This window comes from Megascapheus bottae, chromosome 27 (genome assembly GCF_031878675.1).
Source record: "Megascapheus bottae isolate mThoBot1 chromosome 27, mThoBot2.hap1, whole genome shotgun sequence".
Classification (NCBI taxonomy): domain Eukaryota; kingdom Metazoa; phylum Chordata; class Mammalia; order Rodentia; family Geomyidae; genus Megascapheus; species Megascapheus bottae.
This window is the reverse complement of record NC_143535.1, coordinates 133,259-275,676: the sequence shown is the minus strand read 5'-3', so window position 1 is coordinate 275,676 and position 142,418 is coordinate 133,259. Positions and strand designations below refer to the sequence as shown.

At 45.4% G+C, this 142,418-nt stretch overlaps 5 protein-coding genes and 1 long non-coding RNA gene across 10 annotated transcripts in view; 2 read left to right on the top strand and 4 right to left on the bottom strand.

Annotated features, from left to right (window-relative positions):
• Positions 1–33,684, top strand: part of Sesn3 (sestrin 3) — a 34,076-nt gene extending 392 nt beyond the window's left edge. The window contains exons 2-10 of one of the 2 annotated variants that reach the window (XM_090319206.1): positions 6,085–6,150; positions 7,154–7,351; positions 9,573–9,755; positions 13,514–13,750; positions 15,943–16,117; positions 17,701–17,819; positions 18,684–18,874; positions 20,019–20,163; positions 32,889–33,684. In XM_090319206.1, coding sequence (XP_090175332.1) covers positions 6,085–6,150; positions 7,154–7,351; positions 9,573–9,755; positions 13,514–13,750; positions 15,943–16,117; positions 17,701–17,819; positions 18,684–18,874; positions 20,019–20,163; positions 32,889–33,059 — 1,485 coding nt within the window. In that variant the 3' untranslated portion in view covers positions 33,060–33,684. Of the gene's footprint in view, positions 1–6,084; positions 6,151–7,153; positions 7,352–9,572; positions 9,756–13,513; positions 13,751–15,942; positions 16,118–17,700; positions 17,820–18,683; positions 18,875–20,018; positions 20,164–22,333; positions 23,996–32,888 lie in introns of those variants that run through there. The other variant, XM_090319207.1, reaches the window with a different exon arrangement.
• Positions 33,685–38,984: 5,300 nt separating this feature from the next.
• Endod1 (endonuclease domain containing 1) lies at positions 38,985–53,281 on the bottom strand. Its single transcript, XM_090319204.1, has 2 exons — positions 52,910–53,281; positions 38,985–40,191 (listed from the first exon to the last, which is right to left on the bottom strand). Exons 1-2 carry the CDS (start codon positions 53,207–53,209, stop codon positions 38,995–38,997), a joined length of 1,497 nt encoding a protein of 498 aa, XP_090175330.1. The 5' UTR covers positions 53,210–53,281; the 3' UTR covers positions 38,985–38,994.
• A 6,423-nt stretch (positions 53,282–59,704) lies between these two features.
• On the bottom strand, positions 59,705–61,247 carry LOC150045382 (lysine-specific demethylase 4D-like). Its single transcript, XM_090319303.1, has 2 exons — positions 60,073–61,247; positions 59,705–59,996 (listed from the first exon to the last, which is right to left on the bottom strand). Exons 1-2 carry the CDS (start codon positions 61,239–61,241, stop codon positions 59,705–59,707), a joined length of 1,461 nt encoding a protein of 486 aa, XP_090175429.1. The 5' UTR covers positions 61,242–61,247.
• An 8,052-nt stretch (positions 61,248–69,299) lies between these two features.
• LOC150045381 (uncharacterized) lies at positions 69,300–74,568 on the bottom strand. Its single transcript, XR_016532779.1, has 3 exons — positions 74,371–74,568; positions 72,682–72,781; positions 69,300–71,558 (listed from the first exon to the last, which is right to left on the bottom strand). It is a non-coding gene; the product is annotated as an uncharacterized LOC150045381 (long non-coding RNA).
• A 126-nt stretch (positions 74,569–74,694) lies between these two features.
• Cwc15 (CWC15 spliceosome associated protein) lies at positions 74,695–86,100 on the top strand. The gene is made up of 7 exons (XM_090319203.1): positions 74,695–74,802; positions 75,901–76,039; positions 77,031–77,143; positions 77,827–77,909; positions 80,008–80,115; positions 83,148–83,266; positions 85,728–86,100. The coding sequence occupies exons 2-7, from the start codon at positions 75,909–75,911 to the stop codon at positions 85,855–85,857; spliced, it is 684 nt and encodes a 227-aa protein (XP_090175329.1). The 5' UTR covers positions 74,695–74,802; positions 75,901–75,908; the 3' UTR covers positions 85,858–86,100.
• A 5,515-nt stretch (positions 86,101–91,615) lies between these two features.
• Amotl1 (angiomotin like 1) lies at positions 91,616–141,738 on the bottom strand. 4 transcript variants are annotated; one of them, XM_090319199.1, is made up of 13 exons: positions 141,664–141,738; positions 132,651–132,800; positions 128,970–129,894; positions 119,071–119,359; positions 115,582–115,726; positions 113,831–113,920; positions 108,853–108,998; positions 106,104–106,253; positions 101,237–101,427; positions 98,078–98,203; positions 96,623–96,849; positions 93,878–94,132; positions 91,616–92,607 (listed from the first exon to the last, which is right to left on the bottom strand). In XM_090319199.1, the coding sequence occupies exons 1-13, from the start codon at positions 141,710–141,712 to the stop codon at positions 92,516–92,518; spliced, it is 2,835 nt and encodes a 944-aa protein (XP_090175325.1). In that variant the 5' UTR covers positions 141,713–141,738; the 3' UTR covers positions 91,616–92,515. The 4 variants fall into 4 exon arrangements, with proteins under 4 accessions (XP_090175325.1, XP_090175326.1, XP_090175328.1 ...); XM_090319200.1 differs by having other exon boundaries at positions 132,651–132,797; positions 141,664–141,720; XM_090319202.1 differs by lacking the exon at positions 93,878–94,132.
• Between the last annotated feature and the right edge of the window lie 680 nt (positions 141,739–142,418).

Genomic DNA, 142,418 nt, shown 5'->3' with positions numbered 1-142,418 from the left:
CGGGCCGGGCCGGCACGGCGTCCGCTTCGCCCCCGCGCGTTCTGGTGCGCGCGCCGAGCGAAGCCCGGGGACGAGGAGCTCCGGTCCGTCCGGACGAATGAATTAAAAGTGCTGACTGGAGCGGCGCGGCGCGGGGGGAGCCCGGGGGGAGCCCGCGCCGGGCGCCGGGCTCTCCACCCAGAACGGGCTGCTTCCCCCGCGGCGGCCGGGCGCCGGGCTCTCCACCCAGAACGGGCTGCTTCCCCCGCGGCGGCCGGGCGCCGCTGCTTCTCAGCCCCGTTGCCCGCAGCTGGACTTGGCTTTTTCCCGTGTTCCTGTGTGAGGAGTAAGTGCGGAGACGGCGCGGACTTGAGGCTGACCAGGTCGTTCAGTGCACCCTGGCGCCTCCCTCGTGAGGCAGGCGCGGAGGAGGGGGCGGGTGGTGGACCGCGCGGGTTCCTCCAGGCGCGCCGCGGGCCCCTGGGGAATGGCCGCCTCGAAGCGCTTTCACCGCAGGGCCGCCTCGCCCCCCCAACAGAAGCGCTGCCCAATTCAAACGGCAAAGGCGCGTCCGAGGGTGACAGACACAGTCGGCTCAGCCGCGGCGACTGCGGAGGAACGGCGCGCGTGAACGCCCTTTCACGACGGTGCAGTTGTGTGGCTAGCAAAACGTCGGGCGGTAGCGCTAGGCCTCCAGCCCTTCTTTTGTGAGAACTGGGACCGTGCGCCGTGCAGAGCTCCCGTTCTCCCTTCCTCTTGGTAACCCTTAGCAAGAGGAGGCGCGCCCAGAGGGGTGGTCGCGTCTCGGTTCTTAGACTGGCCGTGCCCGTCCCCGTCAGTGTTCCAGCTCCTCCTGACAACGCATGTTCAGTTTTGACTCCTGTGGGAGCATGAAGTCAGGGCAGAGGGAAACAGAAGAGTTTGTGCCGGTTGGAACGTGACTTGGCACCTTTGGAGGCTTGTGGATTGCCATTCCCAAGTGCTCTTAGGGAGATCAGCATCCAGAAGTTGAGACTCCTCATTCTAAAAAGAGCCTAGAAAGGTGTGCTTGCAAGAAAAGACATGGCTTTCTGATAAAAATACAAGTGAAATTCAGGTATAAGGTCTTTGAATTCTTCTTGTGCCTTCCCCTTAATGAAGTGTACAGATAGAAATTAGTCATAGCACTTTGAATTTATATTAGTGTAGTTCATCATGGAACAATGAAAATCAGGTGCATTTAGTATGAATTACTGTTTGCTGTTATATTCATTATGAGTGAGAAAAAGGGTCTTTTTCTGTCTATGAGCAGCTTCATTTGTGGAAGTATATTGTTGAATTTTTAGGAAACTTCAAAAGGATCCAAATTCACTTTCAAAGGAAATCATTTGGTTTAATGCAGTATCTAAATATTGAGTTGTGTGTTGTTTTCTTAGAAATGCCTTCACAATTCTAGTTCATTATCTTTCAAATACTTCCAAAGAATTCAGGATCTTGCAAAGAAAATTCTTAAAGTGTTAAATATGCCTAATTTGTAAGTTAGTTTTAGCAAAAATAGTGAAGAGGTAAACCACATAGAGAAATAGTTGAATAAACAAAACTCATCAAATCCATTATTCTTATTAAATCTAACTTGCTCTGCTATCAGTTACTTTAATAAAATTTTTATTTAAAAAAAAAAAGAAAGAAAAGGGCCGGGAGTGTAGCCTAGCAGTAGAGTGCTTGCCTAGGGTGCATGGATCCCTGAGTTTGATTCCCCTGCACTATATACATAGAAAAAGCCAGAAGAGGTGCTGTGGCTCAAGGGGTAGAGCTCTAGCTAGCCTTGAGAAAGCCCAAGGACAGTGCCCAGACCCTGAGTTTAAAGCCAGGACTGGCAAAAAAAAAAAAGTGGAGGCCCAGCTGCATCAAGGAAGCCAGGGAGTAGCGTGTGCTTACCACCCCGAAAACAGGGTGGACAGCAGGGTTGAATTTGTGGGTGCTACTTAAGCAGGCAGAACAGTTGTAGTGTTCAGTTGGAAGATTTGACATTTAAAGTACATGTGTAGGTCGTCCCAGTGAGGCACTTGCTGTGCTTGTGGCACTTTTTCACTCCTTTGTAATCACATATTTTGACAACTCTGAGTGTTCTGTAAGCAAAGATACTGTCAGAGTGCTAGGAATATTAAGCTGATTGTTACAAGCATGGCCTTTGTGGTCAGAATGGCCAGATGCTAGCAACTTTATGTGTTTCAAGCAATAGAATGGCTTTCCTTATACTATTGACTAGTCATTCATTTGTCTCTGTTAATTGTTTCATGTGTTGCAGGTTTTATATTATCATAGTCATTTTGACAATTTTTTAAAAATGCAGTTATACATTTGAAACCTTCAGGTATACTGTGCCCTCCTTAAGAGCAGCCTTTATTCTTACTAGATACTGAGCTTTAGCTTCAGGGAAAAAAGAATTCAGTTTTGGAAACCAGTTCATGATTGAAATCAAGTGTAACGATCTCTTGATATTATTGTTTATATTACAATATTGTAATTCATTTTGCATTTTTTTTGAGTCAGAGTCTGTCTGCCTCTTACCCTGTTGACTACACACTAGGTGTTTTCTCTCCATGTTCTGAGTATTTGGGATTATAGGTATGTGCTACCACCATGCATGGTTGAGATTAGTATTTTAATGCACATTTTGTTAGATTCCAGTGGGCTTTTCCATTTTAGATTATTTTTCTTTCAGAAAGAATCTTATTTTAAATTTCCATGGAGAAATGAACATGTGTTTTTTAAAGGAGAAATTAAACATTTAAATTAAACATTTCTTCTAAGGACAGATTGAGGATTAATGTGGTTATTTTCATTGCATAATATATATGTATGTATATATATATATATATATTTTTTTTTTTTTTTTTTTTGCCAGTCCTGGGCTTGAGCTCAGGGCCTGAGCATTGTCCTTGGACTTTCTCAAAGCTAGAGCTCTACCACTTGAGCCTCAGCACCACTTCCGGCTTTTTTTCTATGTATGTGGTACTGAGGAATTGAACCCAGGTCTTTGTGCATGCTAGGCAAGCACTCTACCACTAGGTCAAACTCCCAGCCAACATTGCATAATATTCTTAAAGAAATATTATTTTAGGTACTGGCACAAAGAAGTTTCCATTTAACAGTGCAGTTTATGGATACATTGTGTCTTCTATACTGGCTACCCTAGAAGCATGCACAGTTGCTGTAGTCTAAACTGGAGAAAGGTGCTTCTCTGGTGACCATTTTTCTATCTTCTTGGAGGAAAGCACTAATGCAGCACCTTAAATAGAACTGGCTCCATGGCAATGGCCAGTCAGTTTTTGACTTTGAGTCTTATCAAAAGGGACATTTAGTGGTGCTGTGGCTCAAGGGGTAGGGCCGTAGCCTTATGCTGAAGAGCTCAGGGACAACGCCCAGGCCCAGAGTTCAAGCCCTACAACCAACAAAAAAAAATTATTTTCAAAAGGAACATTTAGAAAAGCATTTTCATGTTCTTAAATAGCAATATGGCAAAGAGAAAGTGCAAGAATACATCTGTCAATTTCTTTTCTTTCTGTTTTTTTTGGTGGGTCATAGGGCTTGAACTTGGCCTGGGCGCTGTCCTTGAGCTCTTCATCTCAAGGCTACCACCCTCCCTTGAGCCAAGCCCTACTTCCCTTTTCTAGAGGTTAATTGGAGATAAGAGTCTCAGGTCCTTTTGAACCTTGATGCTCAGATCTCAGCTTCCTGAGTAGTTAGGATTACAGGCGTGAGCCACCCCCCCCCCTTCATCTGTCAATTTCTACATGACTAATTCACCTAGTGGAACTACCTCTCCTTCTTCCCCACCCCCACCCCAGCCCAGTGTTTTATCTGCTACACAACCTCTTCATCACTATTTGCAGATCTATGGGAAACTTGATTCAGGCTTCATTTTAGGGCTGGAGCTCATATCTGAGAGGAAAAAAAAAAGGGTCTTTATTCCTGGTGATATTTAAATGGAGATATCTCTGGAATATCAGAAGCAATTTCAAAGATTAAAAAAGAAAAGAGGGCCAGGAGTTTGGCCTAGTTAGAGTGCTTGCCTAGCATACACGAAGACCCGGGTTCGATTCCTCGGTACCACATACATAGAAAAAAGCTGGAAGTGATGCTGAGGCTCAAGCCTTGAGAAAAGCCCAAGGACAGTGCCTAGGCCCGAGCTCAAGCCCAGGACTGGGAAAAAAAAAAAAAAAAAAACATTAACCAAGTATGGCATTTTTTTGTGATCCCTCAACTTGTGGTCTTCTGCTCATTTTTCTGTTTACTAGACACGATTGACCATGCTGCTTCTTTGCCTCCCCTCCTTCAGGGGGCAGTCTTTTGATTCTGGCTGCCAGCACCCCCCTATACGAAGGCTGATGCTGGCACTGCTTCCCAAAGGCCGGGTCTTCTTTGATTCCTCCTGCACTCCAATTTATCTTTGTTCAGTTGGCTGTCTAGCTGACTCAACTTCATCTTCAAACATCACCAGTACATGTGAACCCTGTGATGAGGGGATTGGGAGAACAAATTATGGTCATAAATACCATGTAATGCTGGCAGCTTTAAGGTACAGATCCATATGGAAAAATCAGCATTTTTTTAAAAAAAATTTGATGTTTAATTTTTTTCCTTTTTAAGAAGACAGATATGGACTGCAAAGTCATCGGTACTAACTTCTGGGTGGTTGCATTATAAGAAATTATCTTTATAATCTACTTTTCTTTATTGCACTTTTTTTGGTTTGTCTTTTAGCATAAAACGTTGTTTTTTAAAATTTAAAAATTTTGCAATTTAGAAACAAGGGTAGGAAATGATTAGAAAGGGATGATTCCAAGAACAAACTCAAATGAGATGATATATTTGACTATACACTGATAAATGTTTCCACACCTACTAGATATCCATAGAAGCTGTGGTTCATTCACCAAGGCCATAATAATAGTACAGAAGTGGACTGTTTTTCATTATTGTTCGGGGTATAGATGGGTTTTGAGTTCCTCTGCCCTCTACCAAGAGCCACAGGACCAGCTCTATTTTGTTTTTCAGTGAACTAGTGATAGATATTTGTAAACATTTCTTTTATTTGAATCTAGGAAGACAATTATTGACAAATAGAGACATCTAAACTTGCTAGTCTCAGTAAAATATATTGATCCCAATAGAATATATCTTGCATTTTAAGAGTATAATGAGGTCCTGTTTTTTTCATTTTAAGTGTTATGGAAGTTTATTAATAGAGAAAACTACTACCTGTGATTAATATTATTTTCAGATGTGAGAGAAAATATTTCTCAGCATGAGAAAAGCTCTTGTGATTGAGAAGTGGCTGGGAAAGTATGACCCTCAAAGCTTTCATTGGGAAAAGACATTTAGGGGATTTAGCTGCATCTGACCAGAGTCACTGTGGTGTGATTACTATAACTATAAAATTAATCACTAAAAAATGGGAAGTGGGGCTGTAGCTCAAGGGCTATGGCAGTAGCCTTGAGCTGAAGAGCTCAGGGAGAGTGTCTAAGCCAAGTTCAAGCCCCATGACCCACAAAAAAAATTATATACCCTATTATAATATGATAGCAAGTAGAACCATAAGAATTAATGTTTTCTCTATTTCTTAAATTCAGCCAATCTCTATTTCAGGTGTTACAGTTTTTCAGGTATAGAAGTTTTATATTCATATACTTGCATTGTGTACAGAATGTAAAGATATCTCACAAGTGAAATAATTGCTGTAGGAAATTTGCATGCAATCCTTGTTTGAGTGTACTTTTGTTCTTAGTTCCAAAACATTAACAGAGGCTGCTGTACTAGTCTGCCCTCAGATTCAACTTTATCACAGTGGTTAGCAATGCACAGTCCTATCCAGTGTGAACGGTGTGCTGATGTAGGCTGTGGCAGAGGGAAACAGCACAGAATAGGAGTTTAGCTCTTTATCTGTCATCCACACAGTGACCCTATGAATTTGCTGATCTGGACCCAAACTCGTTCTGCTTTCACAGAATTCTCTTTATTCATTTCTTCTATGCATTTTAGTATCATAGGAATAGAAATTTACCTACTTAACTTTTCTTAGAAAATCATCATTAATATACAAAACTTTTCTTTTAAAAATAGGATAAAAGACTCAGAGTCTCTCAACCCTTGACCCGAGGACCAAGTGCCTTTATTCCAGAGAAGGAAGTAAGTGTGTCTGTCTGAAAACACATAGTTCGATTTAAAAAGAAAGGCAAACATGTTTAATGTGTCAGCAAAAATGTGTTTTACTCTGAAGTTTCTTATTCATATGTCAGAAAACCAGGAGGAAGAGGGCTGGGAGTGTGGCCTGGTGGTAGAGTGCTCCCCTAGCATGAATGAAGACCTGGGTTCAATTCCTTGGTACCACATACACAGAAAAAGCTGGAAATGGTGCTGTGGCTCAAGTGGTAGAACACTGGCCTTGGGCAAAACATGTCCAAGGACAGTACCCAGACCCTGAGTTCAAGCCCTAGTACCAGCAAATAGAAAATGAAACAGAATGTTGACAAATAAAAAAACAAAGGATCAGACTGGAAGCATTGTCTAATATAATCTAATTTCATTATTTTCACAAGCTGATGAGATCAAATGTAAATGTGTATAATCACATGCTGCTGCTTTTGCTCACTACAGATTGGTACAACAATGGCAGGCAATTGGTGTAACAATTTGCTTCAAATGCCTAGCAAAGCAGATGGAAACTTCTTCCCTCAGTTTTATACTGTGTGTTTAATGTTTGACAATTTAACATTTGTTGTTTAATAAATCATGATATCAAAGCCAAAACTGAATGGTATTTTTTAAAAAACTGTTTCTAGATGAGCAACTGCATAATTTAAGAGCCTGTTAACATCAAATGAATATTCATTTGCTTCATTCAGTAGCAGCAAAATTCATGTAAATCGGGTCTGTTGAAAGTGCGATACTTTTTTTCTTTGCTTGTCCTGGGGCTTGAACTCAGGGCCTGAGCATTGTCCTTGGACTTTCTCAAGGTTAGAGCTCTACCACTTGAGCCACAGCACCGTTTCCAGCTTTTTTCTACGTACTCCTGTGGTACCAAGGAATCGAACCTTGGTCTTTGTGCATGCTAGGCAAACATTCTACCACTAGGCCAAACTCCCAGCCCCAAAGGCACAACACTTATTTTGCGTTGTTTCTTGGTTCTAAGGTTGTCCATGCAAACACGGTGGATGAGCGAACGACCTTCCTGGTGGAGGAGTACTCAACCTCCGGCCGCCTGGACAACATCACGCAGGTCATGAGTCTGCACACGCAATACCTGGAGTCTTTTCTGAGGAGCCAGTTTTACATGCTGCGGATGGACGGCCCCCTCCCCCTGCCACACAGGCACTACATCGCAATAATGGTAGGCACAGGGCCTTCCCTCCTGAGATAGGACGTGCGTGCGAGTGTGTAAAGATAAGCTTAGAAACGTAACCTAAGAACAGTGCAGCTTTTCAAACATCAACTCCATTGATAAATGTTTCTTTTAAATCTCAGTGAACTCATTGTCTACCTTTAACAGATCCAAATAATATTTTACAGTTTTTTTATGTTTTTATTCTTGATTTATCTTTTTTTTTTTTTTTTTGCCAGTTCTGGAGCTTGAACTCAGTGCCTGAGCACTGTCTTTGGTTTTTTTCCTCAAGGCTAACACTACCATTTGAGCCCCAGCACCATTTCTGGCTTTTCTATGTATGTGGCACTGAGGAATTGAACCCAGGTCTTTGTGCATGCTAGGCAAGCACTCTACCACTAGGACAAACTCCCAGCCTTCTTTTTGTCATTGATAATTTCAAATTACTGGTTATTTTCCTTGGTCATTTATCTTATACATGAAAATGATCACTAATTTGGTCAGATAAGAAGAAAGTATCAGTGGTCACTAGTGGAGAGTCTGAATAGGAGAATTCTTCACTGGCTGTAACACTGTGAAGTATAGTTCTTATAGGCAGGCTATCTAGTAATTGTTAATCAGCCAGTGATGGGACTGAGGAGGAGACTCTCTAACCTAGGACGATGGGCAGCCAAAATGAACTAGTAAAAAGAAATAGTGCACCTGCTGGCTTGTTAATGGAGAAGCTTAGTGAAAACACAGCGTCAGTGCCGTGTGTTTGGGGGATTTAAGAGAACAGCTAGACTAACAGAGCTAGCAGAAATAGCTGGATTTAGTAGAGTAGTTTTTACCAAATGCCACTTGATTATCTTTTCTGTATTCTTACTGAAGTTTTGAACAACAAACAGCATTTCTAGAAGTATGAACTTGACTAAAACTATAATTTTAGCTTGAAATTTTAATGACAGTAAAGCTTGTAAAGACAATGTGTGGAAGCCAAGAAAGAGCCCACATAGAAAAATAAGAAAGGAAGACCGTTGGTACTTTACTCAGAAGCCACTGTGAAACAAGAGGTCAGAATTTGCTTTATTTGCCTTTACTTAGCTGTCTTCAGCAAAACTGTGCAAAGGACTCAGTGAGTTCCAGTGTCAGCTAAGTAGGGTGAGGGGATCAGGTCTGGCAGATATCTAAGAGAAGTGCTTGAGTTAGTCAGAGTTCTGAATTATTGAGGTACATATTAATAAGATATTGGTGTACTACAAAGAGAATGATATGTTTGCATAGTGGGTAGAGTATGTGTTTCCTTAAAATGACTTATCAACTGGGTTCTGGGTTCTGGATTAATTTATACCAAGTTCTGGAAGAGGTAATTGGCTTCATGTAATCATTATTGCTTTCTATAAGCACACAGATTCAAGAGCCTACTGCAGAAATATAATGTACATTTTCAAAGAAGATTGTTTTTTTTATTTAAAAAAATATATTTTTAAATTTTTTGTTAGTTCTGGGCTTGAGCTCAGGGCCTGAGCACTGTCCTTGGGCTTTCTGAAGGCTAGAGCTCTACCACTTGAGCGTCAGCACCACCTCTGGCTTTTTTCTATGTATGTGGTTCCAAGGAATCGAACCCTGGTCTTTGTGCATGCTAGGCAAGCATTCTATCACTAGGCCAAACTCCCGGCCTCATTCTGGTTTGTTTTTTTTTAAGTTATTAGTTATAAAAATATTATGCTGTGGGCCAGGAGTTTGGCCTAGTAGCAGAGTGCTTGCCTAATGTGCACAAAGACCTGGATTTGATTCCCCCGTACCATATACATAGAAAAAGCTAGAAGTGATATTCTGGCTCAAGTGGTGTAGCTCTAGCCTTGAGAAAACCCAAAGACAGTGCTCAGGCCCTGAACCCAAGCCCAGGACTGGACAAAAAAATACAAATTATGCTGGGCATTGGACATTACATGCCTGTAAAGCTAGTGATTCAGGAGGCTGAGATCTGAAGATCACGATTCAAAGCCAGCTAGGGCAAGAAAGTCTGTGATGGTCTTAGCTCCAGTTAACTTCCAAAAAGCTATGATTCAAAGTGGTAGAGCGTTAGTCTTAAGTGAAAAAGCTCAGAGACATTGCTAAGGCAGTGAATTTAAGTCTCCAGACCTAGACACCCACACAAAAATGTTAAATGGCTTCATCTAATTTATTTACAAATAGAATGAGGCTATTATGTTTGTTTTACCCATGAATTCTTTTCTTTATACCTTAGGCTGCAGCTAGACATCAGTGCTCTTACTTGATAAACATGCATGTGGATGAATTTTTAAAGACTGGAGGTATAGCTGAATGGCTGAATGGTTTGGAATATGTGCCACAAAGGCTGAAAAATCTTAATGAAATAAACAAGCTGCTAGCACACCGCCCCTGGCTGATCACAAAAGAACACATTCAGGTACTGAGTGTTTCTTTGGAACGAAAGGATACTTACTAATGCTTCTGAGTTATTATTTTAGTTAAAAACTTCAAAGACTTAATTTGAAACACTTGCATTTTAGAATCTTGAAAATGGAAAGTATTGTATTAGTAGGTGTAAAAAAGATAAATTTGAGCCAGGCGTGGTGGCTCATGCCTGTAATCCTAGATACACAGGAGGCTGAGATCTGAGGATCAAAGTTCAAAACCAGCCTGGGCACAAAAGAACCTGAGACTCTTATCTCCATTTAACCTCTAGAAAACGGGAAGTGGGGCTTGGCTCGTGGAGTAGGGCCGTAGCCTTCAGCTGAAGAGTTCAGGGACAGTATCCAGGCCAAGTTCAAGCCCCATGACCCACAAAAAAATAAAATAATAATTTAAAAACTGTATATAAATTTGAAAAGTCAACAGGTTTAACTACAGATGAATACTTTACTTCCATACGGGGTTGGTAAGGGGCCATGACACTGCAGGTGGGATGGGAAGGTCTCCAGCAGGCAGTGCCCAGTCCTCTGCTAGATCCTCGCATACACCTTTCCTCAGTGCATTACCTTCTGTAGGATCTGCCCTCTCTCCCCTCTGGGAGGGTCCGGATGAGATGAGTTCTAAACTCTTTGTAGTCCTAATAGTTCTTAACTTGAAGATGAACAGAAAGTGTTTATATAAATAAGAAGTGATTCTCCAGCTAGCGTGTGAAGTCTTAGAAGATGGTAGGAGCTAAGCCTAGATGAGAACTGAAGTGATGTCTAGTACAAGCACTTGGTCTCAGCCAGGCAAGGTTATTATAGAGTGGGCTGGCACACGAGGCCAAACTCCCAGCCCTGTTTGTCAGGTTTGTAACCAAGTGTAACATGTCGATCTGTATACTTTTAGGTTTTCTGGAAGTTTTTGATGCATAATCCTTTCCCAGGGTTTGTGTTCTGATTGGATAATGGTCAGTAAATATACTACTTTTACTCCCATCTGAGTTACTTTGTGCCAGACACTGGTGGGATGACAAGATCAGGGCCTTCCCTTGGGTGTGCTTCTAGTCCGTGGGGACAAAGGCACATGCAGTGACAATCCTGTAGAGCAATAGTATGTGAGTGAGTACTTACTTGCTCAGACAATGGGCTCTGTGGTTGCTTGAAAGTCACATTTGAGCCAGCGTGAAAGACTAAGAGGGTGTTTTCTAGTAGAGGAGAAAATTTCAAAGGATAAAAGGAAAATGTCATGTCATAGTAAGTTAGAAGAGGACCAAGAGTGTGACCTAGTGGTAGAGTGCTTGCCTAGCATGCATGAAGCTCTGGGTTTGATTCCTTGGTACCACATACATACAAAAGCCAGACGTGGTGCTGTGGCTCAAGTGGTAGAGCTCTAGCTTTGAGAAAGCCCAGGGACAGTGCTCAGGCCCTGAGCTCAAGACCCGGAACTGGCAAAAAAATAAAAATAAAAAGAGCTTGGCTATCACTGATGACGAGCTGACTGACTAGGAGTTTGTGCCAAGTTGTAAAGTAAGCACACATAGTAATACGAATATAAATTATAAAGGCTGCAGACTAAAAGGCCATTTCTACATCACACTGCACCCAAGGGATAAGAGGCTGGTTGAGTAAGTTTTGTGGCACTGAGGACTGGCCAAAGAACTTCCAGCATGGTAGGCAAGCATTCATCTACTTGAACAGTGTTCCCACCCCAGAGATGTTTGTTTTTTTTTTGTGAAACGATCCAGGGATCAGGTGGAGAAAAGACTATAGTACATAGTCTGTATGAGAATGAGCAGAACACGTTAGCAGGATGTAAGAATGGAGAAAAGGAAAGACACGGGGTAGGAATGATTTTGAGAACCACTGTAAGGCTGCCTTCCTTACTGACTTGAGCCTTCACAGAAGATTGTAAGAGCCATCAGGTAAGAGCTAATCACCGGAGAAAATATATAGTTCCCATAAAGGGTGGATTAGGAATAAAATCAGATAGTTATTTGCAGATGGACAAAGTTCAAGTAGAAGAAACAAATTCTCTAGATCTTCAGATGCTATATACAAAGAAAGAAGATTATAGATAGAATTAAGACAAGCCAGCATTTTGAAGGCAAATAAGGATGCTGAAGGTTGACTAAAAGGAGATAAAAACAATCCCATTTCTGGGTAGAAAGAAAAGAAAGAAGTTTGTCATTTGGTAGTTTTTTGGGAAAGAAGCCATGATACAGTGACTTTAAAAACTGAAACGAATATGAAATGACAAATTATTATAAGCATTGACTATGTTCCCAGGTTAATGAACATGCTAAAAATACTGGCCAAGACACTGGAAATTCTAAAAAGTTCAACAAAATTCCTCAATAATAATATAAAAATGATCAAAGTATTTAAAAATCATACTAGGAAATATTCCCAAAATATAAAAATATAAAAAGTGGGGCTGGGAGTTTGGCCTAGTGGTAGAGTGCTTGCCTCGCATGCCTTGAGGAAAAAAAAAAAGGACCAGTGCATAATAATAATAAATAAAATAAAAAAGCAAATTTATTCTTCCAGTTAACCAAAGAAAGTAGGGAGGAAGTTAACCATTTTAGTAGCTCAGGATTGGAGACAAAGTTAAGTACACAGTTAAATACTGATGGACAATATTTAGCCTGTTCTCAAAAAATTATAGAATGGTATAGAATTTTAGGAGATAGTATGTGTCAGAAGGCCAAATTTGAAAGACAGAAAAGTAAATATATGTGATCATAACTATATAATAATGGTTAAAGGTTTTAAATTTTTTTGCCAGTCCTGGCATTGAACTCAGGACCTCAGGACTGTCCTTGGACTTTCTCAAGGCTAGAGCTCTGCCACTTGAGCCTCAGCACCACTTCTGGCTTTTTTCTATGTATGTAGTACTGAAGAATCAAACCCAGGTCTTTGTGCATGCTAGGCTAGCACTCTACTGCTAGGCCAAACTCCTGGCCCCTGATTTTATTTGCATTTAAAAATTGGATTATTTTCTTTCTTTTCCCTGAGCTATTTGTAATATATCAGATTAAGGTGTTTCTGTGTGTGTTGTTGAACTATAGAGTCAAGTAAAAGAAATTTTTGTTTTAGCCAGGAAGTGAGCCAAGTGAAAGTGAGCAGGAAAGCCCCTGCACTCAGTAGAGAAGGGAAGGAAGAGAGGAGGGGAGGCACTGTGTGAACTGTAGGAAAAACTCCTTAGTACTCACTGATGGAATTCACCTTTGGAGCAAATCGATGAAGGAATTACTGCTTTTTTTTTTTTAATGGCTTTCATCATTCAGTGGAAGGATCAAGTAAAATCGTATAGAGAAAGGTGCTTTGAAAACTTCAAACTCCTTATTCAAATATGAGTTAATATTCTGTGGTCTCCATCTTTGGCAGGTCTTCATACTGAAAGGATACTAAAAAACTGACATACTAAGTTGGGTTTACAGTTGGCTTTGTGGATTTTCAAAATACCTTAAAAATAAGTGATTTTGCTAGAATATCTTTACATTTTCTTCTAGATTTAATGTTTTTGATGTATCTTAATAACATAATGTATAAAGGCTTTTGGGAGCAGATGATTCATTGTATAGTAGAGCATTTAGAAGTCACCCTGTAATCTCTGGTAATTTACTGTAACATTATTTAACCAAAGCCATATCTTGAACATGTGAAATGTTTTGTGAGTTTCATTACCGTAAATTACACAATTAGATTACTTGTGTTTTTAAAGAGTGTTTTGCAGCATTCTTTGGTTCTTAGACTTTCATTGTTATTTCAGAAACTTGTCAAAACTGGAGAAAATAACTGGTCCCTGCCTGAACTGGTCCATGCTGTGGTCCTCCTGGCCCATTTCCACGCCTTGGCAAGCTTTGTGTTTGGTAGTGGCATCAACCCAGAGCGGGACCCGGAAATCTCCAGTGGGCTCGGGCTCCTGTCTGTGAACAGTTTCTGCATCTGTGATCTGGCTAACGACAACAACATAGAAAACGCATCCCTTGCAGGCAGCAGTTTGGGGGTTTGTTTCCTTAGCAATTTTTCTTTACCAGTTTTGTTTTAAATGTCTTAATGTTTAAAAAAATACCTAAAAAGAATCCATTTTGTGACTTTATTCACTTGAAACAATTTTGTATAGTTTTTCCTATTATAAAAATGTAAGCAGACGTGAAAGTGGATCCTGGAGACTTGGGGAGTGGAATTAGAAGAGATGAGAGGAGGACGCAAGGGTGACACTAATCAAGACACATGCATCCAGCTGTGTGGAACGGAACCTCTTTGTGTAACTTTTTTTTTTTTTTTTTTGCTTGGTTATGGGCCTTGCCTTGTCCCTGAGCTCTTCAGCTCAAGGCTAGTGCTCTACCCTTTGAGCCACAGCACCACTTCTTGTGTAACTTCTTACAATTTTAAACATTCATTAAAAATGTAACTAGTATCTCAAGCTCCAACTTGTCTTCTAAAGGTTTTTATGAAACAAATCATGTTGTTACAAATCATAAAATAAATACTCCAGTCTAAGGATTATAGCATCTTAAATTTAGATTCTTTGCACTTTAAAAAGCAAATCTTCAGAGTATATCTGAAATACTCTCTCTATATCTATAAAATACTAGAACAAATAATGGAAATAAATGTATCTATTTTTTCAGTTTGGTTTTTTTTTTTTTCCTGTAATGGGACTTGAACTCTGGGCCTGGGTGTTATCCCTGAGCTCTTCATCTCAACGCTACTACCCTACCCCTTGAGTCACAGCACCACTTAAGGGTGGCTTGTGTGTGTGTGTGTGTGTGTGTGTGTGTGTGTGTGTGTGTTTACTGTGTACCAAAAAGTTCCATTATACAGAGCAAGGAAATATCCAGTGTGTCAAGCTTCAACAATTTGCTAGTATATAAGTCAATCATAATGAGCCCTAGATTCCTTTGAAGTTCATCCCAGGCGCATTAGGAAATGTATCTTTTAAGAGCAGAAGTAGAAATAGAAATTTGAAGTTGTGTTTTTTTTTCAGTATAGTTTAAAGTTTACCAAATATTAGAATTGTGGTTTTAAGTGTATAAATATATATGTATATACTTAACATTTTATATTTATAAATGAAGCATAATCATCATGCTTATGGAAATGTTTGAATCGGTTATGTGTCTTTGGAGGTAGTAAAAAAAAAACTCACTTGGGAACTTTAAAAAAGTTATCAAATTAGAAAAAAAGGCCATATTCAGAAAGACAATACCTTTTCTCTCATATGTGAAATTCAAATTTTTTTATTTTTATTTATTTATTTTTTTTTGCCAGTCCTGGGCTTGAGTTCAGGGCCTGAGCACTGTCCTTGGACTTTCTCAAGGCTAGCGCTTACCACCTGAGCCTCAGCACCACCTCCGGCTTTTTTCTATGTATATGGTACATACATAGAATCGAACCTGGGTCTTCATGCATGCTAGGCAAGCACTCTACCACTAGGCCAAACTCCCGGCCCCATGGAGCACCTTTTAACACAACAATACACCCAAATGTACTGTGGCCATCAGACTAAAAACTGTTGGGCTGGCTGACATATGAATTAAAGTGAGACTTTTAAACACTTATTAGTGTACAAAGAATAGGTTTAGCCGGGGGCAGGGGCTCATGCCTGTAATCCTAGCTACTTGGGAGGCAGAGATCTGAGAATCAAGGTTCAAAGCCAGCCCAGGCACAAAAGAACCTGAGACTCTTATTTCCAATTAATCACTAGAAAATGGGAAGAGGGGCTTGGCTCAAGGGTAAGAAAGTAGCCTTGAGCTGAAGAGCTCAGAGACAGTACCCAAGCCGAGTTCAAGCCCCACAACCCACAATAAATAAATACATAAATAATAAAAATAAAAAAGAATAGGTTTCACTATGACATTTTCATGTGTGCATATGTTTGATCATATTTGCCCAGGACTGGCAAAAAAAAAAAAAGTGCTCCATAACTGTTGGTAGTCGTAGCCCATCCTCCCACCCCAGCCTTGCTTTCCCCCCAGTTCCAGTCTCTCGCAGTTACTTACCTGTTTTCTGTCTGGATATTTGTCTATCCTAGTTGGATTTTTAAAAAGATCCCTCCTAATTGTAATCGTGTACAGTGGGTCAGTGTTTCCCCACAGCCTTAGTAACTGTGTCTGTACTGCTGCACATAACGACATTGAAACAGGAAACACGTTTTTATACTAAGAGCACCAGCATTATCTTATTTGGTTCCAGATTGTGGACTCCCTAAGTGAGCTAGAAGCTCTAATGGAAAGGATGAAAAGGCTTCAGGAAGAACGAGAAGATGAGGACGCTTCTCAGGAAGAGATGACCACTCGTTTTGAGAAGGAAAAGGAAGAAAGTCTTTTTGTGGTGTCTGGAGATACTTTCCACCCATTTCCCCATTTAGGTACTTCTGTTTGTCACTCTGTTGTTTGGAAATGACCAGCACGATAGCCTTGAATGTATCCCATGAGGATTTGTAAAAATGCTTTGGCTGCTGCCCTTCCTATACTCATACCTCTCCCTCACCCTGTGGACGGCTTTCTCTCTTAGGCAGGACTGTCCTTGAATGTTCCCTGAACATTCAAGTGCTATGTGCTGATAAATTGTGTGTAATGCTGTTGATTCAGCCACTCAATGAGCTTCTGATGCAAAAAAAGTGGCAAACAGGCTGCTGCTCTCAATAAATGTAACAGTGCAAGTAACAATACACTCAATACACGTAACAATAGAAAGTTTAATGTAGTAAAAACATAAACTAGTAACAGAGTTTGTTTGTAGTGAAGTGTTTCTATGTGTGCATAACTGTAATTGTCACACCTGCTGTGATGGCAGACTGCAACATCACCAGGAGGGTTTGCCAGCCACAGAGTAGCCTCTCAGGGCCACCTGCACAGACCCTGCCTCCGCCTCTCGTGGCAGGTTTTATAAGGTCTGCTTCATTTCAGATGGGTTTGAGACAAATTTCTAGGCTTGATGTTATTTGAAACAGACCAATTTTTATGAAGTTAGATAGGAATATTTATTCTAATTTTGTGATTTAAAAAAAAAACGTAAAATCGGGCCTGGAGTTTGGCCTAGTGGTAGAGTGCTTGCCTAACATACACAAAGCCCTGGGTTTGATTCCTTGGTACCACATACACAGAAAAAAACAGAAGTGATGCTGTCACTCAAGTGGTAGAGCTCTGGCCTTGAGAAAGCTCAAGGACAGTGCCTGGGCCCTGAGTTCAAGCCCCAGGACTGGCATAAATAAATAAATAAATAAAATTAAATAGCTTAAATTCAAGACAAAATTGAAGCCTTTCATATCATTCACCTAAATAGTGATTTTTTTTAAATGGAAATGACTGTCTTGAGGGTAGATTAGTCCATCTCAAATGCTGAGAATTATTTGACTGTAACTTACTTGTGGTTGTTAAGCTTGGCACTGATAATAGCTCTCAGGAGACTTTGCCCTCTCAGTGTTTGAGACTGGCTAATTACTGTCCTCCGGACAGTAATGCTGAATGGTTTCAACTCTGCCATGTGCACACAGCATAGGTGTAGAGCTCTGTGAATGGTCGCACACAGAATCCTGCTTAGCCACCACCCGGGTGGACAAGGGGGAAGGGTGGCGGGCAGCCCAGGCCCCCTTCTCCCCGGGGCCTCCTGCCCAGCCTTCTCTCCCCATACCTTGCAAGCTAAAAGTGACCTATGTTGAGCTGACTTTCACTGCTGGCACATCCAGATGAGGTGTCTTCAGTTTTTTAATTGGTAAAAATTAGTGTATTAATCCTTGGTGCTATTGTTTAGATATTTCAATTTATTCATCCTTTTGCCTGAACAGCTAAAATTAAGTGTTCATTCTCAGCATCCCCCAAATAAAATTATACTCAAAATTTTGTAAGATATTTTGTATGAATTCATATAATTAGTATAGTCACTTCAGAAATCCATGAGTTCAGTGTTATTAACTGTATGTCTTTAAGACTTGATTGTTCTTTTCCTTAGATTTTGGAGATGACATGACTGTCACAGCGGATGTTTCTCGTTATGTTGAAGACCCTGGTTTTGGGTATGAAGATTTTGCCAGGCGAGGAGAAGAGCATTTGCCAACTTTCCGAGCTCAGGTGGTGATGTGAGCTTTCACTCAGAGAAGCAGGAGGATGCTGTTATTTTACCTGTTAAATGTTGAGATGTTAACCAATTGGAATTGTTAGGGCATTTTAATAGGATCTACAAATAATTTTAGTTGGCATAGTTTTCACCCTAGTGTAACTTGGTGGATACTTATTTCAGCATCCCTCCTCCTGCCCAAGAAGGCAAAAGGAACTCAGCACTTGATGTATTTTTTTTTTTTTGCAGTTTTACAGTGTAGCTATGCATGGTGTTGATACATTATTTGGGGAGCAGAGAAGTGATAGTCATGTGTCTACTGAGAAGGTGTCTTGTAATGTGATCGTATACCACTGGCACAGCCAAAGGCTTGAGACCTGCCTTCCCATTGCCGTACCAGGTGGCTGCCTACACTCAGCTTCTCGAGAGGGTGTCTATGCCTGGCCACATAGGATGGGAATGGAGTGTGCACAGCCCAACACTGGATGTGGCAGGGGACCCACTGAGGCTCCATGCAAGCGTGCAAGGGAGACACTCCACACTGCAGTTCAGTAGCTGCAAACCTAGAGCTAGCTCAGAAATCGCCTCATCAGGGCGAGGAGTGTGGCCTAGTTCTTGCCTAGCCATGCACGAAGCCCTGGGTTTGATTCCTCAGTACACATACTCAGAAAAAGTCAGAAATGGTGCTATGGCTCAAGTGGCAGAGCACTAGCTTTGAGCAAAAATTGTCCAAGGACAGTGGCTAGGCCCTGAGTTCAAGCCCCAGGACTGCCAGAAAGAAAGAGGGAGAGGAGGGGAAGGGAGAGGGAGTAGAAAGAGCAAGCCTCGTTGAGACGCACACAGAGCTCTTGCAGTAACTGGAGACCTTTTCTCTGCAGGACTACACGTGGGAGAACCAGGGGTTCTCCCTGGTGAACAGGCTCTACTCGGACATTGGACACCTGCTGGACGAGAAGTTCCGCATGGTCTACAGCCTTACCTTGCACAGCACCGTGGCCACGCACGAGGGCCTGGACACCACACTCCACAGGGCCTTGTTTAACTACGTACACTGCATGTTTGGGATCAGGTGTGTATACTGCTTGGAGGAGAACCCTGACGGTTGTCCTAGTTATAGCTGTGGACTTCAGACTCACTACCCAGGAGTCAGATTCAGTGGATTGCACTTTGAAGCCAGCCCAAGTAAAAAATGTTCCTGAGATTCCATTTCCAAAATGACCACCAAAAATCCAGCTAGAGGCCTGACTCATGGTAGAGCTCTAGTTAAGCAAATAAGCCAAGCAAGTGTGAAGATCTGGCAGTACTGGCAAAAAAAGAGAGAAATAGCCCTTAAAAATATATATACACATGCATACATACATGTACATATGTGTACATGTATATATAGTCACACATACACATATTTTATAGAGAAGTATTTTCCTCATTTAAAGTGTTTTGAATCTTTTCAAAAATTTTTATTGTTACTTCAGAGGTGATGGGGGTACAGGTAACATAACTCAAGTTGTGAGTGTATTTCGTTTTGGGCAGTGTTACCACCTTTCCTCACCCTCTCCCTGTAAGTATAAATCTTAGCAGTGAGGCACATATAGAAACACCAGTAAGACTTTATTAAGGAGGAAACACCAGTAATTATTGGTGATAGAACCAGAAGAAATATGAGAACCCTCCCTGGGAAAATGAGTCAGCTTATAAAAATAAAATGTTTTGTATCCATTTAAATTGCCAATGAATTCTGGTGAGTTTGGTTAATTTGGATTTGGAGATTTTTTGGTTTTGTTTTTGCCAGTTTTGGGGCTTGAACTCAGATCCTGGGCACCGTCCTTGGGCTTTTTCCTCAAGGCTAGTGCTCTGCCACTTGAGCCACAGCTGCATTTCCGGCTTTTCTGTGTTGTGGTACCAAGGAATTGAACCCAGGTCTTCATGCATGGTTGGCAAGCACTTTACCACTAGGCCAAACTCCCGGCCCTAGCGATTGTTTTTGAAAGAGCATTGATCAAGGCCTAAGCAGTATTTTCTTCTGTTCACTGGTATATTCCCACTGGTATATACCCTAGAAGGGTCTAAAGCACTTTGTAGACACTCAGTAGATAACTTGATAGATGGATTAATTAATGAGCTTTTGGTATGTTATTCCAGACAATAAATGTCTGTTGATTTCACCTGAAAGTCCTGTTTTCCCCATGATAACGCTTTTTTCCTGTTGCTTGCAGGTATGATGACTATGATTATGGAGAAGTTAACCAATTACTGGAACGAAGCCTTAAAGTTTACATTAAGACAGTGGCCTGCTATCCTGAGAGAACTACCAAGCGCATGTATGACAGCTACTGGAGGCAGTTCAAACACTCCGAGAAGGTGAAAGTTTCATGACTGAGCGTTACACCATAGACAGGTGGTCAGTACAGCAGTAGTGGTTCTGAAGAATGACATATGACAATATTAATAAATTGATGCATTGAAATTGAAATAGTATATATCATTTAATTAAACAATATTATTATTGTTTTTAATACTTTTGAAATTTAAGTCTAGTAACTGTTAACTAAATTTCAGTTATGTATTTGTCCAGTATAACCCTATATAAAGTAAATTTTAGCACTCAGCTCCTTTATTTAGTTAATTTATGCTAGTAAAAATTTTGGAGAAAAGTAAAGGACACTGGGAAACCATTGTTCTGTTTATAAGAACCAAACTTACTAAGCGGTTATGGTAGCTATAATGGAATCTTGATCCAGAAGGCATACCCATTTAGAGAGCCTTTAGCTAGATATCAAAGCTAACCTTTTAGAACAGCAGTTTCTCGGAATAATTGAGTATTTTACACTGTATCGTCAAGTACAGGAACTAAATACATTATTACATGAGAATATCCTTTTGGGAGCACCAACCCCAGAGCAGAATAGCAGTGGTGGCCTCCTGACCTTTTAGACTCTGGAGCTGGTGGGGCTCTGCTGCTGGCTTGCCGCATCACACCTTCAGTTGGGATGCTCCACAGAGGAGAAGCAGCACGCGGGAGGGACCCACTTGATCTCTGGGAAAGGTGATGTCCCATAGTGAAGTCTGAATTTAGATGAATAAAAGTCATATTTTTTTTTTTTTTAAGAATTTCCCAGAGCTGGGAGTCTGGACTAGTGTTAGAGTGCATGCCTAGCATGCACAAAGACCCGGGTTTGATTCCTCCATATCACATACATAGAAAAAAAAATCCAAAAATGGTGCTATGGCTCAAGTGGTAGAGCTCTAGCCTTGAGAAAGCCCAAGGACAGTGCCCAAGCCCTGAGTTCAAGGCGTAGGACCAGCAAAAAAAAAAAAAAAAAAAAGAATATCCCTTTGGGTGAAGTATATGGGAGTCATTAGTTTATACCTAATAAATGTCACAGACCCTTACCACCATTATAGTATGAGACCTGGTTCTAAGTCCTAGGCCTTTTAGCTACCAAGTCCAAGAATCTCCTTTATATGAGTTCCAAATTGACTGCCTGGCCTTGGCAAAGAATGCTGTGATTTGAATTTCTAATGAGTGTTTTGAAGTCCTAGAGCCAGTCACACTCTAGGCAGATACCCACCGAATGTTCAGCAAGTCCCTGGATGGGTCTGTACATTTTGCTTCTATGTTTGCAATGAATTTTCTCCCCTTTTCTGACATTTAACTAGAAACTGTCATTACTCATCAGGAAAATATATCCAACAGAATACGCAATGGATAGAAAGACATCAAAGTACCATAATACCATAACATTTCTTTGTTGTAAATATACAAAATTTGGGTATTCATTTTAACTTGTCAGCTGAGAAGTATTTCCATAAAAAGTGCTCTTCACAGTTTTATGTACAACTATCAGAAAACTGTAATGCCTTACTAATGAATAGCAGACACTGATTGAAACTGCATTAGTCTTCAGGTTTTCACACTCTTTTTTTTTTTTTTTTTTTGTGGGTCATGGAGCTTGAACTTGGTCTGGGCACTGTCCCTGAGCTCTTCAGCTCAAGGCCACTGTCCTACCATTGAGCCACAGTGCTACTTCCCGTTTCCTAGGTTTTCTAGAGGTTAATTGGAGATAAGAGTCTCTGGTCCTTTTGTGCCCGGGCTGGCTTTGAACCTTGATTCTCAGATCCCAGCCTCCTGAGAAGCTAGGATTACTGGCGTGAACCACCACACCTGGCTTTTCTAAACAAAAAGTGTAGAACAACTTTTGAAATATTGCACCTACCAGGAAGTATAACTTGTGGGAAAATTAGAATTCCTAGGAGCTAGGTTTATAATCTAAAAGGTAAATTGCGTACAATCTGTCAAGATTTTAGAATTTTATAGACATTGGTCATTGTTACCGCTTGCAGTGCCGTGGTTACAAATACAGATTTGAATGTTACATCATGTACAGGCATAAACAGGGAAGGTCTGTGTGTTTGTAGCTTGCCTGTGTGCACATGAAAAAAATCTCTATGAGCATCTGTATAAAAACTCTGAAGGTACATCCACTGTTCTTAGTACATCCTGATGGGTCCTGTACCATTTCATTTCTAGGTTCATGTAAACCTGCTTTTGATGGAAGCCCGGATGCAAGCTGAGCTTCTTTATGCACTTCGTGCCATAACTCGGCATGTGACTTGAAGCACGGCCAGGGAGAAGGTTGCCCATGTGTAAAGACCTTTTCACAGGAGACTTCCGAGTTGTTTGTGATACTGCATAGAACACTGTTTAGTTCTCGAGTGTCAAAGTTAGCTGTGTTTTGCTTGTTACTGTTTTGGTTTGGTTTTACTTTGTTTTGGCTGTCATTGCAATGAGGTGTTTATTTGAGGTTTATCTTACTAAAGTTGCACAAATGCTAGTGCGGAACACTGCTTGGCATTGCTTACAATTGGATTTGGGATCTGGTTGCAAGTCAGGAATTTGGTTTGATAATGTTTAACTCCAATGCTTTGGGATTTGTGTGTATGTATTTTAATTCAGGAAAAGCGCTTACAATCTACACAAGCAGTTGTTCTCAGATATTGGAATTCAGCAAAGAAGGGCCTTCTCTAGCCATTCTAAAATTTACACGTTGTGTCCTAAATCTAGTAGAGAAAAGCGTGTGCTGTCAAACCCCCAAGCTGCTCACTGGACGCAGGAGATTTTGTCAGGCACTGTTTGCTTGTTTGTTTGTGTCTTTACTAAGTATCTGTTTGGACCTAGGGGTTCATTTTTCTTTTCTTTTAATGCCATGATGATAACATGAAATGTGATAACTGCTATTGCCCATACTTCAATGTGAAATTAACCATGATGGATTCTGTAGCATGCTGTTGAAATGCCAAACTCAGCTATTTTCTTTCTCCTCTAAAACAAAAGTATCAGTGTTCCAAATCAAATGTGTCTATGGAGAGTGGGATTGTGCACAGTCCTCTCTCTCTGTCATTGACAATAATCTTCAGTCACCTTAAATCATTGGTGTGCACAGTGCTTCTTGGCACTTGTATCTACAAGACTGACCAAAAGTTTTCTTTGCACATTTTTCCTCATAGTTTTTTTCTATATTGTGGTAAGTTAAGGAAGGATAATATAATAGACCTATATTTTTCCCCTGTTAGGTTTTTGGAAGTTATTTTCCATGATTTTCTTTTCTTTTTTGATCAGTTGTGGGGCTTGAATTCTGGGCCTGAGGCACTGTCCCTGAGCTCTTCAGCTCAGCACTAGCACTCTACCACTTGAGCCACAGCACCACTTCTGATTTTCTGGTGGTTAATTGGAGATCAGACTCGAACCGACTTTCATGCTGGGCAGGCTTTGAACTCCAGTCCTGAGATCTCAGCCTCCTGAGTAGTGTGGGCCACATCCTCCAGCTATAATATTGGGCTTTGTTTAAGATCACTCCTGCACAGGTGCACAGTATCCCCTGCCTTAAGAGTATTTGCCCCTCTTTTTTTGTTGGTTGTGAGGCTTGAACTCTGGGCCTGAGCACTGTCCCTGAGCTCTTTTGCTCAAGGCTGGCACTCTACCACTTGAGCCACAGCACCACTTCCCATGATTTGATTTTATTTTCTGTCTTTCTTTCTTTCTTTCTGTCTTTCTATCTTTCTTTCTTTCTTTCTGTCTATCTCTCTCTTTCTTTATCTCTTTCTCTTTCTTTCTTTTTCTCTCTTTCTCTTTCTTTTTCTGTCTTTCTCTTTCTTTCTCTCTTTCTTTTTCTCTCTTTCTTTCTTTCTTTCTCTCTCTTTCTTTCTCTCTCTCTTTCTCTCTTTCTCTCTCTCTCTTTCTCTCTCTCCCTTCCTTCCTTTCTGTCCTGGGCTTGAGCTCAGGGCCTGAGCACTATCCTTGGACTTTCTCAAGGCTAGAGCTCTACCACTTGAGCCTCAGCACCACTTCTGGCTTTTTTCTATGTATGTGGTACTGAGGAATTGAACCTGTGTCTTTGTGCATGCTAGGCAAGCACTCTACCAATAGGCCAAACTCACAGCCACCCATGATTTTCTTATAATAAGTTGAATAGTGTAATCAACAGTAAAATTATTGTGTTTCTATGCATAAATGGGATTGAACAACAACAGAAACAGTACAATGTGTCAACATAATGTTCAGCTAAACTTCCCCCATGTTACTCAGATTAGAGTTTAAGTATCCTTTTAAACAGAGCCATAAAGAAATCTTGCTCAAATTTGCTCCAATTTCTTTATTATCTAGACTTTTTCAGTTTTACCTTACTTGGGTTAAGCAATGTTCTTTTCATAATGCCAAAGCATTCCTTTCCCCAGAAAAAGTTTGACAACTTGTTAAAAAAAAAGGTATCAAATAATAGGGGAGGAATAAATTGTCAAAAAGTCACATTTTTGCATTGATTTATGTTGCTTGATTAGACCACCTTCAGAAAGCACATGTTATGTGTGTCATGTTGATGAACTAGCAAAGTGCCTAAAGAAGCATTACAACTCGCAGTAGGACACAACTACGCTGCTTCCACACTTTTAATTCAGGTTAACTTTATACAGGCATGCTAGTTTTCAAAAACATACCTAATCCTCATAAGAAATGATACAGTTAAAATTTTCCATTACAGTTCCCACAAAGAATTTTAGATGAACTTTGTTGTTACATAGGACATGCCTTTTCTCTTAGAAAAGAAATATCCCTTTTCTCACGCTGATTTGCTAAATCCTTTCCCCCTTTCACTTCTCATCCTTTTCTGTTACCATACATTAGATTCCTTTCCTGTAGGTGTTGTTCCAGGTAGAATAACAAAGATGACTATAAAGCTGTTATCATAGGTAGTTCTTGCTCAGAATTGTCCATGTGAGGAAAAAGAAGTACTAATATTTTGGAAGACAAGGTGTTTTATTCAGATAGTTTATTCTGGGTCCCTTCTGTTCCGTTCATTGCATATCCAGTGTTGATTTGCTTTACTATCACTTACATTGATATCTGATAACTACAACAAAAATACTTAGGAAGAGGCAACACATGGCAGAATAAACCCCACTTATAGTTTGTGAACTTAAAGACTTTAAAGTTAAGAACATCATTTATTCTTACTTTTTTTTTTTTTTATCAGTTGTGGGCCTTGAACTCAGGGCCTGGATCCTGACCCTGACGCTTTTTGTACTCAGAGCTAGTGCTCTACTACTTTGAGCCACAGAGCCACTTCCTCTTCTTGAGTGGTTAATTGGGTTAAGAGTCTCATGGGACTTTTCTGCCTGGGCTAGCTTTGAACAGTGATCCTTAGATCTCAACCTCCTGACTAGCTAGGATTATAGGCGTAAGCCACAAGAGCACAGCAATTTGTACTTTTTAAAAATCAGACTCTTTTCAACTAGTAGTCCTATACTTTTCTGCAGGTGGGCATTACAAAGTGAAAAGTAGATTTTATATATTAAGTAGGAGAATAAGTTCTTACCAAACACCACATGAGCTTCAGCCCAAATGAGGAAACAAGATTTAAGTAACTGAAACAGCCAGAAATATGTCAGGTTTGGTTTTGAGAATATCAGTGCCTTTAATAGACCTCTTGCCTAGCAAAGTTGCTTTTTAGCTCAACATAGATCTCATCAATAATCAGTAAATGGGTTGACTTGGACCTGTAAATAAAAACAAAGCAATGGATTTATGAACCTCAGTGAACCAGCCTAGCGAAGTTGAATTCTAAATTTGCCAGGGTTCTGCATGCACAGCATGCTGTATCCTTGAGTTTGCTGTGAATTCCTCCAGTGCAGACTTGAAATTCTGATACGGTTTTCCAGGGTGGTATTTTTCAGAGTATTGAATTTACTATGTAGTAATTTATAGTATAGCTTTTTATATTGAAATACGATATTTAAAAAAAACTAGCTCTCTGGTTCAATTGCTATAATGATATGATATGGTGATATACTAGTCTTTACCCCAGGCTCATTGTGCCAAACTTAAATGTGCAAGCAGATATGAAAAACACATCGAGTGTGAATAATTCCTTGCCTACTGTGTTAAAATTCATCCAGTAATCTACTAATATATACATATATATGTCAATAATGTCTATTTATGCAGGAATTCAAAGTTTACCAGCTTCTATGGTCATTCTTTATTTCTCGGATCATCTTAAGAAATACGGAGGAAGCTGGGCGTGGTGGGAGCGCTGGGTGGTGAGGCAGGAGGACCAAAAGTTCAGCTGGCTATGTTCTGGGACTCTGTCTCAAAACAAGAATAAACAGAGATAAATACCAAAATACCCCTTCCCCATGTGAAAGTCCGTCTGTTCTTTAACCCACCTGACTCTCCTCAGGACCGGGCCCTCAGGTCCATGCCCAGGCCTCCTCAGGCCGGCTGGGCTCACAGGGCAAGGAGGCTTTGGGAAGGGATGGGCCGCTTTGCCTTCTTGAACTGGGTGCATAGTCTCTGGGTTCTCTTTAAGTAAAAAGATGGCTAATCTAGGATTCTGATGTATGGCTTTGGTCTTTGATTATGGTTTTAAACCTAAATAATGGCAGAGCAGTACAGGGCTATTCTTAAAACAGAAAACTCAACATGGAGTATCTATAAAGATCATATTAGATTCGAACCAGAGACCCTATATGTGTAATAATGTCTCCTAAAGTATTTTTAGTATTTATAAAGTCTTAACTATTATCCCACCTTAAAAGACCTTTTAATTGAAAGTTTTTTTTATACTGTAGCAAAATAATATTGTCAGCTAATGAATAAAGGTTTATACTTAAAATAGTTCACCGTGTTCAGTGGCCAGCGCATGCTTACATGAAGGTAAGATTCTCTTAAACTTGTTTTGTTTGATGGAATGTTTTAAAGACAGTTCTAAGTCATTTCTTTGGAAAACAAGATTATACACTCTTCTTTTTATCTAATAGATTTTTTTTTCTTTTCTTTTTTGGTCCTGGGGATCGAACCCAGGACGTTGCACTTAGTAGGCAAGCACTTTGCCACTGAGCTACATCCCATCCCCTAAGAGGTATTGTTTTTTTGTCTTACTTGATAAGATGGTCTTAACATGGAGTGAAAAGTAAGCCACAGTAATACCGTATAAATAGTACAATCCAACAGCAAACCAGAAGACCTCTGGTGCCTCATTAGAACCTGGTGCCAGGCCGCCACAGAACAAAAAAAAACACTGTTTTTGGAGCTTATCTCCACGCTACTTTGGCTCAGTTAGTATCTGCTCAGGTGAGGCCAAGATGGAGAACAGCTGTGTGGAGCCAGTGCCGGGGAGATTTGCAGGTCCTGGCAGGGCCTGTGAAGAAGAAAGCATTTTCCAGAACGGGCACGGTGGGTGCTGAGACTTGGCTGTCTCAGCATCTGGCAGCTCCAGCCTAAGCCCCACCCCTCCCTGCCCACTTCCTCTTTCTCCAAGTGCCTCACCTCTGTGCACCCTCCCTCCTTCCTCTCAGCCTGGCTTGTTCTGTACACCAAACTAAACACCACCAGCCACCTGCAGCTAGCCAGAAGCACTTCTCTGGGTGACTTCCTTCCACATTCACTGAGAATGCGACTGCCTCACACCACTGAAGCTGCTCTGCCCTCCATCTCTCTTCTGGCTCGCAGTCGCCCCACTTACCCACCCGGTATTATGCCACTTCAGACGTCAGCTTGTCCACCCCATTCTGTTTCTACCCCTGTCCTGACTGCCAAAATACTTCCTTCTCTTCTACCTCATCCCCAAAGAGCCTAGAAGTTCAGAGTATCCAACCTACTCATGAATTCAATAATATTACGAACATATTTTAAATAAATCATAAAGAAGTTTGCCTTCTATCAAGGAAGGAATCTTTATACATGACACAAAAATTAAGCTATTTCTATCATGCAGAATTTAGCATTTAGAGAGATTTTAAAGTGGTTGAATTGCCACCCTTGCTTAAACCAGCCTATAATAGATAGGTCCCAATTGCTTGAATGTACAGTTAAGACTTTTCAGCAATCCAGACTTTCCAGCAACCCATTCATGGGAGAGGGAATTGTTGGGCTTACAAGTGGAGTGAGAAGTTTCAGACACTTTTTCAGTTATCATTGTTTGTGTCTTGAAACCCATTTCTCATAGGAGGACATAATGAAAAAGTGAGTTAGATGGCCTCACTGGTTCCAGAAGCCCATTTGGCTCGTAATGTAGATAAATGCCACAAAACTGGGGGCTGGGAGTTGGGCCCAGTGGTGGAGTGTTTGCCTAGCATGCACAAAGACCCAGGTTCAATTTCTCAGTACCACATACATAGAAAAAAAAAAGCCAGAAGTGGTGCTGTGGCTCAAGGGGTAGAGTTCTAGTCTTGAGAAACCCCAAGGATAATGCTTAGGCCCTCAGTTCAAGCCCCAGGACTGGCAAAAATGTCACAGACTTGGTTACATAAAGTTTGACTAGGCTTTCTTGGTTAGACTAAGCTCCTAGCCCCCCATTTCTACCCTGCTGTCTTTGGGAGAAAAAGCATTTTGTGGGAAGTAAGTGGTGCATTGACTTTGCTCCTTTGCTGCATGTCAGCTGTGTCCAGATACCATCATGTGAGGAAGAAAATGAACATTCTCCCCGTCCAGCCATTCTCTACTCGGTATTATTTACAGATGGAGAACTGACGGTTCTAACGTAGAGCGTGTATAAATGTGCATGGTTGCCCGACCTGAGGATGAACTACTCTGTTTTTGCAAGTAAAGACCACAATGATGCAAGTAAAGACCACAATGAACTCTGGTGGTCATTGGTGTTCCTGTCTTAGTCTTGAGAGACCTACCCTGACATTGCCTAGCACGAGCCTTTAACAGCCCAAGAGAAAGCCAGTGGCATAGTTAAGAAAGTAAGACTTAGACAGAAAGCTAAATTAAAATCATACATCTTGAGTGTTAAGTGTAGTAACCAAATGGTGACTGTGCCACCGTGAAATACAGAATTTGTAATCAAAAGTACAGTGGAGAGAGTATTCAGTTCTTTTGAATGCTCATGGAAATCTTTGAAATGCAATGATAAAATAGCCTATAGAACAAATAAACACCCTATAAGACAACCTCAAACATCAGTTAGTCTGAATACACTGACTATAAATTTGGTATATAAAATTTTTCTAAAAGTATTTTCTTGTACCACTCATCTATTATAAATGAACATATAATGTCTATAGGAAGAACAGTAAAGAGAATTGATCTCCACTCTTTTTTTTTTTTTCCGTTGTTGGTCATGGGGCTTGAAATCTGGATTTGGGTGCTGTCCCTGAGCTCTTCAGCTCAAGGCTACAGCCCTACACCTTGAGCCACAACTCTACTTCCTGTTTTCTGGTGGTTAATTGGAGATAAGAGTCTCACAGACCTTAGTGCCGGGGCTGGCTTTGAACCGTGATCCTCAGATCTCAGCCTCCTGACTAGCTAGGATTACAGGTGTGAGCAACCGCGCCCAGCTTTGGTCTCCACTCTTTAGTGTCAAAATACTGTTTTCAGATCCTAATTAGTTAAGTGTATATATTATGATCTACAATAAAATCTGTTGTGCATCTCTTTCTTACGTTAATCCATCTTTACAGATTTTTAGCTGGCTTTCCCAAGTTTGATAAGAGAAAAATAGGATAAAAGAAATGTGTCACTTGGATGGCCAGAATTTTTTTCCTTGGGAAATCAAGAGTATTGTCCCCTTTCTGAGTTTCATGGGTTTTCTAAAATAAAAAGTCAAGTTAAATGGTACCTTTGTTTGCCTAGGAAAGTTACGCAAATTCTATACCTAGTGCAGATATTTACTTTGCATTCATGTCGTCCTGAGGAGAAAGTATAATTTTTCCTTTCTCTTTCTCCTCACATGCATTCTTTTAACCCAGAATAAGATAGATGGACGTTGGGAGCAGGCCAGATCTCTGGGCATCTTCCTGCCTTGCCAGGTCACCAGTGGCCTCGACTGTGAACCAGTCCCTTCAGTCCTGGCCTGGAGAACTGGGTGTGCCCTTTAACTTACGAGATAGGGTTGGAACTTGAAAACTGTTTTCAATCCTGTTTTGCAGGGCAGCTTCATAGTGAATGTATATATTAAGACTTTTTTTTTTTTTTTTTTGGCCAGTCCTGGGCTTGAGCTCAGGGCTTGAGCACTGTCCTTGGACTTTCTCAAAGCTAGAGCTCTACCACCTGAGCCTCAGCACCACGTCCGGCTTTTTTCTATGTATGTGGTATATATTAAGACTTCGTAGCTGAATTGCACGTGAAGTCAGATTGCCAACATCATGACTTTCAATCTTAGACATCCTTGTATCTTTAAGTTGTGAGCAATATATGTAGCATGCTGTGAAACATCTGTTATAGCTCTTTAATTCATCAGTATTAACAAAGAATTACCTTTGCGTTCCTTGGTACTTTTATTCAGTGTAATCAGAAGCTGTGATGTTTGCCTTTGTAGTCTCCTGCTTTGTTACTGTAATTTGGGGTTTTCGGTTTGTTGACTTTGGATTGTTAGGAGGGACCTTTTAGATTGCTGTATTTCCCAGATATCCAAGTCTCTTACTCTGTAAGATTTTAAATTAGAATAAGCTTTTTATCAGGTAGACCAGAGATGCAGTTTAGGATTCACACACATTTCATTGTCAGATGGCAAACTTCTATTGGTAATTTCCATTCTGAACTCGGCAAACTTAATGAGCAAGCCACATTCTACATTCTGGCAGAGCAGACCCTGCTGCAGACATAGCGTAACTTTGTCAACCTTTCCAGCTCCCTAATGCCTTCCTCATGAGAGCACAGGAGACTACAGACCCCAGGAGACTGTTTTGTATGCATAACTAGGTTTTATTTTTCCTGTGTTGCTGGTTTGACAATCCTGACAATTCTGACTCAAGCTGACAGAGTTGGTCAGCTTATGTGTAGTAGTCCAGTGCTTTGATACCTACTGTTGCTGTCCTTTGTGATGTTGTGTTCTCTTTCTTTTGGAGGGGTGGGTAATATTATTGAAACTGATGCAGATAGAACTGTTACTAAATCAAGACAAACATTTGAAATAGAGGAATTGTCTTAACATGTTAACAATTCATAACTGCACTTTTTATGATATTTTGAAAATCTATTTATAGGTACAGAACAATGAGATTTTGTTAAACTGTGTCACATTTATACTTGCAGAAATTGATTTCATTGTTATTAGCAGGAATTTTATTGGTTCAATAAAATTGGCAAAACCGAACAGTCCTTTTATTTCTTATTTTTATTGATGTAAGTATTCTCACCTAGATGTGTTTCTGCTTGATTATTGAAACATTTATTCTGATTAGAGCAGCCATTTTTTTCTAAGTTTTTCTTAGCTCTATTTTTCTTGTAGCTCTATTTTTCTTATAATCACTCAACATTGCATTAGTGGATTATTGCAATAGCATAAGTCATTCAAAATGTTTCATTGTTACCTTGTAAATTATTCTTTGTGATCTCAACAAGATGGAGATTAATTTTAATATATCTTATTAACAAAAGTAGAATAGGGAACAGCCTAGATTAAAAAAAAAAACATGACTTTTTCACATTGTAGTGACTCTGTGAACTTGGAAGTAAATTGATCTCTGGATCTTGATTTTCATTCCACAATTGGGAAAGGGGAGGGGAGTCTATTTGTGAGTGTGAAATGATGGTAAAACTTCCTAAGTAGGAATGCAAAAATAGCTTTTAGAAAGCTGTCAAACACATGTAAAGTCTTTTGTACAAGGCTTTCCGAAGTAGGCCCTGGCTTTTCAATTCTCTTACCTCTCCATGTTAAAATGCGTGCCACATGTCCAGTAGCAACGAGAGGTTAGCCAACCACCCCACTGTGCAAATTATGTGCATGCACACAAGCATCAGAGGCACAATGTGAACTCGTACGCTGTTCTTTAACATATACTCTTACAGGTACTCAGAACTTTGTCTTTAGTCAACTCTCTGACCTTCTTTTCCTCTGTTTGCTTTGCTTTTCTTTTTGTTTTGTAAGATATTAATAAAATGCTTGTTATCACAGCACTGGTGACACACACCCACAATAAGCCAGTTGTCCAGGCCCATTGGTAGCCAACAGCAGACAGTAAGCCCTGTCTAGGGATGAATTATACACAGCTGCTCCCTGACCTTGGTCCTCTCAGCTCACACACCTGCTCTTCAGACCCCTTGAGGTTGTGGGCCCCAGAATGACCCACTACCACCAACGATTTTAGGCACATCATCTAACTTTTCTACCCAAATATAAGCCTTTTATTTTAGATTATTTTCCTTCCTCCATACCAATTTTATGAAAAATGCTCATACTAAAACGCCTAAGCAGTTTCTTTCTGGGTTAAAAATAATGGATGGGGCTATCAAGACATGAGAAAGGGTATCAATGCATGTGAAGTAATGCACCTTCTGTCTGATGAATATAATGTAACCCTTCTATTAATTACAATTAAAAATATATGGAAAAAATGATGGGGGCTGGGGATGTGGCTTAATGATAGAGTGCTTGCCTGGCATGCATGAAGCCCTGGGTTCAGTTCCTTGGTACCACATAAACAGAAAAAGCTGAAAGTGGAGCTATGGCTCAAGCGGCAGAGCACTAGCCTTGAGCAAAAGAAGCTTAGAGTCAGTGCCCAGGCCCTGAGTTCAAAACCCCAGGACTGAAAAATAGTCATAATCATAATTATAAAAAATGTTCCTCTTGCTCACTTATCTTCAGGTTATTGTTCCGGTGCTGAGCTCAGCTTCATCTTCCTTGGCCTCTACTGCCACCTGCCTGATGGTGTGGGGAGCGTTGCAGTGCCTGGATGGGGGGACAAGGATGTCCGCTCTCCTTGAAGTCCTTAGACTTCACCACAGTCAGGCATCTTCCGGACAGCCCCAGGAGTAATCTTAGTTCCTCCAGGCAAGTGATTTCTCTTAACACTGTGGTGGACACCACACGTGAAGGAAAGAACAGAACGTCTCCCAGATCGCTCAGGCTTGCAAGGAAATGAGTAAAATCTACAGAGAAGGCTGGGTTTGTGGTGGTGGAGGGATGAACAGCAGGTCGCTTCACAGTGGAGGCTGCACAGAACTCCGACTTGGGACGACCCGAAGGCTTTCACCAGGATTTGGAGGGGAGTGCGGGAGCTTGCCTGGCTGTGGCCAGAGAAGACAAAGGGAATTTAAAAAAGAAAGAAGGTTGGTTGTGGTGGCTCACGCCTGTAATCCTAGCTACTCGAGAGGCTGAGATCTGAGGATCTAGGATCAGCCTCAGCCCGGGCACAACAGGACCTGAGACTCACCTCCAGTTAACCTCAGAAAATGGGAAGTGGGCTTGGCGTAAGGGGCAGGGCGGTGGCCTTGTGCTGAAGAGCTCAGGGACGGCGCCCAGGCTGAGTTCAAGCCTTGTGACCCACCAAAGAAACACCTTTCACCAGGCTTTCTCCAGGAAGTTCCCAAGTAGTGGCTGAACTCTTGGCCCCTCTTCCAGGTGCGGAGATGGCAAGCGTGAGGAGAGCATTGCTGGAGCCGGGGGGGGGGGGGGGGGGAGATGGCAAGAATCCAGGGGTGAGGGTGAGGCGCATGAGGTGGATGGGGGGACTGGGCCTCCAGTGAATTTCATCTGTTGGCCATTTCTTTCCCTCCACAGCCGACATCTGTATGTGTAAGGCACCGTGCGACGGCCGGCCCCTCCTCACCGCTCATGACTGCAGCATGGCTTGTGTGCTGACCGCAGTGATGGAATGATTGTGCAAGCACTTCATACACGGTGGAGGGGCGGTGAGAAAGCGGTGCTGCTGTCAGAGCTGCACCACCATCATCAGAGGCAGAATTCCAGCTCTCACAGGGTCACTCAGCTTGTTCCACAGACAGTATGCAGCGGGGCACGGGCAGTGTGGGGCTGTGTGTGAGTGTGCACTCACATGCTTGCATGCACATACATGTTCTGTGCACATACAGACGCCTGCACATGTGCATGCACACAGTGCACCCCCACTCACATATCTATACATGTATACATGCACACACTTACCACACACACAGAGATGTATGCACACATGCACCACACAGACCCAGATGGTAAATGTGGCCTGGTTCTCTGTGCTTTTCTGCAGCAAGCAAACTTCGTGGCTTCTCCTGGCTCTGAGTTCTCTCAGCGCCTCAAGTCCAGCTGGCAGCTGGATCACCCCGTCCCCTCAGTATGGGGCACAGCTCTGGTCCCCAGTGCCTGGCCTTCAGGCATGGCATCCACGTGGGCTACCTCTGGACACAGAGCAAGGTGGCTGCTCTGCAACACCAGGAACTGATGCTCCCCTTCCCGAGCCAGTGCCCTGCTCAGCTCCTCAGCCCTCCTCTCTCTGCCTTCCCACCCTGGGATCTCAGTTCTTGGGAATCTGTCTCCTCATCAAAGAAATCAGCAATCCATGGGATTCTGTCAGCTAACACATTTTTAGAAAATTAAGTTTCCTTTCCCCATGTTTCATCTTTTCTGTTCCTTTGTCAATTTCTAATCTTTCCTTGTTCTTTTTCTTCCCATTCTCTGAGATGGAAGATGAGGCTGAATCAGGACAGGAGAGATGGGTTTGGGAAGCAGAGGGGGGGGGTCTCTACCCTTTGAAGCAGTCACTGAGACGCGGCTGTTAATAAACATCCTACTAGCTGGCCAGCTCCCACCAGCAGCTTCTAGTAGTGAACAGGCCCTGAATTATTTACTTTTAGAGCTCCTTGTTGGGTGTACGGTCACAATTTGGACTCCTAGAGTAAAACCAAATTCAATACTGTAAGTTGATTCAATTTAGGCCCATATCTAAACTCAGCAACATTAAAAATGAACCAGGATGCTCTGAGTATTCCTTGAGTAGGTTATAAAGAGGCATTTGAAGCAATTGTGAGCTGCGAAGCCCGGGTTTAACCTTGAAAGAACTGTAGAAGACATGGCCCTTCTGGGCTGGGGCCTGCCATTCTGCCAGAGCAAGTCCTCTGTCTGGAGGCACCTGGCAGTGACTAACTGCATCACTTCCTCCCCAACCAATCATCTGATGTGGTGCCTGAATAGGGAAATGGGCGGTAATTTATTTTAAAAGAAAAAGGAGCCAGGCGCGGTGGCTCATGCCTATAATCCTAGCTATGCAGGAGGCTGAGATCTGAGGATTGCTGTTCAAAGCCAACTCAAGCACTAACGTCTGTGAGACTTTTATCTCCAATTAACCACTAGAAAACTGGAAGTGGTGTTGTGGCTCAAGTGTTAGAGTGCTAGCCTTGAGCTGAAGAGGTCAAGGACAGCTCCCAGGCCCAGAGTTCAAGCCCCAAGATTGGGAAGAAAAAAATCAACCCATGAGCTGGGAGAAATGTAACGGAAAGAGCCCACAGGAGGCCTGAGAACTCATTCTGAAAGGTGGCAGCCCCACTGTTGGGCTCAGAGTAGAATGGAGCAGTGTGCACAGCCCAGCAGCTCGGGGCCCCGCAGGTAAGACCCCGCCTGCTCAAGAACTACCGCCTCTTCCACTTTAAGGGGTGCCTCAAGAACAAGACAACTTTCCTCCCTTCAGACTGTCTGTCCTCACACCACAGGCACTCCCTAGAGGCCAAGCATGTGAGTGATAAGCGAAGTCCCCATCTGACTCAGAATCAGTGAATGAAGGACATAAGCACCATTGAGAAGTAGCTGTAAGCCTGTTTCATGTATGCCTTAAAAAAAATGTGGGAGGCCGGGAGTTTGGCCTAGTGGTAGAGTGCTTGCCTAGCATGCACGAAGACCCGGATTCGATTCCTCAGTACCACATACATAGAAAAAATCCAGAAGTGGTGCTGAGGCTCAAGTGGTAGAGCTCTAGCCTTGAGAAAGTCCAAGGACAGTGCTCAGGCCCTGAGCTCAAGCCCAGGACTGGAAAAAAAAAAAAAAGGTGACAGGAAGTTGCTTGAATCAATGTGGATCAAGAAGAAAAATGAAGAGTTTGTGGATGCAGCTCCATGGTAGAGTGCTTTCCTCATAGTTGTGAAGCCTAGATTTGATTTCTAGCACCCCAAAAATCAGCTGACCCAGATAATTCCCCCCCTCTTTGTTTTTGCCAGTCCTGAGCTTGAGCTCAGGGCCTGAGCCCTGTCCTTGGACTTTCTCAAGGCTAGAGCTCTACCACTTGAGCCTCAGCACCCTTCTGGCTTTTTCTATGTATGTGATACCGAGGAATCAAACCTGGGTCTTTGTGCATGCTAGGCAAGCACTCCACCTTAGGCCATACTCCCAGCCCAATCCCCAATTTTTTAAAATGCCCTCTTTTTAACCTCTTTTTCAGATTCTTCTCTTTAGATTTCTTTTTTTTTTTTTTACAGAACTCTTCACAAGTTGTCAATAATTGCTTTATTGGGCAGCTGCAAGATGTATGGCATTGAACAGAGCTGGATAATGCCCGCTGCTTTTGCCAGGCCCCCAGTAAAGGCCAAATATTTGTGGTTTTATGGTTTTTCTTCTGTAGCATGCAGGAAACATGTTGCTAGTGTCTCCATGCAGTGCTGGACGTGGTGACGGATGGGTGCAGCTTGAGCCACCCAAATCCAGGCATTATTCATCTCTGCAATCTTCAGACCTAACACATTTGCTGGATGAGTGAGTGGCAGGAAATGAAGAGTCTTTGTTTTGGTTCCTTCTCCCAGGTCCCTAGGTTACATTTTGGTTCCTTTTCCCACGTCCCTAGGTTACATGTACTTGGAAGAGCTGAGTGGGAAACCAACATGCAAGAGGTTCCTTTTCTCTCACCCAGCAAGAATCTGGGCCCCCGAGTGCCAAGGCACAGTCCCTTCCTTTCTCTCAGCCACAGAAGCGAGTAAATACTGGTGAGGGTTCTTGGAAAAATCCAGGGCACCCCAACATGGACCAGGAGATGGATGGCACCCACCTCCAGCTGTGAGCTCCACTGCCAGTGGTAGCTTGCTCGCTGCTCTTCTACCATGCTACAACTAAACTATTTTCTTTTTTTTTTTTTTTGGCCAGTCCTGGGCTTGACTTCAGGGCCTGAGCACTGTCCTTAGACTTTCCTCAAGGCTAGTATTCTACCCTGAGCCACCGCACCACTTCTGGCTTTTTCTATGTATGTGGTACCGAGGAATCGAACCTGGGTCTTCGTGCATGCTAGGCAGGCACTCTACCACTAGGCCAAACTCCCGGCCCTAAACTATTTTCTTTAAAATGTAACTCCTGCTGCACCACTTCTCTCACCCACCAGCAACAGTGAGCTTGTGGAATTATAGTTTTTTACAACTATCTTTCTCTCCAATTGTAGGTTATACCCCATGAGCAGTAGTTGACACTTTTTCCTTTTCTACTTCAGAGAAATTCTTCAGAACACACACACACACACACAAAACGCAGGCGTGCGCACACATAATCCAGCTGTGGAAGGAAAAATTTGTTTCTCTTATTCTCAGTGTTAGGAAAAGATCTAAAATAATACATACTTGATCAAAAACTTGAGATACTCTCTCAAATCTAACTTGAACTAATGAGACACTAATGTTTCCTAGCTTCAAATATCTTATAAAATAATTTTCTAAGACATATCTTTTTCGAGTATTTATATATGTTTTTTCCTAGATGACCAAGACATATATTTTTTTTTTTTTGGCCAGTCCTGGGCTTGAGCTCAGGGCCTGAGCACTGTCCTTGCACTTTCTCAAGGCTAGATAGAGCTCTACCACTTGAGCCTCAGCACCACTTCCGGCTTTTTTCTATGTATGTGGTACCGAGGAATCGAACCCGGGTCTTCATGCATGCTAGGCAAGCACTTTAACCACTAGGCCAAACTCCCAGCCCCGCAAGACATATTTTTTAAAAAGCTCTGTGTCTTTGCCATATCAAAGTAATCATTTAAGGATAGAAGCCAGTGTTTTACCATATTGAGTGCTTATTTGATATATTAGAAAGATAAAGTATGTTACAGAATATGAATTTTTATATCAATTTAACATGTAGATCTTTGAGATTAATAGTATCAGCCAGTGACTTCATATACATGAATTTAATCCAAGTTTAGCCACAGACATCCATGAATCCGTGAGCATTCAATTTCACCTTGGATGTATCCTCTCTATCCCTCCCCTCCCCCGTCCCTCTCTTTCTCTGGCTCTGTGTCAGTCATGGGCCTTAAGTCAGGGCCTGAGTACTGTCTCTGAGCTTGTTTTGGTCAAGGCTGGCACTCTACCACTCTGAGGTGGCTTTCAGTGGTGCTGGGGGCTCACAACTGGAACTTTAGCATTTCAGACAGCTGAGACTTGGTGATCTTAGACCAAACCCTTAGAAAAAAGATTTCTTTTAAAGTTTTAGGCCATATTTGACATAAAATGCTTATCATTACTGCAAAGAAAAATGCCAACAAAATTCAACTTTGGAGTAAGTTAAAAGCCCAATAGATCCCCTGAGAACCATGGAAAACTAAGAAATACAGTGGATTCTGTCTTCAAAAGGAAGTTATTTCATCCACACTTCATCAGAGTCAGTTGTGTGAGAGAGAGAAAGCAGCAAACTGAGCAGGGGATCTGGATGCAATGCCTGACTCTGAGAAGGTGATGGGAGGAGCGATTCTTGCCTCCTTTCTCAGAAGCCTGGGTTTAAAGTGGCCCCCCTCCAACCCCTCCTGCCCTGCGGGCTCTCACCGCTGAATGGGAGCATGGGTGTGTGGCCAGGCAGGGTCCTCCTGCTCGGCTCGCTGTGGGCATTCCGTGGGTCAAATCTCAAGTGCACCACCTTCCCTGGCAAATTTTACGGGCGAACGCGTCCACCAAGGCGCGTGGACAGGACGGCACTTGACAGTGAGCGGAACCACTGGAGACTGACTAGAAAGTTTGTTTTACTTCTGTAACTCCCCAGCGTTATCAAAAGTCACCTTGTAGCCAATCTGCTTGAAGACGCTGAACACAACCTGAAACAGGCCGCCCACGGTGCCAAACGCGGCGCGGAGGAGCAGGGAGAGCGCGCCGCCCAGGCCCGCGGCGATGTCCCCGCACACGGCCGGAACGGCGCCCGCGGTGTGGACGGGGAAACGGGCCACGTCCACGAGCACGTGCACAGGGACACTCAGGACTCGGCACACCGCCTTCAGCAGGCAGCAGAGGATCCGGAGAGCCGCCCTGCCGACCTGGGCCAGGACCCTGAGCACCTTCCAGGGCAGGCTCAGCAGCTCCGCGCCGAGGGCCACGACGCAGGACGCCGCGGCCGAGCCCAGGCGGCAGAGGCAGCTTTCTAGGCCGCTCACCACCTGCCTGGCGACACACCACAGGAGCCAGACAGCGCTCCTCAGGACCGCTACCCCCAGGTAGTAAAGGAACTGGAAGAGCCTGATGAGGGGGGTCGCAACGAAACCCCAAAAGCCACGGCCTCCCTCGGAGGCCTCTGGGGGCCCCAGCGCAGACCTCGGGCTCTGGGTGCTGGGGAGGGAACCGGCGCGCTCCTGAGATTGCAGCAGTCTCTCCTCATCCTGGACCTGATTCACCACTTCCAAGATCTTTTTCATCTTCTCTGTGTCTTGCTCAGCCTCGCCACAGTTGTTCAGGAACAGCTGGGGCTTCTGTGGAAGCAGCTTCTCGAGGTCTTTCACCATCACGTCTTCTATGATGCCAGCGTCCTGGGTGTGTTTGACAAAGCCCATGGCCCAGCCTCCTCCTGGCACAGCACAACAGGCCGCCAGCCAGACAAACTCAGGGATGGCCACTCTGCCTCTGAGCGTGCGGTCGGAAGGCACCGCACCTGTGAGGATGAACAGGTCGTCCCCGTGGTCACAGTGGGGGAGCAAGGCCCGGTCCATCAGGCTGTTGAGGTTGGTGTACCAGCGGTCCCGGAAGGACTGGGTCATGGGAACCGAGTTTGTGAGTGTGAACGTGGCCACGTGAGGGTCCTCATTAAGGGGAAAGGGGTACAGCTGCCCTCGCTGGTAGTCGGAGTCGAGGTAGTCGCTGTTCACGGCTTGCTTGCTTCCCAGACCACTCACGGAGTTGACCGCCTCCGCTTCTTCTGTGGCCTCCTCAAGGCTACTGCCGGGGTCGTCGATCTGAAAGAAGAGAACAGTACTGGAGTGCTCCTCTGTGCCTGCCAGACGGGCGCCTGAACCGACCGCCAAAGCTCTAGCGAAATCCACCCCTCTACCAGTTCTAGTCTCAGGTTTGGGAGGTCTCGTGTCTCCCATGCTTGTGTGTGTGTACACACACCCCATCCTGGGAGGCCACAATCTTCCTATTTGAGAGCATCCTTCAGATGGACTGCTTCTTGTCTTGTGTCTACCTACCTTTGTTCTGCAAGTGTGCAGGGAGGGGAAGAGGTAAAAATGAGGAAGCTTAAAGGAGAAAAGGAGAATGAGAGAGAGGGTGAGGAACACAGAGGAAAAGAGAATGGGGCGGGGGAGAGAGGTTTGCACACCAGCACACCATGTTTATAGCAGCCTTACAATAAATAAACTCCACAACTGGCATAGGTGTCCACCAGCCAATGAGTGGATAGAGAAATGTGTCATACATACATACATACATACACACACACACACACACACACACACACACACAGAAACGGAGTATTATTCTGCCATATAAGAATAAAGTTGCAGCCGGGAGTGGCCTAGTGGTAGAGTGCTTGCCTAGAATGCATGAAGCCCTGGGTTCGATTCCTCCATACCACATACACAGAAAAAGCCAGAAGTGGTCCTCTGGCTCAAATGGTAGAGTTCTAGCCTTAGAAAGCTCAAGGACAGTGTCCAGGCTCCGAGTTCAAGTCCCAGGCCTGGAAAAAAAGTTATGCATGGGCCAAACAAGTGGGTAATTGAGCCAGAGTATCTCCTGTGTAGAATTTGGGCCTTTAAGAAATGAATGACATGAATGGAAGCCAGGGGCCGAGTGGTGGTGAGACATAGCAGGTGGTGGGGGAAAGGACATGAAAACTTTATACATGTAGATAAAAACAGAATAATAAAGCTTCTTAGAAATAGTTTAAAAATTGTCTTTTAGCTGGGCATCAGTGGTTCGCACCTGCAATTCTAGCTAGTCTGGAGGCTGAGATCTGAGCATTGCAGTTTAAGGCCAGCCTGGGCACAAGAGTCCCTGAGACTTTTACCCTGGGTATTGAACCCAGGACATTGCACTTGCTAGGCAAGTGCTTTGCCACTGAGCCAGACCCCATGAGACTCTTATCTTCAGGTAACCACCAGAAAACAGGAGTGGCACTTGGCTCACGTGGTAGAACACAAGCCTTGAGCTGAAGAGCTCAGGGCCAGTACCTAGGCCCTGAGTTCAAGCCCTATTACTGACAAAAATAAAAAAATTGTCTTTAAAGGAGTTACTGAGGAGATGAATTCAATCAAAGTACAGATTATGCATGTATGGAAATATCATAACTAATTTTTTTTGCCAGTCCTGGGCTTGAGCTCAGGGCCTGAGCACTGTCCTTGGACTTTCTCAAGGCTAGAGCTCTACCACTTGAGCCTCAGCACCACATCCGGCTTTTTTCTATATATGTGGTACTGAGGAATCGAACCCGGGTCTCTGTGCATGCTAGGCAAGCCCTCTACCACTAGGCTAAACTCCCGGCCCCATAACTACATTTTTATTACAAATGATAAAAATAAAACTATACAACTGTCTCTGTTGACTTAGCATTTTATAAGCTGGAGTCATCAAATATAGGGTCTTACTTCATGAAGCTGCTTTACTAGTTCATTTACAAAATTACATGAACTTCCAGGAAAACTTAATACCCAGACCAGTCTCCACTGAGGAAAATGCTCATTATTCTAATCTCCTTCCTCTTTCAGGAGCAGTTCTAACCAAGACAAAACCCCTTCTGAGCCCAAGACGGTGAATATTTTATTTTATTTTTTGCCATTCCTGGAGCTTGAACTCACAGCCTAAGCACTGTCCTTGGATTTTCTCAAGGCTAGCGCTCTAGCACTTGAACCACAGCACCACTTCCAGCTTCTTCTACGTATGTGGTACTGAGGAATCGAACCTGGGTGTTCATGCATGCTAGACAAGCACTCTACCACTAAGCCAAATTCCCAGCCTGATGGTGAATATTTTAATAGACTGTGTGTGTGGCAATCATGGGGAGAAAAATCTAAATGAAACAAGCATACTGTCACTAAAAAGCCTCTCCACTTCAGAAGGAAACGAAGGGAAGTGGGGGGGGAGATGATTTTATGTGTGGTTAAAATGCATGCTGGACATATGAGAAATTATTAAAAAGAGTAAAATCATTTAATTAAAACCATCTCCATGTATACTCATACAGTCTCTTGGAGGAAAGATGTGGTTTCCCCTGTCCTCTAGACAGTTTAATGACCTGGTTATTTCAATTACAGTAAATTACTGACAACACTGCACCCTAGCAACAACAAGACACCTGTGATGTAAGAAGTGACTTCAGGCCACACTGCAGGCCAGCAGAACAGCACCCCCCCCACACAGGCCTCTCCCAGCGGGGTTCTGGAAGAGGCCATAAAGCCCCTGGGTCTAAGCCACCTCCCCACTAACCCGGGCTCCCTGGCGGCTGCTGTCATTTGATGCAGTTCCTGCAGTTAATCCCAACATGTTAAGTAGGTTTTAGAAGAATGAGCCGTCTCCTTTCTACAGTCCCTTGCCCTATAAATAATCTTAAATTCCTTCTCAAACTTAGTACAAAGAACACTCTTCTTTCAGTGAGCTAGTCTGCTTCCTCATACCAGATGGGACAAGCTACTTAAAGCCTTGGGCTTTGGGTTGTAGAACCTAATACTCAGTTTTTGCGATTATGAATAAGAAGTCCTGGGCTGGGAGCATAGTCTGGTGGTAGAATGCTCATCTAGCATGCTCAAAGCCCTGGGTTCCATTCCTCGGTATCCCATACACAGAAAAAGCCAGCAGCACTGTACCCCAAGTGGCCGAGCACTAGCCTTGAGTCTAAAGTGTCCGAGTTCAAGCCCCAGGACTGGCAAAAAAAAAAGTCCTGAAGGGAAAATATTCACCCATTTCGTATTGGGTAGCCTGTCTGACAGATGGCTCTCCTTATAGGAGGGGCCTGGAAACAGTAGTGGTGAGTGACAGCAATGCCGGCATTCTTTTTGCACAGCCTGTTCCACGCTTCTGTCACAAGTAATTTACCTGGCATATGGTTTGGCAGGCACAAGGTTGCTCCTATGCAGGGCCTGTGTCCCAGCCAAGACCTCTAGACCAGTGCTGGGCCTGGGCCACAGAACGGTGGAACCCAAACATCCTTGAGAGTGGGCAGAGAGTGACAGGCACCGCAGACAGGCAGAGGACAAGGAGTGGGCAGAGGGCAACAGGCACCGCAGACAGGCAGAGGACAAGGAGTGGGCAGAGGACGACAGGAACCGCAGACAGGCAGAGGACAAGGAGTGGGCAGAGGACGACAGGAACCGCAGACAGGCAGAGGACAAGGAGTAGGCAGAGGGCAGACAGGCAGAGGACAAGGAGTGGGCAGAGGGCGACAGGCCCTGCAGACAGGCAGAGGACAAGGAGTGGGTAGAGGGCGACAGGCACTGCAGACAGGCAGAGGACAAGGAGTGGGCAGAGGGCAGACAGGCAGAGGACAAGGAGGCACTGCAGAGGCCAGCAGAACTGGAATAAAGGAGGAGACAACTCTAAGGGCTTTAAAAAACATGTCCACATGCACATGCTCTTGACACAGTAAAATTTCTTTTTTGTGGGTCATGGCCCTTGAACTCTGGGCCTGCATGCTGTCCTTGAGCTGCAGTGCCACTTCTGGTTTCCTGGTGGTTAATTGGAGATGAGACTCTCTCAGTCTTTAGTGCCTGGCCGGGCCTTGAAATGCGATCCTCAGATCTCAGTCTCCTGAGTCCGAGGATTACAGGTGTGAGCCACCACTCCTGGCTGACAGAGCAGATTTTTAAAAGGGCAAAACAATCAGGCGAGGAAGGGCTCCTGTGCATTTCCCACTTGTGTGTTCAGACCTGCAGCTGTGGAAAGCTCCTCGAGGATGGTCCTCCTGTGTGCTTTTTGTCTACCCGTCTTAGTGAAGATTGTGAACATGGGAGGTTCTCCGCAGCTGGGAGGAAATGAAATGAGGAGCAAGGTAGACGGCCAGGCAGACAGACATACGGCTCAGGCCAAGGGTAATCTGTCCTGAAACTGCAGGGAAGAGGAGAGGAGGGGGACAAGGAACCATTTCCCCGGGAAGTGGCAATCAGATCTCTGCCACAGCACAGCTGCCAGGTGACCAGCTGCTGGGGGTCTCTGCACAGGGGGATGGGCTGAGCTGCAGCCCCAAAACAAGGGCAGGGACAAAGTGATGCATGTGAAAAAAACAGGACACTGGTCAGTGCCAGGCCTGACCAGATGGGCCAACACTGCAGATTCACCTTCTGGTACCACTGGTGTGAAGAGGCTGCACCTGTGCTGGTGAAGACTCGACAGAGGCAGTGGACAGAGGCAGAGGAGGAGAGAGCATGGGCAGTGAAGGTGCGGGATGACAGAGGCAGTGGACAGGAGAAGGAAAGGGGATTGCAGCTGACGGTACGGGGCCAGGCTGTCCCACTGGGGTCATGCAGCTAGTGTGAGTGGAGACCGACAATACCCAGAAGTCTGAGGTGGGGTCAGTTTTAGTAGCCTGCCCATGAATCTATCGTCCCACTTACTCGAGAGAGGGGTGAGTGCTCACTTGTCTCTGTGTCCCCACACCTGACACATGGCCCACATACTAGGAAGTGACAACTGGTATTTACTGAGAGACGCTCTCATGGACTCCACACAATCTTCTAATGCACACCAGAGTCCCTCAAATTTGCAGATACTTTTTTTTGGGGGGGAGGGGCAGTCCTGGGCTTCAGCACTGGGCTCAGGGCCTGAGCACTGTCCTTGGACTTTCTCAAGGCCAGCACTCTACCACTTGAGCCATAGCACCACATCTGGCTTTTTTCTATGTACATGGTACTGAGGAATCGAACCCAGGTCTCCATGCATGCTAGGCAAGCACTCTACCACTAGGCCAAACTCCCAGCCCCCGATGAAGCTCCTGAGAGAGCTGGTTGCCCCGTTCCTGCCCCATGGTTCTCTGCATGGAAAAGGTGGTCATGGAGAGGCCCTCGTGGTCGGTCTGGCAGGACTCACTGTGGGGAGGGTGGGGTTTCCTCCCCTGGATACTGTCCCACTGAGACCGGAGAAGCACAGGAGGAATGTGTCAGACAAGATCTCACAGCAGGAAGAGACCCAGGCAGCTCCCAGATACTCTGTGGGGACAAGTGGGATGTGCTTTGCAGTCTGTCTTACCTTTCAGATGGTGTTCTGATTTTGTTTCTGCTATGTGAACTAAGATGCAAATACACCCCCCCCACACACACACAGACTTAAATGCTAGCACCACTGCCTATCACAGGAGAACCCTCCTCATCCTCACACTTGAACATCAGATAATCTAATCAGAGCAGGATGGGGCATAGCTGTCCTTTGAGTCGCATAAAATACAGTGAGAAAGATCTGAGTGAGCCTAGGAGAAACTTTTACCACGGGAAATACCTAGCTGGCAAGAAGGCCCTTAAGCAGGAAGCTGAGGCCAGGAGGCCGGGACAGATGAAGAATTGTGGAGATCTTTCTGCTCTGGAGTGAAGGAAACCAAGCCCCCACCCACTCACTTAAGAAGGCAACAACAAACTCCCTTTATCCTCTTGGGAATAGAAACAGATTTAAAAGAACCAGAACTATGTTCATTTTTGTTATCTTTTTCTTTTTTAGGACAGAAAAATGCTGAGGTTTCCATTTGCTGCTTGGCCATTTGATCCTTCTGACTTTCAATGAGTCGCCCTCCCAGACCCCCCCCCCTTCCTCTGGGTTCCAGCCCCCCCTTCCTGTTTGGGAAGAACAGCATTCCCACTGCTGGCCTGTGCTCTGCAGGGCAGGGCAGTGAACACTGGGCAACCATGGGGCACACCCAAGCCCCTCCAAAGTCAGGGGACAGAGACGGGGAAAAGAGCACAAAAGAGAGCCCAATTCCACACATTTTCTAATTAGGAGGATTCTGAGCCAGTGGCGTGTGTCACAGCTCCACGGAGAAGTAGGCCCCACGGACAAGGCCCCCCCCCCCCCCCAGCCTCTGGGCCTGCTCCTCAGTTCAGCTAAGGAAGTGCTCCTGCCACCTCCCCAGAGCCAGCCCTGGCCCAGGCATCCTCAGTTCCCTTCCTCACCCCCTGGGGCTGGGCTTCCTTCTCCTAACATTCACTGTGTGGTACAGAATTCAGATGAGTTAGTTCCATCTGGAAGCTTCCGTTTCTGTTTTTTTCCGTCCTCAGAGTGGATGAGACAGAGGCTGTGCAAGGCATTCAGGTGCCTAGGTGCAGGTCAGGGTTGACTCATGGAAAAGCAGAGCTGCTTCTGGGAGAGACAGCAGGAGTGAGGCAACACCTTACAGGCTGTGTGTTTCTCAGCTCCCCAACTCTGACTGCTCTGAGGCCAGCATGCACCTCTTTCTCTCCTGTAAGTCTGCTGTCCCCGACCTTCTGCCTATGATGGGATAGCAGGAGTATATCCTGATGGGGACTCAGGAGGCCTCGCAAGGAATACGGATCTCATAGGAAACAAATGGAAATGTCTAGATTTCAGGTTTAAAACTGGAGAACAAGAGCCAAGTCACCTTGATCCTAGACGTTGGGAGCTGATTATGGAGGCATCACAGGAGACAGACACAGACATCACCTGCATGCCTGGCCACACTCAAGAGTGCCCTCTGTGGCACAGGGACCATCCGCCCCATGGGATTTCATAACATTCCATGGGAACACGGGACACACAGCAGAGCCAAGCCTCTCAGCGGGACCAGGTCTGCCTCCTGCGGCTCGCTGTCCACAGGCAGAAATGAAGTAAGGAAACGCTTCTCAGCGCCTCTGTCTTCCTACGTGATAGGAAACCTGACCAGGAGGGTGAGCTTGGTGTCGTGTTCCAGCACTGTTTTGAACTTCGTTTTCTTGGCTTAGTCCTGAGATTTCCACAAGTAGCTTCAGTGCTGCTGCTGAGGACAACACTGACGAAAGAAAACAAAAAAATCAGCAGCTGGGGGTCTGGCCATGAACCTTACACTGTCGGGAGTTCTAAAGCTATGACCAGAAGGGGGACCTGAAGAGGAGATCCAGTCAGCCTCCGTCACCAAAATGCTCAGCGGCCTCAGGCCTACTCCAAAACGTAGTTCATACAGAGAAAACAAATTCACGACAAACTCATGTCTCTGACAGGTTCATTTATCAGAGCAAAAATGATGAACCTCACACTGAGCGGAAACACGCCCTTGCAGGCTCCCAGCGCACTACACACATGCATGCACCTCACGCGTACATCACAGGCACAGGACACACACGTACATCACACAGATACATGGCACACACGATACACGTGTATATCACACACATACAGGACACCACACACATATGCATGAAAGAGGGGACATACGTGACACATATACTACACATAGAGGGCGCACACAGCACACATGTACACCACATGACCTACAGGACATATATGCATGACACACATGCATCACACACATATGTACAACACACACACACACACACACACACACACACACACACACACAGAGCAGAGGTCTCCTAGATCCTCAGCTGCCTTGTCTAGCCAGCAGCCTCTCGCATTGGACACAGAACTGCAGACGACAGCAGCAGCAGCCCTGGTGAGCCAGCCTGTGGGGATGGAACTGCCTGCCACCTGAGACACTGCTACTGGCGAGTCAGTGGTGTGGCACCAATGTTTGGAAACAGGGCGTCATCCCTGTGTCCACGTAAGAGTAGAACTCCAAGCACAGCTCTCCTCCAAACAATCACTGAGACTAACAGAAAACCTCCCATTTCTTTGACCTTTTCCTGAGTTTTGTGAATGGTAATTAGCTTGTCTTCAAGCTCCCCTACTATAAACTTACGGCAGGAGGGTCTAGTAGAAGGTCACCAGCTAGACCTAACAGGTCCCTAGCCGTGAGTTTGATCCCAGTACTGCAAATAAAATTATTAAAGATAAAAACAAGCGTGGCATAGGTGGCTCATATCTGTAACGCTAGCTACTTAACAGGCGGAGATCTGAGGACCGTGGTGGGAAAGTTAGCCCAGGCAGGGAAGTCTGTGAGACCCTTAACTCCAATAACAAGCAAAAGGTGGACTTGGAGCTGTGGCTCACATGGTAGAGTGCCAGGCTCTAAGTTCAAGTCTTGGGACTGGCAAAGTAAAAGATTTCGGCTTTCCACAATCATAAAGGAAAACACAATCCCTACACCACCGCAGAGCTGGAGCCAAGTCAGTCAGTCCCCAAGCATTTCTAGGTTAAGTGTCAGAGTGCACTGGTTTTTGCTGGTTTCATTTACCTGTGAATGTGTCAGGGAGTGAGCAAGCAAGCAGAGAGTGGGCACACGAGAAGTAAGAAAATGAGAGGCAGAGAGAGATCCCAGGCCAGTCCCTTCCACTGAGTCTTGTCTTTCAGCATCCTCATTCTTCTGGTTATTTGGGCCCAACCTGGTGAGTTACCGATGATTCTCTGACCCCAAAGACTTTTAGTTCTGTCTTTGAAGTATGTCTAGAGCCACAATGTCATCCTGCCAAATGTGTCACACTACCCAGGCCACCACTGTATTCCCCATTTTATCTCGCCAGATCACTGAAACTTCACTCTGTCAACCCATGAGGCTGTCAATCTAGAAGCCAGAATGAGTCAGTCAGATTACGTCAGAACTGCTTAGAACACTGCGGCTCCCCAGAGCAAAACCAAATTTACTATAAACAATCCACCAAAACCTAAGTGACTCCCTCCTCACCTTTCTGGCTTCATTTCCTGCTACTCTTCTCATCTACCTCTCGGGCCACTTCGGCCACTCAGTTCTTCCTCACACGCAAGGAGCCTGCACCCTTGGGGCCTTGTACTCACTACCCTCTGCCTGGAACAGTCTGGCCCAAACAGTCTGCCCATTCAGCTTTGCCAGTTTCTTTAGGTCCACAACAAAAATTCACCAACCCAGAATACTCCAACTTCTCCTTCCTTCCTTCCAAGTATTCCACATGCTGTTGTTTTATGTTTTATTGGTCACTTGCGTTCTCTACTAGTCCTAATCCCATGATGGCAGGTAATTTTGTCTGTTTAAACAATTATCCACTCCTAATGCCCACAATAACCTCTTTGGCTATTGCTTTTTTTTTTTTTTGCCTGTCCTAGGGAGTGAACTCAGGGCCTGAGCACTGTCCTTGGGCTTTCCTCAAGATTAGCGCTCTACCACTTGAGCCACAAAACCACTTCTGGCTTTTCTATGTATGTGGTACCAAGGAACCAAACCTGGGTCTTTGTGCACACTAGGCAAGCACTCTACTACGAGGCCAAACTCCCCGCCCGCTTCTTCTTTTTTTTTAGCTACCTATTTCCACTCATCCAACCCTTCATTCACTCACTTTTCCTTCATGCATTTTCTGAGCACTGTCATAAATGGGGACATATGTCAAGCATTTGAGATAAGGCACAGATGAATAATCTATATTTCAAGGGAACACTGTAGAACTACCCAACATTGCATGTGTATCTTTGTATATGCCTAGCACCCACTGGAGTAATACTACAATCAAGTATTCATAGTAATATTTATTAAGAACTTACTCTAGTCCAAGAATTGTAGCACATGCTTACTGTTATTTATTTGTCATAATCACTGTATAAGGTCTAGCTGCTACTACCTTTCATAAAACAGACTAGAAAACTAGGGCTTGAAGAATACTAAGCCATACACAGCTTCCAATGTGCAGAGCAGGGATCTAATTCAAGGCTCTTAAAGTCAGACTTTTCCTGTCTGCTGCACTCTGCACAGAGACTTCTATATATCTCACGCAGTCACGAGAGGGCTCAGTTAGAATACATTAAATGTGGGTCCTACCAGCTTAGGGTGTGTGAGGACGGAGCCACTGTGGACAGCAGAGATCTAGGCCTCAAGATTCTAACTTGCATCCACTGTTCACATGCATACTACGGTTTGGAGGGTCCCAGAGGGCCCCCTGGAAAAATGTTTTTGCATGAATGTTTCACTTGAAAGATAAATGCATTCACATCCTCTTGAGAACATTTGTGCGTCCACAGATGTGCTAATACTTGCTCTACAATTGTTACAAAATAGGAATAAAAATTAGGATTCTCATATACAAAGATGACAAAGTCCTAACCTGTTGGGAGCCAGAGTGGAATCAAACTGTACCTTGATTTGCATCAGACAATGGCTTTATTGTCTTATTGTTTTCTGGCCTTATTCTGTTTAAATGACCTGGGATTTACCATATGAATGTAACACCTGGAAGTTCCCTGGGTCTCAAGGAGGGAAGAGGCTGGAGTGGAAAATAAACGTGGCAGTCTCGGCAGTCTTTTCCTGGACTGCAGACATCCTGGACCCGGTGTATCTGTCTCTCTTCTATTTCTTCCTACTCCTTGCCCCCTATTTCAGGAACCCGAATCTGCGAACCCTGGTACTAACCATGCAGTGTATCAAAGACGAAGAGCAGCATTCCAATCCACCCTGTGTGTGTGACCCAGACACCACCTAACTCTGCCCAATTTCCTGGTCTAGCCACTGTGTTTCTGTAAAATTACAGAGCTGTTCACTGTGATTCCTGACCATGAGGAAAGTCCCCTTCAGGTGTCCCTGTTTACCTAATGGAAAGGTCTTTCACTTGCGGGGCTTTGGCATGACTTGGCAATGTACTTTGGAAATCGTTGGCACCCTGTGCAAAAATACCTCCATTAAATGGAAAGGAGTTCAGAAACTCCTTTGAGATTCAGGTCTCCTGCACTAAATCAGAACCTGGTTGTCAGAGTTGGAAGAATCTTCAAGGGAAACACTCCATGCCCACATTTCAGAGAGACAGGCCTTCCCGTCCATCCTCAACGCAGTGAACATTTTTCACATGAAACCACCGCAGCCCTTTGCCCCGGCTCTGCCCAAAGCCCCTCCAGCGTGGCAGACGCGGGGACCTGAGCTCAGGAAGCCGGGGGAGACGAGCATCCCCGGTGGCCCCGGCATGGCCTGGAAGGCGGCTGGAGCAGGGGCCTGGGCCAGCTGGAGCTTCCGGCACATGAAGCTCTCGGAGCCCAGCATCTCACCACCACCGCCTGGGTGGCCCTCTGGTTTCGGTAAGAATAAACGAGTTTATTCATCACTTTTCATGTCCTAGGCATCTCCAAAATGCACCCTCAGCCTCCCGAGTCCGCCGACCACAGAGCAGCACCGAAGAGCGGGGCCACCCGAGCCTCGCGGGGGCGCAGGGCGGAGGGCGGAGGGCGCAGGGCGGGCGGGGCCGCCGGCCTGCAGGGCGTGGACGAGCCAGACCGCAGCCCGGCCCAGCCTGGGCTGGCGTCCAGTCCGAAGCCTTTCCAGACGGCCGCCGCAGGTGCTGGGCGAGGCGGCCGGGGCGCAGCGGCGGCCGGCTCAGGAGGGCCTCGTGCCCGGCGGCCTCCCCCTCCGCCCCCGCCAGGCCGAGCCCGGGGCCCGTGGCTCCCGGCCGTGGGCTCCGGGCGGCGAAGCCGGCTTCCAGGCGCCGGCGGCGGCCGCCGCGCACGGCCTCCCCCCCCACCCCCCGTCCCGGTCCCCGCCCGCCCGAGCTTCTCCGGCCGTCAGGCGGGCTGCCGGACTGGCTCCTCTGCTGGAGCCATCGCTTATCTCCCGGCCCCACGCCTCGCGGCCCCGCCCGGAGTTTCCATCGCCCGTTGGCGGCTACTGCGCTCCGCCGCGGGAAGGCGCGGGGGCCCGGACGGGGAGGCGCGGGGGCCCGGGGCGGGGAGGCGCAGGGGCCCGGGCGGGAAGGCGCGGGGTCCGGGGCGGGGTCCGGGGCGGGGAGGCGCGGGGGCCCGGGCGGGAAGGCGCGGGGTCCGGGCGGGGTCCGGGACGGGGAGGCGCGGGGGTCCGGGGCGGGGAGGCGCAGGGGCCCGGGCGGGAAGGCGCGGGGTCCGGGGCGGGGTCCGGGGCGGGGAGGCGCGGGGGCCCGGGCGGGAAGGCGCGGGGTCCGGGCGGGGTCCGGGACGGGGAGGCGCGGGGGTCCGGGGCGGGGAGGCGCAGGGGCCCGGGCGGGAAGGCGCGGGGTCCGGGGCGGGGTCCGGGGCGGGGAGGCGCGGGGGCCCGGGCGGGAAGGCGCGGGGTCCGGGCGGGGTCCGGGACGGGGAGGCGCGGGGGTCCGGGGCGGGGAGGCGCAGGGGCCCGGGCGGGAAGGCGCGGGGTCCGGGGCGGGGTCCGGGGCGGGGAGGCGATGGGGCCCGGGCGGGAAGGCGCGGGGTCGGGGCGGGGAGGCGCGGGGGCCCGGACGGGGAGGCGCGGGGGTCCGGGGCGGGGAGGCGCGGGGGCCCGGGCGGGGAGGCGCGGGGGTCCGGGGCGGGGAGGCGCAAGGGTCCGGGGCGGGGAGGCGCGGGGGTCCGGGGCGGGGAGGCGCAGGGGCCCGGGCGGGGAGGCGCGGGGTCCGGGGCGGGGAGGCGCGGGGGCCCGGGCGGGAAGGCGCGGGGTTCGGGGCGGGGAGGCGCGGGGTCCGGGGCGGGGATCCGGGGCGGAGTCCGGGGCGGGAAGGCGGGCGGGCCCCCGTGGGCCTCTCCCGTCCTCGCGCAGCAGAGGGACCCCAGCCCAGTGCCCGGCCGCCGCCCCCCGGCCCCCGGCTGCGGGAGTGGAGCAGACCCCGCCCGCCCCGCCCGCCCCGCGGCTCAGCCCGAGGCTCCCGCTCGCCGCCGGCTCCGGCCGCTCGGACCCGCGGGGCCCGGGGCGGGGTCGCCTACCTGCGGCTCCAGCAGCCAGCGCTGCTCGGCGCGGGGCGGCGCGGGGCGCGCGGCGCGGAAGGCGGAGAAGATGGGCGCGCGGCCGGCGGCGCCGTACAGGGTGGCGAAGCGCGCGGCGCCCCCCGAGCGCTGGCAGACCTTCACCGGCGACCCGGCCTCCGGGCCCGCCGGCGGGGTCCCGGCGTAGAAGAAACGGCCGCACTCGCCGAAGCCGGGCCCCGGCTCCCGCACCAGTCGGCCTTCCCGGGGCCTGGCCAGGGCCAGGAGGCCGCCCAGCGCCAGCCAGCGCGCGGCGTCCATGGCGGCCGGGTGAGCGCGGCCGGGACGCGCGGGGAGTGGGCGGCCGGGCGCGGCGGGGCCGAGGGACGGCGGCGGCGGGGCGGTCCGGCGCCCAGGCCGCGCCCCGTCTCCGCCTCCTCCCGGGCCTCCCGGAAGACCGAGGGCGGCGCCGGGCGGCGGCTCGGGGACGCGGCCGCGCCCGCGGGCGGGGATCTGGACGCCGCCAGACCCGCAGCCCGCGGGGTGCGCCCGCGCCAGCCTCCCCGCGCCGGCGGGGTCGGGCGGACGAGGGGGAGGCGCGCCGAGCTGCCGCCCGGAGCCGGGCGCAGAGCCCCCTCCCGCCGGAGCCGGGCAGGAGATGGACGCTCCGCGACTTGGCGCGGGGTCCCCAGCCGCAGGGGGGTTCGGGACGCCCTCGCTCCCCGGCACCGCGCGGGGGCCACGTGAGGGTCTGTCTGCGGACGTGCTGGGAACTTCGGGGTGGCAAGTGGGGAGCTCAGGGGGACCCCAAGCTGCCAGCCCGGGAGCGCGGCCGCAGCCCCTCTCCTCCCGGCTGAGCCGTGCGCGCCCCCTCAGGCTCTGTGACTGCTTTGCGGCCGGCCGGCAGCAGGAGTCCCCCCAAAACAAGAGCCTTTCGCTCCACTCCGCCCTCAGCGTCCGCCGTGCGCCCGGGCGGCGACAGACAGAGCTCCCCGCGCGAACGTCCACGGAGCGCAGGTAACACGCCCGGCCGACGAGAGGGCGCGGCGGGGCGGGGCAGGGCCGGGGCGGGGCGGGCAGGGCCGGTGGAGGGCGGGCAGGGCCGAGGCGGAGCGGGCAGGGCTGGTGGAGGGGCCGGGCGGGGCCGGGGCGGGGCGGGCAGGGCCGGTGGAGGCCGGGCGGGGCCGGGGCGCGGCGGGACGGGGCCGGTGGAGGGGCCGGGCGGGGCCGGGGCGGGGCGCGGCGGGCGGGGCCAGTGGAGGCCGGGCGGGGCGGGCAGGGCCGGTGGAGGGCGGGGCGGGGCGGGCGGGGCCGGGGCGGGGCGGGCAGGGCCGGTGGAGGGGCCGGGCGGGGCCGGGGGCGCGGCGCCGCGCGGCGCAGCGGGGCGGTGGAGGGCCGGAGGGCGGCTTGCCGCCTGCCTCCCTGGCCGGCCTGGTCACCACTTAACGCGTTGGCACACAGGCCTGGGCGTTTCACGTGTGTCCACACAAAGAAGCCTCTCGTGTTGTTAACTTTTAATTTTGCAGGTCCCAGGGCTTGGGCTCCCCTCAAGGCTGGCTCCATGTCCAGTTTGCTGGTGGTTAATCGGAGATGAGTCTCAGACTTTCATGGCGGAGCTGGCTTGGACCGGTGATGTCAGATCTCAGCCTCCTGCCTAGGCGGGGTAACAGGCGTGAGCCGCCCCTCCTGGTGTCCCCAGAGCGCTGCCTACACTGACATCCACCATGGGCCTGCCGTCCTGGGCTTCCCCTGCTGCCTACAGCATGAGACTCTGGCATTCGCAGCAAGTATAAACAGCATTCACATCTGCAGTTAAAAACACTTGGAGATGAGCATTGGAGGCCTTTGTCTTTGGATTATTAATCTGCTCTGCATGTACCCACGACCCAACAATGAGGGTATCTGTTGCAGATCCAATATTAGCAACAAACACAAGTCACATCGTCTTGTATAAAGAGAACATTGAGGGGAAAACATTTGCTGGCTTCCAGAGATAGAGCTCTGTCAAATGCTGTGCTCTCCACCCTACAGAGCAGAAGGAGCCATAAGAGAGGGAGGAGAGGAAGGGAGACCCCAGGGCAGAGCCCTTTGGCTCTGCTATCCCATCTCCCAATGTCTGACCAGCCCGGGTCAGGCAGAAAAAGCCACTGGACCCTAGAAAGACAGAGCAGCCGCAAATGTGGGGCAGTCAGAAGGAGCCATGTGTCGACATGGCATGTGGACGATGTGTTTTGGCAAAGGGCCACAACAATGGCGCATGTGCTTACCACTAGAGCCACACCTCTTGTTCAGTATTTGGCCCCATATCCCTGCCAGAATTTGATGTTCACATTCAGTGTTGGCCAAGGAAATGGTGTGAGATGGAATCATGGAGTTGTTTTGACTTGCATTTCCTTTATGGCTTGGGATGTGGAGCACATTTCTTTGCCATTCAATTATTTTATTTAAACTAAAAACCAAAGTCAGCTGGGCTTCAGTGGCTTATATCTGTAATCCTAGCTACCAGTAGCTAAAGGCTGAAATCTCAGGATCACAGTCCAAACAAGCCCAAGCAGGAAAAATTAATATGACTCATTTCTAATTAGCTACCAAGAAGCCAGAAATGGCACTGAGGCTCAAAAGGTAGAGGACTAACCTTGAGCAAAAAAGTTCAGGGACAGTACCTAGTCCCTGAGTTCACGCTCCAAGACCAGCACACAAAAACAATACGATATGTGGTATATTCATACGTATTGGAAATATTACACAGCCATAAAGACAAATGAAATTATGTCATTTTCAGGAAAACAGATGCTTCTCATGTTCTGCTTACTGCCTGTATTGATAATTTGGCCTGTGAGTGATACTGTAATCATCCAAAAGGCCCTTGGGGAAGAAAAGGTCACCACACCAGTATAGGAGAAGAGACACAAACCAAGGGCATAGATAATCTGTGCAATAAAGTAATAGACTTGAAGGACATACATATTTATGGACGAATGTATATGTATCTACATATACAGGTCACACTGATAAAACAAGGACATAGCTAAAATTTACTGTTGTTTTTTTTTTTTAATTTATTATAATTAAATCTCTGATGGGCCGGAGTTTAGCCTAGTGGTAGAGTGCTTGCCTAGCATGCATGAAGAGCCAGGTTTGATTCCTTGGTACCACATACACAGAAAAAAAGCCAGAAGTGGTGCTATGGCTCAAGTGGTAGAGTGCTAGCCTTCAGGAATGCCCAAGGACAGTGCTCAGGCCCTGAGTCGAAGCCACAGGACTGGTAAAAAAAATTAAAAATTGTCATTAAATCTACGAACAACAAAAGTGTTTGGTAGTAATTTTCCTTGGGTGTACAACACTCAAAAATTTATAGAACAGAGAACCATAGAGAATCCAGCTCAGACAGAGGGTTTCCTCTTTCTAAGAGTGCCAGGAATTTAACCGTGCCATCTGATCAGCACCATATCCTAGTGTAATCACAGAACCACCACCTATTTATTTAAGCAAAAGTCAATCTATTTTAAACCACTTCAATAAAATCTAATCCAGAGGCTAAAAATAAAGGAGAAAATGGTAAACAAAAAAAATCAATTGGAGGCCAGGAGTTTGGCCTAGTGGCAGAGTGCTTGCCTAGCATGCATGAAGACCCGGGTTCGATTCCTTAGTACCACATACACAGAAAAAAGCTGGAAGTGGTGCTGAGGCGCAAGTGGTAGAGCTCTAGCCTTGAGAAAGTCCAAGGACAGTGCTCACGCCTTGAGCTCACACCCAGGACTGGCAAAAAAAAAAAAAAAAGGCAATTGGACTGACAAAAGGTAAATAAAAGACTCACTGGACATGATGTGGGAGGAAAAAAAAAAACCTATGCAACTTGTGAGTGGGGATAGGAGGGAAAAACTAGGAGACAGTGAGAGAAGGGGTCCTTTTGTCCCAAAAGATCTGACTTTACTAACTATATAACCCTCTGTAGATCACCTTTATTTCCTTTAGAATAACTATATAACTATATAACCCTCTGTTGATCACCTTTACAATAATAACTATATAACTAACTATATAACCCTCTGTAGATCACATAGTGCCTTTTTTTTTTTTTTTTTTTGGTCAGTCATGGGGCTTGGATTCGGGGCCTAGCCTCTGTCCCTGAGCTCCTCAGCTCAAGGCTACTGCCCTAACCCTTGAGGTGTAGTGCCACTTTTGATTTTCTATTGGTTAATTGGAGATAAGAGTCTCATGGAATTTAGTGCCTGGGCTGGCTTTGAGCCACAATCCTCAGATCTCAGCCTTCTGAGAAGATAAGATTGCAGGCGTGAGCCACCATGCCCAGCAAGTGGTAAACTTTTATACCTAACCAAACAGCAATAAAACATAGAAACAAAATCTGAGAACTGTAATTTAAATCTGACAACTGTAATTCATGCTGAGAATATTGTTTTGTCTGTCTGTCCCCACCACTTCTTCAGAAACTGATATTAGAAGTAGATATTTGAATTAGCTCAAATGGTATAGTGTGGTCTAGCACTGGATAAGCCTGGAGTCAAAATATATTACTACCAAAAAAATTAATAATGCTATAGAAGTTTGAACAACTAAGTAACATGTAACTCACAACTACAAAGCCAATAAGTGGAAGATACTTTTTAATATACATAAGACATTTACAAAAAATTTTCAGTGTAGAACTACAATCAAAATGTCATTGAATCAATATTGAACTGTCTAGATTACAATAAAATAAAATCAAAAGCAAATAATTTATTTTAAAATGAATATTCACATTTCTAAAATGCCATTCCTCTTTATATTCAACTTTAGCAATTAATAAAATCAAACAAGCCAAATTCAGCAAAAGTAAATGAAGTATGAAAATTAATAAGGGCTGAGAGTGTGGCTTATTGGTAGAGTGCTTGCCTAGCATGCATGAAGTCCTGAGTTTGATTCCTCAGTAGCACATAACAGAAAAAGCCAGAAGTGGCACTGTAACTCAAGTGATAGAGTGCTAGCCTTGAGCAAAAGAAGCTTAGGACAGTGCCCAGGCCCTGAGTTCAAGCCCTAGGACTGGCAAGAAAGAAAATAATGGCAGAATGATGATGAACAAAAAAGGAAAACAAAATATACCAAAGAAAAATAAATGGCAATTGATGAATGAGAAAATTAATTTTTTAGTCCTGGACAAGGAAATATACGAGACCAGAATATCTTGCATGGCTTGAAAAATGTTAAATATGCTGGGCATGGTAGCTCACAACAATGTAATTTAGTTAGTTGGCATGTGGATATAAGATTGCAGCCTTCACAAAAAGTTATCAAGACCCTGTCTCTTTGAGAATCAACTTCCAGTGGCATTATATGCCTGTAATCCCGAGAGGATCTCACACTCATGTTCCCACAAGTGAAAGCTTAAAACTCTATCTAAACACACTAAAGCAAAGAAGACAGGAGTCGTCTTGGCTCAAGTGATATAACCTAGAAAGGATGATACTGGGACTCAAACTTCCACTATCATCACTAAAAGGAAGATGAAAAAAATTTTTTTAAAAAATCAGCATGTCTGGGAGAGAGCAAGAAGGAAGGCATGACACTATTCAAAAAGAAATGGACTCTTTACCTGACATGCTACTGTAACCACTCTGCACATTATATTTATAATGTATTTATAACAATTTAAAAATTCTTAAAAAGAGATTTCTCAACCAGCAGAACACCTGTTTAGCAAATGTAAGATTCCTAGTTCAACCTCCAATACCGAAAATAATAGTAACAAAAAATGTTGTCATTTTTCCCCATGAATTTATTTCCTTGCTCTGCTATGTTCACAATTTAATTCTACCTTCTGACTTTAGGAATCACCAATTATCATTCAGAATATAGGGACAAAACTTTTTCACCTGTCAGCTGCTGTTTTACACCTCAATGCCCCCCCATGCCCATATGCCCTGCCTCTCTTCTTCCTCTCAATGCCTCAGACACCAGTAAGCTTCCTCCTGTGTGCACACTCCATCAGCTGTGCCGCTTGAGCTAAGCAAGCCTTCATTGCCAATTTTTTGGCTAGTTAATTAGAGGTAAGTATCTCTCAGATTTGTCTTCCTAGGCCAACTACTATCATTGACCCCCCTCCAGATCTCAGCCTCTTGAGTATCTAGGATGATAGATCTAAGACACTGGCACACAACTACACTTTAAAAACTTTACTTCTGGAAAAATAGAAATACTAGGTTTCATGGTAGGTCACGTGTGAACTTCTTTTGTTTCCCAGTTGGGCTTCAAAAAGGTCTCCCAGCATCTCTCCTTTCTGCTCTACGGCCCAATTCTAGTTCCAGCCCTTCACAGTCGGTGCCACTCATCATCATAGTCTTGTCCACTGATTTGTGGACCTATTTATTGGGCTGAATAATAAATGAATCTGAGGGTTGGGGCAGCCGTAGCTCAGAGGTAGGCCAGTTGCCCAGCAAGTTCAAAGTATGGTTCAATTCTGAGGACAATAAATTAAAAAAAAAAATAAAACAGTGACAGCTGTCAAAAGCCAGTGGAAACAAGAGGATAGCCAAACCGTGGCAGTTGTTTTTCTGTTACTCATTTCTCCCAGAAAAGTACAACCTATTGCCCAGGCGAGCTACATCCAGTATGGGACCCCAGAGGAGAGTGACCCAGCCTGCCACCCCAGCTGGCAAGATGGCCAGCGCCCAACGTGCCCACACCCCACTCCCTCACCTCCGCGCCTCATGCCAGGGCCCCATACCACCAAGGGAACCAATGGCTTAAGCCGTCGCGTCTGCCTCCCTCCCCCTTGCTGGAGAGCCATCTTCACGTTACAGCGTGAGCAAGTGCTGGTCAGCGGCTCCGGAGGACCCTGCGCTTCTCTGGGTGCGGGGAGCTGGGGGCCAGCATTCTCCCAGGCCTCCCGCTGTCGTCGTCACGGAATCGGGGAGAACCGGGGAGGAAGCCGGTCCCTGCCGGGCCCCGGGAGCTCCCGGCGAGCTCGGGCCGGGGCAGTCCCTCGGCCTGGGGGCCCCGGGCCAGGGCCCAGGAGGAGACGCTGCGAGCGGCGGGTCTACAGTGGCGCTGGAGGCTGGAGGGAAGGCCCTCGGACCCGGACGCGCAGGCCCTGCTGGCCTGTGGAGCGCTGGAGACCGGGGAAAGCCGGGGCCGGGGAGCGCAGAGGGGCGCGGCGGGGCCTCTGGGCGAGGAGGGCTGCGGACCTGGTCCTCGGGCGCGGCGGGGCGGGGGGAGGCGCGCGGCCCGGAGGGAGGCGCCGGGGGAGACGCCGGCGGCACGGGGAGGCGTGCCGGGGGGCCGCCCGGGGCCCCGCGGGCTCCGCCGGCTCCGCGTGGTCCACCCGCGCCCGGTCTTGCCCGCGTTTCCACCGCTCGTAGCGCTCGGGCTGCAGGATGCGCACGAAGGCGTCCATGGAGAAGCTGACCCTGGCCTCCCCGCAGCTGCACTGCGAGGCCGCCTTCCCGTAGTCGACCCAGCGCGGCGTGGCGAAGTTGATGGCCTCGGCGCAGTTGAAGCCGTGGTTGAAGCCGGCGTGGTAGCCGTAGGGGAAGGTGACCATGAACTCCCCGGCCTCCTGCGTCATGCGGCCGAAGGGGATGCCGTTCTCCCGGAGCACGCGGGGAGAGATGAGGGCCAGCTTGTGCCGCAGGAAGGCCTCGCAGCCCCGCGCGCTGCCCGGGAAGAGCTCCCGCGCCAGGCGCTCCAGGCGCTGCCCGTGCGCGGGCGGCACGGCGTACCAGGTCTTGGGGGCCCCGAAGTGCACGTAGTTGATGCTGTACAGGTCCATGTCCTCCGTGTGCCAGGCGAAGGTGGACTTCCACATGCCGAAGTACAGGTAGGGCGTGTTCACCCCCTCGATCACCACGCCGCACTCCTGCTCCAGCAGGTCCTGCACCGTCCCCAGGTGGCCCAGGTTCCACGCCGTGGTGCCGGCGTCGAACAGGGAGCCGTTCACGTCCGCGCCATAGACGGGCGGCGCGTCGTACAGGCGGTGCTTCCAGTACTTGCGCTCCAGGTCCTCGAAGCTCAGGTGCGGTGGCGGGCGGTGGCGGTCGCTGTCCGCCAGGCGGCGGTACTGCCCCACCGTCATGGCCTTCTTCCGCCGGTGGTACTGCGTGAAGACGCCCGCGCCGCCCGACACCACCTGCTGCAGCGGGGAGGCGATCAGCATGTCGCCGACGCCCTCGTACGAGGGCCGGGCCCGCCACTCCTCCGGCGGGATGACCTTGGCCAGCCCCGCGCGGTGCGCGCCCTGGGACTCCATGTAGGCGATGTACCGGTCAAAGCCCGTGGTGAACTCCTCTCGGGTGGGGCGGAACGTCATGATGCCGCCCGCCCTGGAGGTCGGGGCGCGGCCGGGTTTGGACTTCATGGCGATGTCGTCTTGGTCGGGGGGGGGGGGGGGGCGGGCTTCCACGCCGGGGAGGGGGAGCGCGGGCGGGGCGCGCTCGGCCGGGCTCCCCTGGCTCGCCGGGCTCCCCTGGCTCACGGGCCCTGGAAGAAGACATAATAAAGGCTGAGGGTTAGCGCCTAGAACGCCCGCGCCAGGCGAGGGGCGCGAGGCGAGGGGCCCGGGCGCGCGGGGAGGGGCCCCCGCCGGGGTGCGCGGCCGGTCACGTCACCCGGAGTGGCGAGTCCCACAGCGCTGTACCCCAACATGGCCCCACCCCAGCTTCTCAGGGCGCTCAGAGCTGAGCACCGCGGTTCAAGCCCCGCGACAGCAGAGGCTCACATCTGCGATCCCAGCTCTTGGAGGAAACCAGGACCTGAGCGTCACAGAGAACTCTGCAATCCAGTCAAATGCTGGACTGGAGGCGTGGCTCAAGTGGCGGAGCTCAAGCTATGTGCACACAGCCAACAACAATGGGGGATCCTGAGTTCAAGCTCCTGTACCTGCTTTAAAAAGAAACAAATGGTCTATGAAATATCGGTATGGGAATGGATGTAAGAAAGACGTAAATCTGTGTCTTAGTTCTTTACAGGCAATCTGTCATGCGCTATTTTTTATTTTACTTTACTGTAATTAATAGAGGGGTTACGTTATATTCACCAACAGGAGGAGCCTTCCTTCACACTCACTGACATGTGTGTGGTTTTTTATTTTACTTTACTGTAATTAATAGAGGGGTTACGTTATATTCACCAGCAGGAGGAGCCTTCCTTCACACTCACTGACATGTGTTTCTCTCCCCCGCCCCCACTCTGCTTCCAATTTCTCACCACACTGCCCTTAGCAGTATTTCATTAATTTAGAAATCCGGGTTCTTTAGCAAATTTCTGAATTCTTTAATAACATTCTCTACTTTTTTATATGTTAACTCCTATTAATTGGGCCTTAGATTGCTCATAGATGGAATATCTAATCATCCTTTTTTCTCCAAATTTTCTTTCCTTTTACCACTACACTGCATCTTCTGAAAATTTTCTTTATCTCCCAAACCTCTTCCTACTTGTTTTTTTTCCTTTTAATTTCCAAAGGCTAGTCTTTTAACTTTTTGTATGTACATATATTCTTTTCTTGTTTATGGATAAATTTGTTCTTTTATTTCTTTGAAAATGTTAAAGTATCTACTTTTTTTTTTTTTTTACCTATTATTGTTGTTGTTGGTTGTGCAGCTTGAACTCAGGGCCTGGGTACTGTCCTTGAGCATTTCTGTTCAAGGCTAGCTAGCACTCTACTGCTTGAGCCATAGCTACATTCTCCGGTTTTTTTGTTGCTGTTTTTGGTGGTTAATTGGAGATAGAAGTCCCAAGGCCTTTTGTGCCCAGGCTGGCTTTGAATCTCAATCATTAGATCTCAATTTCCTGAAGGCATGAGCCACCAGTGTCTGGCTATATCAATGTTTTTTAAAAATTAGTTTTCCTTTTGTTCCCTGAAAGTTTTTGTTTTGCTTGGTTTTGTTTTTTGGTCGTGGGACTTGAACTCTGGCCCTGGCATTGTCCCTGAGCTCTTCAGCTCAAGGCTATGGTCCTACCCCTTGAACAACTGCGCTGCCTTTTGGTTTTCTGGTGATTAACTAGAGATGAGTCTCACAGAATTTTTAGTTTCTGGGGCTGGCTTAGAACCATGATCCTCAGATCTCAGCCTCCTGAGTAGTTAGGATTACAGGCGAAAGCCTCTGTGCCTGGGAAAGTCTTTTTTTTTTTGTGAAGTTGTCCTTTGTTCATTTTTTTTGTTGTTTTGATCACTTTAATATTTAAGGCTTTCTATAAATTCTGTAGTCCTGGGTCATTATTTTGTAGAAAGAATAGTTTGGAAAAGCAGATTGGATGCTCAGAGTGATGAACCCAGCCTGCCTCTCTGGTAATTTAGGACTGAGGGTTTAATAAGTCAGCTTATACTTTTCCATGTTTTTCAAATGCCAATTTTTTCCGGTATCTTATCTCCTTTTCCACTTAGTGCCTTTGCAAGATAAGGGGATAAGACTGTCCTTGTCATTCTAGTGGGGTTTTAATGGGTTTTGTTTAAAACACCAGCTATTGCCTTTTTCCCCAAATGTATCTTTTGACAATTATTTACATGAACTCTTGGTTCTGGTCAAATACTTCATTGTTGTTGATTTTATGCTCGTCTCCCTTTCACTCACTTCTTTATCTCTTTCTAAGTTATAACCTCTGCCTTCCAGACCTAACTCTGTTTCTTGAGTAATCTTTCTCCACCAGGTCTAGATGTTGGTGAGGGGTTGACTTCTCTCAATAAGCGTTATCTAACTGCCCATTTATTTTGTGTTTAATATGAATCATTAAGGTGAAAGCTCTTCAAAATGTCACTTCTAAAAAGCACTTATTTAAATGACATATTTCTCTCTCCAAGATACTCACATATACATTGTACATGTGATATACCATATGCTATACTTACAATATTCATAAGATATACATATACATATACATGTAATGTCTGTCCTACAAATAAGCCTCATTATTTTTTCTTAATAAGCTGCATAGGAAAAAGGAAGACCAAAGTATAATTTTTCCTGGTCTCCCAAATGTATATTTTCTTTTCTTTTCTTTTTTTTTTTTTTTTGCCAGTCCTTGGACTTTCTCAAGGCTAGAGCTCTACCACTTGAGCCTCAGCACCACTTCCAGCTTTTTTCTATGTATGTGGTACCGAGGAATCGAACCCGGGTCTTCATGCATTGCTAGGCAAGCACTTTAACCACTAGGCCAAACTCCCGGCCCCAAATGTATATTTTCTACTTAGGAATATCCGGGAAAAAAAAAGTATGGGTATGGATGGAAAAGTTACATAGCAGGATATCAGGCATGAACAACACATCTTAACTTGTGAAGATGGGTAATGGCTTTTAAATCCAGCAACTCAAGTGCCATACTATGATCTCATTCCAACTGGATGTGGGATGGCTAATGTTGTGCAGCCACTCCACTTGCTTTGCTCGGTTGTTATGGATCAGCTGACAGCAGGGAGGCAACCCTCCTGAACCCACGGACGTACAGAGGCAGGCCACACGGGCTTTTTTGAACTATCAATACTGTTTTGAGCATTCTTGAGTGGCAAGTCTTACCCTAAGAACAGAAGTGACTTTAAACTCACCAACACTTTACACTTGAACTAAATAATGTGACTTTTACAGTATGTAATTTAAAAGAATCCTCCCTCATTTCTAGTCTTCAAAGGTAATCACTAAGGTAGTAGAGATTTTTTTTTTGCTTTTGAACTTTTCAATTTTAGATATTGTGAGCTTTCATACCATAAAAAATTATGGCTGGGAATGTGATTTAGTGGTAGAGTGCTTGCCTAGCAGGCAAGAAGCCCTGGGTTTGATTCCTCAGTTCCACATAAAGAGAAAAAGCCAGAAGTAGTGCTGTGGCTCATATGGTAGTGTACTAGCCTTGAGTAAAAAGAAAAAGTTCAGGGACAGTGCCCAGGCCCTGAGTTCAAGCCCCAGAACTGGAAAAATAAATCAAAATAAAAATTATGAGGTGTATTCTTCTGTTCTATACCAAAATATGTAGAGTATCCCTGCTGCTCTTAGTTAGTTGATTTTATGTAGTGGCTTGCAATTGCACTGCCATTCATGTATAAATTTATATAATCCTGTAAACAGTCTCATTCTTTTTTTTTTCTTTTCTTTTTGTGGATTGTGGGGCTTGAACTTGTCCTGGGTGCTATCCCTGAGCTCTTCAGCTCAAGGCTACTGCCCTACCCTTGAGCCAAGCCATACCTCCTGTTTTCTAGAGGTTAATTGGAGATAAGAGTCTCAGGTCCTTTTGTGCCCAGGCTGGCTTTGAACCTTGATCCTCAGATCTGTCTCCTAAGTAGCTAAGATTACAGGCATGAGCCACCTCACCCAGCTTGTTCTTTCATTTGTCTTAAACCTACTAGTTCATTTCCAGAAATTTAAACCTGAATGCATACAACGTATGTCCGAAGCAGCATTCTCCTCATAGATCTATCCCTTCTGTAATCTTCATTCCTACTTGAATATGGTCCAGTTGGTCTCTCCATTACTGTACAGCCTTCTTCCTGATGGTTTTGTTGGTCACAATCCAGTGGGATTGCCTCTTCCTCTCTACTAGGTTACATGCCTCACTGCCTTCCATCTCAGTCTCCTGACAGTTATGTCAGTAGATAATATCCATCAAGGGCACCCTTGGAAACTTTATTAGAGACTACCTTACCCTTTGGGAGGACCAGAGCCAGGCCTTGAAGACAGTACATTCTGGGATAATATCCCAATCATCCAGCAAACTGTATGAAAGTACTTACATAGTTAACCTTGTCAAAGCACTGACAGACTGAGCAAAGGGCATTTCCAAATAGAATCTGTGTCATTGCTGCCACTGAAATCTCAGTATCTCATTATGCTCCCAAGAAACAAGTAATTTGCAAATTCTAGTTCTTCACATTTTTTTTTCAACTTAAGATCTTCTGTAAAATTAGCTGACTGAAAGAATCTATGAGTCTATGCCTCTGCTGCAGGAGATGTTGGGTCCTTGAGTTCTGACTTCAACTTTGGTGAGGCAGGGATCACAGTACTGAAGACTTTCCTAAATATGAAAGGCAAGTTTTTAATTGGTGGCTACAAATACCACAACTGTTTACCAAGGATTATGTAAATGAAACTATCTTTTATTCTCATACTTTTCTGGAATTCTAAAGACATTCTTCCATTGAATTCTAGCTTTTCAAAATCTCAAGCTAATCTGTTTTCTAATGTTTTTTTTTGCCAGTCCTTAGGCTTTCCCCAAGGCTAGCACTCTACCACCTGAGCCACAGCACCACTTCTGGCTTTTTCTGTGTATGTGGTACCGAGGAAACAAACCCAGGTGTTTGTGCATGCTAGGCAAGCACTCTACCACTAGGTCAAACTCCCAGCCCTGTTTCCTGTTGTTTTTTTTTTTTTTGTATGACCCATTTCAATTTTCTGCATGCTAAGGACATTCTTTTGGTCTGCATTTTTATAAGATCTCATTAAGATCTAAGCAGTAAAACTCTCTTGTCAAATAGTGCTAGACTTCCTAATGCATAAAACACAGATTCTTCATCATTATGAAATTGCCCTGTATCATGTCTTTCATGTAGTCTTTTAGGTTTCAGTTGGCTGTATGTCCATATCACTAGTTAGTCATTAAACCGCTAGCTGACCCTCTAATTGTCTTATATTTATTAATTTATTTAATCAGTCGTAGGGCTTGAACTCAGGGCCTGGGCACTGTCCTTGAGCTTTCTCAAGGTTAGCATTCGTATCACCTGAGCCACAGCACCACTTCCAGCTTTTTCTGTGTGGTACCAAGGATCTGAACCCAGAGCTTCATGCATGCTAGGCAAGCACTCTAACACTAGACCGCCCTCCCAGCCCCTTATCTTTTTTCTCTTATTTTCCAACATTTTGTTCTTTTGCCAAACATACTATCAATTATTTTTCATTATCAGAAACTATTTTTGTTGACTGCATATTCCTCAGATACTTCTCATGGTTGCAGATGTTTCCTTCTGAGACTTATAGAAAAAAAATTAAACTTCCTAGTACTTTTGGCAACATGTCTGTCTCCACAGCATTCACCCTTCTAGGATCCTTTTTTCATGTTAAATGCATTAATCTTTGTTTAGTTATATTTGGCTTGTATTTAAGAACCAGGGACTGAATGGTTTCACATGCTATCCTATGTATAACCAATGACTGAAGTACATAGATAATAGTACATTGGTAGCACACATCTGCAGTCTCAGCCATTATGAAGGCAGATAGAGGAGGGCTCACGGTTCCAGCAAAAAATATGAGACCCTTTCAGAAAAGGGAACTAAAAATGAAACATCAGGGTGTAGCTTAACTGGGAATGTATATTAGTTGCTTAACAAGCATAAAGCCTTGCATTCAGTCCTCAAGAGTAGATGAAAGAAGGCAAAAGATAGTGATTGAAAAAGAAGACAGGGAAGGCAGGAGGGAGGGAGGAAAGAAGCAAGGAAGTAGAAGGGGGAGAAGGGAAGGTAAAGGAGGCAGGGAGAGCATTAAAAACAAAAAAAACCCACTAAGACAGGCACTGGTGGCTCACACCTGTAATCCTAGCTACTCAGGAGGCTGAGATGTAAGGATCAAGCCACTGAAGCAGTTTAAGTCCATGAGACTCATCTTCAATTAACCACCAGAAAACCAGAAGTGGCACTGTGGCTGAAGGTGGTATAGTGCTAACTTTGGGTGAAAAGCTCAGGAACAAGGGACAGCTCCCAGGCCCCAAGTTCAAGCCCTACAACCCCCCCAACCCCCAATCCCAAAGAGCAACTAAACAAAAGCCTACATGCCAACCAGTGCAAACTGACACTTTCACGCTTCATACTTGATTCAAGTAGTTTTTAAACAACTTTATTGAGACAGAATTAATACAACACAAATCCATCCATTTTCAATGTATACATACTTAGCTTTACAATGCTGTGCAAACAACACTTCAACATTTCCATAGATCCAAAACCAACCTAGCCACAGTAACTATCCATCCTCATCTCAAGACAATCGTTAACCCACCTCTTCTCTCAAACAAGTGGCCTACTCTTCATACTAACGTGGAATCATGTAATGTGTGGTCCTTCATGTCTTTGTTTTTTCACTCATCATGCTTTTGGGCTTCATCCATACTGTAGTATATCAGTGTTGTTTCTACAACCACATAGGATTTTCACAGGTATCACATTTTTACATGTTCATTAATTAATGAACATTTAGATTGCTTTTATTTTTAGATTATGAACAGTACTGTTATGAAAATTCATGTAGAAGTGTGGTTCTGTTTTTTATTCCTCTTGTTTGTACATAGAATGAAATTTCTAGGTTATATGACAACTCTATGTTTAGCATTTTGAGAAATTGTTACACTGTTTCCCAAAGTAACTGTAACATGCTTATATTTCCACCCACAATCTATGAGAGTTTCAGTTTTCCAGGCAGCTTTACCAACATCTGTCATTACCTTTATAGAGTAATTCTTTTTGTTGTTGTTTTTGTTTTGCCAGTCCTGGGGCTTGAACTCAGTGTGTGGACACTGTCCAAGACTAGTGCTCTACCACTTGAGCCACAGCGTCACTTCCAGTTTTTGCTGCTTATGTGGAATCCAACCCAGAGCTTTATGCATGCTAGGCAAGCATTCTACCACTAGGCCACACTCTAGGCCCTAAATTTTTTATATCATGAGCAGAAATGTTTTTCTATTAATTTCCTCCACATTTTTTTTTTTTTTTTTGTGCTAGTCCTGGGGTTTGAACTCTGGGGCCTGAACACTGTCGTTGGTGGGTTTTTTCCTCAAGGCCAGCACTCTTATCACTCGAGCCACAGCACCACTTGCGGCTTTTCTATGTATGTGGTACCAAGGAACTGAATCCGGGTCTTTGTGCATACTAGGCAAGTACTCTACCATTAGGCCATGCTCCCAGCCTTAATCTTGTATTTATTATTATTATTATTATTATTATTATTATTGCTAGTTGTGGGGCTTTAACTCAGGGGCTGAGCACTGTCCTTGGACTTTTCTCAAGGCTAGAGCTCTACCCTTGAGCCACAGTACTACTTACAGCTTTTTTCTATGTATGTGGTGATGAGGAATTGAACCCAGGTCTTCATGCATGCTAGGCAAGCACTCTATCATTAGGACAAACTCCTGGCCCGATCTTGCATTTTTTTTAACCTTTTATTTTTTTATATTTGTTTGGGGTACTAGTTTGACCATTAGTTCTAGAATGCTACATGTGGATTATGTTCTTTTTTGGGGGAGCAATAAATTATATCTCTTCCCTTTCCAAACATAAGTCTTATGTAATTATTTATGGCCTTTCAGTAAAGGCTGTTGAATATTGACTGAACAAAACTTCTACCCTATCTCAGATTTTAATAATAAATTTTACCTACCTTTTATCACTAATCTGAGATATTTTTGAAAACAAAGGGGCCCAGGAATGACAGGTGGAAAAACAGTCTTACTGATCTATCAGTATTTAAATGACAGAAATCGTATTCCCAATAAAAACTTAAAAATTTTTAAATGCCATGAAACTTCATAAAACTGATCCTAGTAACAAAAATTTACCTTAAGGGGGCCGGAAGTTTGGTCTAGAGGTAGAATGCTTGCCTAGCACACATGAACACATGAAGACCTAGGTTTGATTCCTCAGTACCATAAACATAGAAAAAGCCAGAAGTGGTGCTGTGACAGTGGCTTGAGGAAGACCTAGGATAGTGTTCAGGTCCTGAGGCTCAAGCCCAGGGCTGTGAAAAAAAAAAATTACCTTAAGATATGAAAAAGTCATGAAAAATTACATGAATACCTATAATCCAGCAACACTTGAAAAGTGTTCATACAGGACACTACCAAAAACAACAGCACTATACAAAGGGCCACACATTTACAATTTTGCTAGTTTTGAAGGCAGTAAAGCAAAAGAAAATATATAAAACAGCACACCCACATCTCATGTAACATCCAAACAGAACTACCAATGGCTTCTATAAGATGTGTCTCTTTTCTATAACTGTACCAACAACTACCAAGAAAGTAATGATACTGAGCTGAATTGTTTGAAGCCAGTGCTCCACATATGGGGAAAAGTACATTTAGTTCAGCAGCAATACAGCACATGAAAATACATTTTTCTGGGGCCGGGAGTTTGGCCTAGTGGTAGAGTGCTTGCCTAGTATGCACAAAGACCCGGGTTCGGTTCCTTGGTACCACATACATAGAAAAAAGCCAGAAATGGTGCTGAAGCTCAAGTGGTAGAGCTCTACCCTTGAGAAAGTCCAAGGACAGTGCCCAGGCCTGGCAAAAAAAAAGAAAAAAAAACATTTTCTAAACAAATCTTTAATGAAAATAAAATCAACAATGTAGTTACATTCACGTGCATGATTATAATATTTTCTAGTAGATTTTTCATTTTGTTATAAAAAATAATCTGTTCCTTGGGCCGGGAGTTTGGCCTAGTGGTAGAGTTCTTGGCTCGCATGCATGAAGACCAGGGTTCAATTCCTTGGTACCACATACATAGAAAAAAGCCGGAAATGGTGCTGAGGCTCAAGTGGTAGAGCTCCAGCCTTGAGAAAATCCAAGGACAGTGCTCAGGCCCTGAGCTCAAGCCAAGGACTAGCAAAAAAAAAAAAATAAATAAATAAAATAAAAAATAATCTGTTCCTATTAATACTACTCAATATAAATATTAATGTTATCACATAAAGTTTATAATTTGCCTAGCATGTATTTTCCTATATGTTTATTTTCTATACTTACAGTTATTTATTTTTTTGTTGGTCGTGAGGCTTGAACTCTGGGCCTGGGTACTCTCCTTGAGCTCTTCAGCTCAAGGCTAGTGTTCTACCACTTGAGTCACAATGTCACTTCTGGTTTTCTGGTGGTTAACTGGAGGTAAGAGTCTCATGGACTTTGGTGCCCGGGTTGGCTTTGAACCACGATCCTCAGATCTCAGCCTCCTGAGTAGCTAGGGTTACAGGTGTGAGCCACCAGCTCCTGGCAAGAGCAGTCAATTTTGCAATCAGTTATTACATAAAACTGAAATAAATTATTATACTGAAATAAATTATTGCTTTGTCACTAAAATGAAGGAGAATTTTAAAGGTTAAGGTATACTACACCATGTCCAAAAAAAAGGTAGTAAGAATGATCTGAAGGTCAGGAGTGTGGCTCAGAAATAAGATTACTTGCCTAGTAAACAACAAAGTTCTTGATTCAATCAGGAGAGAAGAATTATCTGAAAGGGATGATTCTGGAGATTCTTGTAGACAGGATTTATGGCACGATGCTAGTTACTAAGAAGGCTTGAGGAGTGAGGATCACAAAGGACAGAGATGGGATGATCTTATTTCAGCACATGGAAAGCAGAGGATGCAGGCCTTGCCAAAACAACTTGATAGACATGCTGTGAAAGAAGGTGAGTAGTTTTTAAAATGTTCTAAGAGAAACCAAAGTGTCTTTTTTGTGTGGGTCATAGGACTTGAACTCGGCCTGGACGCTGTCTCTGAGCTCTTCAGCTCAAGGCTACTGTCCTACCACTGGAGCCACAGCCCCACTTCCCTCCCCTTTTCTAGTGATTAATTGGAGATAAGAGTCTCATGGTGTTTAGTGCCCGGGCTGGGTTTGAACCTTGATCTTCAGATCTCAGCCTCCTGAGTAGCTAGGATTACAGGTGTGAGCCACCGTGCCTGTGCCCAGCTCCAAAATGTCTTTCACTCTAAAGAAAGAAGATGAAAAGATGAAGCCAGAGAAGAAGCATATAGATTTTAAGAGGGACATGTTAAAAAAATATTGCAGAGGGAATGACTAGGGTCATATAAAAGGAATGGAAGAACTACTTTTGTGATTATGGGTTTAAAATAAGAATTGAGGGCCGGAAGTTTAGCCTAGTGGCAGAGTGCTTGCCTAGCATGCACAAAGACCGAGGCTCAGTTCCTCGGTACATGGAAAAAAGCCAGAAATGGTGCTGTGGTTCAAGTGGTAAAGTTCTAGCCTTGAGAAAGCCCAAGGACAGCACCTAGGCCCTGGGTTCAAGGCCCAGGATTGGCCAAAAAACAAAACAAAACAAAAACACCAAAAAAAATTGAGAGGCAAATATTACTTTTTTTCCATCACTAAGTTAGCTAACATGAATTTTAAGTTCTTAGTAAACTTTCTACCTTTTAGTTTCTTTTCATAATATTTTCAAATGCTCAAATGTTTTATGGTTTCATTTTTTTTTTTTGTCAGTGCAGTGAACTGAGTTTCATATTTGCTAGGCAAGTGCTCTAGCCCCTAATTTCTGTAACAGTATTTTCAGGTTTTATACTTTCTAGATTTTTTTCCTTTTCTTTTTTAATTTCATAATTTATTAAGTTGTTGTACAAAGGGGTTGTAGTTCCACAAATAAGGTTATGAGTACAATGCTTCTTGGTAAGTGTTACCCTTTTCCTTTGTTCACCTCAATTTTCTCCTTCCTATCCTTACCCTCAAGTTACACAGTCCATTTTTTGCATAATATACATTAAATATAATGACTACATTGGCTCACCCTCCCTTGTTTTTTTCTTATTAATACTTTCAGATAATTTTAATTGTTTTCAAATTTCTGGAACTGCTGATTACATTGTACTGAATTGTAATGGAATTATGGGGTACATATTTTATTACAATTACTTGTAAAAGAATAGGTAGCAAGTTAAGTGGATTGAGGTATCACTCAGGGTTGAAAGGGGCAACTGTAACCTAAAAACTATGGGTATTTTTTATAATTGTATTACTATCTTACCATAGTTACTCCCTCTATTTCAGAGCATCACGCATCCATGCATTCATTCATTTAGCAAATACTTACTCCATACCTGTTATGTGCCAGGCACTGTTCTACATTCAGAGGATACTCCAGGGAACAAGAGAGACAAGGTTCCTGCTTTCCTGGAATGTATTTTCTAATACAGGATGCTAGACAATAATAAGAAAAATAACATTAATAATAATGGCTAACATTTATGTAAGTAGTGCTTGCTGAGATAATTCTAAGTTCTTTACAAATGTTTATAAAATCCTTACAGTGATATGAGGAAGGGAAGAGAATTACTCCATTTTTTTGATTGAGAAAATTACTCCATTTTTGGTATGAAGAAACTGAGGGCACAAAGAAGAAAATAACTTGCCTAGGGTTAAGCAGCTAGGAAAAAGGTAGAAATAAAATATAGATTCCAGAAAGGCTAGATCACTTTCATTTAATGCCTTTGCTACGCTGCCTCTCAGACCTAAAAGAAAAGAAAGAAATATAACAAACAGTAAGTTTAGATAGTGTTCATATGACAAATAAAACAGGACGGTGTGGCGGTAGAAGGGTAGGGAATATATTGTAGCTAAAATCGAATTTTTACCTACAATTTGTTGAGGGAAGCTTTTGTCAAACTTTTTTTTCCTTCATATAGAAGTTTCATATAATTGGGAGTGGGGACATTTAAACCCATGGGGAAACCTCAGAGTGGCATTTAAGACTTGAAAAGTGGCAATAAAGTTGTCCTACAGCCAGATGTGTTAGTGCAAAGATTAATTTTACCAGTCTTTAGAAGGCTGAGTTGGTAGTATCTTGAGTTCAAAACCATCTGAGCTACTGAAAGAGAATTCTAGGCCAGCCTGGGCTACAAAGGGAGACTCTTATCTAAGAAAACAAACAAAAAAGACAAAAGGAATCTTGCCTTGCTCTGTGAAATAAAAATGCCCAAGTCACTACCTCTATAGCTTAGTTTAAAACTGATTGTAAGTGAGGAGACAGGTAGATAAGGAGGAACCAGATTCTTTGAGGTCTCAGGTTACAATAAGAAATATGTTTTTTTTTATGCTAAATGCAGTCGAATTTTAATGCAGGAGTGTAACACTACACTTGATCATTTAAAAAGCCACGGTCACTGTTACACACAAAATGGAAGAGGAAGAGGCACCTGCAACTCAAGAGGGAGAGGATGGTGGCAGCGGAATGGGATTTAGAGTACATTTTTTCTCTCCAGTCCTGGGCACTGGTCCTGGGGCGTTGTCGAGGCTCGACAGAGCTCTACCTCTTGAGCCTCAGCACCACCACTTCCGGCTTTATCTCTGTCTGTGGGGCCGAGGAGTGGAACCCGGGTCTTCCTGCGTGCTAGGCAAGCGCTCTGCCACCAGGCCACACTCCCGGCCATAGTGAAATTTGGAAAGACTTCGGAAGGGGACTAAATGAAGGCATGGCATTCAAGTGGATGACACCAGTGTCCTTTACTAGGAGTCAGCCTAGGTGAGGCGTGAACCGGGAACGGGCCTCTTCCCGCTTTCCTCATCGGCGAGTTCCAGTCACTCGAGTGGCCCGGGGAAGGGCCTTCCATGCGGCACTTACTGAGCTCGCGTCGTCCCCGAGGTCCGCACCCGGCCCAGCCCCGTCAGCCCCTAACGCCCGAGGGGCCACCTCGAACCCCGCGCTCCCGGCGGTTGGGCCCGCCGCTCCAACCCTCCAACCGCCGGGGCCGCGGCGCCCTCCCCCCGGGCCGCCGCCAGCCCGCCCGTACCTGCTCCGCCCCTCCGCGTCCTCGGCCTGCCCAGGCCGACGCCGGCAGGCGAGCGGGGCCTCGGCCGCCCCGCGAGACCCGCCGGCTCGCGCCCCTGGCCGGGGCTCGCGTCCACTGCGCGCCGAGCGAGGGCGTCGGGGCGGGGAGACGCGAGGCGACAGCTGCTCAGGGCGTGAGGCAGAGCTCGGCCTCCTCCACAGCCCGTTTCAAATGCCCGCCCCCGGCGCCGCGGCCCCGCCCGCGGTGACGTCACTCGACGCGCCACCCAGGCCTCTTGGGATTGGTGGCCGCCCCCGCCCGGCGCCGTCGACTCCCGAGGTTTCCCTTCCGGGTTCTGGGCCGCGGCTCCCGGCGCAGAGGCTTCTGGGAGCGAGGAGCAGCCATGGTGTCGGTGTGAGATCCCCTCGGCTGCGGCGTCGGTGCCCGACCTGGGTAAGCGGCGGGAGGACGCAGTGTCTTCCTTTCCTGGATGTGGGACCGGGAGGGGCCGAGTAGAGCAGGGCGGTCTGGGTCGCCGGCAGTCCCCGACGCCGCCAGGCTCCAGCTCCGCCTGAGTCTCCGGGTGACAATGGCCGGGGTGGGGAGGCCGCGAGCCCGGGCCGCCCGGGGGCCGGGGTGGGGAGGCCGCCCGGGGGCCGGGCTGAGGGGCGGTCGGGTGGGGAGGCCGCGAGCCCGGGCCGCCCGGGGGCCGGGCTGAGGGGCGGTCGTTCGGGTGGTGCCAGGGAGGCAGCAATCTCGTCTCCCTCTGGAGAAGCACCGTTAGCTTTCCTGAAAATCAAGAGAAGTGGACAAAAGAGGTGGAATCTTGAGGTTTCCCACACCCTCTCTCACCCACCTCTTGGTTTCGGACCCGAGCGGATTTCAGCGGCCACACAGCCCGGCGGCAGTGTCCTGATTGCTTCCATAAGCATTGGGTTTCAGATTTACACTGTTGATGGCCGTTATAGAAGAAAATAGGATCCAAAACACTGTTGGGAGTTTTCCCCCATGTAATTCGTGAGCCCAGCACACTAATCTTAAGGATCGTTTAGTAAGTTTTTCAGTGATTTTTTTTATTCAAGAATTTATTAACATTGATTTTTACATATTTCAGATGACGTATTTAACAAACAAGTATTCAAGAAGGGAATCTCTATATACAATCACTGGCACTTATTTTTCAGTGATTTTTAAACTTAATTTTTCCTACCCATTTTTTTCTGTTCTTTGAGATTTAAGTAAAATGCAAATCCTAGGATATCTGATGTAATATAAGGCTGAAAATTTTTGGCAATACCCAATCTTTCAAGAGCTTTGTTAAAATTCTCACAACAACCATTTCAGAGATATTCCATATATGACATTAACAAGCCAAGAGACTTTTCCAAGGCCACAAAACCACCTCAAACTGGAATACAACTGTTTTCTTGAGAACTTACGTATAAGATTATTTGGGCAATTTATTAGGTAATGAGTTTTGAAAATTATTTCAGAAGAATAGATATTAGTAAATAATTTAGAAAATGAGAGTTCTACTATTCTTCCTCACAGAATAAAAGATGACTACAGCAGCCAGGCCAACCTTTGAACCTGCAAGAGGTGGAAGAGGAAAAGGAGAAGGTGATTTGAGTCAACTTTCAAAACAATATTCAAGCAGAGACCTTCCCTCTCACACAAAGATAAAATACAGGTATAGAAGACTCATATCACCTTGTTCACTAAGCAAGACAATTAAGTAGAATTCGGTCATGATGTATGATCATGTTTGAGTCTATTACTTACCCATTTTTGGGGGGAGGGGCTTGGGAGGGGTCATGGGGCTTGAACTCAGCCTGGGTGCTGTCCCTGAGCTCTTCAGGTCAAGGGTACCGCTCTACCGGTGAGCCAAGCCCCACTTCCCATTTTCTTGAGGTTAATTGGAGATAAGAGTCTTATGTCCTTTTATGCTGGGTTGGCTTTGAACCACAATCCTCAGATCTCAGCCTCCTGAGTAGCTAGGATTACAGGTGTGAGCCACTGCGCCTGGCATCCTTTTCTTTTTTTTTTTTTTTTTTTTTTTTTTGCCAGTTCTGGATCTTGAACTCAGGGTATGAGCACTGTCTTTGGGCTTTCCCAAAGCTAGAGCTCTACCACTTGAGCCAAAGTACCACTTCCAGCCTTTTCTATATATGTGGTACTGAGGGATTGTGCATGATAGGCAAGTATTCTACCAGTAGACCACACTCAGGCTTCCACTTAACCTATTTTTATAGGAATGGAATGCAAGAGATGTTTTAGCGGTAAAATTTTGCACTGTGATTCTAAAGTGCTACCAGAAATTTCTAGTAGCCAGGAATTTCAATACAATACATAAGTGGAAGAGTAACTACTACATTATTTCAAAGAGACGATGTATTCTCAGCACTAGTTAATATAAGGAAAGTGATAATTGTCTTATAAGCCCTTGAGCTGCTATAAAAACAAGAGTCAAAGACATTTTAAGCAATCATATCATGGACTTCTGGAAATACTGGAAACATCATTGTTAATAAATTTCAGATTAGGTTATTCTTTTGTCCTTTTGTTTTATGCTTGAGGGCATAGTTGAATTTGTAAAAATTTTTTGTTTATTGCCATGTTTTTTTTTTTTTTTTTTTCTGTGTGGATTGTTACATTTTTGTCCTGGTTTGTTTCTATTTTAGACAAACTACTCAGGATGCCCCTGAAGAGGTTCGTAACCGTGACTTCAGGAGAGAATTGGAAGAGAGAGAGAGAGCTGCTGCGAGAGAGAAAAATAGGGATCGTCCAAACCGAGGTACTACCTGTCCAAAATATTTGTCTCATAAATGTGTGTTGTGGATTTTCTTTCATGTAGTGATGGTTTTGTGTTTAGTTGTACAAAGGAGTTTATGCATATAATGTACTTGGTTAAATTAATCTTTGTCCTTTGTGGTAATTGGAAAAGGTTAACATTTTTGTGTGTTCTCAGACTATTAAAAAATTGGTGATGGTTAGATGATTGCTCTCATACTGCATTAGAATATTAAGTAGAATTTCAGTTCAAGTCACAGTATTCTGTCTAGAAAGATTCTCATTTTTTGTACTTGGCTATTAGAAGACATCTAGAAGTATCAGTTGTATTTTGTTATATGTCCAGCCTATGAAGATTATTCCCTGAATTTCCAGAGAAGCTGCAGTTGTAGTATTAATGCTTTTGTAATTTACTATTTAACAACAAATATTTACCAGAGGCTTATGTCACTGTGGATATGATGTATGGTCCCTGCTGTCATGCTTCTAGTATGTGCCCATTGTGCCCCAACTTCCTAAAACTTTATTTAAAATTTTGTACTTGGACAAGCATTGTGGTTTACATCTGTCCTCCTAGCACTTGGGAGTTTGAGGGGCTATGTAGCAAGATTATGTCTCAGTAAAAATGGAGAACAAAGGAAATGCAATATTTGTATCAGTAAGCTAGATAATGTTTGTTTCTCCCAGAACATACAACTTCAGTATCGAAGAAGCCTCGGTTAGACCAGATTCCTGCTGCCAATCTTGATGCGGATGACCCTCTAACAGATGTAGGTTCTATTTTCTGCATCCATCTTTCTAAAGTAATTTATTCATTATGCTTTTCTGAGGTGCTTTCTTAGGCTGGTAGCATTAAGCAATGACCTGTATTCATTTTTGCCAGTCCCTGGGGCTTGAACTCGGGAATCTAGGCATTGTCCCTAAGCTTCTTTTGCTCAAGATAACATTTTACCACTCGACCACTTGTGCCACAGCACCACTTCCAGCTTTTTCTGTATATGTGGTACTGAGGAATTAAAACAAGGGCTTTATGCATGCTAAACAAGCACTGAACCACTAAGCCACATTTCTAGCCCTAGGCATTTTTATTTAATGTTATTCAAACATATTGTTGACATCAAGTCGAAACAAAGTGTTCTTTCTATTGAAGAATACAAGACTTAAGTTTAATCTCTATAGAATCAAATATTAGAACAACTTGTTAAAGTACATGCACAGTTCACAAAAAAATCCTACAAGTTAAACTGTCATCACAAAGCACTCTTAAACTGACCTCTCTGAACCAGGCCCAGTAGAGTTACACCCAGGATCTTTTCTTCAGTAGACATGATGCTCCCTTGAGACAAATGATAGATAGGTTCACTCTGGTAGGGCATGGTGGTTCATGTCTGTAATCCTAGCTACTCAAGAGGCTAAGATATGAGATCAAGGTTCAAAGCCAGTCAGGGCACAAAAGGACCTGAGACAACATCTAGAAAATGCAAAGTGGGGCTTGGCTTAAGGGTGGGTAGGGTGTAGTCTTGAGCTGAAGAACTCAGGGACAGTGCCCAGGCTGAATTCAAGCCCTATGACCCACCAAAAAAAAAAAAAAAAGTTCCCTCTGTTCCTTTGAGAGGAAAGTAATCTAAGCAGCTTTTTAAAAAATGAGTACAACAGAGATGGAGATACGGATGAAGTGATAGAATGCCACCCTTGAGCTAAAAATTAACATTAACCATACAGTCTGCAGTTTTCTATATAACAATGAGAAAATCTGAGTTGCTTAAATGGGTTGCATTTAGGCATATTTGTCAACATATCTGGATTTTACAGATACTAGCAGACATTAAAATAAGATGCCTAGTTTTATGTGACACTTACGTCACTTAAGCATTTATTTGAAAAAAAAATACTTGGTGCTTTTTTTTAAAAAAAAATTTTTTTTTATTGTAATTAGTAAAAGGGTTACATGATATTTGCCAGATAGAAGGTGCATTAATTCACATACATTGATACCCTTTCACATGTCTTGGTATCCATTTCCCTCCCCCCCCACCCCCCTACTTGGTGCTTTTTTGTGCTGAATTCAGCCTTATGCTTTTGCTTATGGTTGGCACTCTACTATTGTGCTGTGCTGTTAGTCTAGTTTTATTTATTTATTTATTTATTTTTGGTTAATTGGACGTAGACTGGGTGACTTCAGGCAGGCTTTGAGCATCTATTCTCAGACCTCAGCTTTCTGAGAAGCGAAGATTGTAGATATATGAGCCATTGATACTTGCAAGCCGCTGGCACCTGTCTAACCTCATTGTTTGAAATTATTTTGTTTTGGAATTTATTGCCATTTTTGAACTTTTGATTATACTTAGTTACTGAATTAAAATTTTTCTGAATTGTATAAAACTATTTTGACTTTTTATACTATATAGATACATGTTTCATTATGAACTAGTCCTTTTCTAATTTTGGAATTTTTTTTTTTGTGGGTCACAGGTCTTGAACTTGGCCTGAGCACTGTCCCTGAGCTCTTCAGCTCAAGGCTACCACTCTACTCTTGAGCCAAGCCCCACTTCTCATTTTCTAGAGGTTAATTGGATATGAGTCTCAGCCTTTTGTGCCCTGGTTAGCTTTGAACATTGATCCTCAGATCTCAGACTCCTTCGTAGCTAGGATTACAGGCGTGAGCCATCGTGCGGCCTGGGAATATTTTTATATGGAAAACCTTCAGAACATGTAATCTGACATAGTCTCTGGATAAGCTTTTGTAGGATTTTATTTAGGCTTAGATTGATTAGTGATTATAGTCATTATATTTGATTGGGTAAGTACATTTTTATTAAGCATATCTTTTCTCTCCAATCTCCTGAATTGTTAGTACTTTTGTTTTAGGAGGAAGATGAAGATTTTGAAGAGGAGAGTGATGATGATGATACTGCAGCACTTCTAGCTGAACTGGAAAAGATTAAAAAAGAGCGAGCTGAGGAACAGGCCCGAAAGGTAAAATCAAAGTGTTACGTATTCATATATTCCCACCGTATAGATTCTATAGTGAATATATTTTTTTAGTCTTTAACCATAGTTTATAATTTATTCATTTTTATTTGTTTTCATTCATTATAAGTTCTGCAGATATTGTCTGCTTTATTATTAGTATATCCTCAGTGCTTGAAGCCAAAAACAGCTGGTTTTCTTTTTTTTTTTAGTTTACATTAGTTATACAGGTGGGAATTTGTTTTAAAAGTGGAAACTTTTTTAACTCAAGTAAAATCATATTTAGGATTGTTTGCTACCATTATCTAAATATTGTAGCACCTGTATATATAAAAAATCCGATTGCATGTGTATGCATGCACACATATATATGTGTGCACCTGTCCTGGGACTTTAACTCAGGGCCTGGGCACTGTCCTTAAGCTTTTTTTTGCTCCACTACCATTTGAGCTACAGCTCCACTTCTGGCTTGTTTTGATGGCTAATTGGAGATAAGAGTTTCAGGGATTTTTCGGCCTTTGCTAGTTTTGAACTATGATCCTCAGATCTTGGCCTTCTGAATAGCTAGGATTTCAGGTGTAAGCCACTAGTACTAGCTTAAATCTGATTATTTCTGGGACATCTCAAACTTCTTATTTTTGTTGGAAATTCTTTCTAGCTCAACTTATTCCTGTTAAGTGTTAGATGTGAAGATAATTGATACAGTTATAGTCTAAAAGCGTCTGCATTTCTTGCCTAAATTAGACATTTTGCCTATAGATTTGATACCTTCTGAGTATCTTTAGACTTTGTAATTACACAGTGAGTGCTTGGGGGAGATGTCTAACTTAAGATTAAAAGTTATTTGAGCATGGCCTAGTGGTAGAGTGCCGGCCTAATGGTAGAGTGCCTGCCTAGCATGCACAAAGCCTTAGGTTCAATTCCTCAGTACCACACACACAGAAAAAGCCAGAACTGGTGCTGTGGCTCAAGAGGTAGATCTATAGCTTTGAGAAAGTCTTAAGGACAGTGCTCAGGCCCTGAATTCAAGCCCTAAGACAGGCAAAAAAAAAAAAAAAAAAAAAAAATTAAAAGTTTTCGTATCTCTAATCCTAGCTACTTCGGAGGCTGAGGTTTGATGGCTTCAGTTCAAAGCTAGCTTGGGCAGAAAGTTGAGACTCATCTTCAGCTCAGCTAACCACCAGAAGTCTAGAAGTAGAGTTCAAGTGGGAGCTTCAACCTTCAGGAAAAAAGCTAAAGGACAATCTCCAGGCCTTTAGTTTTTTTGTTGTTTCGGTTTGGTTTGGTTTGGTTTTGGTTGGTTGTGGGGCTTGAACTCGGCCTAGGTGTTCTCCCTGGGCTCAAGGCTTCAGCTCAAGGCTCTACCACTTTCCAGTGGTTAACTGGAGATAAGAGTCTTACTGACTTTTGTGCCCTGGTTGGCTTTAAACCTTGATCCTCAGATCTCAGCCTCCTGAGTAGCTAGGATTACAGGCAAGTGCCTCCCGTGCCTGGCTTATAATACAGTTTTTTATTGTTGTTGTTTTGTCAAGTCATGGGACTTGATCTCTGGGCCTGGTGGTTGTCCCTGAGCTCTTCAGTTTAAGGCTACCACCCTACCCTTTGAGCCACAGCAACACTTCTGGTTTTCTGGTGATTAATTGGAGATGAAACTTTAGTGCCCAGGCTGGCTGGTTCAAAAGACCAGGAGTATGGCCTAATGGTACAGTGCCTGCCTAGCATGCATGAAGCCCTGGGTTTGATGGTATCACATATACAGAAGAAAAAGCTGGAAGTGGTACTGTGGTTCAAGGGGTAGAATGCTAGCCTTGAGAAAGCTCAAGGACAGTACCCAGGCCCTAAGTTCAAGCCACAGGACTGGGCGGAGGGGGGGGGGGCGCGGGGGGAGGTAAAGAAAATAAATTTTTACCTTGTGAAGAAGAGATATAAAAGTAGGAAGTTTACATAATGGAATGGAATGGGTGTTGCATGTGAATGGAATATACTTGTTTATGTGGTAGTGTAACTTTAGTGATCTTAGAGATACAAGCAGATTGTTGATAACTCAGTTTTGTTTTGTTTCTTTTTTTGGTAAGCCATGGAGCTTGAACTCAGCCTGGGCGTTGTCCCTGAGCTCTTCAGCTCAAGGCTACACCCATACCCTTTAGCCAAACCCTACTTCCTTTTACTAGAGGTTAATTGGAGATAAGAGTCTCTGGTCCTTTTGTGCCCAGACTGACTTTGAACTTGACTCTCAGATCTCAGCTTCCTGAGTAGCTAGGATTATAGGCATGAGCCATGTCCAGCTGATAACTCAAAACTACTATTAACCACATTTATGCATAGTAAGGTAATAGCTTTTCTGTCTTTTTACTTTTAAAAAGTTTGTAAATTATAAATGAAGTTTATTATGTATTCTTAAAATTTAAAACAGTATTGCATACATTTCAAAAGTTTTCAGAGTTTTTCAGAGTTAAGACAGATTACTGACGGGCATTTTCTTTTTTTCTTTTTCTTTTTCTTTTTTTTTTTTTGGTTGGTCATGGGGCTTGAACTTTGGTCCTGGGTGCTGTCCCTGAGCTCTTCAGGCTCAAGGCTACCACCCTACCCGTGGAGCCACAGCCCCACTTCCTGTTTTCTAGAGGTTAGTTGACGATAAAGAATCTCATGGTTGGTCTTTATTGCCCAGGTTGGCTTTGAACTGTGATCCTCAGATCTCCGCCTCCTAAGTAGCTAGGATAACAGGTGTGAGCCATCGAGTCCAGACTGAGTGGACTTTTATTATGAATACTAAAATAAATAATAAAATAAAAAAGAATAATAAAAATGCTGAAGTATTTTGGTGAGGCTTTTGTGGTATATCTTAAAAAATCAGGAAGAGACTAAAGAAGGGAGGGAAGGAAATCAAGAAAGGCGAAAGGAAGAGGGAGAAAGAGAAACCTTTCTTGATACTTATTTTTCACATATAATCTGGACCTTTGTTGTAGTTTGTGAGTTAATGCAAGAAAATTGACATGTAGTTAACATAGCAAGTTTGGGACTTCTTTTGTCATTGACAGGAACAAGAGCAAAAAGCAGAAGAAGAGAGGATTCGTATGGAAAACATTCTGAGTGGAAACCCTCTTCTTAATCTCACTGGCCCATCTCAGCCTCAGGCCAACTTCAAAGTGAAAAGAAGGTACTAGAAGTAATGGGTTAGATTTATGTACAATAGTTGTGAGATGTCCAACAAGGTACATTATTTAAAGCTTCTAAAACCTCACCATCCACTGATACCCTTTGTCAGAAGGGACATAAATGCATTTTTTGGTAGATACTTGTTATAACTAGCTGTGTGCTCCGTAATGGATCTATGACAGTGAGCTGAGCCCATGACATCGTAAGGACTATATATTAGGTCTAAATATGAAGGGTCCCCAAGACCACCTTTCATATTCAGACATCCAGTGGTATGGTTGATTCCAGGGAGTTGTCATAGGCCTGTCTTCTTGGCTAGCATAGTCAAGGCACACAGCTTGCTTACGAGGAGAAAAGGTACAATCAGAGGCCGGAGGAATCTGTGTACAGGCTTTCTTAGGCTGTCTTCCCACAGGAGGTCACACAGAACAAAGAAAATGAATCATGAATGGATATGGTGTTTCTGCCCAGGGCACTCATTAGAGACCTAATGCCAAGGTTTCTATTGGGACTGGTCTTTTGGGGAACTTCTGCCAAGTACATACCAAAATCCAAACTCCCAAAAGGGGAGTAAATGCTTGGTATAACAACATTGTTTATACACTAGAGGCACAGTGATTGGATGCCTGAATATAGGTTTCAAAAGGCCAGTGGAAGCCAATCTTGCTAGCCAACCTAAAGGTGATTTGAACGTTAACCCTTTTCTGTGCATGGTTTGTGGAGGGCTAGGGGCTAAGGAGGAATGAATATAAATAATAAATACTGTAATGTAAATAGTAAATACTTCAGATGCTAGTTAAGTCTAGAAGATATATGGTAGCCTTGGGATGTTTATATTATAGTTATACACATGAAAGACATAGCTTTGGAGTGATAGATACATTTTTGAGATGTTTCTACAGTTAGTCTATACCAGAGTTGCAAGGGATGATGATGACGACAACGATGATGATGTACTTGGGACTTGTTTTTTTTTGGCTAGTCCTGGACTTGGGCTCAGGGCCTGAGCACTGTCCTTATACTTTCTCAAGGCCAGAACTCTGCCACTTGAGCCACAGCACCACTCATGGCTTTTTTCTATGTATGTGGTACTGAGGAATAGAATCCAGGTCTTTGTGAATGCTAGACAAGCACTTTACCACTAGGCCAAACTCCCTGGTCCACTTGTCAGTTTTTTAAAGCTGGGATATTGGGGCAAAGAAACCAGGCAGGCAGTGTTCTAAGAGGAGAGAGGACCACCTGGGTCAGAGACTGGTCAGGGTGAGTAAAAGGTGACTGTGACTTAGCAACATGGAGGAGTCAGGTGCTGGAGAGGAGTGGCCAAAACTTGGCTACAGAGAGTAGATACAAAAATCTTATCGGTGACTTGTATTAATGCCAGGCTGCATAGTTTATTCTTTTTTAGATGCAAGTGGGAGGACCCTGGTCATATTGCTATGCTGCGCTTTTTTCATTTTGTGATTTTACTAATCCTGTTTTCCAAAGATGCTCATGTTCTTTGCCTGTTTTCATGTGCAATTTCTCCAAATGTATACTAACATGCACTTATGGGCCTGTATTTCATGTACACTCACACTTCATGTGTTTGGGCTTATATTTTATATTCTGAAATTAGATATTCCGAAGTCATGTTTCGTAGCCTATGCCTGTGCCACTTTTAATGCTTGATGTTCTAACATAGACGAGGGGGGGTCACATCAACCACCCTTCATTGTTAACTTCTAGTAATTCCCTCTCAAGGCAGGTGTGATGGTATATACTTGCAAATTCAGTATTTAGAGGTTTGAGGCAGAAGACCCTGTCTCAAAAAATAAGAGCGGGGGTTGGGAGTCTGGCCTAGTGGTGGAGTGTTTGCCTAGCATGCATGAAGACCTGGGTTCGATTCCTCGGTAACCACATACAGAGAAAAAAAGCTGAAAGTGGTGCTGAGGCTCAAGTGGTAGAGCTTTGGCCAAGGACAGTGCTCAGGCCTTGAGCTCAAGCCCAGGACTGACTGGCAAAGAAATAAATAAAAGCAATAGTTCTCTGTCCTTTTTGTTGGTTTATGTCAGTACTATAGTGAACTACCAAGTGTTGACGAATGTATAGAATTTTCAGAATCACCTGACCTAACCCCCCTGCTAAGTTGGAGGTTCCATTACTGTCATCAGGAGTGTCCACTACTCATGGCACAGATGCTCATGGCCTTTGTCTTAGATCTAAAAACTGCAAACATGCATGTAATTAAAGTCTCTATATGTATTTTCACTTTGGAACGCAAAATTTCAAAGAAAAACGTCTTTGATCTTTTTACGGGAGTAAAAAAATTAGTTTGTATGTTCCAAATCGGTAGTATCACTCTTTATAATAAAAGCAGCATTATGTATTCTGGATTATTTTGTTGGGTACATTTTCCACCTTTTTGCATAATAAGTTTTGCAATGTGTCTCCTGACAAAACGTATTTTCTTTTTTCCTCTTTAGGTGGGATGATGATGTTGTCTTCAAGAACTGTGCAAAAGGTGTAGATGATCAGAAGAAAGACAAACGATTTGTAAATGATACTCTGCGATCTGAATTTCATAAAAAGTTCATGGAGAAATACATTAAGTAGTACAGTTTTATGTGCTTAAACAATAGAATGTTATGGATCAGTTTGGCTTTTTTCTTGTAGTTTCTTCCCCTTCCCCCTGTATAAATGGTATATAGGCTCCTTAACTATAAGCTCCAAAATGTTCCTTTAGTGACGCTGAATTTGATGATGGACTTGAGAATTGTTTTTATCAGTTTTCATCCTCTGAATGTTTCCAGTCATATTTTCTTTATAACGTAGGGAAAATGAATCTGCTTATAATAAATATTTCAATCTAAATATCTCAATTTGTATCCTTTTTGTTGTGACTTTTATAAAATATGTAATTTCATTTTAAAGAAGAAAAAAAAATGTCTTTATGTGTTGTGTTATTTCCCCCTCCTCACTTCCCCTGCAGGCAAATGTGTTGAATGCTTGGTCTCCATCGAGTGGTGCTATTTGGCTGGTGCTAGAAATTTTAGAAGGCGCCTTGCTGAAAGAAGGGGCATATCACAGGGGAACTATTTCTTCCCCTGGTAGCTTTCTACTTGGGGGTCTTTGCTCCCCTGTGCTGTCTCTCCCAGAAGTACCTGTGGTCTTCCAGCAGTTTTCTTAGCGGACTCCTCAGGGGAGGCAGCTGGGAACCTGTAACTGCTGGCCCTTTATGCTGAGGGTAGGAAGATTCTTTTGGATAGAAAGCAGTACAGATAAAAGGAAGGAACAAACAAAAAACAGGAACCTGAGCTTGCCTGTCTTACCTGTGCACACTTACCTTTCACATGTAAGTTCTTGGTAATACCTAGGTTCTGATGACCATCCTACCATCTTTTGTGCTAGTTTGCATCTAGTTTCTTGGTTTTAATCTGGGATAGAGACTAGTCTGTTAAGGTCAAAAGAGACCATTTCATTAAAATCACATCCAAGGTTCTGGGAAGATTAGGAATGTCTAGTTCACAGTTGGTGAGCTCTTCCATGCTAGGCCAGGAAAGTAGGAGAAAGGCTGCTGAAGCTTAAGAAACAAAGTCCTTCCCCTCCTAAGCCAGGGATCCCAGGGTCATGGTGATCCTGAGTGTCTTCACTATGAAGTTCCCACTGAGGCCCTAACCTGAATTTCATCAATTTAAAGCCCTCTTTATTCTCAAGGCTGACTGGGCAGAGCCATTCTAGCATTCACCAACAGTCTGAATCCAGAGCTGCCCCTGCCCCCTTGCCCCCCACCCCCCCACGCGCACGCTTTAAGAACACTGGTAACTCAAGAGGACACTGCCCACACTTCCTTTCTCCTCATCTGCAGGCCCAGGAAGCTCGGGCTGTTAAAAGTAACAGCAACAGCCACTCAGTTCCTCGGCACTGGAGCTGCCCCACAGGAGTGGGAAACCGAGTAGAGCTGTTTCTGTGCTGCACAGTGGAACATTTCAGCATTCAAACTTCCAGGAAGAGAAAAGCAAGGTGGGAAGATGAAGGAAGCCATTCTGCTATTGTATCCATTTATTGTATTACAAGATTAAGGCACAAGTTTAAGCAGCACAGAACAGGAAAATCTTTGGCCAACAGAATCCCCGGTGTTCTTGTATTCCCCCTCTGTCCAGACCCATTGGGCTATACAGACCTGTACACCTCCCAATGGATGCCAGTGACATAAAGATGCCAAGGTCACCCACCCAGGTGTCAGGGTTTGCTAGGAAGTGCACAAGGCCGCAATGCTGCAACACACACAACAGGTGAAGAGAACAATGGCACCAGGACTGTCATCTTTTGGCTGAATCAGGTACTTGCACTCGCCTTGTTTCACAGAACTTTACACAGATGTGCAAGTCCCCTCCTCAAAGGGAAAAATACTGTGGATAAATCTGATTTGTAATAAATATAGGCATCTATACAAGAGCAAATTCTGGAAAAAAAATCACACAACATAATACTGGGCATCAGAACTGCAGGAGCTGATACAAGAAAATGCATATGCACTGCCTTATGCACAGGGCAGGATTTAATTCCGCAAGAAAGCCAAGGTTCAGGACTAGGAGATACTTCAATCACGGCAAACATGACAATAACGTGCATTAAGTGTAACTCCTACGGAAGCTGTCATGAGTGAACACTGTTCCTCCTCTAATAGATTCATACCAAGAGGAACGGTGTGACTTACCTTCACTGCTATCTGTACTTATTCATCCAAGCTTTGAAGAACTGAGAGCTGTTTCCAAAGCCTAAATCTACCCTCAAAGGATCAATGAACATTTTTTTTCCCCTTCTAAGGGAAACTGAAGCAGATCCCGAAGGCCACTCTAATAGAGAAATTCCCAAACGTTTTTATTACTTAGGCAGTACTGTAGTAACCCCAAAGAGGGGGAAAGAAGAAGCCCTTGGAATAGGAAATGTTACTAAGAACGCTGTAGTCACACCTCATACATATATGCATTCTGATGTATAATTCAATTACTAAATGAAAAACAGGTTCACTACTTAAAAGGAAAAGCTGCTGCCCATTAATTCCAAGAGAAATGAATTTGCTGAGGGGCTGAAGTTTGCACACTACCAGCTGACTAGCTTCTTAATTATCTGCTCATCTCCCATGGAGCCATAGACCAGAGGCAAATATTTCAACAGTCCTCACATGAAATAAAAATCATTTAAACACACTCTAGCAAAAATAAAATAAAAATAAAGCCAACATTGACAAAGCATAGAAGCACTTATCATGTCTGCCTCACACCTTTAGATGAATGTCGGGCTGGCTATTCTCTGACTTCTTAAAACAGTCACCATTTAGGAACACTCAGGAGACTAGTTCACAGTGGCCATGAGAATTCTTCACTTAGAAGTGAGGGTCATTTAGAGATCTCAGAAAAAATACACTGCTTGCCTCCAGTAGAGACACAAAATATTTTGCTTGCCTCCAGTACAGAAGCAAAATATTTGGGTTTTAGAGACAGCATCACTTCACTCAGTACAGCTTTCTAGAGTTTGCCTGGAAAATCTTTCTAACTCCTATTCTCTTCATCTTTGCCTCTAGGACCTCACTCCTCCCTTGCAAACCTCTAGGATTCAGAAAGCTAGCAACAAGGAAAGATTCTCCATCCATCAGTACTTGGCAAGAAGTAACTGGCCACTGCATCAGGATGCCAGAGGCTGAGGCTACTCCAGATGAGAACAGATGGTCACTTCTCTGCAGGGTACATTCTGAGTTTCTTCCATTAGCAACAGAACCACTGAATTCTCTGTTCCATCCTGAGAGTCTATTTGGAGCAACTACCTAGATCACCACTCCTAGTATTGTAGAGTCAAATTCATATGAGTTCCAAAGGACAACATTCCCAGTTCTTGAACTGGGACTCCCCACCTTTCAGCCAAAGCAGAGGAGCAGCAAAGCCACCTTGAGCTTCAGGCATGGTGTGGACATGCTGACTTCTACACTCTTTGACCACTGGGTTCTGGGAAGCAGAAGGAATATTGAGAAGAAAATGCTCAGAATATGTTCTGCAAACTCTATTAAAATTTTTGGTAAATGATGTGTTTTTTTCCTGGCAATTCAGTTTTATGAACCTACAGGTGGTAAGGTCTATTGCCTACAGAATCATTAATTAAGTAAAGCTAGTGTCATGACTCCTTATCCATACTTCTCATGTTCCATATGATTCTCGCAGCATGGAGAAACTGAAATTGCCAGAAAGCCCGCTCGAGATTAAAGCACAATTATTTGACATTTACTTAAAGTCAAAAAGCCTTTACCCTTCACCCTGACACAATACTCTGACGTTCTATGATCCTATGTCCCATAAGAAAATCATGATTAAGACTAGATATAATTCTATGTAGTCTGTGGCTGTGTTTATAATAGAACACAAGAAACATTCAGGCCTAATATTGATGGGCAATTCTAGAAGTTGTGTTAGGTCTTATTTCTTAGGTTCAGAAAAGTGTGGCAGCTGTGTGTGTGTTACACACATACCTCACAAATATGGGACAGAGAGAGCCCAGGCACAGTGTTACATTCCATACTTGAGGCCATGCATCTCTTGGTTCAGGCTTCCCTTCTAGGCCTTGCTTTAAAACCTAGCTTCTCTTGCCTGTGAAGATTTGAGAAAGGATTTAACCTTTCTGAGGAGAATGAGCCTGTGTCTGCTCCCCTGTGCTTGGAGGACTAGCACCACAGTCTGCATAAGCAGTTCTGCAAAACAGACCTAGCTAGTTCTAGTGCTCTTAGCAGAGCACAAGGAGGTAAGGTGCCGCCCAGCTCCCAGAGCTCAGAGGAGATGCTCAGTGCCTGCATTCTTTCTTCATTACAGAGCAATCGAGCTCAAAGAAAACTATGAGGACAAAGTGCTCGAGGGCCCTGGCTTGACAGGAGGCATCTCCCCAAAAGAAGCTATAGATAACCTAGTAAGATTTCTTTTTTGAGAAAGGGCAAGACCAAAAAAAAAAAAAAAAAAAAAAGACAAAAGCCATAGTACTGCTGTAGTTGGAACCCTGAAAAATGTTTATGTCCTCATCCAACTTCTGACAAAATGCTTGATAGTTTATTAGGATCAGCCAGTGAACCTGATGCTTTGGCCAGGCATCTGGAGAAACTGCGCTGTGCCCTTACCTGTTGCGGGGCCATTCTGTAAGTTTAGGATAGCACAGCCACGCAAGTGGGGCTGGTATAGCTGCCTTAGCTTTCCTATCCATAGATATTTTCTCCTCTGTCCTCAACATTACTTGGGTCCAAAATGCACTTTAAGAGTTTGTCACAAGTCAACCACACTTGGAGAGTAGACTGAATCCCTCTACCTTATCCCTGTCTGTTCCATGTTAAACCCCATGTCCTACTGATGAGGCTACCTGTACTGTCGCCTCACCCCCAGCACGGGGCAAGTTCAGTATTCTGGATTTCAGAGCTGCCTTCATTTCTCATTCAACACAATACTCTGCTGCTCAATGTGAGACTACAAGAGACAGAGAGCAGGCAGCACTAAGCTCAGAACCCACCTCAGAGCAGTCTGAGAAAGTCAATCCCCAATTCCTCTTTCAGGCTCAGAGGCCTGCTAACAAAGGCCACTGGCTTTCTTTCCTCTCCTCTGGCCTATCTCATTTTCCTTCTACAACCTCATTTTGAGGCAACTATAACTTCACTCAGGTTACACTCCAAAGACCAGTCCTAAAACAGACTATCCAAGCAAAGTGTCTTAACTAGTGTTATCTCCAGTATTTTGTTTAATAGGAGTTTAAAGAGTTGAAGACCTAGGATTTTTTTTCTCCCTCCCTCCCTCCCTCCCTCCCTCCCTCCCTCCCTCCCTTCCTTTCTTCCCTTAAGAAGGTACAAGGAAAGGATCTTGAGAACTCATATTCAGAGAGAAAATTCAGTGGCCTATTACCAATTAGTTTCTCTTCTCTAAGGTAGCATTTCCTAGATTTGTAAGAGAAGCCAATGTCTCTGGAGTTCCATGCAAAACATTACTGCAAAGGTACAAGACACCCACCCTCTAATGCTCCTGGCTTATTTCCGTGGCATTTCTATCTCACATCTATACCTTGGAAAACCCTAAGCATGTTGTGCATCTACTGTACCGAGTACTTCAAAGCAAGTTCATGGCTGTGGAAAGCCTGTGAGCAGTCACCAGCACCAAGCAGATGACTGCACAAGGGGAGGGGTGGTGAAGCTGCTCCTTGGCCCCACATGCAAGAAAGTGAGACAGGGGAGCCTTGTGAGATTCTAGAGGTCATCAAAGCAACTTTGCAAGTTGCCATCTGTTTCCTGCAGTGCTCTCTTGAACATCTTACTCCAACAAATGCAATGGTTAAAAAAAACAGACACAGTAACTCCGTACAAGAGTGCTCATGTAAAAGAAGAAAGCAAGAGCCATGATCTTGATGCAAGATGTCACAGTGAGCCAGGGGACCCTCTCGACACCCACCTTCCCACCTTCATCAGTTCACAGAATGATCCCGAGAATAGCCCAGCGTGGCACAGATGAAGCCAAAATATACCTTTGTCGTATTGGCCACTATCAGGTATATCAGAAATGAAACCATGACAAGTGTAGCTATGTCCCCATAAGTTCCAGACCTAAGGAACTCTTCCATGTCTTACCAAACAGACAAAAAAAGCATAACAGAAAAGGTAAAATTGAAGAGAACAAAGTGGAGACAGAGATCAACAGAGAAGTTAGGGCAGAAGAGGATCAAAGTCACCAGAAGACGTAAGAAGAATCACGACCACTTGAAACCCAGCGGGCAATGAGGTGACAAAGTCCCTGGAGGTTCCTTACCGCCTCCCCCCACATTTGGACACTATCCCACAAGGGCACAGTGATACTGAATTATGTCAGGATGAGCTATAGGTATGTCCAGCAAGTTCTTCTTAAACATGCTAGGAAGCAAGGAACATCCAAGTTCAGGCTTACCTGCTTGAAGCCAGACAACAGCGATTCACACACAGAGCACTCCACCTATAATGTTAAATTCCATTCCCTATTTTTTCTGAACTTTGCTTCCAGACCTACATACATCTCCTCTTCCAGTAATGTGATAGAAATTTGTAACATTCCCCACTTTCTGCAGTCGTGTAGGTTTCCTGTTCTTTGTAACATTTATAAAGAGCATTCTTATTCATCTTTGACAATGCCTTTCCTGGTTTCCTATCTGCAACCATCTTGATCTTTCTTTTCTCTCTCTGTTATTTTTCTTGTTTGTCAGTTTTCAGGTACAAAATGGGTAGCAGTTAGATAAGAACTTCCATCATCTCTCCGTCAGGGAACTCCATCTTATGCAGTAAACTGCTGATTCGGCCTCTCCCATGGCCAGGAGAGTTCTCTGCAAAACAGAAGGCACCCTTTAACATGGTTTCATTTCAAATGCTGTGACATACCTAGAAGTCTCCTTCACTACAGTGTGTGTGTGTGTGTGTGCGTGCGCGCACATGCGTACACACGTACACACATACACACACACACACACACACAGAAGGGAAGGCCACCGGTTATCATCTCAGAGCAGGAAAAGCTGAAGGACAGGACACAAATGCAAATAAAAAAAAGCAGACTCTAGTGGTTTGAATCTATAGTTCTAGCTCCTCACACTTCCAATCTTAACTACACTAAAGGCTATGCTACAATTTAAGGATGGCAGGTTGGAGCCAGCCCTGGCAGAGAAATCTAAAAAATAAAAAGATTCTTACTTCCAAGCAATATGTAAAAAAGCCAGGAGTTTGGCCTAGTGGTAGAGTGCCTGCCTAGCATGCACAAAGACCTGGGTTCGATTCTTTGGTACCACATACATAGAAAAGGTGGAAATGGTGCTGTGTTTCAGGTGGTAGAGTGCTAGTCTTGAGGAAAGTCCAAAGACAGTGCTCAGGCCCTGAGTTCAAGCCCAGGATTGGCAAAAAAAAAAAAAAGCCAGAAGTGGAGGTGTGGCTCAAATGGTAGAGCTCCTGCCCTGAGTGGAAAAAGTCCAGTGAGAGTGTGAGGTTGAGTTCAAGCCCCAGTACCAGCACAAAAACAGCAATGAAGAAGCATGGTGTTGGTGATGGAGAAGCCAATGGTGAAGCTGGGATTGTGTACAGGAGCTCCCCTCTTAAAACTACCCAGTGCTGGTTACACACCCTTCATACGCTCCTCCACTTAACAAGGGTATCTTAAGAAGTGTATCTTGGAGCTGGGGAGTGTGGCCTAGTGGTAGAGCACTAGCCTTAAGAAAGTTCAAGGACAGTGCCTAGGCCCTAAGTTCAAGCCTTGGGCGAAAAGAATTACATCTCCAAAAAATGATGATAGCTTATATACTTTGTTCACTTTGGAGAGTAAAAATAAGGGACCTCCTTGGGGGAAACTATTAACTCATGCCTCAAATAGTTTCACCTCTTCAGAAGAATTTCTAAGGCTGTCCTCATAAGCATGGTGACCTAGGTCAAGTCTAGCATTCCCCTGGAGTCCCAGAGCTAACTGAAAACTCACAAAAACCCACACATCCAGCCTACAGGTGTTGGCGTGAACATGACTGGAAAGTACTCAGCTCTCACGAGACTCCTTCCCCTGAGCCACATGGTGCCTTGGGCTCTTAGGGTCTGGTGGGGATGGCAGCCCCATACCTAGTTTTTCTGCAGTCCCTTTGGCTGCGAGGTGCTTCAAGAGAGGACTGTTGGACGGGGTTGTGCTCAGTCTGCCACGGCTGGGGAGGGAGGCCACACTGGGCCACAATGGTTCAGCGCTCTTGTCGGTCTGGGTGCTGCTGTCTTTGCTGCCTGTCTTGGCATGGGCACTGCTGCCTGCCAAGGCAGAGGCTGGTGGGGTGGGCAGCAAAGCAGCAGAGGCGAGTTCATGGTGATCCTTTCCAGACAGCAACCCTGAGGGCAGAACAGCTTTTACAGTAACATTCTGCTTTCCTTGTCCTCCCTCCTTCCCACGTTCCCTTCTTCTCTCTCTCTCTCTCTCTCTCTCTCTCTCTCTCTCTCTCTCTCTCTCTCTCTCTCTCTCTCTCTCCCCAACAACAAAAAAACCCAATCCTAATATTCAAGGTTTCCTCCTTGACTCAAGAGTGCTTAATGTATTCAACGATTTATTAGCCAAACACAAACACAGAGAATAAAAATAGACAGGACTCAGTTTGGTTTCTAAAAACTATACTTTTTTTTTTTTGGAGGAGGTCAAGAGGTGTTGTTAAGTAAATTGGTTAAATATAGTCACATGACAAAGCCACTGGAAAGGCCTGTCACAGTTGGAATAACAGGGTTGAGAAAAAGCAGAAAAAGGTGCTTACAAATAGAAGCGGGTTGGGAGGCTCCTGCAAAGTTTCTTGAGACTGTGTTTGTCTTGCCCAATACAACTCTCTAGCAGAGCTAGTCAGAAGTTCTGTGCTTAAGAAAAATTAGAATGCTTCTCTGGTCCTGTGCACATTCCCACTGGCCTTCTGCTTTATGAACAGTCCTCAGTTCTACTCCACTATTGGCAATGGACGGATGGGTCTTGCACAGCCCAGTTCAAAAACAAACATGCTCTGTCAAGGAAGCAGTCACTGAGCTGTACACACTGTTCTGTAAACAAGACTGTTGGTGAAGAGCTAAGCTCCCAAAAAGCAGAAAGCCAGTCAGACTCAAGGACGGTCTTTTAGCCCCATCCTTTCTGTGGCAAGGCTGGGATATATATATAGCATCACTTAGATGCATCCCACAAAGCTTGACCAGGGGGTTTAAACACAGCACTCATTCAGAAAAGTGCTAGCACTCCAGTGCTCAAATCTATTACGAAGAATTTATTTCATCTTGTTAACAAGTCGGCTATTCATTAAATCACCCTTGTCAAGGCACACTTCTTAAATACATTACCTGGCTGTATGGTTAAAATGAAGGTTTGGTCAGTTCTCGGGCCCGAGATTCTGCCTTCCTATCAGGCTCCTAGGCAATGCCAGGGCCATTAGTCTGTGGACTGTTTGGTGCAGCAAGGTCTTTGCCTAGGTGCTTCACACATATCTCATTTGGAGTACACAACATCCCTGAGATAATTCTTCATCTCTAACAGAGATGGAAATGGAAGCTCAGAGAAACTAACATCTCACAGCTAAAAAGTAGCAATGATGAGATGTAAACCCAGCTGCGTATAAGTCCTGAAATGGAGTGCAACCTGCATCACCCTGGATGTTAAGGTTGAAGACTCATAGGGTCACAAGTGAGACAATTACTAGCCAGCCATCTCCTGGGAACTGCGGGTAGCCTTCACAAAGCCCCTGAGGAAAGAGGTGACAGGAATGTAGGGGCAGTGGGGTGCACCATGAATGTGTGCCTCTATGCCTGAGCCCTCAGGGTCTCTCCCATTATAATAATGAGGGGAATACTGCTGCAGACAACACACCAAGTTTTCCTTTGGGCCAAGGTCCTCAGCACCCAGCTAGTGTAGACCTGCCTAATCCTGGGGTACAGGCACAGAGATGCCTGGGGCAAGATGTACATCACAAACAGACTTCTCCAGGGGAGGTTTCTACCAGAGATGGGAAATCTCCAACTCCTTAGCCAAGCTGTTTGAGTATCTCTAACTAGGCAGGGAGCTAAGTGACCTTGGGATGGTCTTTGATTATCTCAGCTGTCATTCTTTTCGATGTGAATTTCCTTTGGGGTAGGAGCTGCTAAGGCCCCCAGTGGAGAATTTCAAACAGAGATTCTAGCTGGGAGCCACTGATTTTTCTGGCTTTAATGGTTCACGTGCAAGTTCTTATGTCTTATGGTGCAAAGCAACCAGGTTTCTCTGGGATCCCCCATAGGGGTTTAGCTTCAATCATGAGCTGACCCAGAAACATGCATCAAGGAAGGGTCAGACCCCTGGGGATGCCAGCATGCAGGGAGTAGGAGCAGAAGACACATGTGTAGGAATGCTGTAATCCAGCTGCTCAGGAAGCCGAGAACTGAGGACTGTAGTGTGAAACGTCAGTGTGAAACTTCACAACAGTATTTGCAACTAACCAGCATAAAAGCTGGTTCTAGAGAGATGTCTCAAGTGGCAGATGGCTAGCTGTTGAATGGAAAAGCTGGGCGAGAGGCTTTCAACCCCAATATTCACACTCACACTCACAAAGACATGCACGCATACACAGACACATGTGACATTTGCCTTTGGTTGATATGTGTTGATATGTGTCAACCCAAGGCAAAGACTCTGTTGGAAGACCTTTTAGAATTTATCGACCTTTAGCATGTCTCATTTAATTCCTCCTCATTTTACAGAGGAGGAGATGAGGGCATCTTCAGTGACACTGCCCTGTCCAGCAGTGACAGGAGGTCATCTCCTGGAGGTCATGTCTGTGTGGCTGCGCCCACACGGCCCCCGCTGAGGACGGAGTGGCTCACCTATGCTCCCTTTCCAGGTCTTCTCTTCCTTCTTCTCTTCAGCCAGCTGGCCACTGGTAAGGGAGGTCTGACGGGAGTGAGTCCCAGTGGCCGCTGCAATGGACGGGACAGATCGGGCAGGCCGCAGGCTTGAAGGGTCCGTCTTCACGGCATCTTTACGGGATCGCTGCTGGAGGACCTTTATCATGGCATCCTTCTCTATGATTTTGGCATGGAGATTTTTAATACTAAAAACAAAACAAAACAGTTTTCATAAAATACCATTTGGTTAGAAAACTTTAACATTTTTCTCAGGCTGTCCGAGGAACGTCAATTGTAATTCAGTGACAGAATTTGAACATATCTTCAAACCCTTGCAATCTCCACATTGTTTCAGGTGAGGCTTCTGAAGTAGATCAGAGTGTACCTACTCTGGCACTGAGGGAGGTTCTCGACTTCTGGAGATGTTGTGAGAATGGCTGCATCCCACCCACAATCAGCAGGCCCAGGATGGGATACTACACAAACTCTGGGGCCACAAACAGGGCACATTTCCAACCTCTTTCCTAAGCGGGGAAACATGAAGAGACGGGCAGGTTCTGGAAGAAGACGAGTTCTTCTCGTGAAAACAAATGCCCAGTTGAGCTCTCTGATGACTCTGGTAGTGAGTGGCTGGGCCTACAATCACAACCTTACTTCTATATCAGCACCCAAGAAATGCAGGGAGCCCAGGGCTCCAGGACCAGGAGACTCAAGCAAGGTAAGCCAGTGTTTGATGTTAGACTGCAGGAAATCATGTAACCCATCACAGAAGGGCATTAGCTAACTGTCTTTATTTTTGTCAGCCCTGGGGATTGAACTTGGGGGTTGGGTACTACTGTCCCAGAACATTTCTGCTCAAGGCTAGCACTCTACCACTTTGGGCCATAGCGCCACTTCCTGCTTTCTGATCATTAAGTGGAGTTAAGAGTCTCAGGGCTAGCTTTGAACTGGGATTCTCAGACCTCAGCTTCCTGAGTAGCTAGGATTATAGGCCTGAACCACCAGCACCCAGCTTATGTCTTTATCTTCAACTGAAATAATGTAAAGTCTGGCTTAAAACCTCTAGTCATCTGGAGATGATTTTGTTTTACCTTTCCAGCTCATGGTATACCCAGGGATAACAGGGGCATCTAAAGTCTCCTGTCATGAAACAGCCTCCATCTTAACCCCAGCATTGATCTGCTGTTATTCCCCCTAAAGAGTACCAGTCCTGCTGCTGAGTGGGACAGCCGGCTTAGTCATGAGCCTTGTCCTCTCTAGGCAGATGGGAATGTCTGGAGCTCTCAGGTTCATGGTCCATCACAGCAGGGCAGAGAACTCTCTGGAATTGCTGGCTGGGCTGTGAGCACAACAGTGGCTGTGACTGCTCTTGGCACTGGAGGGAAATGGTAAGAAGGATGGCTAGGACCCTGGCCACACATGGCAGTCCCTTACGTGAACTCCATGTCCTGACACCTCTTGTTGGCCTGAACCACCTCCTCTTCCTCCTGCCAGATGTGGGCCTCCAGTGAGCTCTCACCGTAGCTGCCATTCCTTGAGTGGTTGATGATCGTAGTGTCCCTAGAATGCAGAGCACATGATGGATTGCAGAAGTCTTGCTTGGAATCAGCGTTGATGCAGGATAGAGAGGAAGGCACTCTCTTCCTCCTTCTCCTGGAGCCCAAAGGCCTCCCATCTCCACTTCCCCACCCAGCTCTGCCTGCAGACCTCAGTACAGAGAATGGCAGCAGTGCCCAGGAAGAGGCAACCAAAGGGAACCATGCTTAAAAATCTCCCCACCAACTCCTCATCCAGCTTCTGTCTCCCCAGCACTAATCCATTCTCCTCCTAAATGCGACAGAATTACAAGAGGAAAAGAAAAGCAAAACAAAATTCAAAGGTAAAATACCCCTGCCCTTACTGCGGGGTATTATGTTCTAAGCTCTGTGGCAAGTTACAAATGTGCAGATAGGGACACCTATAGGCTTAATCATCCTTATCCTTGGTGATCTTATGCTTCTGCTTTTCATCCTTCTCCAATGTCACTCTTTTAAGAGAAGTTTTCATCTGGGCATGGATGGTACACAGGAAGCTGAAAGCCAAGAACTGTGATTCAAAATCAGCCGATGCAGAAAAGTCCAAGGAACTCTAGCTCTAGTTAACCAGGCAGGATTTGATTTGACCCTCATATCTCAAACTCCTGAGCAGCTGGGATGACAGGTGTGAGCCACCAGTTCCCAGCTAGTAGTCTGTCTGTCTGTCTTTCTTTTCTTGCGGGTCACGGGGCTTGGACTTGGCCTGGGTGCTCTCCCTGAGCTCTTCATCTCAAGGCTACTTGTCCTACCCTTGGACCTGAGCGTTGTCCCTGAGCTCTACAGCTCAAGACTACTGCTCTACCCTTAAGCCAGGCCCTACTTCCCATTTTCCAGGTTAGAGATAAGAGTCTCAGGTCCTTTTGTGTCTGGGCTGGCTTTGAATCTTAATCCTCAGATCTCAGCCTCCAGAGTAGTTTGGATTACAGGTGTGAGGCACTGCATCTGCATCTGTAGTAGTCCTTATTTTCTATTTATTTATTTTTGTCAGTCCTGGGCCTTGAACTTAGGGCGTGAGCACTGTTCTTGGGCTTCTCAAGGCTGGAACTCTTACCACTTGAGCCACAGCACCACTTCTGGCCTTTTCTATGTATGTGACACCGAGGAATCGAACCCAGGTCTTTGTGCATGCTAGGCAAGCACTCTACCATGGGGCCAACCTCCCAGCCCAGTAGTCCTTATATTTAAGAAGTCCAGTTTTGTTGGGAGCCCGTTTGATACTGGAGGGCCCCTCAAACATACAGATCCTAAAACTTTGGTGAATTTTAAGTACCTCTAAACTAAAAGCCCAGCATAACTTCTGGGCAAACTAAGAAAAAGGCCATGAGGGGCATACAAGACGTGCAAGTGCACAGCCCTGTGCAAGGGTAGCAGTCACACATCTATGTCTGAGGTCCAGCCACTCAAGACCAAAGAGAACTGCCTGGCTGATTTAGACTTTTTTTTTTTGCCAGTCATGGGGCTTGAACTCTGGTCCTGGGTGCTGCCCCTGAGCCCTCCGGCTCAAGGCCATCATTCCATCACGTGAGTCACAGCACTATCTGGTTTTATGGTGGGTAATGGGAGATAAGAGTCTTATGGACTTTTGTAGCCGGGCTGGCTTTGAATCAAGATCCTCAGATCTCAGCCTCCCAAGAAGCTAGGATTACAGGTGTGAGCCACCAGCACCCAGCTCAATTTAGACATTTGTGACTTAGTTTTGTGGATTACAAAATACTTTAAGCAAACATATATGGGAGGAATCAGGCTATGTGCCTGCAGAGAGATAGTAATGAAAGTAGCTACTGGCAACATCAGGGAAGTCAACAAAGAAGTAACTCAGATCTCAGGTTACTGGTGGTCCAACACACACTTACCAGCATAATGTGGAAAGGCACCTCAGAGGCTTGTTTTCTTCACTTACAAAATCAGGAGGCCTTGCTCTCATGGTTGCCATGAGGGTTATATAATATAGTGCCATGTTATAATAAGTAGCATGAAATATACTATGGTAACATCATTCTTAAAGCTCATATAGTATTCCACAGTATGATGTTATTAGATTTGATGCTAGTTAAAATCCACTGATACTTTCAGCAATAGTGGCATAAATACCTTAGGATAACTCTTTAGACATTCATAATGATAACCTTAAGATAACTGTCAGGAACTAGAATTCTCTTACTAAAGACAATGTGGGGTCAATTATTCTCTAGAAATGTTACATCATCTTAGCTGCTAGCATACAATTTTTTTTTTTTTTTTTTTGCCAGTCTTGGGTGTAAGCTCAGGGCCTGAGCACTGTCCTTGGATTTTTTTCTCTCAAGGATAGAACTCTACCACTTGAGCCTCAGCACCACTTCTGGCTTTTTCTAAGTATGTGGTACCAAGGAATCGAACCCGGGTCTTTGTGCATGCTAGGCAAGCACTCTACCACTAGGCCAAACTCCCAGCCCCTACAATCTGTTTTTTTGTTGCTGTTTTTTGTTTTTGTTTTTGGCCAGTCCTGTGGCTTGAGCTCAGGGCCTGAGCACTGTCCTTGGGCTTTCTCAAGGTTAATGCTCTACCTCTCGAGCCACAGTGCCACTTCTGGCATTTTATATGTATGTGGTACCGAGGAATTGAACCTGGGTCTTAATGTATGCTAGGTAAACCCTCTTTCACTAGGCCAAACTCCCAGCCCTACATACAATCTTTAAAACAAATTGGTCCTGGGCTTGAACTCTGGGCCTGGGCACTGTCCCTGAGCTCCTTTTGCTCAAGGCTAGTGCTTTCTCACTTGAGCCACAGCAGCACTTCTGGCTTTTTCTGAGAAGTTTATTGAAGATAACGAGTATCATAGACTTTCCTGCCTGGGCTAGCTTCAAACTAGATCCTGAGATCTCAGCCTCCTGAGTAACTAGGATTATAGGAATGAGTGACCAGAGCCTGGCTTAGCCTACAGGCTTAAAAAAATGACCTCTTCCTCTGGGATAGGGCTCTGAGGAATGAGGGAGGACCCCTGGGGCCCTGCTGTTCTGTTTCCAATATTGTTTCTTCTCACCTCTCGGCTGCGGCAGAAGCTGCAGCATTCATGGCAAAGTGACGGATGGTGCTTTCCTCCAGGTACTTCTGCTCCCACTTGGTCATGTCAGCTTCCAGGGCCAATATCCGCTCCTCCTTCTCCCGAACAAGTTCCATGAGGGCTGGAGCATTGTATTCTGGGATGCTGGCTGGCTGGCTATTTCCATGTTTCTGGAGAAGCAGAAATAACATCTGATGCTTAAACTGTGTATAAGGCACACCACATCAACCCAATGTGCAAGTAACTGTGCAGAGCAGACATGGTCCTCCAGCTTTTGAAGTTCAAGCACGATCAAGTGCATGCTCTCTTTCCCCTGGTTGTACAACTAAATGACCCCAGCACCACACTGCCTCCGTGTCTGTCTATTCTCAGTGAATACCCACTCAGATGTGAAGCAAGGCATTATCCAATTTTACAGAAAAACTCCAAAGCTGAATTAGTCATCAGTTGCCTCAGCTAATCTGCAGTAGAGTCAGGATTCAGACTCAAGTCTGGCTCCACAGCCTCAAGTTTCTAGCATAAGAAGTAACTGCTAGGGGCCAGGAGTTTGGCCTAGTGGTTAAAGTGCTTGCCTAGCATGCACAAAGACCCGGGTTCGATTCCTTGGTACCACATATATAGAAAAAGCTGGAAGTGGTGCTGAGGCTCAAGTGGTAGAGCTCTAGCCTTGAGAAAGTCCAAGGACAGTGCTCAGGCCCTGAGCTCAAGCCCAGGACTGGCAAAAAAAAACAAAAAACAAAAAACAAACAAACAAACAAACAAAAAAGAAGTAACTGCTGTTGATTTATACCATAGACAACAATGGATTAAGTCTTGGCTTCTTGGTCGCAGCACTTTTTCTAGAATCCCAAGAATGATTCCAGTTCCTGTTTCTCCTCTGAGTGGGAGATAAAATGGAAGGCACAGGATGTAGGAATAAGATGGCCTAATACACACACCCAGTTGCCAGGCTCTCATCTCCAGCGGAGATGTTAGGGCCTACCCCATGAGATGCCTGAGAACTAGAAGCAAGTGAGGTAATGGGTGTGAAAGTCCATCACCTCTAAGGCATACAAAACACATTCTTCTGTTCCTCTTTTCATCTCTGCCAGTAAAAGGAAAGAAAAGCAGAGTTATCTGGACTGTCCACAAGCAGAGTACATTCATTCATATGCCAAAGGTTTTTTTTGTTTGTTTGTTTGTTTTTCCCAATCCTGGGGCTTAAACTGAACACCATGCTTGAGCTTTCTCAAGGCCAGAGCTCTACCATTCAGCCAAGAGCTCTACCATTCAGCCACAGCACCAGTTTTGGACTTTTCTGTGTATGTGGTAAGGAGAAATCAAATTGCTTTGTGCATGCGAGGCAAGCACTCTACCACTAGGCCACACTCCTGGCCCCAGAGATTTTCCTCTTACACTGAAGTATTCTACTCCCCTTAAAACGCCCACCACTGGGGGAATAGAGGTCCTGATGGGGCTCCAGCTCCAGACCAGAAGCAGAGACAGTCTGGCTCAGGGTCTCAGGCCTAGGCAAGCCTTCGTCTGAATACGGGCCAGGCTTCTTCATGGCTGGATGGCTGAGACAGGTGCTCACTCCCTTCACAGTTTCCAGTGGTTGCAAATTGTAAATGCAGAGCTGGTTGCAGTGTGTGAGCAGTAGTTAAATGCTTTAGTCAAAGCTATGTTATGCTCAAAATTAAGAAAAGGACCAGGGAATCGCCCAGAGCAACAACTGACAATTGCACCAATAGACTGGCTCACCAGAGCTGAGCACAGAGGCAGAGGTCTCTGGGCTCTTTTTTTTTTTTTTTTTTTTTGCCAGTCTTGGGCTTGAGCTCAGGGCCTGAGCACTGTCCTTGGACTTTCTCAAGGCTTGAGCTCTAGCTCTTGAGCCTCAGCACCACTTCCAGCTTTTTTCTATTTATGTGTTACCAAGGAATTGAACCCGGGTCTTCGTGCATGCGAGGCAAGCATTTTAACCACTAGACTAAACTCCTGGCCCAATTAATGTCTTCTGTAATTTTTTTTTTTGCCAGTCCTGGGCTTGGGTTCAGGGCCTGAGCACTGTCCTTGGACTTTCTCAAGGCTTAGCACTCTACCACTTGAGCCTCAGCAACCTTCCAGCTTTTTTCTATGTACGTGGTACCGAGGAATCGAACCTGGGTCTTCGTGCATGATAGGCAAGCACTCTACCACTAGGCCAAACTCCCGGCCCTCTGGGCTCTTTGTACCATATGCTTCTATTCTGTTTTTAAGCCTCCAAACATATGCTATTTTCTGGGAAGTGGCAGCTCGCCAGTAACCAACACTGAAGCAAAAATAAAGTAGAAGGCACCTGACCTTACTTGACCTGGCAAGGAAGTCCCAGATCCCATTTGGACAGGCCCCTGGACTCAGGGAGAAGGACAGATGAATCAGGCCACCAAGGTGGAAAGTCCTCTATTTTTATACACTTTCCAAGAAAACTCCCACAGCCTCCCTACACTGCTATTTATTCTATCATTCCCTACCTGGGTGTCATCAAAGCAGTTTTTTCTTTCAGAAGTCTCTTGACCTTTCATGAGAGCAGAACAACTCTTCACTATCCTTTTAACATAGGTCATCAAGAGACACCTAATAAATGTGTGAATTTCAGCATTCAAGCATACAGAATAACTGCCAATCGGGGCCGGGAGTTTGGCCTAGTGGTTGACTGCTTGCTTAGCATGTTCAATTCCTCGGTACCACATACATAGAAAAAAGCCAAAAGTGGTGCTGAGGCTCAAGTGGTTTAGAGCTCTAGCCTCGAGAAAGCCCAGGACAGTGCTCAGGCCCTGAGCTCAAGCCCAGGACTGGCAAAAAAAAAAACAAACACAAAAACAAAAACCTGCCAATCAGCAAATGGAACTAAAAGATCAGGCAAGGTAACGTCTGACACCCACTTAGCTAGACCATAAACAGTTACTGACGATGCCATGCATGTTCTGGGGACATAGCTGTGAACCCTGCAGACCATTCTCTATCCTGACATCAGGAAATGCCCCGATGAGCCACAAGACCATGGGCTGGCCTCAATCTCCCTGGGCCTTATTCTTTTCTTCCAAAATATTGTCACCTTTTTTTCTTCTACCTCACAGTGCTGTGAAAGAAATAAAAATTACTTTAAGGTTTTTGTAAAATGAACAAACAAACCAAAAATCAAAAAAGATACAACTGTGAGTTCTTAGGAATGTTTTTGTGTTCACTTATCTGTCTTTGGGAGACACAATGGATGAACGAATGCAGCAGTGGTCCTCAGTGGACACTCTTTTTTTTTGGGGGGGGGCAGTCCTGGGCTTAAGCTCAGGGCCTGAGCACTGTCCTTGGACTTTCTCAAGGCTAGAGCTCTACCACTTGAGCCTCAGCACCACTTCTGGCTTTTTCTAAGTATGTAGTACCAAGGAATCGAACCCAGGTCTTCATGCATGCTAGGCAAGCACTCTACCACTAGGCCAGACTCCAGGCTCCTCAGTAGACACTCTTAAATACATAACTTATAGGGAAGGGGTGCCACCGTTCAAGAAGAAAGGCACTCACTAACCGAGTTATGTAACTGTGACCCTCTGTATATTGCTTTTATGTGAATAACAACCAAAAAAAGAATGTATGTTTCCCTTTGTTACTCTCCAGTTCCTGACGTGGCACTACAGCACCTCTGGTAAAAGAGAGGGGACTATTAATGACAAGAACTGTTGGTTCAGCGTTTCTTTCCTTATAATTCTTACTGTCTGGGTTTCTTTTTCTCTCTACCCTGTATTCCACTTCTCAACAGTTGGGTAAATGAAGAATTTGGGAACTCTAGGGCTGCAAATGACTCTGAAGACAATGGTAAGAATGATTCTGTTAAGTACCAGCCACTGTGACAGGAAGTGCTCTGCAGGTTTCTTATCCATATTCACTAGTATGAGGTGGGTCTGTTGTCCTGTTACAGACAAGGGCATTGTGACTCAGAGAGATCACTTTCTCATGGCTATTTTCCTAAAAGAATGCAGAGTCCAGGTGGTAGAGTGCTTGCCTAGCATGCACAAAGCTCTGATTTTGATTCCTCGGTGCCACATACACACAAGAAAAAGAAGTGGTGCTGTGATGCAAATTGTAGAGCTCTAGCCTTGAGAAAGCCCAAGGACAATGCCCAGGCCCTGAGTACAAGCCCAGGACTGGCAAAAAAAAAAAAAAAAAAGACCAGAAGGCGGAGTTCTGCCCTGGAACCTAGGCCCCCAGTCAAGACAGAATTCCTTGGCATTCTGATCATTTCCAGCACATCCCTCCACCCTATGGGAGGGTCCAAGATACCCTGCAAGAGTGGCGAGCTCACTCTGTTCTTAGAATGACAGGTGGAAAGCCTTGGCTGGGTCCTGGCCCCAGCCCTTCACACAGTATCTGTGTGGTACTGACGCCCGAGTTCTCTGGCACACCCAAGTCTCTCCAGTGTCAGTGGGAGGGTTAGGGAAGCTGATCTCACTTCCACTTTGGGGAAGGTAGGGACAAATCCCCTTTGTTATAAGTTTTCTAGTGAGGTCAGAGGCAGAGTGTGCTGTGTGTGGTGGAGGCTTGTCCCATGCAGTCATGTCTGTACCAAGATAAAACAGCACAGGAAGCTGCCTGAGGAGGATGTGGCCATCTGAAGAACAGACTCAAGGAGGTGAGCCCTTTTCTTTCCGTGTGAGGCCAGCTGCCTCAGAGCAGAGAGCAATGCAGAATCATCCATGGGTAGCCACCTCATGTACCACATGATACACTGGGTAGAGGACACTCATGTCCCTGAGCCTGGGTGCAGAGCGAAGCCCTGGCCTGCGTGCACTTTCACAAGGACCATCTATTTCACTTACTGCGCCCCCAAGCCCCTTACCTGCTGGGTCCTCAGTGCATCCAGCTCCCTCTCCAGCCAGGTCCGCAGCCTGCGCTCCATCTGCTCTCGCTTCTCACAAGCAGACTGTAGCTGTGTCAGGGCCTGCTGCAGCTTCTCAACTTTTTCTACATATGCTTGCTTCTCTCGAAGCTGGGCAGAGAAGAATAAAACAGCACGGACCTGAGAGCAGGACTCTCTCTGCTGCGGAGGAGGTGGCAGCAGGAATGACTCAGCACTCTGCTGGTCCCTGAGGTTTCTGATGGAGCAGACAGGAGCACCATCAGCAGGGCCACACCCAGCCCTGTCTCAAGTCAATGGAATAAAATGGAGGTACCTTGCTCTTTTCTCAGAGAAGGCAGCAATGGTTCAGATTACGCCACACCTGCTTTAGGGACCATTCACTTGTGTTTGCTATAAACTAGTCTATTAAATGCAGGACCCTGTGCCTCTAAGAAGTCTCACAAGGCCAGATGTTGTATGTACCATTCAAAAACTCCTCATGTTCTACCACCATACACCATTTTCTCAGTGTGCAGCCAGCAGAATACGACCATAAGATTTGCCTACTTTGGTCCTACTGAGCCAATGAGTAGTGTGTGCCCTGGAGCAGAGCTGGCATCCAAGAGGCACCCAGCATGTACTTGCTAACTGGATTACTATGATCACTAGACATCAGCAAGTCCCTGGAAGCACGGATGTGTGCCTTCACCTTTGAATTAAGTTTCAGTACAGCAGGTTGAGTCTGATTAGTAAGTTACTATATCAGCCAGTACTTCAAGACCACTGCCACATTAAACACTGTGTTTTATATGTAGTATTTCATTTAATGCCTCCCATTGACAATAAGAAGGAACGTTTTTTCTTATTTTCATTTAAGAGATGAAAATTGCTGGAACATTCCTGTAATTCTAACTACTCAGGAGGCTAAGATGTGAAGATTAGGGTTCAAGGCCAGTAATGGCAGGAGCTGCATCTCCAAACTACCTCCAAAAAAGCTGTAACAGAAGCTACGGCTTGCGTGGTAGAGAACTAGCCCTGGTATAAAAGCTAAAGGTCAGTACCTGAGTTCAAGCCCAAGGACGGGAATGAGCATCCACACACAAAGAAATAGGATAGCCAAGGGTAAAATGTCTTCAGTGATTTGCTCCAAGCCACACCCAGCTGACACCCTGTGGGGCTCATGTATTCCATGTCCACCAGCCTATCTCTACAGTCCACTATAGTTAATACTCAGTGTAAATCATCTGAACTAAATAAAAAGCCTCCAAAAGCAACATTCATAAGAACAAGGAAGGAGATTGGAGACCAGACACACAAGACACTTTCAAAAGGTTCCATTTAACCAAAACAAAGATGTCAGACACCCAAAGCACGACAGTAAAATAACATGACAGTAAAATGACTATAAAGAACTTGTCTTCAAGGGCTCATAACTAACTTACTTTTATAGGAATATTAAAATATGTTCTAAATTATATTTTTCCTTAGCATCAAACATGGAGATGAGCCTCAAGAAGTGTTCAGTAACGCGGATAACGTAAGAGTCCAGGCTTCCCTTCTTCAAAGCTGACTTCCTGTCCTCCAGGGATTAAGTGGCTTTCTGTGGAGATGAGGAAGATGCTCTGGGCTGTTGTCTGCTTGCAGTAAAATCATACTTTCTATACAGGACTTGTAGGATGAAAAGGATTCTAAGGGGTAAAGCCTTGGTTAGGTAAGAATCTTCCTCTCTGACTATACTACCTTTATAGTTGAATCTCAGATTTTTTCCGCAGGAGCAACTTTTTTCAACAGCAACAACTGAGTTAGCAGCCTCATTTTTTCTTCTTTTTTCCTTTTTTTTTTTTTTTTTTTGCCAGTCCTGGGGCTTGAGCTCAGAGTCTGAGCACTGTCCTTGGGATTCCTCAAGGCTAGAGCTCTATCACTAGAGCCACAGCACCGCACAACTTCTGGCTTTTTCTAAGTATGTGGTACCAAGGAATCGAACCCGGGTCTTCATGCATGCTAGGCAAGCACTCTACCACTAGGCCAAACTCCCGGCCCTAGCCTCATTTTTGAAAGCACATTTTCAGTACGCCAAGCACATACGTTATCACTGGCCTCTTACATACTTTGAACTGACAGGATTCCTACAGGAAAAGATGTTCAAGCTAGCCTCATGGTACAGAGGTGACAATGGCCGCACAGAGGGCCCATGCCTGCCTGGCACCATTTCTCCTTCTCCTCTTGCCCCAGCTTCCATAGGCAATCTTCCTAGCCTGGACCTCAAAAAGGCCTATTCTTCAGTTAGGCTTAAAGGGAGAGTCCGGGCAGACTACTGCATACAAATTAAGCCAGCAGGTCGATTTCATCAGAAACTACTAAGTGTATAAATACTCGAGTACCACCAAAATCTTCTGGGTTAGGGCCACAGGGTACTGCACAGCTAATTCCTGGAAATTAGACAGACCTGCTGAATGTCACCCTACTCCACCCACTACCAGAACATCTTGCATTCTTTCTTGTAATAGGGGTCCCACTGACTTTTAAAAATGGTTAGCCTCTCTTCTGTATACCTAGATACCAGTGGTGTTCAATCCTCCCCATGGTTGTGATACTGCTGTTGATGGTCTGCTTGGCCACACTTAAGTTTTTATTTACTTCTATGTTCCCTCCCAAGTCAGCTCCTTGGAATATCTCTGGTTGAAGTAACTGTGTTAGGAAAGGACCTGGGAGCCTCTCTCCCTTCTGGCCCCAATCCCTGTAGCCTTACCTCCTCTTCTAGCTTGATGACTCTGGCCTGGGCATTGCTCAAAGCCTGGTCCAGGATCTCAACGTGCCTTCGATGGTCCTCACTTGCAGTCCGCACTACCGCCAACTCCATTTCTAACTTCTCCTTCTCCTTTAGGAACTCTTTGTCTGAAAGGGAAAAAGGAAGAGAGACAGCTCCATCAGAAGGTGCTTAGTTGCTAGATTCTCTCTCATCTCCCTGGCAAGGATTAAAAATATAAAAGTAAATATTTATAGGGCTGAGCTTCTACTATTACACTTTCTTAACAGTGGTATTTAAGTTCATGTGTCCCGAGCTCTTTCAAAAAAGTTACCCTTTAAGAGCTGGTAAAGAAGAGTCCCCACCTCACAAAAAGGCTCTTGCAGTTTATTAATAGCTCAGTCTCCCTCTCACAGGAAGGTCCTTATGTTGCTATAACAGATCTCAGGGAAGGGCAGCTTCATACTGAAATTTTGGCTGAGTTCTGATGTATATACCGAGAATTCCTAGAACAGGCAAGTTGACACACCAGGGAATTCATGTCCAGAGTGGCTGTTTACTCCGTGGCTATCACTTACCCTGAGCTATATGGAATGGGAGTTGTTTAACCTGATGTCTCTGGTTCCATTTACACAGATGTCTGCTCATACACAGTTTACTCTTGAAACCACAGCAATGGCACAGGCTCTGAAGCCAAGCCAATCTGATTTGATTCTGGCGCCTTCTATACCAGAGACCCTTGCATGTGACTTCATCATTCTGAGCTTTCATCTCATGAAATGAAGCTAACAAAATATATTTTGCAGGGCTGTTGTTGAAGGTTAAAATGACTGCCAGTGCAATGCCTACCAAAAGATTCAGCATAGAAGATAGGCTTCATAAATAATAAGAAGATCTAGCATATATCCCTGGAGACTTGCCACATCCCAGGCAAAAGCCTTGAGCTTCCCAAGAGAACCTCCTGAATCCTGTCTGGAGCATCAGCTCCATTTGACAGACAAGAAAGCAAGCATACTGTGGTACTGGCTCTAGATCAACAGGGACAACAATTGAGGCTCCCATCTGCAGAAGCTCCCTTCCATCTTATCCTTCCTGCTGATCACAGTGGACAACGTGATAAAACGTCTTCTGTGATGACTCAGATCTGCATCCCTGCTGGCTGGCTCATGGGACTAGGGGTCTTAGTAACTGGGAAACACTTAGGGTGACAACTACTGAGGAATGGGATGGGATGGGGTGGCATGGCAGGAAGAACAAAGAATCCACTAGGCTAAACTCCCGGCCCCCACCTTATTTTTTTTACTTGAAATAAAAATATTCATATAAGGGCCGGGAGTGCTTGCCTAGCATGCACGAAGCTGGGGTTCGATTCCTGGTACCACATACATAGAAAAAGCTGGAAGTGGTGCTGTGGCTCAAGTGGTAGAGCTCTAGCCTTGAGAAAGTCCAAGGACAGTGCTCAGGCCCTGAGTTCAAGCCACAGGATGAGTAAAATATTATCAATTTTGCTCCCATTTAGAAAGTAGCCATAAAGCTGGTGGTTTACACTTGTCATTCTAGCTATTCAGGAAGCTGAGAAACTAAGGATCCTGGTTCGAAGTCAAAGTTGGGCAGGAAAGTTTGTGTGACTCTTATCTCCAATTAGAGACCAGAACAACCCAGAAATGATGCTGTTGCTCAAGTGGCAGAGTGTTAGCCTTGAGCAAAAGAAGGTCAGGGACAGCATGTAGGCTCTGAGTTCAAACCCCAGGATGAGGGTGGGGTGGAGGGAAGGAGCCATAAAACACAGCCATGAAGTAAAGGGCAATGATTGGAAAATTCCAAAATATCAACACAGACTGATGGGAAGCGCCAGCTCATTCAGAGAGCAGAAGTACTAGACAAACCACATCCACTGCACACAGGTGTCCCTCAGTCTCTGTGGGCATGGCTCCAGGACCCCCGAGGAGACAAAACCTGAGGGGGGGCGGGAGAGACACTCAGGTCCCTTGGGAATACTGGATCACTGGTCACTATGCTGACAATGAACTATACAACTTGAGGGAGGAAGATGGGAGAGAGGGAGGGAAGGGTGACACTGTCCAAGCAAAGATGTACTCTTTGCCTGATTTATGGACCTGTACATCACCTTTATAATAAGAAAAAATTGTCAAGAAAAACAGGCATAGTTCAATTCCTCAGTACCACATAGATAATAAAAAGCCAGTCGTGGCAATGTGGCTCAAATGCTAGCCTTAAGCAAAAGAATAAAGTTTAGTGATCAGGCCCTGAGTTCAAACCCCACACTGGCCAAAAAAAACGTGCATACCCATATGTATTTAACTTAATGTATATGTCTGAGTACATACATGCATATCTATACATAATGCTTTTTATGTTCATTTGTTGGTGGGGGTGGGGATTGAAACCAGGGCCTCACCAGGATCTGGTACAAAGATTAAAGGGGAAACTGTTAGATTTGAACACTGAGTGATACAAGTTAAGACTGACCAGGAAAAAAAGCAATGTGTTGCTTGAAATTATGTGTTTGTTCTCCCTGCCTTTATTTTAATTTCTGCAACCCCTCCTATTGTCATTTTGCAACTTGCTGTTAAGCAAGTTTCTAAGGAAGAAAATTAGTAGCAGATGCAAGCTTATTTCCAATGGGCTAAGACCAAATTTTCTGGACTTAAACACTTTGTCCATCGAGATACATCTGTAGGCTCTTATTATAATTCATAAACTAAAAGTTCCAAAAACTTACTATAAAAAACTGCAGCTCCCCACTGTATTGTTTGCTTTTTATTTAATTATGAGAGAACAAAAGGTTGATTACAAATGTCTTCTGAATGCTATGTTTATTTTGCTAGTGCTGGGGCTCAGCTCAGGGCCTGAGGACTGCCCTTGGGCTTTGGGCTTTCTCAAGCCTAGAGCTCTACCACTTGAGCTGTAGTACCACTTCCAGCTTTTTCTATGTATGTGGTACTGGGGAATCAAACCTAGGTCTTTGTGTGTGCTAGGCAAGCACTCTACTACTAGGCCAAAATCCAGGCCCTTACACTGAAGTTTTTATAATAAATAAAAATTACCTGCAGTGGCTCCACTGGACTACCAAACAAGTCTTTTATTACAACTGTCTCTGGTTCAAAGGCAGATGAAGAAGCTACAGAATGTCAATTCTAACAGAACAAGTTGGGATGGTGGTCTGAATATGTTACTAGTAAGTAACAGTTCTGGGTAAGTTATTTGTGGCCAAATACAACTTCTAGTGTAGAAGATGTCGGGGTTTTGCTATTCAGTATTCTTCTCAGGATAAAAATGTGACTTCACTCAACCCCACACCAAGAAATCACTCTTCTGGAAAAAGGAAAGAAAAAAAATCAGAAAGTTCCAATTTTAGCTGTGAAACACTTGCAGAACTTTGGGCAAACCTTCCTCTCTGTTGTGGTTTCTTCTTTTGTAAAACAGTCAGTGAGCTGAGGCCTAAAAACACTGAAAGTCTACGAATGCTACTTTTCAATTCTGGCCTTTCTCAACCTCATGGTCCCAGGAGTGGCCCCTAAGAGCAACCACAATAACCTGAGTTCAAAGCCTGTCTGCTCCATTTACAAGCTTGTATGACCATGAAAAGTCATGGCCTTCCCAGGCCTCAGTTTCCTCATCTGTAAAAAATACCTGGAGTAATACTTATCTCAAAGGCTTGTGCGGAGGATTAAAATAATATACTTACAGACCAGGTATCTAAAATAGCGCTTGGCTCATAGTAATTACTCAGTGTTGGCAGTTTTCTGTACCAGGCTGGCCTGAACTAGGACCAGAAGGAGAAACACCAGGAGTAAACTTGCAATGCTATGTGAAAGGTACAATTGAATCACCAGATCAATGGCCTTTGGGATGCTATCACTAACTGTGACAGCTTAGTACCATGAGATGGCAGCTCAGTTGGTTCTAGTTTTGAGTTCTCCCTCAACCTCCCAGCCCATCCAGAGTTCCTCCTCAACCTCCCAGCCCATCCAGAGTTCCTCCTCAACAGCCCAGCCCATCCAGAGTTCTTCCCCAACCTTCCTCTTTTGCTTACTCAAAGAAAAAAAAAATGTTATAACCCACTCAGAATTTTGAGTGCCTGGAAGCAGAATTTCTATTGATGTTGCTGCTCATTGGACAAATTATAGAAAGACAGAGAGGGATTTCGGATTACAAGGACAGAATCAGCATAACTGAAATAATGTATGTTTAATTCTGCTTGTTCTCTGTCACACCACAGAGTCCTGCGTCTGAGGCCAGGAGATTAACACACAAGAAGCCAACAGTACTAATCCTGCCGAAAACTAATAGGATTCTTTCCTCCAGCCACCAGTTTTTTGTTTTTTGGGTTTTTTTGTCATGGAACTTGAACTCTGGGCCTGGGCACAGTTCCTGAGATCTTTAGCTCAAAGGCTGGCCCTCTACCACTTGAGCCACAGCACCACTTCTTTTTGTTTGCTTCATAGGTTTTATTCGGGTATAATTTAAATACTATTAATCTAATCTCTTAAAGTGTACAATCCAATGTCTTTTAGTATGTACAGAGTTATGAAGGGCCTAGGCTCTTCAGTTCAAGGTCCCCACCCTATCCCTTGAGCCACAGCACCACTTCTGGTTTTCTGGGGAATAACTGGAAAGTCTCAAAGACTTTTTAGTGCCTGGGCTGGCTTTGAAACGCGATCCTCAGATCTCAGCCTCCTGAGTAGCTAGGATTACAGGCGGGAGCCACTGTGCCTGGCCCACCATCTTCTTTTGCCAAGACTAGTGTTTTATCACCTGGGCCACAGCTCCACTTCTGACTTTTTTTGATAATTTAGTGGAGATAAGACTTTCCTTTTTGGATTGATTTCAAACCATACTCATTGAATCAGTTTCCTGAGTAGTGAGAATTAAATTCATGAAACACCAGCCACAGCACCACTTCTGCCACCAGTTTTTTAAAATACTAATTTGGGAATAAAGAAATGCAGGGACTCACTCTGAGAAGCAAAATGCCCCTCTGCAACTATGTCTTCCTGCTCATCGTATTCTCTGCTGGACAGTTGCCTGTTGGCTGTCTCTAGTCGATCTGTGAACAAAGAGAAAATAATTAAGAGTTACATAATGGGTTCAAGAGCTGAGCATGAAGAGATACTCAGGCAGGAGCCCCAAACTGAACACTTCTTGGGAGGCACAATAACTGCGTTCTAGAACATCTAAAGGAAAGCCTCAGGTACCATCTGTGCCCCTGCGCACCAGAGTGGGTAGGTAGGGATGGGCTATGAGGAAAGCTGCCCTCACCTCTGCTCTGAAATCCTCTCAAAAACATTGTCTTCATAAGCTCAAATCGAGTCCTATTCCAACTTGGACCAATAGCCCTAGATCTTACACAGCGACTACTCCCTGATTATAGAATTTAAAAAATAGACTATATAGTAAGTTCTGTCCTTGCTCAAACCACTTGGCATTTCTTATTCAATTAAATGATGCAGCTCAGCAAGTATGTGTTGGATGTACATAACAGCTACCAGAAAAAGGTTTATAGTAACAGAAAAGATCAGTTCTATCTATGGGGACCACTTATATATTGAGTGTTGGGATATAAAAGGCAGCCAGAAATGGTTTGCTTGGCTGAACGAGAAGTAAGATTTTATGGATTAAATTGCCATGCATCTTGGAAAGAAATAGACAGGAAGTAAAGCACACAGAATTGATGTAGAAATGCAATTAAGCAATCCATGAAAAGAAGTAAAAAACAAAAGTTCTGTTTTACTCAGCAACAAGTAACATGAATATAATCAAAATGATTTAAAATGATGTGACAGTTGCCTGACCCCAAATCTGAGCACAGTTTGGGGACAATGTGAGATAAAAATACTATAAATGAAGATATGACAAATAATTACTTGAAAAAAAGACTGCTAGTAATTAAGTCACTGCTCTGGAGAATTGTGAGGAGTACACGACGATGGCTAGGGTTATTACAAGATTTAAAAGATTTTAATAGCTATGTGTATTCGTGCATGCATTCTCTTGAAAAGTAAAAAATAATAATTTGAGAACTACCACGAAGGTACCTACCAAAAGGAAAAACTGAGAAAATTGCTTACCTCTTAGACAGAACAATTGAGGTTATAAAGAGAAACAGAAAACTACTGTTTTTAAGTCTTTCAGAACCAACAGGTTAAATACATCCTTATGTACTGGTAATAAAAGTTGCATAAATAAATTATTCCAAGATCCTTCATCAAGTGGCTCTTTATCTTTCAGGAAGGGTATGGTGTACTCTTTGTACAACTATGTATCCTCTCTCCCTCCCTCCCTCCCTCCTTTCCTTCTATCTTTCCTGAAGGATGGGCATATGTATACTTCCATCCTCTATATTTTATCTAGCAAGTGTGGTTCTAGCTTCCAAAGAATTCTACCAAGTGACTCAGCCTCAGCTGGAAAGGCTACTGCATCCAAGACTGGTCTCTTTACACATTCATAGTCACAAAATGATGAGTCCATTTGCACATGGACTCTTCCATCCATATCCTCCTGCCATGGTCACTTCAAAAGCTACTTGCTGAAATGTCAACACGAGAAAGCAGTAAAGAACAGCTCTGCTCTTGGAGCACTTCCACTTTATTTACAAGATTATTTGATACAGGTAGAAGAGCATGGGTGGCAAAGCAATCTGGCCCAGAACCAAGCTGTTAACTGCACAGGTAAGCAGGGTGGAGAGAATATGAGTAGAAGGCAACATGCCTCGGAGGTCTCTGTTGAAATCATGGAGTCTTCTGATTTCCCCTTCCAGTTTGTTTCTCATTGCCTTGTCCAGTGACTCTCGCTTAGTGGTAGACTTAACCAGACTCTCATAGGCTTCCGAAATTCTTTGAAGTTCTTTTTCAAACTGTAAGAAAGCACTGGCATTAAAGTGGCATCCATGCAAGTGTCTCAGGGATTTTGATTCTTAACATTTCAGGTTAACCTCACATTTCATGCCTACCAAATTGTGGGACTGATTTCACCCCCATTCTGCCCTCTAAAGTCAGTTAGGTTCTTGTAGATAACAGATGCCTATGTCTGGCTAGACCAACCAGTTTCTCTGTATCGAAACTAGGGAGGGATAAATCTAAACCCAATTTGGGTGGCCACTGGTAAGAACTATTACCATTTCCATATAACATGAACAAAAGATTAAAATATAGAAAACCAAACACAACAAAACCCAAACTTCTAGATTCTTAGGTACAATGCTCTTCCCAGAGACTTTTCTGCCGGTCTCTATTCCACAAGAAGCTTCATTTCAGTGATTACTGAGTATTTTTATCTCCTGTCTGTGAAATTACCTCTGTAAAAGATTAATGAGTTTGTAGCAAAATGTAAACAAATTCTCCATATATACAGAAACTGATAGACACAGGATTAAAATGATTTATTTTCCATCTTTCACTAACTTGAAAACTGTAACTAGGGAATACTTAGCTTATAGGACATATAAATTGACATGTAGTCAAAACTGAAACTGCTATAATGAGAGTCTAAGACAATTGTTTGAAGATTCTTGAAGTGTTGTTATGTAACAAATGCAAGAGGAAAGATGAGAACTGGGTGAGTGGTCTGTAAACATGGAAGTTTGTGTGCTGCTGTGGTAGACAGAATCTGAAGCAGAGCTGACAACATGAAATCACTAGTGTACCTCCCTGAGCTCCAGGAGGCCAGACTCACAATTTTTGGTCCTTTCGAAGAGAACAACGTCATGGGAACCTCTTTTGTGAATTCCACTGCCTAGATCAGAAAGCTGTTCCCTATGCTTCTATGAATAACTACCACTTTGAGCCAGAGCACCACTTCTAGTTTTCTGGTGATTAAGTCGAGAGAAGACCCTCACGGACTTTTGTGCCAGAGCTGGCTTTGAACTGCAATCTTCAGAGCTCAGCCTCCTGAGAAGCTAGGATTACAGGTGTAAGCCACAAGTGCCCTACTAGTGAACTTGTGTCTCCTTTTTCGGAGGTCATTTAAGTCCTTTTGGCCACAAATTCTAAATTATCCTTTATGAAGAGAAATTATACACTGAGAGGTCTTATTTTTCAAAAGAGAAATGTACAGACAGGCAGAAGTGGTTCATACCTGCAACCCTAGTCACTCAGGGGCAGAAACCTGAGGATCATGGTTCAAAGAGAGCCCTAGAAGAAAAGCACCTCCAACTAACCTGTTAACCTGAAAAACGTTGGACTGGAGGCTAGCTCTGGCTAGACTAGCTCAAGTGATAGAGCATCAACTGGGAGGAGCCAAGTGACAGTGTAGACACTGAGTTCAAGCTCCAGTACTGGCATGGGGAAAGAGACAAAGAGACAAACAGAGACACAGAGAATTGTACATCAAACTTAAAGAGATACATACAATAGGTCAATAAGAAAGTACATAATAACAAGAAAGGTAAAGACCTTTCTGCACCATCCACGTAAGGGCCCAGCACCACAAGGCCCTCAGGGGAGTCTACAGAGCTCTCAGAAATGACTGCCCACTGTGGGGCCAGGAGCATGGACTAGTGGTAGAGTGCTTGCCTAGCATGCATGAAGCCCTGGGTTTGAGTCCTTGGTACCACATACAGTGTCCAGACACTGAGTTCAAGCACCAGGGCTGGCCAAAAATAGAAAAGAAAAGAAAAGAAAAGCCTGCTCTGGAGCAGTAGCTGCTGCTTCTGCTTCCTCTTCCTCCTCCTCCTCCTCTTCTTCTTTTTAAATTTATTGTCGGGGTAATGTGTAGAGGGGTTACATTCTCGAACACTGATACCTCTTCTCATTATTTTGTCCCTCTTTCCATCCTCCCATCCTCCTCCTCCTCCTTCTTTCTTCTTCTTTTTTGGCAGATCACCAGGCTTGAACTCAGGACCTGGGCATTGTCCCTGAGCCTCTTGGTGCTCAAGACCAGCACTTTACCACTTGAGCCACTTCTGGCTTTTTCTGTTCATGTGTATTGAGGAATCAAACCCAGGGCTTCATGCATGCTAGGCAAGTACTCTGCCACTAAGCCACTTTTCCTAGCTCCCTGGAGCTTATTTAGGGGAGAAGAAATACTTGTTTCCTTAGCACTGTAAGTTATGATTAAGTTGGACCCATGAGAGTATAACTATGTAACCATTAAACAGTCTAGCCTGGATCACTGGAAACAGAGAGGGGCCAAACTCTCACAAAAAGACAGCCTTACCTGTGAAAGCACGGTTAAGTAATGCACACCAAATGGCCTTGCCAGGACCATCCACTCTCACACGGGGCCAGAGGAAGCATGTGCTCTCTTTACAAAAAGCTCCTTATTGCGAGGATGAAATCAGACCCATGGGAACCCTAAGACCAGTACTACCACGTTCTCACCCCTGAGAAATGCTACTCCAGGATCCCGTGGCACACTTGATGAAAACTCACAAGTCTTTGCCTCCTGCAGCATATCAGACCTTACATGTGAGTCATGAGATCATTCTTCCTGGGTGATAATCTCCCCTTCACTTCAGCTCTTAGTGCGAAGTTCTAAGGATACAAGGTTGCTATGTGATCTGACAGCTCCCTGATACCTGCAGGAGTTGCAGGGACTCAGCTTCTGCCAACATGACAGGGGCAAGAAAAGGAAGGAGCACAGTAACCCACACCCTTCCCCTTCCCTTCCTCTGTCCTTTCCCCTTTCTTCTTGAGGTACTAGGCTTTGAACCTGGAGGTCTCACATTTTTTCAGCAAGTCTACCACTTGAATGGCAAGCCCTCAGGCCCAATAACTCGTGACCCTCCCGTGTTAAGGTACTACTGTTTTAGTTATCACCCAATGAAACAAACATGATCACCACAAGGTTTCAAAGATTCCTAAATTTAAAGAAAAAGCCATTCAATTTATACCCGTGTTAGTCTGTGTTCCCTTTTCCAAACCCGGGGAACCCTTGCTTAGCCTCAGAGTTTGTCACCAAGGGTCACCTGGGCTGTCCCTGCTGGAGCCTCTGCACACTGTCCCGAAGATATTAACTTACACAACTTCTTCCCTTTGGAACTACAAGCTCTACCATGGCAGGCATTAGTCACTAGGTCACCCTCATTTTTGACTCCCTAAATCCTTGCGTAGTCCCTGGCACAAAAAGGGGTCTTGAGAAACACTGGCAAGTAAGTCCTCAAACCAAATTCAAGTCATTATCAAACCCTTTACCTCATGAAGAGGTCAAGAGTCCAATCCTTCCATGGAGGCCACCACCCCTTGCCCTGGAGTCACACACCTTGTGCAGCTTGTCCGCATTGTCATAGTAACCCTGAAGCTCCTGGTGAAGCACGCGATTCTCCTCTGTCAGGATCTCCACCATCTGCTGGGCTCGCTCCACAACTGCAAATGCGTCTGGACCAAGCTGCTGGCTGGGAGAGGCTGGTGGGGCCTGGGGAGCTGCCAGGGCCACTGGAAGTGGAAGTGGCAAGGAGACAGAATGCAGCGGCCCGCTGACGGAGGAGGTCTGGGAGGACATGGGGCTGTGCTGCTGCACTGTCGACGGGAACGGAAGCTGGCAGGGGCGGCTGTAAGGGAACAGAAGACAAGCAGTCAGACCACAGGGGAAGCAGTACGAGAAGGAAGGAAACCCTCCAATACAGGCATTGTCCATGGCTTCCATGCCAGGAGGCCAATGTTGTCCTTCCCAGTGATTACCTGAGCGCCAGGTTTGATGTGCATTCCCAGAGGCTTCCTCAGTTCTCCCTGCATTGCACCCTGTGGGCTGCCAGGGCCACATGAACAAGACAGGGTCCACTCTCAGATACTTGCATTATAGGAGAGGAATCAGTGAGTGCAAAGGCCAGTGGCAAGAACCAGTGACAGAACCAGGTGGAGGAACACACCAATACAAAGCCATGGAAGAGAGAAGTTACAGAGGGACTTGGCAGGAACCATGAAGCAAGACTATGTCCTGCTCACAAACTAAAACCCACTACTAGCATAAACACTATCTAAGACTGGAGATGAAGAGAAAGTGGAAAAAGAAAGAATGGGAGCCAAAATCTATTGAGAAAATATTTGTAAATTTAATTTTTTAGTTTGTGTGCCTATTTCCCCTACTAGATTGTAAAGTACGAGAGGCTGGAAGCAAAGCTCAAGTGCTAGAGTATCTACTTAGTGCAAGGCCCAGTTAAAAAAAAAAAAAAGGAAGGAAAGAAAAAAAGAAGGAAGGAAGGAAATAAAATAGACTGAACAGAGCTCATAAGGCACCCATGCTTCAGCTGATATATATATATATATATATGCACATACATACTATACATATATAATCATATATAGACACATCCATTTAATATAATTGTAAACAATCTATAACGAATTTTCATGAAAACCGGCATGTAGTAAACTCTCCCAGGTATTAGCTCTTACGTCATGATTATGCTATTAGTGTATTTCACTGTCCCTAACACAGAATCCAGCACAGGTATTCATGAGAAGCTCAGTAAATGTTTCTGTTCATACCAAAGTTTCCCTTTGTTCTCCCCTCTCTCCCTCCCTCCCTCCCCTTGCCTCTCTCTCCCTGTATAAGTGCTGCCAAAGTGAACATGTGTTTTGACAAACATTTACAGAGACCTTTTTACATTCCAGTCATTGTAGTATCAGCTGCTAAGTGCAGTGTCCCATTCTGACCTGTATAAAATTGGTAACATGGTAAATCTATCTAGACAAGAAAAACAAGGTGCAGGAAGTCATCTGCAAAATACAGGAACAAATAAAAACAGACAAAAGGAATGTAGAGGAAAGTTAAATAAAGGCATCCTGATCCTATAAATCCTGGAGAAGACAGAGAGGGCAGGTAGCTGTCCTTTGGTGTCCTGCTCCTGTTTTCTAACATGCAACTATGGCCCAGTCGGCGCTATCATTGTAGGTGTGATCCATATTCTCAAACTATGGCAACAGAACTTAATTAGCTTGAAGTAGTTGTACAGAGAGGGTCTCAACTCAATGGAAGTTTCTGAAGTTTTAAGAGACCCTGGGACAGAGCCTGAGGGCTAGAAACCTGCCCAAGTGTTTTTCCTGGACTACAAACTAGACCACTTCCACGGATTAAGGTCTTGTCTACAGAAAGTGTTTAGACAGCATTTACTGGTGGTCTGTGCTGCCTGCCAGGTACTACATCTTATTGCATGCTTATCCCGCACAAGCACTACATTCCATATCTAGTGCTATTCTGTAAGTATGCCAAACAACACTCAGAAGATTCACACCATAAACCAAAGATCTCACAGTCAACACAAAGGAAAAATGTTTTGAATCCACACAAGTTCATTGTGCCAAGATGATAGGAGTTACATGTATTTCTCAATTATCCATAATGAGCATGTTTTATTTGTGCAAGTACATCAGTCAGTTTAAGGAAAAAATAGCTATAACAAAGTATGGATAAAGAAAACAGGAGTGGCACCTGCTTATAGGCCGTTATTTAGGAAGCTGAGGCAGGAGATCACTTGAGCACAAGTGTTTAAGACCAGCTGAGCAGCATGGGGAAAACCCCACAACTGAGAGGGCAGGGAGAGGCAATGGAAAGGAGAGGTGAACAAGGTAGGAGAGAGGGAGAAGAGGAGAGGGACAGAGAGAAGAGAGGCAGATAGGGAGAGAGGGGGAGAGAGGTAAAACTGGTTTTAAGAACTTTATTTGCTGTTATGTCAGGGAAGAACCATAACTGAAACCCCTCAGAATTTTTCTAAACACAGGAAATTATCCACCTGAATTCCTTTGGTCAAGCAAACCTAAGTTTCATAAATGTTCAAATCAAGCCAGGTGCAGTGGCTCAAGCCTATAATCCTAGCTATTCAGGAGGCTGAGATCTGAGGATCAAGGTTCAAAGTCAGCTCAGGCACTGAAGACCATGAGACTTCTCTCTAATTAACTACTAGAAAATCAGAAGTGGGGCTGTGACTCAAGGAGTAGGGTGATAGCCTTGAGCTGAAGAGCTCAGGGACAGCCCCCAGGCCCAGAGTTCAAGCCCCACCATCAAAAAAAAAAAAAAAAAGTTCAAATCAAGTCTCAATGGTTGTGTAAACTAAGATAAAAATGATTGCTATGTGGATAAATATAGATAACCTTCTTGTTTAGAAAAGTCATTCCTTTAATGAATTATAGTTGGAATTGTCAGGTTTCTTCAGAAAGTAACTTGGACTTTACCCTAACTTCTCAAAATTCGCACACTGTAGAGCTGTGTATCAGACCAAAGGGCGTCTAAACCAGGGGTGAGTCAGTCTAAATGCCAAGGAAACTTCCTAAGTTCTGATACCCTTTATGGTGGAATGAAACAGGGCTCCATGGCCTTACTTTCACTTAGTCAATGCGTTATTTTTTTCTTAAAGAATTTATTAACGTTGATTTTTACATCATATTTTAAATAACAAGCTTAACATACAAGTGTTCAAGGAGGGAATCTCTATTTACAATCACTGGGACTTAGTATTTAGAACTTAATCACAATTAGGCTAAGGGTGTCAATGCGTTATTTTTTTTTTTTTTTTTTGCCAGTCCTGGGCTTGAGCTCAGGGCCTGAGCACTGTCCTTGGACTTTCTCAAGGCTAGAGCTCTACCACTTGAGCCTCAGCACCACTTCCGGCTTTTTTCTATGTATGTGGTACTGAGGAATCGAACCTGGGTCTTCGTGCATGCTAGGCAAGCACTTTAACCACTAGGCCAAACTCCCGGCCCCTCAATGCGTTATTTTAAACTGATCGATTCTAGATGCAGTTTACCAAATACCTAATAGCTCATTATAGATATAGTGTATACATAGCTCATAATGAGCTATATAATAGCTCATTCCCTATGGCTGTAAATTGTAATTTGCCATTTTGGAAACATACACACATAACTCAAAACTCTCCTCCTTCCTTCAGCCACTTCTAACTATGGGACCACCTTGGTTTTTTTTGTTGTTGTTGTTGCTGGGTCCAAGGGCCTGAGCTCAGGTTTTGTGCTTAAGGCTAGTGCTCTATCACTTGAGCCACAGCTTAACTTTCAGCTTTTTGTGTTTAACTGGAGATAAAAAAAAAAAAGTCTCATGGACTACTTTCCTGCCTGGGTTAGCTTCAAACTGCAGTTCTCAGAGCTCAGCCTCCTGAGTTGCTAGAATTATAGGACTGAATCACTGGCACCTAGTCAAAATTTCATTTTTATAATACAGCACATGCCAAACATAGATCCTACTAGGAGAAAGACCTCCCATTTAGCCCACAGAGTGGGCTGTTGTGGCTTCCATCATCTTTAATTTTCCATATGCCCTCTTGGGCAGTCCTTTCCCTTTCCCTTTCTCCCTCCTTTCCTATATTCCCAGAAATGACCTTTTATTCCACTCTCAAAGAAACAAAAATCAGGATATTTTCTGGAGAATAAATGCATAATGCATTTTTATAGGGAAAACGGTGATTGTGAGGATTAGTCAGACCACAAGTTCTCAGTTAGCATAGTACCCTGCAGACCCCTTGCACTGACACAAGGGGCAGTGGTGAAAGGCCTGTGACAGGAATGAGATTTCGATCTGTGGAAGAAAATCCACAGTACCTCTGGCTCCAGAGGCACTGGACCAAACACCTCCATTCCAATGCTTTTATTAAGTAGCTGTACACTAAAAATCAAAGTAATACATTCATAGATGAACAAAATGCTAGTAAATAGGCATCACTCTTTTGCTTCTGGAATAATAGTATATCACCTACCAGGCAACCCTTCTTCAGTGCCTCAAAGAGAAGGATTTGTAACCAACAGGGAGTCAGAAATGAACACAAGAAATCCAAATTCTTATTCTCCTCCTAAGTTCTCTCTCTTCTGATATTTCTGTTTGAGGCAGAAAGAAGTCTCAAAACATAATAAATTGAGGGCTGGGAATTTAGCTTAGTGGTAGAGTGCTTGCCTAGCATGCATGAAGACCTTGGTTTGAGTCCTCCGTATCACATACATAGAAAAAGCTGGAAGTGCCCAGATATTAAACCACAGACCTATGACCACCTAATCTTTGACAAGGGAGCCAAAAAAATAGAATGGAAGAAAGACAGCCTCTTCAACAAGTTGTGCTGGCAGAACTGGTTAAGCACCTGCAGAAAACTAAAGCTGGATCCTTCTTTGTCACCTTGCACTAGAATTAACTCCAAATGGATCAAAGACCTGGAGGTAAAAGCTGACACACTGAAAACTCTACAGGAAGGAATAGGAGATACACTAGGCCTCCTTGGCACAGGTCGAAACTTTCTTAATAAGGACCAAGAATCACAACAAATCAGAGAAAGGCTGGATAAGTGGGACTGCATTAAACTGCAGAGCTTTTGTATGGCAAAGGACATAGCTAGTAAATTAATTAGGAAGCCTACAGAGTGGGAGAAGATCTTCACCAACCAAACAACGGACAAAGGCCTCATATCTAAAATATATCAACAACTCAAAAAAGTGAATCACTCCAAAACTAACCTCCAAAGTAACAACCATCCCATTAAAAAATGGGCCAAAGACTTAAAGAGAGTCTTCTCTGAAGAAGAAACAAAAATGGCCTATAGACACATGAAGAAATGCTCAACATCTCTGGTCATAAAAGAAATGCAAATCAAAACAACTCTAAGATTCCACCTCACTCCAGCTAGAATGGCCAGGATCAGGAAAACGAATGACAACAGATGCTGGAGGGGATGTGGCCAGGAGGGATCACTACTACACTGTTGGTGGGAGTGCAGACCACTATGGAAAGCAGTGTGGCAGTGCCTCAAAAGGCTAAACATAGAACTCCCCTATGACCCAGCAATTCCACTACTTGGCATTTACCCAACCACCCAGAAACAAGGACATACTAAACCCACTAGCCCAACAATGTTCATTGCAGCACTATTCACCATAGCAAAGATATGGAACCAACCTAGATGTCCCTCAGTTGATGAGTGGATCAACAAGTTGTGGTATTTGTACACAATGGAATTCTATGCTGCTGTCAGAAAGAATGACATCGCCCCATTTGTTAGGAAATGGAAAGACTTAGAAAAAATCATATTAAGTGAAGTAAGCCAGACTCAAAGGAACTTAGGCTCAATGGTTTCCCTCATTTGTCATAATCAGTAGAAACCTTGGGCTCTACTAGCAGAGATTTGCAATAGAGCAAAATCTTGATACATAAGGACATATAATGTGAAGCTAATTGAAAGGACCTCCAGGATAGTGAAACAAAAGCCATATAATGAATGATTGTTGTCCTTAATGTACTATGTTGTCTCTCATCTCCTTTGCTGTCCCTTGGTTATCTCATATTGGTATAGTATCTCACTTTGTTATCTGATATATTGAATTTATTTGTATTTGGATATTTGAAATTTGATAGGGAAGGGGGGAAAACCAAGACGGGTGGGGGGTGTAGGGGGGGGAGGGAAACGGGTACCAAGACATGTGAAAGGGTATCAATGTATGTGAATTAATGCACCTTCTATCTGGCAAATATCATGTAACCCTTTTACTAATTACAATAAAAAAAAATAAAATGTTGCTTATCAAAAAAAAAAAGAAAAAGAAAAAGCTGGAAGTGGTGCTGTGGCTCAAGTGGTACAAGGCCATGCTTAGGCCCTGAGTTCAAGCCCCAGGACTGGATGGAGATAGATGAGGGAGAGAGAGGGGGGGGGGGGAGGGGGGAGGAAGGGAGGAAACATAAATTGATTCAAACCACTAGTATTCATTACATCCTCTGCTCAAGTTTGCAGCATCAGGCAGGGTAATAGAACTGGGTGACTTCAGTCAGAGGCTTCTCCTCTGGTCTTAACAGTCTGTGATATGGTATTTATACAGCCAACAGCCTAACAGACAGAAGAACCTGTCAGTGAAATTCAGAGGGACTCTGCTTGTCTCTTGGGTTTCAGGTCCAGCCCTTTAATGTACATGTTATCAGAACAGGATCAGTGCAGGCAGCGTTGCTTGCCCAGCCAGCTAAAGGCTACGTCACTGGGACCATACAGTCTGGCCATAGCAAGGCTCACAGCGTGGCCTCATGGCTTTGGAGGCAGCCTCAATGGCTTGCCTGCTACACTTTCTCCATCACTGTGATGTGCCACATCAAACCAGTGGTCTAGCTTATTTCTAATATATTTTGTTTCTTCTAACACCATAACTTCAAGACAAATGACACTTTCTATAAAACCCAGGTCAACATCTGCGAAGGGTTCCCCACCTGACAACTTCTCCACCTCCTAGTACACTTACTCCCAAGTAACAATAAGCAGAATAATCCTCTTCTTGCACTGCCACTTAACAAATATTACAGCCATTCTGTAGTAGGCAACTTCATTTTGGGAGATTTTCACCCTTTATTGAGCTCTCTGGAGACTGAGTTAAATGTTCAGGGAAAAAGTAAAAAAATTATAAGTTATGATTGATGTTGGAGTAATACCATGTATTATTTTAAACAAGTGAGATAAATCAATGTGATGAAAAATAAGAGATATGACAGCTTTTTAGTTTAAACTTCTCCTTTGAAATAGGAACCATAAAAGGGAAGAAAAGCTCCAGGCCCAATCTTGTATTCCCCAGTTGAGACACATCAGGCCCCACTAGGAAGAATGTGTTCTGCTGTCTGTCAGGAGCTTTCAAGTTGGCTGCTTTGGGGCAGGCATTCCCCAACCATACTGCAGCCAAGTGTCAGAGCTGGGGAAGCAAGTATCAGCTTCGCAGCACGACGTTGTGCTCCACTGACTCCTGTCCCAGAAGATATGCAACCAGGCTGTGCCCAAAGTAGAAGGTATGCCACAGGGCACAAACAGCACCCCATCAGTGAGTTCTCATGGGGAACCCTATAGTGACCTATCCAGTTGCAGTAGGGGCCATGTGTTTTCTCTTCTCATGCTCTACATTCTTCTTGCATGAACTTCACCACATTCAAACTCTAGTGATTAACAAATCCTCTCCTAATGGCCTTTCTAATTGTCATATTCCCAACCACTGTGTTCATCATCTATACTTAATCATAGAATCCTATCAATTCTATTTCTCTGATCCTCCCTTCTTTCTTTTTTTCCCTCCTTTCCTCCTTCCTTCCCTCCCTCCCTCCTTCCCTTCCTTCCTTCCTCTCTTTCTTTCTTTTTTCTTTTGCCAGTTCTGGCCTTGAGCTCAGGGCTTGGGCACTGTCTTTGGGCTTTCTCAAGGCTAGAGCTCTACCACTTGAGCCACAGCACCACTTCTGGCTTTTTTCTATGTAGTAGTACCGAGGAATCAAACTTGGATCTTCGTGCATGGTAGGCAAGCACTCTACCACTAGGCCAAACTCCTGGCATGCGCCCCTCCGCCCCCCCCTTCCCTCCCCCCTCTCTTTTTGTCATGGGGCTTGAACTCAGGGCCTGGACTCTGTCACTGAGCTCTTTTGCTGAAGACTAGTACTCTACCACTTTGAGCCAGGGCTCCACTTTGGTTTTCTGGTGGTTGATTGGAGATAACAATGTCACAGAAGCTGGGCATGGTGGCTCACACCCATAATCCTAGCTACTTAGGAGGCTGAGATCTGAGGATCAAGGTTCAAAACCAGCCCAGCACGAAAGTACCTGAGATTCTTACCTCCAATTAACCTCTAGAAAATGGGAAGTAGGACTTGGCTCAAGGGTAGAGCGGTACCCTTGAGCTAAAGAGCTCAGGGACAATGCCCAGACCCAGGGGTAAGGTGATAACCTTAAGCTGAAGAGCTCAGTGACAGTGCGCAGGCTGAGTTCAAGTTCCAAGACCCACAAAAAAGAAAAAAAGAAAAAAGCAAATCTTAACAGGGACTTTCCTGCCTGTGCTGGCTTTGAACCATGATCCTTAGCTTTCAGCCTCTCGAATAGCTAGGATTACAGACATGAGTCTGACTCTCTTAACACCTAGTATTTCTTTATTCCTACTACCTCAAGCTTCATCCACCCTCACCCACCTTCTCTGGCCTCATGGTTCCTCAGTCTTTCCTCTAATCCATCCTACACAGCCAATGTTCAGCCTTCAAGCATCAATATAGGGTCCCTAACTGTTTATGGATATTCTACATTTTTTATATGACTAGCACCCATTGGTGCCAACTTCCTGTTGAAATACATTATCTGTCCTTCATACCACACCTGATCCAGCTGTGCTCTGTGTTACTGTCTCTTGATGCAGGCAAATCCTCATGGCTTATCTCTATTTTTACTAGTTATGAACAATACTATTCTGTCTATTCCCTTAGCACTTTCTGCACACTTCTCCCTAAACATACTGGATCATAGTGACCTCTTAAGATACTTGTTTCCCTAGAAATAATGGCACAAGGTGCTTGAGGCAGTGACGGTATGTGGGGGGCTTGAACTCAGCTTGGGTGCTGTCCCAGAGCTCTTCAGCTCAAGGCTACCACCCTCACCTTGAGCCAAGCCCCACTTCCTGTTTTCTAGGGGTTAATTGGAGACAAGAGTCTCAGGTCCTTTTGTGCCCAGGCTGGCTTTGAACCTTGATCCTCAGATCTCAGCTTCCTGAGTAGCTAGGATTATAGGAGAGCCAGTGACTGTATGTTTATCATCTTTATCATATCTTTATCTTGGAACTTGAAGTAGGGCTGCAAGGACTGCATCCTCAGTAAGTATTACTGAATCCACTGATCAGCCAGAAGAACTCTAGAAACAAGATGAATTAGGCCAGGAGAGTGAAGAGATGCCCTTTATCAAGATACTAATGTTTAGTGTCTTATGGCCTGAATGCTGGTACTGTGGACATTTATTAATCTCTCTAGGCTTTAGTTTTCCATTTGCTGAATGTTCCACAGTCTCTGTAATACTTCCATTCTAGCATTCAGACAATCTTCCTTTAAATCTATAATGCAGAGACTGTAAAGCTCCTACAGTAACTATCTATGTTCCAGAAGCCTGGACACTCTACAAGGCCCGCCAGGAAAGCTGTTCATTTTCCAGGCTCCTGGCAGAGTTCCAAAGGGCCACAGGAAAGGCTGCTCTCTAACACCGTTCTATCTCGAGTCAACCTCTGCAGGGGGTGATGATGGAAATCCCCTGTTGCTTGTACTTTGTTTCAGCCTATAAATTGTGGCCTGAAAACATCTTATTAAATATTATGCTTGAGTTAAAAAAAAAAAAGTAACGAAAAGAACTAACACGCCTTGAAAACAGTAAATACTGAAGACAGAACTGCCGAGTTGAACATCACCTGGTGACCCCGTACTCTGGAGGTGGCTGGTACCTCAGGATGGCCACTTCTGTTCTCACAGGCTGAGGAGCAGGGTAAGGTGTGACCATCTCATGAAGCATCCCAGGGTGCTGGTCGCTGTAGAAAAGCCCATGATCCTGGTTCTTGCTGACTGGGGAGATCATCTGCTTGGTCTTGAAGGGGTAATCAGGTGGAGGCCCTCGAGGGTCCAGGGCTTTACTTGTAGGCTGGACTGGGTTGGGTCCTCCTCCAGCTTTGAACCCCTTCCCATTCCCTGAGCCGGGGAGGTGTTGCTTTGCACCATTCCTTTCTAGTGACAGCTGCATGATCCTCTCACTGAGAGAGCGGACGTGACCCTGCTTCAGTTCTTTCAGAGCCTCGTCTTTAGGAGCCTGTCCACTGTTGGCACGGTTCACTGTGGGTCTGCCCTCAGTGCGAGACTTCTGGCCTGTGCTCCCAGCCATGTAGTAGCCATGGCCCACAGGTGTCTGCTGCTGCTGTGGCGGCGGCGGCGGCGGCTGCTGCTGCTGTCCTCTGAAAAACTGGGACTGGGCTTTGGCCTCCTCATATGTAGGCAGCTCCTCGTTGTTCTGCGGAGGCTGGGTGGGCCGGACCTGTTTCTCCATCACGGTGTTGTCCCCCTGGTGTTCTTGACCCTGCGGCTCCTGGCGTGCTGACTGGTAGACCATTTGTGGGTCTTCTTGAATGAGGTTTTCCGTGGAAGAAAAGTTGTTTATTGCATGGGATGGTCCTGCACTCCCTGTGGCCTGATGCTGAATGGCCAGCAGATTCATGTTCTCAGGAGGGGTGCCATAGCGCAGTTGTTCCTGGATCAGCCGCTGTAACACTGTTCCCGCGGCCACATCCTCCGAACCTCTCATTTCCACCTCTGAGACCCTCAGCAAGTTACAAAGAGGATCTTCAACTAAAGGGTAAACAGAGAAAAAGAAATATCAAGCCATTCTCTGGGAAACTTGTGTCTATATATGGTGAACAATTAGCATTTTAATTACAGTAGCATTTGAAGACAAATTGTTAGATGTGCCATCAATTTCATCTCCCCTGCGATATCTTCCCTCCCCCCCACACCCCTAGTTCTGGGGCTTGAACTCAGGGACTGGGCACTTGAACCACAGCACCACTTCCAGCTTTCTCTGTATATGTGGTACCAAAGAATTGAACCCAGGGCTTCATGCATGCTAGGCAAGCACTCTACCACTAGGCCAAACTCCTGGCCTGCCCCTGTGATATCTCATGGGCCTGTTTCTCCAACTCCCAGAATCCCCCCTCTACCATCTACCCCCACACCCCTGGTTCTTCATTCCTTTTCTTTGTACTCACTCCTAAACTTTTGCATTCTTCTCTTTCCTCTAACATCTCCATTGTAATATCCAACTCTTTCCCATTTAAAAAAAAAAAAAAATTTAGCCAGGCGCGGCGGCTCACGCCTGTAATCCTATAGCTACTCAGGAGGCTAAGATCTGAGGATCATGGTTCAAAGCCAGCTCGGGCACACAAGACTGTGAGACTCTTATCTCCAATTAATCACTAGAAAATAAGAAGTGGGGCTGTGGCTCCCAGGGCAGGGTGATAGTCTTGAGCTGAAGAGCTCAGGGACAGCGCCCAGGCCCAGAGTTCAAGCCCCATGACCCACCAAAATAAACAAATAAAGTAAAAAAAATTTAAGCACACACCAATCCAAACACACACACACACACACACACAAACTACTTTCTGTTGGCTCCACCACAGACTTCAAATTACTACCCTTCATCTCTCCTTTCCTTGTCTTCAGTAAGCAACCTACATACTCTGATATCTCAAATGCTCTGATTAGTAACAAAACCCATGCTCATGTTCCTCTTGAAATGCTCTCCTAATTCTGCATCTAGGCTGTTCCTCCTCGTGCTTCTGTAGTCTCATTCCCTAATCCCTTTGCTATACCTCCCTCTTAAATTCTGCACTCCCCACTCAAAGACTTATTTTAAATTTATAAATGATGTGCTATGAATTGCACAAAGTTCTTTCTGTATGTTGTTTTATTTTTTCCACATATATCCCATGATGAAGGTATTAATCCCCGACAACCCCCTCTCAGTGAACAGAGACACTTAGAGGAAGTAACCCTAGTCAGCTAGGGTCTGACTCTGGTACCTGTACCAGTTACAGGCCTTGGGCAGCCTGCTAGCCCTATGCCTCTGACCTCCTCTTCAAACCAATCTCCAGTGGCAGAGAGTTGTCTGTTATGCCCAGGGGTTGTGTCCCCACTACAAGGCCTATACGTAGATATTCAGATGACTGCTGAAGAAGCTAAGGAATTTTACAGGGCTGGAGGAATGACTCCACAGTAGAACATCTGCCTGTGATGCGAAAGGTCTCAAGTCTAAACCCCAGCTTAGCCTTCACCCTAAACCTAAGTAATTTTATAGACTGGATCCGATAATTGAGCTTTGATCATATAATTGCCCTGACTCCTGGCAAAGAAAAAAATTTAAAAAAAAAATAAGAACAAAAGCAAAAACCACAAAAACTTACTGCTGTGATCTCAGACAAATTACTTGGCTTTCTGTATCTCCCCCTTGGAAAAACAGGGAGACTAAACATCTGCCTCATATGAAGGTAGTCAAACGTTAAGCTTTAAAGAATGCATGCCGTAACTGAAATGTAAACCCAAAAGTACAATAATAAAAATAGGTTGTCCAAAGTTCACACAGAATAAATTTGCCAGATAACTATAATAAACAATGAATGTCCCAAGAAAAGAGATCAATGTCAGGCTGGGAGTTTGGCCTAGTGGTAAAGTGCTCGCCTAGCATGCATGAAGACCCAGGTTCAATTCCTCAGTACCACATACATAGAAAAAGCCAGAAGTGGTGCTGTAGCTCAAGTGGCTGAGTGCTAGCCTTGAGAAAAGCCCAAGAACAATGCTCAGGCCCTGAGTTCAAGCCCCATGACTAGCAAAAAAAAAAAAAAAAAGAAAAGAAAAGAGATTTTAAAAAGTAATATTTTAACTTCTCTTATGGTGTTCCCAGTCTCAAAAGCCTTCATAGCCAGGAAGTTATTATAAAGAAGGTGATTCCTTCCATAGTAGTTTTGAATTATGTCTTCTGAATGTCATTATTTGCAAAAAAAGAAAGTACTAAGAAACTGTAGGAAAAATAATTAGAGGAAAAACTAGTCTAAATGACATAACTCTGAAGTTCTTACATCACAGGACATTATTATAAAGCACGTGCCAATAAAGAAACCAGTAATCTCGCATGTCGATTTTTAAAAGGAGTATAGAAAGTAAGGAGAAATCTGCCTTGCAGTGGCCTCCACTTACCCTTGGAAGACATACTCCATGACCCAAAGTGGGCGCCTGGAACTAAGCATAGTACTAAATCCTATAGATGGTTTGTTCTTGTGTATATACACACACGATGAAGTTTAATGTATAGAATATGCACACTAATAAATTTTAAACTATGATACAATACAATAGAAGATACTGCAATAAAGTCATTTGAAATAGATACATGGTTAATTTCTGGTATTTCTCATTTAGTGGTTTTCACTTAACACTTGTCAGACTACAGTTGACCTCATGTAATCGAAAGCTATGGAAAATGTCAAAGATAAGGGCTAAAAATGAGAAGCAAGGCCCTCTGGTTCCAACACCAGGGCCAGCAGCAGACTTACCAATGTTTTCTCTGATGCAAGTGTTTGCTTCTACCGTCAAAGATGCTTCAAGTCTCCCCAAACAGAGGTAAAAGTCTGAATAAAAGTAGTTTGTGTCTTGCTGGGTCTGCCCAGGACTGCTGGGACGATAACAGACAGGAGGCAAAGCTACTGGAAGGAAAGGAAAGTTCTTGTTAGTGCTGATGAAGTGTCTTGCCTCTCCTTCCTGTGATTCACAAGCATGAGGGTCATTCTCCTACACTTCCACTGGTAGCAGAAGCTCGTTCTCCTGATTCATAAAATTCCAACATCACTATTCAGAATGATTCCAAGTCCAGCCACCAAAACAACCCAAGAGCTCAACAGACATCTTCAAGACGTACTAAGTGAAGGCACAAATGGTTTTTCACACTGCTCAGTTCCAAGGGCAACACAAGCAACACCAATAGAAGTCCTCTGAGGAAACTAGAGCCACCAAGTTCCAGATGGTCAAGGCAGGTGAGTGGGGGAGAGGAGGAAGTGAGAAGATCTGAAAAGGAAAACTAAAGTGGGAACAACAGTGGTGGGCCAAAACACAGGAAAGATACAGGAAAGAGGTGGCCGCTTTGCCAGGCTACGAGCTAGTAAGAGACCATCCTTCACTTGAAGGTTTCTAAAGTCTGTGTGGCAGCATGGAGCTTGGGTTCTGGGCCATGGCCAAGTGCAGGCCTTTCAGCTCCAGTTAATCTACTCAATACAGAAACCAGAGTGTGCTTCCTGTTCCAATTAAATGTGACACTGTAGTCTGTCCTACAGTCACCAACAAGAGATACCACTCCAGAAACACTGATAGCACACACCCCACACCCGTGAGAACTTCTAGCAGGGTAGGTTGAGCCTATTTTCTCTCTTGTTCTGACTTTTCTGTATAAGGACCAAGTTTAAGGTTCTTTCTAGGAAAATAAACAAATAACAGGTTATTCTGGAAAATGACACTAGGTATTAAATGAAAGTCCCTGCTCATTAAAAGAAAATGTTCAACAACTGCATCAAACCAGTTATTTGAAATTGCTCCCTAGGTATGTTGTTACTCCTCCATTTCCCATGAGGTCAAAAGTATGAGGTAAGTGACTAATGATTCTGAAAACCCTAAGCTAGGGAATGTAGCCTTCTTCCCGAGGCTTGACCTTGACTTGTGTAATGGCATTTGTATGTGTGTTGACCTGTTACCACAGGAATATCTTGTCTAAAGAAAAAAATCTTAAACTACTCCACTAAACCCACATCCTTAGTGTGTACTCAAGAATGTATATAGTAAACTATACTGAAGGAGGGATGGCAATGAAGACGTCCACAAACTGGATCAGAGGCCAGGGCCAATTTTATTTCCACCACGACTGGAAGACATGCCAGGAAGCCCTCATCCGCACACGGACGCTCTCCGTGCTCAGAGCGGACACACCGCACTGATCCCAGAGGTACCATATGCCTATCGCAGCTCTTGTCCACATGGTTCTGGTGCTCCTGAGGCACAGGCACTATGCCTGTGTCACTCTGTATACTGCAGCGATCAAGATGCCTAGTCAATATGTAAGACGGCAGTGAGACACCTGAATTATGTTTGTTTTCATCTCTGCCAGTCCTGGGTCTTGAACTTGGGGCCTGGGTGCTGTATCTGTTTTTGGCTCAAGGCTAACACTCTACCATTTAAGCTACAGCTTCACTTCTGACTTGAATTCTTAAGAAACATAAAAATGAGCTATAATTTAAATGGAAAATGTAAAACCTTTGTGAAAAAACATAGGAAAAATTCTTTGAGGAACAAAATGTTCTTACATGTAGTAGCAAAAGCACTATTTATCAAGAAAAAGACAATAAAAAATCTATATCAAAATTTAAAACTTTAGCCATGTGTGGTAACAAACGTATAAGATACAGGTTAAAGCAGGAGAATCATACATTCAAGGCAAAACTGGGTTGCAATAATAAGCTCAAGGCTGACGTGGGCAATTTAGTGAGACTCTATCCCAAAATGAAAATAACAAAGGGCTGGGCATACAGTTTAGTGGCAGAGCACTTGTCTAAGCAACTCCAGAGTTCAATCCCTAGCACCGGAAAAAAATAAAATAAAATAAAATTTTTATTCTGTAAAATGTCCCAGAAAGAGAGTAAAAAGACAACCTGAGTCCCAGAGATGATATATATTCAAACCACACACCTGACAAAGGACCCATCTATACTACACAAAGTCAAAATTCAGTAGTAAAATATATAATTCAGTTAGAAAATAGGCAGAAAACATGAGTATACATCTTACTAAAGAAGATACATAAAGGGCAAATAATAAGCACAGGAAAAGCTATTCAAAACCATTAGCTATTAGGGAAATGCAAATGAAGACTACAACAATATTAAAACACATTAGCACTAGTGGATCACATCTATAATCCCAGCTATTCAGGGGGCTCAGATCTAAGGATCTCAGTTCAAAGCCAGCCCAGGGAGAAAAGTAGATGAGACACTTATCTCCAATTAACCCCTCCAAAACTGGAAGTAGCGTTTGTGGCTTAAATTGGTAGAGTGTTAGCCTTGAGTTAAAAAGTTCAGGGGCAGTGCCAAGGCCCTGAGTTCATGCCTAATGACCCCCCTCCCACACCCACATCCACACACACACAAGAGTATTTACCTATTAGCACAACTAAACTTTTATAAGATGCACAGCAGACATTTTACTGAAAAACAAAATGACAAACAAGAGGTTTATTCCTGTAATACTGACCAGAGAAGTCTCAAATACAGATTTGAGCTATAGAATGATGGCTGCTCTAAAGAAAATGTCTCCAAAATTTCAGCAAGGGTATATTTCCCCCACACTTCTAGAGTAGCTCTTCACCTCCTCTTAAAAACTGTGATGTGTGATTCCTTTGAGAGCCCAGGGACTCTGCAGAAAGCCTGGTATGAATGGAGTGAAATGACTCAGATCTCCTGGTGCGTGGGTGCGGCCAAGGACTCCCGGTGACAGGAGAATTCAGTCTTGTGCCAATACATAGGCCAGGACTTGGTGGCTTCCTTCCAGCAAGTGTACTAACTAACTCACAGTGGCTAGGGTTTACATTACATTCCCCTCCAGGACAAAACAAAGACAAACCCACAAAAGTCATCAGCAAACAACAACAACCAAAAACCTGAACAATCCTAGACAACTAGTACCAGCAAATCGTGTAATCAGATATGCTCTCTTGTCTGACCTCTATACTACCCCTTGTTTTTCAAGGATTCTATTACATACTGACTTCTAGATTCTGAGAGCCCTCCAAAAATCAATGAAAAAGAAAAAACCTACTCAAAATTCTGCAAAATTTTCCCAATGCATTTAAAATGCACATAGCCACACCTCCCATTCCAAATCCCACCCCACCTCCCCCCTCCCTAAAAAGGAAGGAAGTGTTACTTAAGAAGATTTTATGTATCAGAATTTTTTTTTTTTTTGCTAGAGCTTGAACTCAGGGCCTAAGCACTGTCCTTAAGCTTTCTCAAGGCAAGAGATTTGCCACTTGAGCCACAGTACTACTTCCAGCTTTTTCTGTGTATATGGTATCCAGGAATTGAACCCAGGGCTCCCTGCATCCTAGGCAAGCACTCTACCACTAGGCCACGCTCCCAGCCTGTATCAGAACTACTAACGGGTCTTAAAAGTTTAACTTTTTGGCTCGAAAAAACCAGGGTTAAAAAAAAATCATTTTCATTACAATTTTCCTTATTTCATGTCTTTATTTTTAAAGCCTAATCTTGCACTGCTTTATAATTTTCAAAGTATTTCCACAAGTGGCTGAAGAAATGCAACATAATACTTAAGAGGCTGTACTGTGCAGAGCTCTACCTTGAATTAGTGCAGCCCTCCTTCCCCATGGACCAGGGCTGCACACCTCCACAAGAGTACACATAAAAAAGGAGCACAGTTGGGCATGGTGGCTCACGCCTGTAATCCTAGCTACTCAGGGAGCTGAGATCTGAGGATAGCGGTTCAAAGCCAGCCTCGACACTAAAAAGTCCTTGAGACGCTTATCTCCAATTAACCATCAGAAAATGGAAGTGGCACTGTGGCTCAAGGGATAGGGAGGTAGCTTTGAGCAGAAGAGCTCAGGGACAGTGCCCAGGCCCAGAGTTCAAGTCCGACCACCGACAAAAGAAAAAAAAGGAGCACAGTCATACTCTCCTAAGGTCCAGACCAACCGGCAGAGTGCCTCCTCATCAGGTTGCTCACATTTCTCCATTCCTGTGCTTTTCTTAAGGGCTGCAATTGAAAGCCTTTTTAAATCTGAAAGTCCTTCATCAGCTTCCAGGGAAAGATGTCTTTTTAAATGCTCTGGTTTCCTCATGCCCTTCAATACATCTGTACTCTTCACCCTTCTCCATTTGCACAGAGCTTCAAGACCCAAGCTTCTGTGCATCTAAGGAAGTGGAAAGGGAGAAGGGAATTAGAGGCAGTGCCTCTCTCCCTCCTGTCCACTCGCACATGTACAAGAATTTTCAGGGGCCGGGAGTTTGGCCTAGTGGTTAAAGTGCTTGCCTAGCATGCATGAAGACCCGGGTTCGATTCCTCGGTACCACATACATAGATAAAAGTCAGAAGTGGTGCTGAGGCTCAAGTGGTAGAGCTCTAGCCTTGAGAAAGTCCAAGGACAGTGCTCAGGCCCTGAGCTCAAGCCCAGGACTGGCAAAAAAAAAAAAAAAAAAAAAAAAAATCCTATTTATCCTGAAAAGTGTACCACACAAAGCAAAATTATGCTTATGCAAGCACTCTATCATCCCCTCCAGCCCACCAGGAACCTTTAACAGGTGGAGGCATCTAGAGCCTTCTACTTGGTCCTACGCCTTGTTGTCTGGTCCAAGGGGCACTCCCTGGCCCTTTACTCCCCTTTAAATGGGTTCAAAATGTATTTAAATCTTCTTCACCCCTTACTCCCATCAGAAAGTTTCCTTCAAATGAGATCCAGGCACCCAACCTGAATCTGGGTCCTCAGTGCCCAGCGGCCTGGGGCAGAAGTGCCAGCCGGGAGGAAATCTTAGCTAGTTTGGCAGGCAGGGACCCACAACCGAGCGGAAAAAGGAGGACATTTTCTGGCGTTGTAGCTACGTGTATCTTTCTCTTCCGGCTTCAGTCGCTTCTGGTGACACGTGAGCACTGTTTTTGGGCAGTGGAAAGTATCTCAAGAAGTAGGACAGCCAGATGACCCACTTCCCCACCATCCCCATTCTGCAGGCCAGGCCAGAGGGATGGGGGGGGTGTGGTTACCCCACACCACACTACACCTCATCACACCACACTACACCACACTACATTACACTACACCTCACCACACCACACTACACCACACTACATTACATTACACTACATTACACCTCACCACAGTACACCACACCACACTACATTACATTACACTACACTACACTACACCTCACCACACTACACCTCACCACACCACATGACACTACATTACACTACACCTCACCACACCACACTACACCTCACACCACATGACACTACATTACACTACACCTCACCACACCACATGACACTACATTACACTACACCTCACCACACTACACCTCATACCACATGACACTACATTACACTACACCTCACCACACCACATGACACTACATTACACTACACCTCACCACACCACACTACACCTCACACCAAATGACACTACATTACACTACACCTCATCACACCACACTACATTACACTACACCTCACCACACCACACTACATTACATTACACTACACTACACCTCACCACAGTACACTACACCTCACCACAGTACACTACACCTCACCACACCACACTACATTACACTACACCTCACCACACTACACCTTACCACACCATACTACATGACACTACACTACACTACACACCTCTCCACACCACACCACACCTCTCCACACCACACTACACCTCTCCACACCTCTCCACACCACACCTCTCCACACCACACTACACCTCTCCACACCACACCACACCTCTCCACACCTCTCCACACCTCTCCACACCACATCTCTCCACACCTCTCCACACCTCTCCACACCACACCACACCTCTCCACACCACACCACACCTCTCCACACCACACCACACCTCTCCACACCTCTCCACACCACACCTCTCCACACCACACTACACCTCTCCACACCACACCACACCTCTCCACACCACACCACACCTCTCCACACCTCTCCACACCACACCTCTCCACACCACTTGACACACATCACCTCTCCACCCACTACACCTCCACCACTCCACACCACCTCCCTCACCACACCACACCTCTCCACCACACCACACCACACCTCACCACACCACACCACACACACCTCTCCACACCACACTACACCTCTCCACACCACCACACCAACACCTCTCCACACCACACCACACCTCTCCACACCTCTCCACACCACCACACCTCACCACACCACACTACACCTCTCCACACCACACCACACCTCTCCACACCACACTACACCTCTCCACACCTCTCCACACCACCACACCTCTCCACACCACACTACACCTCTCCACACCACACCACACCTCTCCACACCACACAACACCTCCACACCTCTCCACCAACCTCTCCACACCACACCACACCTCTCCACACCACCACACACCTCTCCACACCACACTACACCTCTCCACACCTCACACACCACACCTCTCCACACCACACTACACCTCTCCACACCACACCACACCTCTCCACACCACACCACATCTCTCCACACCTCTCCACACCTCTCCACACCACACCACACCTCTCCACACCTCTCCACACCACACTACACCTCTCCACACCACACCACACCTCTCCACACCACACCACACCTCTCCACACCACACCACATCTCTCCACACCTCTCCACACCTCTCCACACCACACCACACCTCTCCACACCTCTCCACACCACACTACACCTCTCCACACCACACCACACCTCTCCACACCACACTACACCTCTCCACACCACACCACACCACACCTCTCCACACCACACTACACCTCTCCACACCACACCACACCTCTCCACACCACACCACACCTCTCCACACCACACCACATCTCTCCACACCTCTCCACACCACACCACACCTCTCCACACCACACTACACCTCTCCACACCACACCACACCTCTCCACACCACACTACACCTCTCCACACCACACCACACCACACCTCTCCACACCACACTACACCTCTCCACACCACACCACACCTCTCCACACCACACCACACCTCTCCACACCACACCACATCTCTCCACACCTCTCCACACCACACCACACCTCTCCACACCACACCACACCTCTCCACACCTCTCCACACCACACCTCTCCACACCACACTACACCTCTCCACACCACACCACACCTCTCCACACCACACCACACCTCTCCACACCTCTCCACACCACACCTCTCCACACCACACTACACCTCTCCACACCACACCACACCTCTCCACACCACACTACACCTCTCCACACCTCTCCACACCACACCTCTCCACACCACACTACACCTCTCCACACCACACCACACCTCTCCACACCACACCACATCTCTCCACACCTCTCCACACCACACCTCTCCACACCACACCACACCTCTCCACACCTCTCCACACCACACTACACCTCTCCACACCACACTACACCTCTCCACACCACACTACACCTCTCCACACCACACTACACCTCTCCACACCACACCACACCTCTCCACACCACACCACATCTCTCCACACCTCTCCACACCTCTCCACACCACACCACACCTCTCCACACCTCTCCACACCACACTACACCTCTCCACACCACACCTCTCCACACCACACCACACCTCTCCACACCACACCACACCTCTCCACACCACACCACATCTCTCCACACCTCTCCACACCTCTCCACACCACACCACACCTCTCCACACCTCTCCACACCTCTCCACACTACACCTCTCCACACCTCTCCACACCTCTCCACACCACACCTCTCCTCTCCACACCGCGGACCAAGAGGCCCAGGATTCAGCCCACGGGAGACGCGGGCCGCGCCCGGGCCTCGGCCGGGGGAGCCTGGCCTGGCCTGGCCTGGGGAGGAGCCCGGGTCGGCCGCCCCCGAGTCCCGGTCCCCGCAAGCCGTCCCCAAGCCCGCGGGCGGCCGGCGGGAACAAAGAGCCCGGCTGAGACCCGGACGGCGGGCGGGGCCGCGGGCCCAGGTCGGGACGCGGAGGAAGGGCGGGAGCGGAGGCCGCTGGGGCCCCGCGCCGTCCTCCTCCCCCAGCCGCCCTCCTCAGGGCCCGCCGGGGCCCCGCGTCGCCCTCCTCCCCGCGCCGCCCTCCTCCCCGCGCCGTCCTCCTCCCCGCGTCGCCCTCCTCCCCGCGCCGCCCTCCTCCCCGCGCCGTCCTCCTCCCCCAGCCGCCCTCCTCAGGGCCCGCCGGGGCCCCGCGTCGCCCTCCTCCCCGCGTCGCCCTCCTCCCCGCGCCGTCCTCCTCCCCCAGCCGCCCTCCTCAGGGCCCGCCGGGGCCCCGCGCCGTCCTCCTCCCCCAGCCGCCCTCCTCCCCGCGCCGCCCTCCTCAGGGCCCGCAGCCCCGGGTGTCCGGGAAGGCGGCCCCGAAGTGGACACCACTGCCCGGCCTTCGATGGACGCCTCGCGCGCGGGGTCCAGATGCGACTCGGGGGCAACCGAGCCAGAGGGGCGGCGGCGCGGGCCCCGGGGCGGGGGACGGCGCGGACGGGGGGGGCAGGGGCCTGGGCCGGGGCGGCGGGCGCGGGCCCCGGGGCGGGGGACGGCGGTCTGAGCGGGGTGGGGGGCGGCGAGGCGCGGGCCCCGGGGTGGGGGGGACGGCGGCCTGGGCCGGGGCGGGGGCGGGGGGGGGACGGCGCGGACCGGGTCGGCGCACCCTCCGGAGGCGGATGAGAGCCGCGAACGCCGGGACGCGGGCCCTCCGAGCGGGCATCCCTGGCGCCCCGCCCGCTTACCTCCCTCCGCGGGCCCGGCAGAGACCCGACGCGGCCTCGTCCTCCACATGGGGCGACCATGGCGCGGCCCGCGGCGCGAGGGGGCGGCCGCCGGCGGGGCGGCGCGCGGGCGGCTCCCGACGGGCGGCCCGGCCACGCGGGAAGCCGGGAAGGGCCAGGCCCCGCCCCCGCCCGGAACCCGACGCCCGCCGCGGGGTCCCGAGCGGCCGCCGCCCCGGCCCTGCGGGCGCCCGCCCCAGGGTGCCGGGGGCCCGGCCGCGCGGCCCTAAAGCCCGCCGCCGCCCCTGGGGCCCGCGCGGCCGCGGCCTCGGCTCGGCCCCGCGTCCCCGGCCGCCCCCGGCCGCCGCTTCCACCCGCGAGGGGCGCGGGCCGGGCGCGCCGGGCTCCGGGGCGCTCGGGGAAGGAGAAGGCGCCGCAGACACAGCGGAGGAGGACGTGAGGTTCGCTCGCTCCGCGGCCGGCTTCCCGGGAGCCGCAGCCCCGGGCCGACGGGGAGGCCGCGGGGGCCGCCCGGGCCGAGGCGACCGCGGGCGCGAGCGGGGACGACCGGCGGCCGGCCACGCGGAGGAGGACCCCGCCGCGAGCCCGGGAGGGGCGCCGGAGACGGTCAGGGCCGCCGCCGCCGCCGGGCCGGGGTGTCCGTGGGTCCTGAGGGAGAGGCCGAGGGGCGGGGGACGTCACTGAGACGGACCCACGCGAGGGCCCGGCCCGGCCCTGCTGCCCACTACCCGAGGCCCAGGGTCACCAGGGAACCG

Coding starts and splice junctions, on each gene's coding strand:
- Endod1 (XM_090319204.1), bottom strand. CDS start 53,209: ATGGACGCCGCGCGCTGGCTGGCGCTGGGCGGCCTCCTGGCCCTGGCC. Junction 40,192..52,909: donor GCTGGCTGCTGGAGCCGCAG/GTAGGCGACCCC, acceptor CTCTTCTTTCAG/ATCGACGACCCCGGCAGTAG.
- LOC150045382 (XM_090319303.1), bottom strand. CDS start 61,241: ATGAAGTCCAAACCCGGCCGCGCCCCGACCTCCAGGGCGGGCGGCATC. Junction 59,997..60,072: donor CCGCCGCGCCCGAGGACCAG/GTCCGCAGCCCT, acceptor CCCGGTCTCCAG/CGCTCCACAGGCCAGCAGGG.
- Cwc15 (XM_090319203.1), top strand. CDS start 75,909: ATGACTACAGCAGCCAGGCCAACCTTTGAACCTGCAAGAGGTGGAAGA. Junction 77,144..77,826: donor TAGGGATCGTCCAAACCGAG/GTACTACCTGTC, acceptor TGTTTCTCCCAG/AACATACAACTTCAGTATCG. Junction 77,910..80,007: donor CGGATGACCCTCTAACAGAT/GTAGGTTCTATT, acceptor CTTTTGTTTTAG/GAGGAAGATGAAGATTTTGA.
- Amotl1 (XM_090319199.1), bottom strand. CDS start 141,712: ATGTGGAGGACGAGGCCGCGTCGGGTCTCTGCCGGGCCCGCGGAGGGA. Junction 119,360..128,969: donor CCAGAGTACGGGGTCACCAG/GTGATGTTCAAC, acceptor GTTCCCTTACAG/CCGCCCCTGCCAGCTTCCGT. Junction 92,608..93,877: donor AGGGACTGCAGAAAAACTAG/GTATGGGGCTGC, acceptor TCTGTTTTGCAG/AGAACTCTCCTGGCCATGGG.